The sequence below is a fragment of the Cygnus olor genome, chromosome 1 (assembly GCF_009769625.2).
Source record: "Cygnus olor isolate bCygOlo1 chromosome 1, bCygOlo1.pri.v2, whole genome shotgun sequence".
In the NCBI taxonomy this organism is placed as follows: Eukaryota; Metazoa; Chordata; class Aves; order Anseriformes; family Anatidae; genus Cygnus; species Cygnus olor.
The window spans coordinates 191,015,143-191,159,321 of record NC_049169.1 but is presented as its reverse complement, the minus strand read 5'-3'; the positions used below and the strand labels follow the sequence as shown (position 1 = coordinate 191,159,321).

At 39.8% G+C, this 144,179-nt stretch overlaps 1 protein-coding gene across 3 annotated transcripts; it reads left to right on the top strand.

Annotated features, from left to right (window-relative positions):
* Nucleotides 1-97,255: 97,255 nt before the first annotated feature.
* RNF17 (ring finger protein 17) lies at nt 97,256-143,679 on the top strand. 3 transcript variants are annotated; one of them, XM_040544076.1, is made up of 38 exons: nt 97,256-97,425; nt 97,648-97,731; nt 98,448-98,539; nt 99,087-99,145; nt 100,029-100,084; nt 101,446-101,545; nt 103,714-103,794; nt 105,233-105,333; nt 106,173-106,344; nt 107,566-107,642; nt 108,324-108,398; nt 109,314-109,588; nt 113,579-113,653; nt 115,316-115,477; nt 116,584-116,770; nt 117,209-117,374; nt 117,842-118,032; nt 119,003-119,138; nt 119,645-119,798; nt 120,510-120,625; nt 122,600-122,720; nt 123,414-123,531; nt 126,896-127,120; nt 128,030-128,180; nt 130,841-130,959; nt 131,752-131,842; nt 132,259-132,374; nt 132,669-132,976; nt 133,501-133,664; nt 134,415-134,534; nt 135,459-135,539; nt 136,316-136,441; nt 137,697-137,807; nt 139,497-139,647; nt 140,497-140,632; nt 141,937-142,126; nt 142,505-142,606; nt 142,976-143,679. In XM_040544076.1, exons 2-37 carry the CDS (start codon nt 97,661-97,663, stop codon nt 142,601-142,603), a joined length of 4,773 nt encoding a protein of 1,590 aa, XP_040400010.1. In that variant the 5' UTR covers nt 97,256-97,425; nt 97,648-97,660; the 3' UTR covers nt 142,604-142,606; nt 142,976-143,679. The 3 variants fall into 3 exon arrangements, 2 of the variants coding, with proteins under 2 accessions (XP_040400010.1, XP_040400011.1); XM_040544077.1 differs by lacking the exon at nt 135,459-135,539; XR_005816053.1 differs by lacking the exons at nt 140,497-140,632; nt 142,976-143,679 and having other exon boundaries at nt 142,505-142,594.
* Nucleotides 143,680-144,179: the final 500 nt, after the last annotated feature.

The following is a 144,179-nucleotide window of genomic DNA, read 5'->3' as shown; positions in this document are numbered from 1 at the left end:
TGTTGCTGCCATTGTAGGAAAAGCTGCCGTTATGAGGAGGCACCTCCAGGAGCATCTGTGAGCTTTGGGAGCAATGCAGACTGACAGGAGAGATGTGGCCGCCTGAGGAGCAGCTGATGGCAGGTGTTCAAGAAGAGGTACGTGGGACAGATGTTTGTGTTTTGGGCAGGGATGCCAAGGAGATTAATGCTGGAAATATGGGCAGCATGGCTCAGTGGCTGCTGCTCATTCCAAGCTGGCAGCACAGCAGGTGCCCTTCTGAGAGCAGAGCCTTCACCTTCACACCACGCTTGGGTACGGGTTGGAGGTGTTTTCTATCCCACTCCATTTAAGCAGTGTTCAATGTGGGAAGCAACAGAGCCAGGCCAGAACTCGGTATCCCAAGCCATGCAGCACCGCTGGAGTGAGTGAACCCAACTGTCTGGGTCACTTGTTCGTTGATTTTCTTTAGGCAAAGATGTTTTACAAAATGAGAAAAACATTCCAAAGTGAGTGCTTATTTTGCAGTCAGCAGCAAAGGCTGGAGCTCCAGACATGATGTTATGCCAGGACCTGACAATGCAATAGTAGGAGTCATAAAAATAGCACAAAGGCATGAGCTAACCTGCTCTCAAACATCTTTTTTATTTTAAATTATTAATTTAATTCCTGATATCACATTTCTCACCTTCATTTCACTATTTCTAGGCTGCCTTGTTATGCAATAAAATGTTGTTTCCTTCGGCTATTTGCTGTAAAAATGACTCTAAAAAACAGATTGTGAATGAAGAACAACATGTGCCAGTTCTGTCAAAAAAGGAGACTCAGCCCACAGTTTGGCAGAGATACAGGAGGAGCTCGGGACTGTGCCAAGGAGGGGGCCAAGCCCAAAATAGACCCTGGTCTGAATAGATGTGTAGTGATGCCTCTGGGCCAGGCAGCTTGAACATCTCCTGCCTGCAAACCATCTGCCTGCTTTAGACCTGCAGTGTTCCAGTTCGCGTGTATTTGCAGGGAAGGAGGAAGGCAGGAAGGAGGGAGGGAAGGCAGGAAGGAAGGCAGGAAGGAAGGAAGGAAGGAAGGAAGAATAGGAAGAAAGGAGGGAGGGGCAAACAAATGGTTATCTGTTACTGTAGGGACAGAATAATTTCTGCAGTAACACGCTGCTATTTCAGAAAGCTGCTGTTGTAGAGAAAAGCTTCCCTATTAAAATCATCAGACAAGTTATTTTTACTTGCATCTTCTCATTGATCCTTAAAATTGCTCTGATGACATCTCATTCTCCTACAAAGCACATGCAGTGAACACCTTGCCTTCTCCCTTTCCTGTATCAGTAAGCTTTTCCAGACCTGTCACCCTAATGCTTCTACCAGCTCTTTCCTGGATCCTCTAAAATACTACATTTTTCAGCACTGTGCAATTGAGACTGGCCACCACCAGAGTCTTCGGTGACCTGTGCATTCTTCTTCTCACCTCACTGAGCCTTTGGCATATTCAAAGGCTCCTCTGCATATCCTTCAGCAGCCCTGGGCTCTTCTGAGGCTTTCCTCATCTCTCTGGACACACCTTCATGATTATCTCATCCATTATCTTGTAGCCTTTGTCCCTCTGTTTTCCAACTCGACTTCATGAACTTATTCTAAACAGTGCCCCTTTAAGACCCAAGTCCTTTGGAGTAAGACTTGTTCATTGGACAAATTCCAGATCCACTATGGCATCGTTTTGGTGCTGTGTGTACTGCACACACAGCAGGCAGCTCTCTGTGCAAAGACAGCGAGGACCAGACCTGCCATGCATGCCCTGACTAGAGCTTTGTTACCTGGCCTGTGAGACCTTGCTTCACATGACAGAGATCAACCCAACCTATTCACATGAGTCATGAGACTGGACCCTAAATTGCCTGTCTAGTGAATCAGGACAACAAATTACCCCTCTGCAGGCACTTCAGTCTTGCCCAAGACCTCTTGAGATGCCCTTGAGATGGCACTGATCTACAAATCACGTACGAAAGAGCTGTATCTGTGCTAGTCCTGGGACTGCCCTCTAGAGGCAAGGCCAGCTGGCCCAGTGGCCTACAGGAAGGTAGATTTCTTAGCCTCCAAAATTGTAGCCATTTGGAAGCTATCCTTGTTAAAGAGCTAGGGATAGTATAGACAGTCAAGTTGCAGTGCTCAGGGATGTTCCCTGGCCTGTTTAATTTACTAGGAGAGGTGTAGCCAGGCTTTCTTTGCTATCATGCATTACAAAGATATTCGGCCTGTCTGTGCCCTTCCTCAGCTCTCCATCACTTCCCATAGCAGACTTGCACTTTCTGTCCTTCCAGCCCCCTTTCATCATTCTGCTTTTGTCTCCAGACCATTTCTACCTCATGTAAGCAACCCTGTTTCCTCCCTGCACCCTCTCCCGGGTGCTTTTTCCCTGTCTCCACTTTCCAGGCACTGCTTTGAGGGTAGCCTCTAGTGAGCTCCTCTCTGCTGCCCAGGGGAAGGCCGTGCTCCCAGCGTGTGTGAGAGGCCTGATGGGAACCTGGAAAAGGGCTCGCTCCAAAGGCTTGGAACAGTACAAGCTTTTCCAGTCAGCAGCTCTGTCTTTGTTTATTGCACATCAAGGCTCTTTCTGATGTTCTGTCGCGGGGTGAGCTTTGCCTTGGGCGTGATCTGCTTTTAAATTTCTAACAGTGTGTGAGCATCATCGGCCCACCAGCCAGCACTCCCACCGAGATGGTGATGCCCTTGGCAGGTTGTTGTGTCAATGCTTCAGCAATGCACACTTGATCCTATGTCACCGGTGGGTCCCAATGAACCTCATCACACAGCCTTGCGAACCAGGAGTGACCTTCATGCTGACCTCCTCTGCTCCACATAGCAATAACGCACTGACCCTTCAGAGCAGTTTAGCATCAAATGAACAAACCGGACCTGAGTTATAGGGGCTACCTTGCCTTTACATTTCATCTGTTATGGCTGAAGCAAAGCGTTATAGCCCCAGGCAGCCTGCAGTGACTCTCCAGCAGCCACACAGCACTTTGTCAGTCCTGGGCAGCGTGTCTTGTAGTGGTGTTCTGCTGGCTGGAGGACCTGCTGCTCCCCCTTGCAATGGCTGGGGCACTGTGATTCATAGCACTTTCCTCAGAGAATCCATCTCAAAACACACAAATGGATTTTGACTTCTTTTATAGGATCATTTTTCCAATTGAAAACATGGAACAAGGCACAGCATCCAAAAACAGCTGTGAAAAAATGCATGCATTTTTTCTTACAGAGTTTGATTTGTCTTTGACGAAAAATAGAGGGCACAGGGAAAAAGAAGGCTAATGCTTCAGTTTTATTTTCCACTGTGAGCCCAACGCTCTGGAGCAATTCTACAACAACATGACAGTTCATTCTTGTAATAGGAGAAGGGAAAGAAATTAGAAGACAAATGAGCGTCACAGGCAAAATAACTACAGAATAACGAAAATAAGTTAAAAATGAAGTGTACTGTATTTGGGCAAAGTTCTAAGGTAGAAACTAACAGAATTAGTACTGTCCCACTTTTCAAGATTTGGTTATACACTGGTATAAATAAATAAATAAATGGGAGCAACTGTAACACTTGAACCTTCATCCCAGTTGAAATCTATTGTTCAGAAGCCTGTGGGCAGTGGGGCTTGGATCTGGGTTTATCTTGAGGAGACTTCCAAAGTATTTCACCGTTTTTGCTTGATCGGTATTGCTGCCATTTGTGTTGGAGCAATTGACTTATGCGATTTTTAAGGTGATTCTGCTGGGATTAGTGTCCTTGCACATCCATCTTGTCTAATGACAAAGTTTATGGCTAGCTCATTACAGTTATTTCAGTAATTTCCAGTGAATCATTGTTATGGATAGGGTATAAACTGCTGACACTGACTTGTGATACTGCCAAGAAACGGTTACGCTCCATTATAAACTCTTGTAGCTGAAATAACAGTGGCTTCTCTAGCACAACTCTCTAACACAAAATGGCATGTTAATGAAGAAATGTCACTGGCTGTTTTTCCTGAAGGTTTATGTCAACGTGAAGGAAAGGTGGAAGGTTGTAGGTCCCAGAACAAGCTAAAAAGGAAATCATCAGGGAAGATGGTTGACTGACAGAGGATTGAAACTCAGAGCAAATAAATGGCTAATTGTTATTTGATATATTCTATGTTCAGAGAAAGAGCTTCATTACTATTAATAAGTAAACAGAATGGTTCAACATTAAAATTTCACAATAAGATCATTTTTAACTGCAATAATATTTAGGAGACCAGAGCCTGTGCTTTGTACTTTGAAGTTATAGCAGGCTGATTTCCTTGGACATTGGGTCCCTGGAAAAGTCTTACCTTAATCAAAAAGATGAGGGCAGTCAGTGAAAGACGGAAATGCCCATGTGGGCATTTGCTTGGCACATGTCTTTGGAGGATTTGAGAGCAACACATTCACAGTCATATCCCAAAGCAGAGGACCTGCATTGATTTTTTTTTTCTCTCCTCATCCATTTAATCAATCCAAATGTAGCTTCATAGCTGTATAATATTCTCCAGGTTACATTTCCCTTTCTTTCTTCACCTTATGGCCCTCTTGACACAGTGAAAACTTTTTGAGCACAGTCATCATTAAATACAAGCACCATCTATTTTATTGGAGCCTGTATTTATTTCACAACCTCAGAGAATTGCTGGAGAAATTACTGCTAGCAGATACGACTGCAGAGACCATCCCTCGGGTACCTTTGCAAGTGCGGCTCCTCGGAAGGTTCCCGTTAACCACCTGCAGCTCAGGACCAGGTCTGGAATTCATCTCTGCTCCTATCAATTTTTTAAACTTTATTTTTTTCTCTATAACTTGTTTTTAATAAGGCACAGTTACAAAATTACTTGGTTTATGTTCCTAGGGGCTGCCAAAATGTGAGCGATTCAAGAGGGGGAGGTTGATTTTACCCCAAGGCAACCTCTCTACAACCCCCTCCCCAAACCAAAGGCTACACTCCCCAGCTAGCTCTGTGTTCATGCCAACAGCCCGCCCTGGGGAGATTTATGTTTTCTCAAATCAAAGTAAGAAAAAGCTTACTCTGTATGATGTGAAGGGCTGCGTGGTCCTCCTGCACCCACTCTTTCCTTTTCTTGCTGAAGCGCCTCTCAGGTTGCTGAGCACAGGAGAGCAGAGAGCAGGTAACCCTGGCCATCCTCGACAGGCAGCATTCATGCAGGGAAAATGCTGCAGGGATTCACTCCTCTAGTGTAAAAGCCTCCTTCTCTAGCTCAGCTTTGTCTTGTTCTGCATGTCTGAAGGAATAATTCTGAATGGTACAAATCTGCTATTAGATCTTAGCCAAAGTTTTCCAGCATTATTATGACACAGCACATTGAAGTGCTGATATGAATGACATAGAGCATTTGGTGATGATTGATGATTCCCAAATAAACCTTCCTGTGTAATTGTCTTCTCTGTTTAAAAAAATAAATAAAATGCTGTGGATGCCGCATTTCAGCAAAAACTATAGTAAGGGAGATCCCAGCTGCTTCTCAGATGGGTCAAGTGTGTTCTGCTGCAACTGCTGTCTGTTGGCCTCCCTGCCAGCAAGGTCTCACCTGTGGTTAAGGCATCTTCAGTGGCCTCATGTCTCCTCCTGGATTGTATTACTGCTCAGGAAGCCTCTAAGCAAACATCCATCTTTGGTGGTTCCTCAGGGTCAATTCACCAAGATTACTTTTTCCAAAGAAACACTCAGGAACAAAATCACAACAGTAAATACTGAAAAGGATGAGCTGATTCCTGTGACCTACAGCACCTGCAGCAACAGCAGTAACGGGTGCACTTCTGTGGTCTTGTAATAAAGCCCTTCTCTTGACAGAGCTTTTGTCAGAGCACAGAAAGAGGGAAGAATTAAGAACGTGGTCAAGCACCACAGTAATTGCATAGTTTTATTTTAGCATTAAAAGTCCCATTCATTTTACCACTTTTATGATACATGTTATCACGGTAACTATGAGATGTTTTCTCTAACAGCTGCAAAAAAAATCTAGGTAGCAGAAAGACAGTTTTTTCTAATGGATTAGGACATCATTATACCTGCATTACATGTATAATTGCATGTATATTTACATACATTAGGACAGCATTATACATGCTATCTACCAGAACATATATACTATCTGATTATATAAGATTAGAGAAAAAATTATGGTAAAGAAAGAAAGCGCGGTCCAAGGCTGTCCCCACACTGACAAGAACAGATGCAACTCACTGCTTCCTCACAGGATACCTGTGTAAGATCTCATTTCCCTGCATGTGAAATGGGAATAATCCCTTTATCAGGAAGGTTTCATGTCCATAAATACATTAAAGACCGTGAAGAGTTCCAGTTTGGGGGGCAGAACAATATAAAATCATGTAAGATAAACTGAAGCCCATTTTTACGGGTTTTAAAGTCTGAATCATTTTATTTATTTAGTGATGTGTTATCCTCTCTCTGCTCTTTGTTTCCCACTATGCACATATAAAATATTGTCCACTAGCATGTCTGCTAATTTTTGCTGACTACTTTGTACAACTACTTCTATGACTTCTCTTAGAGCTCTCCTTGCCACTGCAGGGATTATTGTGCTAATAAAAACTTGCCATTCTTGGTGGAGTCCTTGGGTAGGAGATGTCTGTTTCTAATTGTTTTCTTATTGTTGGCTTTGAACTTCACATCTTTTGTACTGATGTGTGCCTTGAAAGCCCTTCTCGGGGAATATAGTATTACTAACGTGAGATGTTGATCAGCCCCCATGGCAGGATGTTTATGTGCAGAGGAATGTTTTGATCTGGGGCTATAGCCTAGCTCTGGATCTCGCCTGGGTTAATTTGGATGCTGGTTTGCTTGATTCTTACAAACTGCTTCACTCTATCTTGGTTTTACTCCATAGGCTTACTTCGATTTATCAATGGCCAGCGAGTCATATTTTTCCCCATTTTTACAGCTTATATGGTAAGTGCTGTGTTTTCAGCAATTCCTATTTAATAAGTAGAGAATTTCAGATTCATGAACAGTACTGTTATCCTTACTCTTTTCAATTAATAGCAGATGCCCCTGAATTTGGTGTATTTATATAGTATTTGTTATTTTTGATTAAATACAGTGCAGTCTGTGGGACATGTACAGTACTTGTATTTGAGTGTTTCCAAGCAACATCACATGATTTTTATATCTGTGATAGTCACAAGGGACTACAAAGTGCTGGCTCGAAAGCTAACTTGCTGCTGCTGCACTACAAAAAAAGAGAAATCGTTCCAGATTTGCCATGCTGGCTCGAATCCTTGGTCAGACTGGTCTGATCTGGTCTCCTTTGCCTAGCACCAGCTGATAGCTGCAGAGGAGAAGTGAAACAAATAAACTAACAAAACCTGAGAGATACCTAGGCAGTTTACGACACAATTTACAACATCAGAGCACTCTTTCTTGACTTACAGGGATGGCCTGAGGCAGAAGACTGTTGTTACCCCTATTAAACCTCCAGGACAGCAGACTGAAAGGAGCTGAAGTGGGATGTATGGCGGTTTGGCAGGCTGGCACGACCCTGGCAGGGATCACTTTTGTGATGGAGGGAAGACGTCCCAACAGATAGGCAGAGGACTTCGATGTACCATGAGAAGTGACACTACTGCTGGTGCCAGAAAAGGGCCAGATGAGAGCTATTCAAGATGACTTGCGGAGATGACTCACTACAAGAAGAACATTGAGTTGCTCGAACATATGCAGAGAAGAGCAACGAAGCTGGTGAAGGGACTTGGAAATAAGGCTTGTGAGGAACAACTGAGGGAATTAGGGTTGTTTAGTCTGGAGGAGTCAGAGGGAAGACCTCATGGCTCTACACACTACCTGAAAGGAGGTAGCAACAGAGGAGGGTGTTGGTCTGTCTTGTCAGGTGACAAGTGATAGGACATGAGGCAACAGCCTCAGGTTGTACCAGGGCAAATTTAGACTGGATATTAGGAAGAGTTTTTTCACAGAGAGGGTGGCCAAGCATTGGAAGATGCTGCCCAGGGAAGTGGTGGAGTCCATATCCCTGTAGGTGTATGAGACATATGGACATGGCACTAAGGGCCATGGTTTAGTGATAGGACTTGGTAGGTCAGGCTGATGGTTGGACTTGATGATCCTGAAGGCTTTTCTCACCTGAATGATTGTATGATTGCTCATCCTGGACATGGAATAGGATGAAAGAGATCCAGGATAGCACTTTGTTACCTTCTCCTCAAGCAAGGTGCACAGGCTGTAATGAGTGATGAGAAAAAAACAGCCCTGTGCCCCTGGGACCTGCCCCTGCACTGAGTGCCCAAACAACAAGCTAATTTCTCTTGGGCAGCTGGCTGTGGAAGATGCCCCTGGTAAGGTGATTACAGCCCAGCAATTCGATCTCTCTTGAGAAGTCACAGCTCTCAGTGAAATCCCTCCCAGGCTTAGGACCCAGAATTCATGTCCCTCTGATCACCAATCCCCCTGATTCCCCCACATCTCTTACAAAATCTCCCCCATATATGCTGGAACAGCAAAAACACTGGTTTTATTGGGGGCACTGCTACTTCCTGTGAGATCTTAGGATGGAGAATGCCAAAGGCAGGGTGCATTGGCTTAGGCCAGTAAGGAATCTGGTTGTGGGTTTAAAAACTCAATAATTTTGTCAAATGAATCAGTTCTGTGCTTAAATTCATTGCTGACTTCATCTAGAGTGTTCAATGCCTGGCAGGATGAGCTGTACACATTTTTTACAAGCACCTCAGCAGCCCAAAGACAGTCTGACTCCAGATATTTAGGGAGGGGCTCCAAAGCCACAGGGGCTTGTCGTGGTCTCTGAGCCACAGTTGCTCAGGAACCATATGGTGCCAAGCAGGGTGCAAAGATCTGCTCCAGCCAGCATTTCTGGAGCCTCTGTTAGGATCAGCAGGCTCTCATAAAGCCCTCGTGAAGATGAAGACATGGTCCCACAAGGTCCTTCATCACAGTTTCCCTCCCAAAGACAGCGAACTCCATCCTTCTCATCAGCAGTGGAGTAACAGCTTCTGAACAGGATTTAAAGTTCTTTTTTTTTTTTTTTTTTTGTCCCAAGAAAATATTTAAATTCCCCTAAATTGTCTGTATGCTGGTGCTAATAATGTGATTTTAAAAATGGCCTTTGTTGCTGTGAAGATAAGCCAGTAACAGCATTAACATTGTTTTTACAACTTCTAACCCAGCAAACCTTCACCACCTCTCTGAACCTACAAAATAGGAGCTTGCGAGCACAGTTTGCTGTCCTGTCAGGATTTTAGGAGTCTTCTAGACAAGCGGGGTGTCTCCTGTGAGGAAACCAACCTTTCTGGAGTCCCTAGCAGTTTTCTGCTTCCAGGGATTTTTGTCAAATCTCCCAACAGTGCGTGAAGGTTTATAGTAAATAAGCAGCTCGTTTTAACAGAATGCCTTTGTTTCATTTTCCTTCTCCTTCAACAATAAAACACAGAGGCATAAGGATTATATTTACCATGTAGTACTTTCTAGCTTCAATTTAACAAACTCAGAGCAACATATGAAAGAAAAAAATGGAAAACAGCTATCATATAACTAAAATCTGCATATTCAGAGGCACATTTTTATCTCCTGTAAGTCCATGTGACCCCATTTTGTCAAACAAATGTATATACATAGCAATAAGCAGTCTGTCACACAGAAATACATACTCAGACACCATAGAGGAATTCAGATCAAGCCACTCGTGCCTGGATTTTTCACTATTTGAAAATCATTTAATCACTACAGTTGGAGGTTTTCAGCAGAGCTGACTGACAGTCAGGGCTGAATAGGGAAGATTGTGAAATACTTATATGAACAACTTTCATAAATTATACTACACATACAACATTAAAAGTGCAAAAGTCTGTGCAAATAACATCTGGTTCTCAACATCATTACACCGTGACACCATCCAGCAGTTAGTCCAAGAGTTAATCCCTCTCCCGGTAGAAATCAGAGAACACCTGGGATGCGAGAAATCCAGTGGGAACAACACATGGAAAGAAAAAAAAAAGCCAACAACAACAACAACAACAACAAAAACAACCTTTCACTTCAAAATTTATTTTAAGACATGATTTTCAAAGTTACCTAGCTAGCAATAGAAACAAGTACCAACCACAGAATCTGGATCCCCTAGAAGGTAAGTTTGTGGCAGGTGGGTGCCAGGTTGGCTTTGGGACTTGTACAGATGAAGACAAATCATGCCTTGAAAAGATTCCATTGAGGTGGAGAGGATGAACAAGGGGAGAGCAAGGCAGAAGGGTAGCTACCACAGGGGCTGCCAGCTCACAGCCCACAGCAGAGGTCCAGGCGGCGAGAATGATGTCTCTGGCCTACGCTTGTACAGGACACTTCCCAGTCACAAGCAGGATATTCCAGTCACTATGTGCCTGGAAGTGCTCTCCACTGATGGGTGCCTAGGATGGAGGCCTACCAGAAGGAGCAGAGACAAAGCCAGGCCAGGAAAGAAAGGGGCACAGGAGGGACAAAGCCAAACCTGCTCTCTGCTTGGGAGAGTGTCCTTGTCAGGACAAAATCTTGGATCAGAAATTCTTTGTTCAACACAAAACACTGAAGGATATTTTGTTCCACCAGCTGCATGACAACTGTAATTATGGGTGACATTTTATGATTCCTGCATGCAATCTGCCATCTTGCCATCTTGCCAGGGAGGGAAGTCAGGGTCACTGCCTGATAGTCCCCCTTTCAGATCCTTTTGTGGATAGGAGCTTCACAGGAAATCCACAAGACCTCTGGCACGGTAGCTGTTCTTAATGACAACTCAGAAACCCTGGCCCACAGCCACCTAATTTCATATAGGAGCTCTTCAGCACTCCCAAATCAACATCATCCAGCCCTTTTGAGTTGTAATTATCTAGATTACCTGTTTGGGCTAATATTTTGTCTTCATCTCAACCTGATCTAGATCATCTGACCTATTTGCCAAAGAATCTCCCCATAGTGAAGACTGAAGCAGAGAATTCACTGAGTTTCTCTACTCTGGCTTCATCACCTCTGAGTGTCCTTTTTAGATTTTGTTCATCAAGTGGTACTATCAGTTTCCTTACTGGATTCTTGCTTTTGAGATATTTAAATAACTTTTTGTTACCCTGATTTGCAAGGCACACTTCAATTCTTCTTTAGCTCTCTTATTTTCCTGTTCACACTCAACCTATCACATTTTATGGGTGCTCTGTTCTCACAGTTGAATAATCTTTACATGTTGTAAATTACAGTCTTTTCACTTTCATAGTCTTCTTACCACTTCTCTTGAGCCACACAGGGCTTTTGCTGGATGGATCTTTTCGCATGGTGTGTTTAGGTGCAGACATCAAGCAGGACAGAAAGGACATTTCCTTTTTGATAACCACGTTATCCTCTGCAGGTCTCACACCTTCTATATTCCCATGCTATATCCTCACTGAATGGCATATTGTTCTTCCACCAGCGGTATAGACTCAGTCCTACTCCCTGACTCACAGGGCCACACGCAAATTGGGACACGTTCAGGTGGACCCCTGCCAGAGCAGCTGGGACCATCCTGCCCAGGCACAGTCCCTACTGGGACACATACACAGTTACTTGACTGCTTCTGCCTGAGACCCATGAAATACCGAGAGTGTTTGCTGTTTTTCTTTCCTAAAATGTGCTTTTGCATCTGTTTCAGGCACATGTACAGTAAAAACAACCGCAAATCTTACAAACCAGACCACTAAAAAAATATAAAGGTTATGAGATGACTTATTGTTTTATCCTTTGGTCCCCCTAAATGCTTTGTACTAGGAAGATGACATCATTGGTCAAAAGAATAATTGGTTCTCCAGATGCGTGAATGATATCGAAGGTTTTTCTTTCATTATTAATGTTGTTTAACTGTATCTCTTTACCTATTGCAAATGTGCACAGGTAATAAAGCACACGCGTGAAAACATATGTTTATAGTTTTAATATTCAAAGGTATTTTTTACTGCATTTTAGAAATAAAATTACTGTGCTTGATTTGTTGCTGCATCACTAAGATTAGAAAGGAATCGCTGAAAATGGTTGATCTAATAAGGAGGACATTTTGAGAAACTGGATTCAAAAATATGTATGGATTACAGGCGGGTTTTCAATGAAGAATCTGATTAGTTCATGATTTATTTTATACTTTAAAAGGAGAATGAATTCAAAGTATTTAGACAGCGTTTTGTGTCCCAGAGGTCTTGTTAGTACTTAGCATGGTCTTCTTATTTTCTGGAATAGTGCTGAAGAAATAAGTGATAGATCACCACCATAAGTGAAGGAATGCTGGATGATATAAACAAAGAATTATCAGGAAAACTGGAGCAGTATTACTTGTCTAATAAATTATTTTTTGGCAAGCATTGCATAAACATGCATTTTAATGTCTACAGTCTCTATTTTTTCTTTCTAGTGATGCAGTTTTATGACTGCACCCTCAACAATAATCCCTATTGATTGTCACCCTCAATTGTTTGGCTCCAGTCTCCAAACCAGTCAAAACTAAGCCTGTGCCTGGATGTGGGAGGAATAAGAAAAAAAAATAAAAGTTTTGTTTGTGAAAAAAATGTGCAAAGAAAGAGCCATAACATATGAGAGACTGATATTTCAGTTTAATCCCCATAAATGAGGTCCAGTGGACCTAACTACAGCCACTACAGCTAGCTGTCAGCCTTGGAGAGCTCGTGAGGCTCCCCTGGGAGCCAGCAGGGAGGCACAGGCACGAGCCTCCGAAACAGTGAGGGTGACTCACCCTCAGAATGTGCCTATTTCTGACTGTGATGGGAGCTCACATGATGAACTTAAAATCTGGCCAGCTCTCGGGCTTTTAACTTATTTTGAAATGAATTCCACTCAGAAGTTGTCTGCAGTGCTCATACAAGCACTGGCCACGGTTTGCATCACGAGGAAAGAATCATATTTAACAGAGATTATAGAACTACACAAAAAGGATGAATCACAGTTTAGTGCATGATTGCTTTTTTGTATCCCACGGTAGTGTTTTGCCAGGTGGAGAGATGGATATATGCAGGTGAGCCACTGGAAAAGTACAGAGCTGCCCTTAGCCCTGTCTGGCCTGAAAAATAGCTTTAGTATGAGTTTTGCACATGAACTGTGCAATATAGTTGGGGGAGAAGTCCATCACCCTCCAAATAAAGCCCTTAATCAAAGGCCATACATGGTATCAGATGTTTCAGCTTTCCTTTCTCACTTCAGTTTTTTTCCTCAGATGTAAAGTTTCTGAGAGCTGCCAGCTGGAATACTCCTTATGCCAAAAAATCCTAATTTTTCTCAAAGAAAATTTCCCAATTTTTGCCAAGAAAACTACATTTTCAGCAGCATGGAAGAACTTTGTCTTGGGACCAAATGATGAGAAAAACTTTTTTTTAACACATCTGTCAAAGTTCTAGCAAGCCATTTCAGGGCTCCGAAGGTTTGGATATTCGAGGATTAGTAATATAGAAATGTTAATTAATACATACATTTAGAACAATGCCTTTCAGCTCTTTTTGCAATTTCAGCATGATTCTTTTCTTTCCAAAGACAACTTTGGATCAGAGGGTTTTTGTTATAACAAATTAGCATCAAAAAGTATACACTTAAGAAATTAATTAGGCTTACAGACATTAAAAAGGATTGCTGTAAAGACATTGTTTAGTGCTTGAATCAAAAATATTTGTTGATCTGTTTATCTGCCTGAAGAAAAGGTAGTCTTAAAACCATTGCTAATCAGGGAGTTTCACAGCAATCCAGCCACCTAATGCACGGCACTTGTAATCTGCAGTCAATGCACTTTTGTTTAGCCAAGCTCCACTCCTGTTGTCTGGGGTGCTCTAGAGGCTCAGGCATCTGCAGAGACTGTGCTTCAGGAGCATCTTAACCCAGGAGGCTCTAAGCAGCATCTGTATGCATGTACACGGAGTGCTTCTACATCACAAACACACTACGATGGGATTTTGTATTGCTTGAGCACTCATACTGGACTCCACCTGCCAGAAACTCCTGCTCAGTAAAATCAGTGTAATGGACTTGTTGTATTTTGGGCTCCCAGTTAAAGAAGGATATAAAACTAGAGGGGGCTTCCACATGAGTGCCTCCAACATGGTCAAGAGAGCTAGAGGTCATGGCCTACAGGGAGGACTTTGGGCTTGCTTTGCCTGGTAGAGGGGAGGATATGTGAAGGATCTATCAGCAGCCTACAAATATGTGAGGGGGCAGTTGCAAAGATGTACAAACCCTTCTTGATAGTGGCAGAAATCCAACAAGATATAAGGCCACAGACTGTAGCTTGGCAAGTTCGGGCTGGGCACTAGTAAAAACTCCTTGACCTGGAGGGTAATGCAGTACTGGAAGCAGATACCAGGAGGCTGGGGAAACCTGTCTCTGGAAGTTTTCCTGACTTGGCTAGACAATGCCACAGTTGCCTTGACCTAGCATTGTTGATAGCACCAGGTGACTTGATGTAGTGCTGTTAAAAACAACTTTTTCAGTGGGAGCCTGGACTGGAGACCTCCTGGGGTCTCTTCCCACCAGCACTTCTATGAGTTTGTGAAATTGACTGCACAACTTGTGTGCAGTGGATCTGATCCTACTAGATCTCCTTTCTACCCCAGGATTCAGGGCTAATGCTGTAGGGTGTCAGTGCTCTGCTTGCACCTGGGGTTGTCTAGCCAATCTTCATCACTTTTTTTTACCCTTCCTTGGGTTGGAATCCAAGGGCAATCACACTAATCACAACTGAGAATAAAATCAATCCTTACCTCCTGTGAGCATAGTTGGCAGGGTAGGAAAAGTGTACATGAGCTTACATATGGATGAGCTCATGGCAAGGATCTGCTGTAATCTGCTGGCTGTTGCTGGGCCCACTGCCAGGGAAATCTGACTGTCCCCATTGCCTTCCTCACAAAGCAGGCCTTTGGGATGGTTTGTCAGGTCGGGATTTTAGCTTTTAATTGGAGAAGGCCTGTTATTGTGGAATCTGAACAATGCACAAAAAACACTTGCCATACTCCATAATTTGCTTACACTTACCAAAGCGTCTTCAGCTTGCATGGGTTCTCCAGGGAACCTTCAGTCTGTAAAAAATTAAGACAATAATTGTATATTTCTCAGCATTATCTAGCCAGATCTGCTATTAGTAAGCATGTTGTCATCTGGAAGATTGCAGGATTTGTGAATGTACGTTATCTCCATTAGCATCAGTGAGAACAGTGACCATAAATCCCTTCACAAGATTAATACACCAGAGTGTATTATCTGCATTTCAGCATGCCCAGCAGAACAAGGAAGAAAGATGAAGATTAGCAGCATTGCTTTCCACTCATCACTGGCAAATTACCATAAATAACTGCCCTTACAGTAACAACAAAAAAGCAGATGATTAAGTGTTTGCCTGGAGGCCCATACACAGTCTGAATATTTAGCTTAATTATCTAAGAAGTGTTGTAAGTCAAAAGTATTGTCTCAGCTTACAGCTGTTATGAGATTTTCTTTCCTTTCAATAGAGATTTTTATAAGCTTGAATTATTTTCTCCGAAACGTTTTAATATTTTTGAATAAAATATGAAAAAAGAAAAAAAAGTCTCTTTCAGCATTTTAGGTTGATTATACTTTATGCAGAGGACTGGTATCCTGTTTGCATTCCAGCAGAATATTTAACTTTTGCCTACTTAAAATTTACTCTAAAGATGCACTTGATGAATTCTTCTGTCTTCATTTACTGATCAGAAATGTTGTTGTGCTCAGTGCTGCGACTGTCTCACAAGCAGACGTATTTCACTCTGCCTGCAGAACTGGTCCATAAGCACCTCACATGAACCTGTCAGAAACACAGGAGGGATGAAACAGGCTCTTGTTTTGACAGGCCGCTCAGATAGCAACACATGAAGCTAAAAATATCCTCAGATTTGCTATTATGAAGTCTTATTTTCAGTTGCCGATAACTTTTGCCCAACTTGAGTCTTTCTATCCTTGGTGTCCCTCAGGTTGATCTCCTTCAGAAACTTCCAGAGAAAACATGATATTCAAAAAGAAGCCGGGGAACCTTTCTGCCCCCACAGTAATATGTTTTGCTATGAAGCTTTAGCACTCTCCCTTCCTGGAGAAGACCCTTGTAGTTCAGATGGGGGTTGCCCTGTGCTGAGGCTGAAAACACTCCCACAGCTGATGGAGTTTGGGGCCTCTGAAAATCACTGCTCACCTCCACAGGATTTGACAGCCAAATTCCCCTGAAGCTCCAGGTGTGCTGTAAGCATGCTCTAGCCTGAGGCATCCAAGGTCGAGCAGGATGTGGTCTGTAATGGTCACAGGGCCAGGGGTGGAAGGAGGAGGCTGGTAGTGCCCAGCCAGTGACAATCCCAGTTAGAGCCAGCACAAGGAGGCAGAGAAGGACTTGGGCCAGGGAGCCCCTCTTATAACAGTACAGCCCTGCTTGTGTGTTGCTTGCTCTCTTGCTGTCATCAGCCAAACTATCCCAACCAGCACTACCTGAGACATCTCTGCACAGCATCTGACTACTCCCTGGAGATGTGCCTCGAATCCCACTTAAATCCAGCTGCAGATACCTGACTGCTATATTACTGAGTTAACCTTATATTTTTAGACAGCCTTTAAACACTAAGGCAGACAGGAAGTAATGATTTAATAAGCTTCTTCACATATTAATAAAAATGCCTCCAAATGCTGCTTATGCTTCTTATTTTGCTGAGACTAAGCTACGTTTGCAGCTCCAGAGTAAGGGTTTGTTAAAACTAAAGAGCTCTGGTCTTTCCGGTTTGGGATTGTTTGCTTCTCATATACAAGTCAAGTGAGTATTAAATGAGCCCAGTGTGGCAAGAAGAGGAAAAAGAGGGCAAATATAATTTATTTACAGAGTGAGTGCTTCACACAAGGTTCATAAAAACAAAGCATATTGTGAAAAGTGAATTAAAACTCAATTGCTTCCAGGTTCAGTGAGTCTGATGAGCTAATTAAGCAATGCTTTCTCAAATCCAGTCCCTGAAGTCTCCAGAGACGGTAGGATAGCCAAGGGACACACCTTCAGACCACCTGCTCACTCTTTCATTCTCCATCACATCATGGCTCCGCAGTCTGTGCACCACACAGGAGCAGTAACACCCACCTTTCCATCACCAAATCCCTTTGAGATCCTCCCAGGAAAGGCTGGCAGCCTTGCAATAACCCGGTGTATCTCGCAGTGATCTGGTGTGTGCCATCACTGTCCACAGGGTGAGGTCTGAACTGCTCAGCTTTGTGTCATAGGCTTTCTCCGACAGGCAACAGCAGTTCCCCTTCACCTCCTCAGTTAGATGCTCGTACCTTTGCAGAAGGAGGATGTGGGATCTGTTTTGTCATTCCTGGTGACTGGGAGGTGCATTGGTATGCCAAGAGTGAAGTCAAACACGCAGACACTGGTGACAGCATTACAGCAATACAAGCAGTTACCTGCAGCAGATTAAATCCTGACAGTGTCCTACGTACAATGTGCAAGTTTCTACTGAATAATATTTGGTGTCTCCTCACTGAAAACTTTGCTTAAAAATCCTGCTGACTTCCAACAACACAGGGACAAGGTCCTCTGGCAGCACAAACTGATGTAATTCCCAGGTAAATGAGATTTCAGAACTTCAGAAGTGCCAAATTTTGGACACTACATTATCTGAGACTGTCCCTATCTGTGCCCAGTGCTGTAAATTTCTTATTAATGTGTCCACGTCCAGCCTCATGTTCTTCCTAATCCACATGTCAGCCCTGAGTTACTTAGATTTCTTTGCTTAAATCTTGTACTCAATCAATCCAACCACATGGCAGGAAAAGCTCAGGGCTTACAAAAATAGTACTTTCAACTAAGTCCTCTTTCACTGTTTTTTTTTTCAAATATTTTATTATAAACTTTCCATTTGGGTAGTTCAAACAACTGAAATCTTAACTTCATAATTTCTTCGAAATATTGGTCTGATTTCATCCACAAGCCCCTTAAACATATGAATGCACTGTATTTCTTGATTTCATTATGTTGAACAAATTCAAACCTAATTTCCAAATTCCGTTGAAAACAAACAAACAAACAAACGCACGAAGACAAATAAAATAAATAATAATAATAAAAAAAAAACAACACTGAATCTATTGAAGATATAGGATGAATTCAGGGAAGATTTCAGAATTTGGTCCATTTTTAAGTGATCTTTGGCAGTGCCTCAGGAAACAGTTATAGATAAATTGCAGTAGATTCTGTACTTTATAGAAATTCAATTTTGAGTCTTTTAATGTACAAACCAAAGTCATGATCATTATACAATATTAAGCAGATCTAGCTTTAGCCTGAAAGCACTGGAAGGCCATGGCTTGCTAGTACAAATAATGCATTCACCAGTCAGAGAGGAGTTTGTGAGGTGAGAGCATCCTGTGGTCTTCTGAACTGAAAACAACCACACAGACTCTATCACAACTGGAAATGTTTATAAAGGTCAAGAGACTCTGACCTTCGTCACTGCGCCTTCCTAAGGCTACTGTCAAGACTAGTAAAATTGTTGTTTCAAAGCTCCGTAATTCTTGTTTGTATTCTAAAACCAAGAAACATTCCTTAAATGGTAGGGGCAATATAACAGTGATTTTCAAACCTCACATAACACATAGTAACATATTGGTATTTTTATGAATCATGGGCCAAGTATGCTTCCAAACAGAATAATTTTATATTCCAATGGGTACAGTATTCATTCTGTAGCATGTCAAAAGTAATTGCTCTCTAAGCTCCAAAGCACTCTAACACACTCTCTCAAACCACATGCAAAATGGAATCTCAGAAATGATTGTGAAATTAACTGTTTTGGGAAAAATTAGTCTCCAGGTACCCAAGCACTTCAGATTGCAAATCCAGCCTTGTTCTAATACAATTAAATTGATTTCCTCTCATACAGACTTCTAGGGAAGTAGCTGGTATGTTGGTGGTTGAATATACTCAATTCAATAAATGTAAACATGAAAAGAATTTTTATGCAAAGCTTTTGTTGGCTTCTCTCACTGGTGAATTAAAAATTGGCAGTTATACACCAGTTTCCTCTTTCAGAAACTGAAATATTCTCTCAATTTAGATGTGATTTTACAATTGTGTAAGATGCTGCAAAATAAAAGGAACCACGACATACTTTTCAACATAACATGAAACTCTAGGTGGAAAATAATCTCTCTTGCCTATACCTTCATATTAGAAAATAAAAGTAAAAATAGGAAGGTAATTATGGCTCAGTTCAGATATGAATAAATAAATAAATAAAGCTGCAAGTCTTCTCCTAAACACTCCTAGTTTTATTCATTGTCAGTGTCGTCCCAGAAACTTTACCAACTTTACCTACAGCTTGTCTCAAGAGCCTTCTTGTAATTTCTGCTCTTAGTTTGACTGAAAATACAGGAGACACACAAAAAAAAAAAAAGTCTAACTTCTTATACAAATACATGGGATGATGATGATTTAGATTTTTTCTTATTTATTTCTCTTAGTATCTAGGAGATGTACATTTGAAAAGTTTCAACTTTCTTCAGAAAACAAAACACATGCACTTTTTAATTTTTCAGATGGTCAAGGTATTATAGAAACATAAGCCTGGCACATAACTAACGAATCTTGTCCCACAAAGCAATGAAGTACTGGTACCTCTGTTTTGCAGAGAAGTCACTTAATGCTAGTGTAAGATCCAGAAACATCCAGTAGAGATCGGGAGCTTCCCACCTCTTAGGCTATGTCTATGCTGGTTTTGGTGTCCCAGTCTCTGAGAGAAGTGGTGTGGAACAGTTCACATTCACACTGTTCAGGACCAGCTCCCTCTCTGCTGAGCTACCTCTACCCACATCCCTCAACACTTGCAGGGAACACTAGGAGGGCCTGGGCCTACACAACATGTGAAACAATGCTTTCATCTATATCTTCTACAAGAAGTAGACTGGCTTGGTGGAAGAGGAGAGAGCAGTAGATGTTGTTTATCTTGACTTAAGCAAGGACACTGAAGGACAGTTCAGCCTGGAGAAGAAAAGGCTCGGGGGTGATCTTATGAGTGTGTATAAATATCTGATGGGAGAGTGCAAAGGAAGTGGAATCAGAATCTCCTCATCAGTGTCCAGTGACAGGACAGGAGGCAATAGGCATAAACTGAAACACAGGAAATTCTGTTTAAAGATAAGAAAATGTTTTTTACTCTGAGGACAGTCAAACACTGGCACAGGTTGCCTAGAGAGGTTGTGGAGTCTGCATCCTGGAGATATTCAAAACTGGACTGGACATGGTCCTGGGCAACCTGTTATATATATATATATCATTCTTTTGTAGCACATGCTTTAATATGTGGTGATGCGTTAAACTTTTGCTCTGCCATGTGTTTTGTCAATGCCATACTTGATGCAAACCAAAAGCAGCTACACATGGGATATAGCCCCTCAAACTTCCTTCCACAATTGTGCTTCAGCAAGTATGGAAGGGGCAATACTATATTTACACCATTTTTACATGTTGTGCAAACTTGGTCACATGAGATAAAGGTTTGTGCATAATAGCACTCCCTCAAGGCAGGAATACTTCAGGTCTTCTGCCCACACTGAGGAAAGAAGCTCGTGAGGAACTATTTTGGATTTGGTGAGTGAGGGCAGCCTTCTTGTCTCCTCACAGAAGTGCTGTTTTAATAAGTTTTCTCCATCAGATCAATAATTCTGTAGGAGCATGTTATCATAACAAAAGCAAATAAAAAAAAATATAGCAAAACAACAACAAAAAAGTTGACGTCACAATCTAGGTATCCACCAGGTTTAGGCAAGTCCTATGATGGTATGTCACACACCCTAGATTTTTATATAACCAGCTATAAAAGAAACAAGTTCATAGCAACTAGCACGAGGCCAATAATAATGTAAATATAAAATTGAAGGAGATGTATGCATCACAAAAAGTGGAGCAACATAGTTGGAAAGTTGGTGCAGATAACTACCAGGATCATAGAGTTTTCCATGCATTTCCTCTTAAGTACTGCAAATATGTATTTTAAATGTATATATTAAATGTGTATTTAAAATGTATACATGACCTGAACACTAGCTAAGTATTTTAGTAAAAATAAAGCTAAATTTTACTATGTTGGGTTTTACCTTGTAAAATACTAAATTTTAAAATCATTTTCTTGGTAGTAGATTAAAAAGCATTTTTTTTTGCTTCCATAATAAAGCAGTTCAGTAATCTGGTATCTACATTTTATTTCTGATCTCCTCAAACCCTCCTTCCCCATTTAAGTCATGATGTAACCGGCATCTAAGAGAATCAAGCACACAAGAGATGCTCATCTAGAAAGTCCCCTCCTTAAGAAGGCTGTTACTGTGTCATGTATTGTGGTGATGAAAGAGAAGATTTCAAGCTAAAATTTTCACTTACAGCCTGACCTAATTTTTAAAACAGGTTATTACAGTCTCACAAGAAGCTGAATCTCCTTCATTTAAAACAGTTATTGAAGCATTTTGGCTCTCCAAGCTTGCAAATGTTAGATCATGGAGAGTTAAATCTAAGAATGATAAATCCATAAGAATAACTGTAAAGACAACACAACTGTCAAAATCTGAAAAAGGACTGAGGAAAATGCAAAACTTTCCCAACTGCCATGATCTTTAAAATATCTCCATTCTGTAACACTCTTGCTTGGCTTTGCATTTTTGGGGAGAGTCAGCATGAAATCACATTTCATACACAGACTAGCAAGTGACAGTCCCTCCCATATTCCTGTCAACAAGGAATAAATTGGATTAGTCTCAGCCAAAGTATGGTATTCTGAAGATGTAAACTCATGCCAATAAGAAGTAATATAACTCTCCAACTTAAACAAAGTGATGTACGAAGGAAGCCAGCGAGAGCCATACCAAAGTCGAGTTAGTCATAATAGGCAGCTGCAGAATGTGGGATGCCAGGGGACTTACCAAATCCCTGGTGTCTGTTAAAAGTGTTATAAATCAGAAGGGCAAGCTTGTTTTGCTGAACCTATAAATGATGCATAAGATCATGTGCTCGATCTTGGAAGGAAGATACTGGGGAAGAAAACATGGTTCAGTTGCCACTTTGAATCCAATCTGCAGTGACTGCAACCTGCTATGATGCGACAACCAGGCAGCAACATGTGAGAAATTGTGTCATGGTGTCACTTTGGTTTTCAGCTGCTGCAGTTCTGTGGCAGGGAAACTGCCATCCTGGTCACTGGCAGCTGTTATTGTGAACTGGGGAAAGAGGTAGAAGCTGGAAAAGGAACAGGAAAACTGACCCATGTTCTCACCTTTCACAGACATCAAAACTGGTTTACAGTAGGCAATTAAGGGTGGAATGAGGTAATCTACTTCCATTGCTCACAGTGGACTAAGGACCCTGTATTTCAAGTTATAAATCCAGCGCCAAACTAACAGCTCTTCCTGCCATCCCCAAACAGGAGTAAGGTTAAAATAGATGCTAGATGGACACCAACAGAGTTTCTGCAGATTCACACCAGTGTAACTGAGGGTACCTACAGGCAACTACTTCCATGTTACATTACAGATATTTTTTAAAACTCTTGCTACCTACTGCTGTGTCCATTGTAAATAACCAGGGTCTTCCCCCCTTTACGGGTGGGCTTTATGGAAAATATGCTCTGAAGAGATCAAATAAACCCTGGGAGCAGTCCTGAAGGATACAACAGCTAGGAGATTTTATCTGCTCCTGGCTGTGGACCATATGCTGAGCAGAGTGTACGTGCACAAACACAATTCCCTCCTCACGTTAGCAGCTGAAAAGAAATTGAGTTATATAGAAATGCATCAAGCCTTCGTAAATCTGCACAAAATTCACAATATTCATGTGCCTAGGTGACACGCAAAGGGGAGTTATTGTGTATAAAGGCAAAATAAACCTGCAGAACCATGAATACTCAGAGTGGAATTTTGATCCCATTCTCACTTATTGCAGCCAACTTACTGATCAAAGTGTGTTCTGTAATGATAATGCAGGAGGATCTAACACATCCGAGTTTGGTCAGCATTACCTATTAAGAAGCTTTCAAGACCATTACAGTGATAGTGCTGTGCCTGTGTGAGCCAGCACGACAGCTATTACAGTCTCTGGAATAGCACGTACCCAGCTTTTTACATTAGAGCAATTTCCTGTGAGGCACAGAAAATGCTGCCCAGGACATCAACAGCATCCTTAGGCCTTGTGAACAAAAAGCTCCGTGGAATGAGCTGCTAAATAAAAGAGCCTCTGTTTTTGTTTAACAAACACTAAGCTGAAAAATACATTTAGTGAGACAGCAATATCACCAGGTAGGAGGCTGTGTCTACAGCACTACAGTAAATACCCCAGGCTTTTCTAGCCTTTCTTCTCCATCTGTCCTAGTGTTCCTCTGAACAGCATGTATTTTGAAATAAGAAGCTTAGAATAAAATGGCAGTGGATTAATGGTTTCTGCAGATCTCAGTCAGATGTTGCCATGCGCTTTTCTTTAGCAAACCTGCTCTTTGTCAGCCAGCATCTACCCCTAGCAGCCCAATGGTATTTTAAAATGTTGAGTGCCACTGTGCTGAGGTGGTAAGCGGTATCCCAATCAATATGAGCACCTGGCAATTATTAACGTATGTGTCAAATTAAAACAAATGCCATCCATTTATGTATATGAGTAAGAGAGAGGGAGTAACAGAGCCAAAGGAGGGGAAAAAAAAAAGTTTGGAGAGAGGGGTCTCAGTGTATGGAGGGAGGGTGAAGGGAAAAAAAAAACAATTATCTGTGGATTGTCAGAATACAGAATGAGCAGCAGCAGCCAAATCCCAGCTGAAAACAAATGAGGAATTAACAGCAATTAGTATAGACCCACCATAAATTTTTCACCTGTTGCTCTGGTTAAAATCATACATCAAAGAACGACATTCCAGCCTTGGCAGATGAAAACTGGCTGTGGAAACTTCAGTAAGCCAGGTCTGTCACAGCTATGTTTTCAGCTCTTCAGGCAGGGTTCAGCTCCCAGATTAACTTGGCTAAATTTAGATGTTTACATGTGCACAAGGTATCTCTGCTCCCATTGTTGTCAGAGGAGGTAAAATCAAGTCAGCCAAGGAGCCTAGGCAGAGATTCAGCTCATTACAAAACAGTACCTACGTGGCTATCTGGATTCCACTAACTGGATCAATGAGGGGCTTGACTGTTGCCTAGAGAAAAGCATCTTGAGCTGCTCTTAAGTATCCCACCTGCACTGGGTATCCTAGCAGGACAAGGGTTATTCACAGCTCTTCTGCAACGTCTGAAAGCCCTATGCAGCTCTCTTGAATACCCCAGGGCACTTAAATTAGCAATAGGCACCTAAATTGAGGGAAATTAATTCCTTACTAGATTTCCACTGATTATAATAGAACTTAGACACCTAGCACACATGTAGACACTTTCATGTAGATGCCAATGTTCAGGTTTCTTCAGCTGTAAGGACATTGTTTCTGCGTAGTTGTTCATCCTTATACCCAAAGGCCTATAGGTGAGCATAACGCTTTACAGAATTAGTGAAATACTAACTGTGCCTTTGGGGTCAGCTGTGCCAAATGTGCCCCAGGGGAGTGCAGCCTTTCAGCACAGTGTACACAGCACTGCAACTGGGAGCAGGAATACAAAGCAGTGAGCCAGATTCCTGGCTACATTCAGGTCCAGACTCCTGCCATCTGCCTGAGGCACCCAGCTAATCCAGCCCATATAGAATTCAAACTGCCTTCAGCAGAGCCCTCAGCCTCCCCACTGATTGTACAGGGAACCTGGGCAGACAACAGTCATAGCTTTGGCACTCAGAGAAACATTTAGAGGACTTACAGTCTTGGAGCACCAAGGGAGGAGAGACCTCACTGGTAGAAGGTTAAGGCTCCCAGTATATGGAGCCAGTTCTGTATTTGCTGGTAACCCATGCAGCTGACCAAGTATATTAGTGCAACCAGCATGTCAACCATGACCCATAAATGATGGCAGATGCTCATAGCTCATCTGGGGTGAACCTCTGGTTTGAGTAGATGTCTCATACCATGCCCCCATTGCTTTGTTGTGCTGAGATGGAAGGGTCAGATCCAGAATCCTGTAGACAGAAAGGTAAGTAATATTAAAAAAATAAATAATAATCTTCTTACTCTTACCTTGTTGTTAGGTATGTTCAAGCCTATGTTTCTACATATATACCTTTATGGTTTTCAAGCATTCTACAGAGCCTTAATTTTAAGAATTCCATTAAAAGCAACTCTATTCAAGCCTTACATATCACATATTGAAGAGGTAAATAACCAACAAAGCGTTTTTATTTCTGCTTTGTCTATAGTTGTATTTATTCTGTAAATAGGAAAATGCAAATGTACTTTCATGCAAATGTAACCTTTCTACTTGTAAGAGCTGAATGAAAAATGTGTCAGCATCAGTTGGTTTTATAATAAATTTTATGGCATCTAGAAGTTGTGTAGCCAGAAATCTTAATCGGCTTGTTCCAAAATTACCAAGGAAAGCAGACAAATACAAAATCTCTTCCTACCTTTCATGTAAGTTCTCAACAGATGCTCTTAAGCTTGATGGTGGTGGCGTAGAAACATTTTCAGGGAGCACACTTGTAAGTATCAGACCTTACAAAGATAATGATATGTTTCTTATGTTCTGCTCAGACAAGAAAAAGATGGACAATTAGCACCTTCTGAATGCCATTTGGAAAGCCAGTACTTAAACCACAGCCTATATTCCATCAAAAATCTTAAATTATTTTCAAAGATCTCTGGAACCAGTCCAAGAATGTATGTGTCAAAACAAGTAGGTGGGATAGACTGCTGAGTTGAAAATTCAGTATGATTAAATCATTGCAATTTTTCATTGCAACTTTATAGTTTCATATGGTGCTTGACACACAATGGACCCTCCTCTGAAAACCATCTTGTCAGCCTGCAGATAAGCAGGGTCCTACGTATTTTTCACAAGCAAGTGAGAGAGTCCAGGCTGTGGATGAGAAGAGGGAGGAGAGAGGGTTAGACTCTTAGGATCTGGTAAGCTTGCAGAGTTCAGGGAGGAACACTGAAGAAAGAGAGAAACGTGTAAGAAGACAATGAAAGGAAATCTGCATATGGAGAGATCAGACAGTCATTTGAGTCAGTAAGTCCTATCTTACCCTATGTCATGCTTACCTTATAGAAAATGCCTATGCACATTCATTTGAGAACTTTGGCTGACTTGGTGCTCCATTCCAGGGTATAAGAAGTGAAGAGGTTTGAGAGAGAACCACAGTAATTAAATTTTAAGTCTGTATTTGGGTGGCAGGGGAAATCCAGAATAATTCAGCAGAGCAGCTGTTACAAGAACCAGAACCGAGGATGAAAGGTCAGTGATACCTGATGAAATGCCAGCTTCATATGAGGAGCTTCATTGGTTTTCAGGGCAGAAATAAAATTTACAAACCAATCTCAGAATTTCACCAAGCCACTTCCACAGTGAACAATTATTTACAAAGGCACAGAATTGAATTCATGCAGCCATAGAAAGGTTATCGTACATCACCAAAATAGAAATAATAACTGAATTTCTGTGTGCAAATTAGGTCATCTAGGATTAGCTCAAAAGTAGAAGAGAATGGGCTGAAGGTGCAGACCAGAGGGGACTGACAGAAAGCATAAACAAACATTAAAATAATTTAGCAACCCATTAATCGTAGATCTATTATAGCAGAGATAGTCATGAAGACATGAGTTGTTAGCATTTGTACTTTTATACTTCCGGAGAAAAATACCCTTTTAACTAAATACAGAAGTACATAATGAATAGCAATTGATTTTATTTACTAGGGAACCCTAAAGAGATAATGCATTGTTTTTCAAATTACATGCTTTCATGGAAATTGCTCTACCAAAATAAAGACCAGGGGTTCATCTGGTTCAGCCGCCTGCTTCTGCCATCCGGAGGAGTCAGAAACACGGCACGTAATGCACCTGGACTGCTGTGCAAAGCTGCATCACAGGGAGAAAATCCCAGCCCCAGCCCCAGCTGGCAGACGTGCTCTGCCTTCAAGCAGGAGTCCAATTTGATTTCTCCAGCATTTATTCCGCTTGATGCCTTACTCTTTATTTAACTACAGACCGGAATCTTTTCAAATATCTCTTCCTATTTAATTTCTGTGCGAGTCTGGAGTGGATTTGAGTTTGCCTTTGGGACAGAGCTGGACAAAGAAGATGGATTTCAGTTGCATGTGTGTGGAAGTGGGTCTGATCACAAAATCTTTGTAACCCAGACCCTGGCTCCTTGCAGGGCCCTGGGAACAGTGGGGGCTCCCTGGGGAGGTCTGGCAGTCAGGACCTGTCCCACCCCACGAACCAGGGAGCCTGGCAGGCTGAGGAGCAGCCAGGGGCAGCCTCAGCCCCAGGCATTGGCACCTCCCTGGGGACAGCGACAAGCCAAGGCTGTGCTCTGAGACCTTTAAGTGGGGAAGTCATGCTGGGCATGCTGGACAGCTGCATCCTCACCTCACCAACCTCTCTCACCTTTTCAGTGTATGATCATCACCCTCCTGGACTCACCAACGGCTCCCCATCCTGCACACAGGATTTGCAGATATCATGATGAGAAACTACCCATCTGGGCTATGAACCCATTCTTTGCCATGGTTCACAGTGTTTTGTCAACATTTCACTAACATTTTTCCCTGAGAAATTTCTTCTCAGAAAGAGCAGTCAGGCATTGGGATGGGTTGCCCAGGGAGGTGATGGCGTCACCATCCCTGGGGGTGTTTAAGGAAAGGTTGGACGTGGTGCTTAGGGACATGGTTTAGTGGGTGACATTGGTAGTAGGGGGACAGTTGGACCAGATGATCTTGGAGGTCTCTTCCAACCTTAATGGTTCTATGATTCTATTCTATCATTCTATTGTAATAAAATATTTTAATAGTCCCTGAACTGAAAATCTGGCAAATTTTCATTTCAGAGGACATCATATGAGATATGAGATGATATTCCAAGAAACAGCAGCCAAAATAGTAATCACCAGATCATCCCAGGGGCTTGGAGCACTAGTTATGTACTGGGTGCAGTAGAAAAGCAAAGCAAAACAAAACAAACAAAAAAGGCCAAAGGTATTAGAATCCAAGCAGAAAAAATACAGCTGTTAGATAGACGATATACAAAAAATAATCAGGCAGTCTCATTCAGCATGATGGGAGAATTGCCATAACACACTATCACCATAACAGTTGTCATAGCTACTCCTCAAAATGCACTGGGTCTGCATCATTTTGTACCAAAGTAACAGTGTTGATTTTCATTACATGTTAAGTAATCAGGATAAAGAATTCAAAAAGAACCAGTTTTCTTCTCTGTAAAGAATGTAGCTTTTCTCTCCTCCATTAGCAGTGCCTGGTCTGACTTATGTTCCTGCCACATGGTAAAATGGCAAAGTACTACTTCTGAGCCCTCTCACACGAGCCAGGACAGTGCCCACCTCCTGGTATTGCCTACAGAGAAAAGCAACATCTAGAAGTCGTGTTAGAAAGTAAGGGCTAAATCTGGCCTATGAGCCAGATCTGTAGCCTTCCTGCGGATATTACACTGAACAGCAGCCTGGTTTTGAGCTCCCACTCCAAAATGCTTTCTGCCACTAATGTGCAGCTACTTCTTCCATTAGCCCCATGAACACGCTGACTTCAGGCTGTAGCATTACTGATCCTTGGCAGAAAACCAGACTTTGAAAAACAATGTGCTAGTCCTCCACTGCTCCTGTCCTGCAGCTACCTGTCTGATATTTGCTGTATGTTCTAGCAACAGACTCAGAAAGGCTGTCAAGGTATATATTAGTCAAGATGTGAGATAAATGATCTTTTGTATTTGAATCAAATGCAGAAAAAATATTACTGAGCTGTTCCTGAAAAGGAACTTCAAGCTCCTGAGGCTTTTCATGTTTTACCAAAAAGGTGCGTATGTTCCTTGCACAGCGATAACCTTTGAAGGTCAAATCTCTTTCCTCAAGCTTCCTACAGATGTGGATACAGAAACTGAAAATAGAAGAGGGAAATTGTCCCCTTCTATCAGAGAGGTGCCCTGGTAGAAGATTAATGCAGGATGCAGTTAATCAAGTGCACGAGAGCATTGCCCCAGCTGGCACGTCCAGTGACAATCTGCAGAACAAGAGTACAGGCAGCCACAGTCCATGCAGGGGGTTTGTTAATGGGCTAATTAGAGCAGATTTTCATGGCTGCTCTTCATCTGGGTCATGTCTCTGTGCTTCTCTAATGTGGTGCTCAGCACTTTTAGAAGTGCAGGATTAGCACACTTTTACATGACAGGTTTCCCCCTCACTAACTATGGTGTTAACCAAGAATGAACCTCAAAAGGCCACTGCAGCTTCACAGGGAGAAAGCTGGGGGTCTATAAAAGAATTAGGCCTCCGGGCAACAAACAACAAAATGTTTAAGTTCATAAAATACCTCAAACACATGATTATTCTTAATGAAAAGAGTGGCTTTAGTCACTTATCTAGAGCTATAGATGAACTCAAAGTCTTCTTAAGAATGCTTTTCTCTCTCCAAGTGTGGGCAGAAGAACAGCTTCTCCTAATGGCATTTGATCTTGCTCAGTTTTGCTTCAAATATTGAAAGATTTCATCGGACCAACCACACACAACTGTCCTGGTACAACAAGGGCAACCTGCTCATGATGGGCTGGCACATGTCATGGGGGATGGAGCAAGGCTCGGTGTTCAGCAGTCGCTCAAGGCCAGCAAGTCTGACAGAGTGTGATCACCAGATGGCAGGGTAGCTCAGGCTTGGAGGGAGCTCAGGAGGTCTCTGGCCCAACCTCCTGCCCTCAGCAGGGTCAACTCTGGAGTCAAACCAGGCTGCTCATGGCTGCATCCAGCTGGAACTCAAAAACCTCCAAAGGCAGAGACTGCACCACCTCTCTGGCTTTCCTCATGGAGAAAAAGTGTCTCTCTACATCCAGGGTTAACTTTCCTGTTTCAGTTCATGTTTGTTGCTCTCATCTATCCCCACTCTGGACAGCCTAGCTCCATATTCTTGGAGACCTCCACAGAAGCACTGAGGGCTGCCCTTAGGTCCCCCCAAAGCCACCTTTTCTCCTGACTGAACAAGCCCTCTCCTCACAGGGCAGGTGCTCTCCAGCCCCTACCATTGCAGGATCCTTCAGTTTTGATCCAGTTTATTGTTATCTGTCCTGTATTGGGTGTGCAAGAGTGGTCTAATTAGTACTGAGCAGAGGGAGATAATGAATCCCCTCGCTCTCTGTCTCTCCACCTGTTCACAAGACCAAGGCCGCCATCGGCTTTTGCTGCTGTCAGGACTCACTGCTGGCCGGTGTCCCTCTCACTGCCCACCAGGGCCTTTTCCCCTGAGCTCCTGTCTAGATTGTGTTGTTGCAGAGGTCTCTTCCATCCCAGGAACAGGACATGGCATTTTTTCTTGCTGAATTTCACGAAGTTTCTGTCAGCCCATCACTCCAGCTTGGCTGGGTCCCTCTGAATTACATCCACAACTGCCAGCACATCACCAGATCCCAGTCTGGTGGCATCTAACCACTTGACAAAAGCACACACCATTAACACCTGAGTCCAAATGAGTCCAGACATCACATTGCCCGTTCACAGCACAGCAATAAGGTCCACCTGGCTCTGCTAAGAGCCTTTCCCAGGCTCAGTCCCTGTAGCAATGGCTATCTGCCCTCTCAAGCATTAGATGTTTTTGGTTTGGGCCTCCTCTGTGTTACTTCCAAAACCCTCTCTCACACTGGAGTATGGCAATGCTCCAGCATGTTTCTTTCATATCTGTTTTGTCCCTGATGTGTTTATTTTAATGTTCTTGCTGCATGATATTATCTGCCATATGTCGCAGTGAAATGAGAGCTGTGCTTCCTCTGCGTGGGTGCCAGTGGGTGCCAGAGGCACAGCTCCACTACATGTTCCCGCTCAGGGAGAAGCTCACATGCTAGATGTGTCAGAGGCAGCTGCCCACAGAGAAATAGGAGGCTCCAGAAACCCGTAATGCTGGAAGCATGATGCAAGCTGAAATCCAGTCCAGGTCTTCCCTCTTCTGCCACGCTCAGCGCAGTAGCATCATGGGGAGCGTGTGTCCAGCTGGTGTGCAGAGCCCCAGTGGTACACGTGGTGTGTGCTGGGACTTGGGATCTGATGGTGTTCCCCAGGGATCCCTCTTCCAACCTCAGGTTCAGAGCAGCAGAATCATTTGAAGCACACCTGACAGCAGCTACTGTGTCTTGGCCCTCCTTCCCTTTACCACCCAGGAAGCAAACCCCTACACCTGTACAGGGCTGTTGAATCACAGTCATTCCAACCACTTCAGAGATTAAAATAGATCTTTAACAAAACTTGTTGCCTTCTACCAACTTTTATATTCCTCCTTATTGTGTACCAAGTAGGTTAAATTCCTGAAGTTTGGGCCCATTTTTCTGCTTCAGCTCCTAAAGGAACTGGAGGACTGAAAAACTGGGTGAGGCTTCAGGGTAGAACTTGGTTCCTCCAACTCCATCAGTATACACATTAGGCCTCTAGTCTAGGCTGGCCATCAGGAACCTGCTATGACAATGGAAAGTGAAGCACCAGATTGTCTAGAAAAGGATACCGGACTTACTCTTCTTCCTGAAATAGTTCGGATTAGATGAATCATCTGCTGGAAGTGCCTGTATCTCTCCAGTGATAAGAGTAGGAGACCAAACAACATGCTGAAGTTCTCTTTCAAGTGGCTAAATTTGGGTGAGGATATGGCATTCTTCAGTCTGTGTACAGACAGTATATATTCAATGAATGACGTTTTTCACTATCACTGCAAAAATCAGAGATCTGACAGGATCACAGGAAGCTCTTTGTCTCAACAGCACTGCTATCTTTCATCAACCTTAATCCCCTTTGGTCCTCTGAGTTTGCAAACTTTCTGGAGCCAGGACCTGGCTCTTCTCTGCTGGTTATGCAGCTGGCACATGGTTAGCCCTGTACAAACAAGCAGTAATAATGCTTTCTAGAAGCAGATGTTTGGAACCCGTTCTCAGATGAAAATGGCTCAGTCTAATTTAATGAAATACAAATAATGTGTTCCACACAATTATCTCTGTATGAATGTTGGACTCCTCATTAATTAAAAGGGGACTTAGGGAATTTATTACACATCACACCAATCTGGCCTCACAGGTAGATATTTTCTGTACAAATGAGTATGGGTGTCGATCCTGATCTTACTGACATCAGCGGTGAAAAAGTCACTGAATGTATTTGGAGGCAGATTTGGTTCTCTTTTGAAAAGAACGACTAAGTATTCCCTTCTCCATTTAATATGAACACAGCTACAGAAGTATTATTAGGTCAGTGAGGAAATCTCCAGATATTGATAATTTTCTTGACAATTTTTTTAATTGCTAAAAATTATGTATTATTATTTGAATGCTGATACAATTTCTCTTCCTTCGCGGGCAGATTACACAGCTCCTGAACTACTACAACAATCATCAGTGTCTGTCTCTCAAACAGCAGAAAGCAAATATGAGAGATAGGTGTTACTCATACTGCACATCCCATATTTCATCTTGGATTTTAAAGTGCTGACTAATATCTTAGCTGCTGAACTGGAAATGATTCTCCCTTTGGTCACCCATCTGGACCAAAGAGTTTTTTATTGCAATCAGACAGTCTAGGGATAATGTTAGCAGAGTGCTTAACTTACCAGAATCTACTAAAAAGGGATGAGCTATGTGCTTTCAATGTAACACAAGATATCTGAGAAGAGTAGATTATATATCTATATAAATGTTCTGGAATATATAAACCATATGAATTCAGTGTAATGGAATTTCCAGTTCAGCTGAGACCCACTGTTACACTGCCATCACCCCCAGCAGCCTTCCACACAGGGTGATACCAGACCTTTGTGTCCTTTGTCAAACCAACCCACCATCTTCCTTCTTCACTAATTCATTGCTCAGGATGTTATTGCATCCTTGCAAGTGAACTTAGCTGCTGGCTTCAAGGACCCAGACCTCCGTTCACCAATCACTTATATTTATAACTGCATTGATTTCAGTGAAACCATTGCTAATTATCAGCAGTGTAAGTCAGAGAGGATTAGAGTTATCTTCAGTTTTGTGCTATGGATAGTTACCAATTGAGAGCTACAGATAGAAAAATAAGTGCAGAAACTTCTTCTGAAGTGTCTTCAAATTTGCCAATTCTAGTGAAGAAACCTGAATAGCATTTCTCTGGCCTACCAGGTTAAACTTGTTTTGCTTCATGAAGAGATCTGAATTCTAATTCAGATCCTAATTTTTCCCCTGTATTCAGCTTCGGTACAGCACCTTAAAAAGTGTGTTCAGTTTTGGGCCTCTCACTGCAAGAAAGATATTGAGGTGCTGGAGCGTGTCCAAAGATGGGCAACGAAGCTGGTGAAGGGTCTGGAGAACAAGACTTACAGGAGTGGCAGAGAGAACTGGGGTTGTTTAGCCTGAAGAAAAGGAGACTCAGAGGAGACCTTATTGAGCTCTACAACTACCTCAAAGTAGGTTGTAGTGGGGCGGGGGTCAGTCTCTTCTCCCAAGCAACAAGCAATAGGACATAAGGCAACAGCCTCAAATTGTACCAGGAGATGTTTAGATTGGATTTCAGGAAGAATTTCTTCATGGAGAGAATGGTCAAGCATTGGAAAGGGCTGGCCAGGGAAGTGGTTAAGTCACTATCCCTGGAGGTATTTAAAAGACACATAGATGTGGTTCTTAGAGACATGGTTTTGTGATAGACTTGGCAGAGCTAGGTTAACAGTTGCACCTGATGATCTTAGAGGTCCTTTCCAACCTAAATGATTCTGTGATTCTAATTCTGGTGGTGACAAGTCTTGGTCAAAACCTTGTGGGATAGGCTTCTCCCAGAAAACACTGTTTTGAAGGAACTGAACCTTGTTCATGAAATCCCATCCACTAAGCAATACATCCTGTGCTAGAAGGTTTTAATACAGAGGAAAACACCCCATGACCCAATTTCAGCTATACTGAAAACAGTTGCACTACTCAAAAGTATGCAGCGCTTACCCTTTTTCTTATTCAGAGCATGACATTGTTCATTAAAACATGAATGGGAAACCATTTGATTTGCAGACAAAAAAAATAATGTTTCAAAATAACATGTAATGAATTTAATATTTGATTTTGTGTTATGTATAATAAGGTATATTCAGAATATTCCCAGATTCAAGTTCTGAACAAAGATAAATACCACAGTGAGGAAACGCTTCACAGATGGGAACTCTGTGTTTTGACCAGCTCTGTTAATAGTCCCGAAGTTCTGAGTAATCTTGGGCTGTAATTTGTAAAGCTAGGATTATCACCATACAGATTTGGAAAGAAAAATGGAGCCTGAATATTAGCAAGTATTAACTATTTGGAAAGCTCATTACACTGGAATAGCATGTCAAGGAAACTTACGGAAAATCTTTCTCTTGAAGCACTGACTTTTAAAGTCATAGAATCACAGAATGGTTTGGGTTGGAAGAGACCTTAAAGCCCACCCAGTTCCAACCCCCTGCCATGGGCAGGGACACCTCCCACCAGACCAGGTTGCCCAAAGCCCCATCCAGCCTGGCCTTGAACACCTCCAGGGATGGGGCATCCACAGCTTCTCTGGGCAACCTGTGCCAGGGCCTCACCACCCTCATAGTGAAGAATTTCTTCCTTATATCTAATCTAAATCTAACCTCTTTTAGTTTAAAGCCATTGCCCCTTGTCCTGTCGCAACAGTTCCTGACAAAAGTCCCTCCCCAGCTTTCTTCTAGGCCCCCCCTTTGGCACAGGAAGGCCACTGTAAGGTCTCCCTGGAGCCTTCTCTTCTCCAGGCTGATGGGACAAAGCAGTTAGAAAACTCCGCTTTAGGCAAGAAGACAATCTGATAAATTAATTCTTCACAGCAAAACATTTCCATCTCTACTATCTATCATTCTCAGTGAAAATCAGGTGCTGGTTTTTATCAGTAAGACTGAATTTGATCTAAATGCTGCAGTCTTCTGTAGTTTCATCATTTCAACTTTCAAATCTACTTTAGGTAACTCGAGAAATTTCTGGAACCTGAACACCGCATTTCATCTTTCAGAGGAAATGATCCCAAGTACTGTGTGAGCAATATTTTCAGCTCTGAGGTTTGAACTCACTGCAGTAATTGGAGATGTGAAGTCTTTAAAGTGAGCTGAAGTGTGCTGCTCGACATTGCTCTCTGCGGTGTGTTTCCACATACTCTCTTCCAGATACACGAGGTCTGTGCCAAGCTCTCCAGTCCTACCATACACCGCAAACGTAGCGCTGTACTGAGAAGAATGGCAAGGCTGTTATTCTGGATTTGTGTCTTCTTCTAACACTTCTCTTAAGCAGCTGTTTACCTCTACCCAAGTAATAAAGTTATTTGGCACATGTAAGGTATTTTCATGATGAAATATAAGGATGATTGTTCATTTTTTTCTTCCATCCAGTTCATATTTTTTCTAGTTTCTATGGTGAAAACCATGTGATACCAATAGTAAATTCCCTGCTAAAGTTAAAATATCTTCCACTCTCAATTTTCCAGAAACTCAATATGGTCATGTTTTGCTGCAAGAAATGAAAAGTTGATTTCCTGAAAACAAGAAAGCGCTGGAGGCCCCAAATCACTTCACTTTCTGTGGTTGGCTAGAAGCTTCCATTCCCCTCAAGTTTTGGTCTGGCCACTGGCTTCCACAGCTTTGTTACATCCTTCTTGAATTACAATGTAGTTTTTGTAACAATATTAACAATATTGTTAATGAGCTGTGTTAAATAAGCAATGCATTGGACGGGGACCTTGCAGGACTTGGAAGATGCCAGTTAGCTCATGTCTGAGATATCCTCAGGCACACTAAGTCTAAGAAGCAAATCAAACTATCCTCACTATCCCACACTGCCTCTCCTAGGCTTCTCCTGAGTAATAAATCTGAAACAAGATCCCAGGCAGGTCCCTAAGGCACACTGCAGCTTGCACCTACTTCTAGATGAAGTCTCTGGCTGACACTTCATTTCCCCAGCACAATAAGCCTTACTGAAGTAAGAGGAAAAACTTCTCTGTATAGGCAGAAAAAAAAAATCTTCCTCAGGAGACAGCACTAAACAATGAAGTGCACTTGCACTGGAATTAAAGACAGTCCCCAGCCTTTCTGCCTGCTACTCCAAGGGCAGACCACGTTTCCTTGACTCTGTCTCTGCAAAAAGAGCCACAGCCATGTATATCTATGTTATCTTCTCACACATTCAAAATTAAACCACCACCTGAAAAATAAAATTAAACTGAAAGGACAGAAAACGCATAATAATAACACTACTACTGCTACTGCTACTGCTACTACTAATAATAATAATAGTACTAATAATAATAATAAGAAATATCAAAGAATTCACTCTGGAAAACACTGTTCAGATGAGAGCTATAGACTAGCTCACCTAGCCTAGAAAGAGGAGAGGAGAGGAGAGGAGAGGAGAGGAGAGGAGAGGAGAGGAGAGGAGAGGAGAGGAGAGGAGAGGAGAGGAGAGGAGAGGAGAGGAGAGGAGAGGAGAGGAGAGGAGAGGAGAGGAGAGGAGAGGAGCTAATGTTGTTTGCCTGATTTCAAACTCAAATCAGTATAAATATCCAACTCAAATCCTCCCTACAGATACCTACAATATCCTTATTTTCACTTCCTATCTTAAACTGTTGTGCCCTTGCTACAGGAGAGCTCTATCTCTTAAGTGATTTCATTAAGGAAATAAATAATTGTTTTTCCTGTTATGCCTTGCATATGTCAGTGGCAATTGCATGAGCTTTAATATTATTTTTCTGAAATACTGTCATTTTTTTGAAATCTAAGTACTAATAAAATACAAGTAGACCTGCATTAAGAATAGTTTCCTTCTTTATGTAACAAAAGGTTATTAATTTATCTGTCCAGCCACATCAACCTTGAATTCTAGGAAAATGAAGGCTTTCAGTTGCAATATTACCTCACTCATAGCTGCAGCTATTACCTTTGTAATATGTCATTTTGTGCAGGCCAGGTTAGTTTCATACCAGCTGAGATATTTGCTTTAAACAACTACACTCTCACAGGAATCACAGTACTGAAAATTTCTCTCTGTGTGGGCTGGTGTAAGAAGCCTGTTATCATAGACAGCTTTGTGGTGTTCCTGACATTTCTCAATAGCTGCTAAGAATAGGACTTCTAAAGCTATTTCCTTCAGTTTCCCATTTGGGAAAGCAGGGAGGTGATGACAACGATCCAGAAAGCCACGAGAAGTCACTTTCAACTCTGTTTTAATTGGACTCCAAAGCATCACAGGAAACAATAAAGGTAGTGAAAAAGCTCAGTATTTATGATAATGTACAAGAAAAGGAAAAAAAGGTCTGCCAAGACTGCCAAATAAAAGAAGAAGATGCACTGTAAGGGAGCACAATGTGGGCGGGATGCTGGGCTGAGACCCTGGAGATATGGGTTTCCTCCGGGGCAGCTTGGGTGGCTCAACAAAAGTCACTTCACTCCCCTGCGTCTTGGACCCCTTCTCTGTAAATGGATTTAAGTCACCACCTCTGTAAAGCACTTTCAGACATTAGAAGGGCTAGACACTAGAAGGTTATTACTCATCCACAGTACATTTGTGATTTAATCTTCATAGTTTTCTTGTGACAATAGCAGCAGCTGCCGCCAAACTGACCATGAAAATGGGTAAAGATAACTTTACTTTAACAACAAAATGACTAGATTGTCCATACAGCTCTGTTCTCAGGAACATTACAATTATTAATTTCTATACACCATGCTCTGCCGTGCCTCTCCAGTACAACTCAGTAGGTATGAGCAAGCAGAGATGAAGACTTTGCCCTTCAGCAACTACACAGTGCCATGCTTTTCCTCAGGGCATAAACTGAGCTGCTAAGAGCAACATTTACCTGCTGGATCCGGTCTTAGAAGTTAGGTGTTCACAGCTTTGGTGTCTCATTCGATTCAGTCCCATCTTTGTCCCCCCCTTGGCCCCAGCTCTGTGTCTCTGTCAATGTTGTGCTCACCCAAAGCGACTCTCCCAGCTCCGTCATCAGCCAGGTTGTCTCTGTTCCTCTCCTTGCACAGGGCAAGGTGAGGCAGGTATCTGGCTGACCATCCAAACAAGGGAAAACAAGTTAGAAATTTGTTTCTCTGGGGCAAGAAGGAGATGGAGTGAAGGAAACAGAAATAAGGAAGCAATTAGAGAGCAGGGTATGAGGACCATGGTGTAAGGATCCAAATCAAGAGAAGCCAGCTGGAAATGGAGATGAGGAGTGTAGCAGGGGAGTAAGGAGAAATTTAGTCCAAACGACACAATCCTTCACAGGTTCAAAGCCACCACAGCCTACCAAAGAAAGCAAGCGTTCTTCTGGTCAGTAGCCCCACTGATTGCAATGGGATCAAGAAAGTGAGTATAGCTGTAGGCCCTGAGCTCTCCATGAATTATTTATTATCTGAAATACAGTGTAAGGAACAGGCTGTGCCATCTTGTAGTGCTGCTCTGTAAAGATCAAAGCCTTTAGAAAGAATCCACCTACAGGACTGCGGATTTTGGAAGACGAGTGTAACCCATTTACCACTCTGGGAGTTACATGAAAGCCCGCTTTGTCAAAGGAGGTGAAAGGAACAAGCAGGATTTTATTGTCTGATAACAGCCAATATGGGAAGCTTATGGGAATATTAAGACTAACCATAACTTTGGGGGTTTTGTTTGTTTGTTTGTTTTTAACAATTAACAGCAGGGCTTTTTCACCAGAGTTGTGTGCTTTGAAGAATGAACCCTGCAGATAACCACAAAATGCATTGAAAGGCACCAGGCACAAAAGGATTAGTGAAAGAAAATGTTCTTTGAGGAAAGGCTGGAGTGACTCAGGAAATAAAATCACAGCCTTCTACCTCTCAATAGTCAATCCAAGCAGAAGGAGAGTGATAGAAGTAATGGATATGAAAATAGCACAGTTTCTAACTGCACCAAATGGTGCACTGTGTAAAGGTACTGTGTGTCTCTTGCAGATTTAATAGAATTACTCAGAAACGAAGAAAACAACCTCACTCAAAACCTCTTAATAATAGCAAGTCAAGATGAAGATTTTAAGCCCTTGTTCAAACCTTACAGTGCTCATGAGATGTTGCCTTTAGAGCCCATGAAAGTCAGTGATCACCTGTCTCTTAATCTGCACTCCGTGTCAGTAACACAGACTAGTGACAACTTATACACACAACATTGTTTTTCCTGATGACGGTGACAGATGCTTGTCGATTTTTCTTGTGGAGAAAGCAGACACATCCCAGCTGCAAACCAGCACCCCACCTGGGGACATCTCCTGGTGAAGCAATGGCCTTTACCATCCAGGATGATCAGAAGTGGCTGACTCTGTCCCAGCATGACTAGACAATAAAAACTGCAGACTGCCCTCTCCTCACAGGAACTTCAGATGGCATTAATTAACCAGATCTAGTTAAAAACAGTCCTTTTCTCAGAAGGAAGGGTAGGATCTGATGATTTGCCACCATGATGGTAGACTGCCTTTGTTAATTAACATCTTCTAAAGCAAAAGCTCATCTTATTTAGCATGATGACACAGCCTAAAACTCCAGCAACGAAAACTCCAACAAAGACCAGGCCATGATGATGTAGTCAGAGAAGCCTGGATTTTATCATGTGCCCAAGTACAGAAATTACAGTGCTTCACCTGCCTTGGTAAAGTTAAACCAGCACAAGTCCCTCCTAGTATGGCTCAGCTAGACGAGTATAATTTCCATGGTAGGCACCTGTGTTATAAACAAAAAAACCTCCTAGGTGGGAAGGACCAAGCCCTCCAAACAGGGAATGACAACCACGGTGAGATTCCTCACTGCCAAATTCAGCTCCCTTGGTGGCCACAGGGACAGACACAGATGCTTTGTAGGCACAATTCCTCTGACTCTCTTCAAGTTTAGGATGAAAAGACTGTGGCCTGAATGTGCCTGTTTGCCAGCTACAAAAGGAGGCAAGATAAACATCACCAGAGCAGATGCAAACATCTACAGGATCAGTATATTTCACCTTTCGTGCCCAAAAATGGCATTATCTGTTTTTGTAGCTCTGAAGGCTCAGAAGCAAATATCTTTCAATTAAAAATTCATATTCTACTATATAAAGCATGTATAAGAGGACAGTAGCTGATATCTGCTACATATCAGCTCTGAAAATATTGTAATTCATATGGTGAGAATAAAAATGCCCTGATAGTGCCTTTGATTTGAAAGACATATACTCAGTTTTTTATGCTGCTAGTACTAAGTGATGCTGAAGATTTCTAAAAATATGTATTTCAGCTTCCTAACTCATGGAAAATGTGGAAAAAAATCTATATTAGGCTTTTTCTTGACACAGAAAATAAAGCTGATTATAGAAAAGGTTGCTCCAGTTGGAGTGGCTGCTCCAGAAAAAGTGCTTGTGCATTGATTATTGTTCTTATAGTCTTGACCACTAAACTTGGCATCTTGAAAATGCTTTGTGGTTTCATAAAGCCAGAAACTGTTATGGACTAAATTGGTTATTAAGAAAAATTAAGTAGAAACATATGAATGAGCATTGAGAAGAGTTCAGAATGTTTCCTTAGATGCCCAAATGGCCACAGTGACCTAATTAAAAGTAAGGTTTGACTGGTTAGCAAATGAGGCTGGCTTAAAGAAATTAAAGCAGGAAAAATAAGAGTAATGCAAATAAGCATATTCACGTTTTAAGGTAGAAATTTAAGAAAATTAAAAAGGAAATCAAAGCCACAAAGAGTTACATGAGTTTCAGAATTATGAAAAATCTGCTGAGTTTTACATATCTTAGAAATAATAGAAAAATTAAAAATAATTAAATTCCTGTACAGTATATAAATGTTAGTCCTAGGTAATTACAAAAACTAGGCAGAAGTTTTCAATAAATGTTGTTGTTCTTTACTGGGGGGAGAAAAAAGTATTAATAACAAATGATGACAAAGTAATTTCATTTCAAGAACAACAAAAGGCAATGTCAATCACCATTTATTAAAGTTAAACATTCATTTAAGCATATCTGCATAAATATCACATGAGAGTTTAAAGGAGCCAGCCCAGGAGTTTTCTGGACCACTCATGCTGAGGTTTTCGATTCAGTCCTTAAGAAATGTGGACATTACAAGGCCAAGTTGTTTTGTTGTTTTTATATAACATCTTGACATTCAGAGAAATAGACTTGTGTTAATATGGCCTGTGCACTCACAAGCTTGTCAGCTTGACATTGATCCCCAGAAAAATAAAAAAGCATGCGACATATACTCAGTTAATACAGAATGACAGAAGTTAGTGCAATCTACATATCAATGTGGATTTATAGAAAACAGATTTGATGAAACAGCTGAATTTGTTTTTTTCACTGGATTTTATATTTGGATGATAAAAAGAGTAGTGTTGATGTAACAACAGCAGACTTATGTAAGCAAGTTGACTTGAGACTCCACAATATTTTAAACAAAATATAACCACACAATGTCAATATGGCATGAATTGTGTGGACTAAAGGCTGTCAAACTGGTAGAAAGCATAATCTCTCAGTTTACCAAGGACATTTTAGATAGACTTCATCAACATTTTAATATGAAATTTCATAATAGGGTTCTTTGACAGTTTCCTCCATTTTTTTTTCATTGTACTGAAAAAAAAAAAAAAAAACCACGTAATGAGACTCAGTAGGTAGAAGCTGAAGTTAAATGCTGGAGCAATTAACCAAATAAAAAGCTCCCTAGGGGTTCCAGTGTGGTCCACATCTATACATATTTAAAAATTGGGATTGATGGCTTTTCCAGACATGGTTCTGTACATCAGACACACATGAAATCAGCAAAATCTTATGACTTGCATTATGAAAAGGTGACACTAGAGGATGGCCCTTTCTGGCTTTACAATTTATATATTATAGATGTCAGAGAGTTTGTCTGGGTAAACCCAGCCAATTTGCATAGGTTCACAGGCTGAAACACAGATAATGGAACAATCACGGATATCAAAATAAATCTGGTTTTGGCTTCAGTAGAGACAAGATGAAGCAACAGACAGTGTATCTACTCTGACCTCCAGGCTGCCATTAGAAGCAGCAAGCAAAGGTGTGGATCCATCAGACAGCTTCATACATTCACTTGGAGTCCCTGCTGCCCACAGGGCTGTCTGAGGGGGTAGAGAGACACTCTCATGGAGAAATGGGTTGGACCAGGTCACAGAAATTGCTCTCAATATCAGTTTTACCTTCCTTTGCTTTGCAACAGAACTATGGGTCTGTCTCGCAGTTTTGGACTTAGAAAATATATACACAGGAAAGTACACACATTTTCACACAGAGAGAGGATCAAAGGGGCATGAACAAAGACAATGTCCAAAGGGCACATCCTCACCTATGAGGCACCTGTGATATTAACAGTGAGGATTTGCATAAATCCATGAAGAGAAATCATTTCTGCTGATATATATAGGAATGATTCAGGGACAAACCTGAGCTGCAGGACAGTCTGACAGGACAAAATATATCCCTGTGACCAAAGCTAGAGAAAACCTACTCATTCATTAAGTTTATCTGAGAGCCTGAATGGGATGTTAGAAATACATAAGTCTGGTGCTGAATAGAATCCAGAATAAATCCTTGTTTCATTCTAGAAAGTCCCAGAAGCATTTCATCTTGCAACAGTCTGCATTTTATTGTGAAAATGAAGACTCATCATCTCCTGGTGGCAGAATACACCTCAAGGGAAACATGTGACTGAAAGCCCCCATTACTGATGTGAGATTTACATATATGGAATAAAGTAGGGTTTTTTTTTTACTCCTGAAGAGGAATTAAGTACCTCTTGAAGCTTAAGTAATAACGTTTTCATGAGCATTGCTTGAAGTTCAGAAAGAAGGCCTATCTTTCCTTTCATATATGTAGGGCAAAGCCACACTGAATCCATACTAGTAAGTACAAGTATTCCAGTGCAAAGCAGTGGAAGAAAGCAGTGAGATCCACATGTGAGAAGACAGAATCAACCTATTTTAGTGAAGTAATTATGTACAAAGCAAGTGAAAAATGAGAAAGTATTCATAATAATTATTATCTCTGAGGCACTGTGCTTACACCAGCAGCAGTTCTTATAGTTAGAGGTTATGTTTAATGGCTTCTCCTCAAGTAGGGGAAGGCCATCTCTAACAGATCTCTTGTTGGCTTCACAACATAATTGTAAGCAGAGATTATTAACTACAAATAAATAAGTAGTGGTGACTCTTCTCACCACTTGAGAAGAGTGTGACTTTGTCTTCTTCACTCCCCCAGTGAGGTATTTATTTATATTCAAGGCCAGGCTGGTTGGGGCTTTGGGCAACCTGGTCTGGTGGGAGGTGTCCCATGGCAGGGGGGTTGGAGTTAGATGAGCTTTAAGGTCCCTTCCAACCCAAACCATTCTATGATGCTTTGATTGATTCAATGATAAGGGTAAGACCTCCTTTGAGGTTCCTCTTCTCCAAGCTGAACAGTACTATCTCTCTCAGGCTCTCTCGTATGAGAGACACTCCAGTCCCTTAATCACCCTTATGGTCCTTTGCTGGACTCACCTTCAGTATGTCTATGTGTTTCTGAGGGAGAAACACGGGCTGAGGAGCCCAGCGCTGGACACAGTGCTCCACATGTGCCTCACCAGGACTGAGCAGAGAGAAAGTAGCACCTGCCTCAACGCACTGGCAACAATGCATAAAGTAGCCCAGGAGGCTGTTGGACCTCTTTGTCGCAAGGGTACACTGCTGGCTCATGGTCAGAGAGGTGTCCACCAGGACCTCCAGGTCCTTCTCTGCCAAGCTGCTTTCCATCCAGCCGGCCACCAGGTTAATTCTTTGACTGCAGTTAATACATACAGTTCCACTTATCTCACTGGCACCTACTGACATATGTGGTTGTAGGGTTTGGCAGTATTTTCAATCTGTAGAGAATGCATAATTACCATTAGGTATTGTAATATTGCTGATGCAAATGCACATGTCACTGCAGGAAAAGCAAGTTTACATTAAGTATTCAGACAACTGCAGTGGTGATAGGATAAAAAGATAGCTTTTCTTAAATGAAGAAATAATGTATTGAATTACAATGAAGTTTATTTTAAATGAATACGTGATTAGGTGTGAAATAGAGAAGTATTTATCAGCCTGCATAACAAATGATACAACACGGCAGCAGACTGGCTTAATAAATGAATATTGTTACTGTTTTTACTGTGATGGAACCCCATGCATGCAAGTATAGTGGAGGAGATCACCAAAGAGAGGACACCCTGTCTGACAACACAGATAAAGAACAGGAGAATCAACAAAAGACAGGGGTGAAGTTACTCATCCAATCTCATAATCACAAAGCTGGGAACTGAATCTAAATCTCCTGAATTCCAATCCATTCATGTCATTAAAGCTGCACATAAAAAGAGTCCTGATGGAACAACTTTTCTTCAGATTTTGTCAGTTTGTTGAAAGTAAAACATCCCCAAAGATGGCTGGATTTCAGTTCTGTTCCAGTGGAAACCAGCTAGAAATCTGTTTAATTTTGCACCAGTTCATCCATCTTGCTCCAAAGACCACGTCTGATTTAGGATCCCAGGAAAACAGGATCTGGGATCCTACACAGCCACTTGTGTTTTGAAGTAGGAACTCTCCCAAGTCAGCCCATCTGGTACATCTGCTGTAGTGCCATTACCTTTTGTGGAAAACTATAGAGAAAATAGCCAGGTAAATTCAAAGACCTGTCTTACAAAGAGATAGCTGAGATGAACCCAACAGAATATATCCAATACAGAGGTGTATTCTCCTCATAATGAATGTGAGCAATCTTTCTAATTATGAATTGGATTTGTAGGCACATACCAGTTGGAAAACAGTCTACAAAAAAAATCCTTAAAATGGCAGATTAAAAGAATAAGGAAAAGGAGGAACAGACTTCACCGTTTTCTCATATCTATTTAAAGCAATTTAAAGGAATGCTTTGATCTCTTACTCTTTAAGATTAACTGTCCTGCAGTTTGGGAGAGATCTTTTCCCAGATCAAGGAGACAATAGAAAAATTACCATGAATGAATGCAATATAAACTTCATAGAAGCAGTTAAATAAGGCATGATTTTTCATTAAAGTTTAATAAGTTACTGTAATTAGAAATGACTCTTTAATAGCGCTTTGCTCATATATGGCACAGAAGTCTGATATTGAAGAAGCAAATTAAATACCAATTCCCAGAAGCCCCACCTCTATCTGCTACTCTCCATCTCTGCTGAAAGTCTTGTCTTGTCATGGTCTCTGGATATCATCAGGAGAACCCAAAGCTTTCACCACAACTTCATGATAAATTCCTTTCTATCATACTATGGCCTTGGGAATTACTGCTGGATATGAATGATTTTAATGCATGTGTTTTGAACAACACAGTACTGATGTTAAGTTGACAGTATCTATGAATTTAAGCCCTTTAGCACCTTATTTAACTGACCAATATTATTGCCTTCCTTGACTGACTATAGGACATCAGTGTTCTTCTTCATATTTGTTCAGAGGAATTCTTGCTGAGGCTCTGCCTTCAGTCAGTTCGTAAAAAAAAAGACACAGCTAATCACAAAGCAAAATATATTGCTAATAGCAAGAGACCTGTCAGGTCATTTTCTCTTACAGTTACGATGTGCACAATTTTCAGAAGTATCGAACAGACGTCAAAGTCCTAGACCTTTATACATCCTAGATCTTTACAGACCTTTCAGGAAGATTTAGATTATATGCTTGTAAATCACTTTTGAAAATTCACGGTCTTGTTAGTGGGTTTTTTTGTTTGTTTTTTTTGTTTGCTTGTTTGCTTGTTTGTTTGTTTTTAATTCCTCTGTAACTCTCTTTTTCATGGAAAAAACATTGGTATTGTCCCATGTATTGCATGTAGTGAGCTTTTGACAACAGAAGAAAGGGCACAGAAAATCTGTCAGCTTGCGGTACCTCATTGTGACTAGTCAGAAGTAACAGAATCTGTGAAATAGATGGTTTGTCAGACAAGAAGCAATGCTGGTTCTCTAAAACCAAACTAATATGTTCTGAGACGTAAAGTGATGTCAGGCTTCCAGGAGAAGGTACATAACCAGCTGGAGCATTTCCTCTGGCAGGAGAGGAAAGTCCTGAGAGGAGACCAGGGCATGGATCTGCATCTTCCCCTCATACTAATGAGTTAATTCAGCTTTCAGCCCAAGGAATATCTAAAGTGAAAAGAGAAATTAATTGTGACTGTCCTCAAAAACCAACATAATTGAAGCCAGACTTCTTCATTGTTGAAAACGGAACAAAAATAGCATTGTCCCTGCCAGCAGGCATACAAAAAAATGTCAGCTGGGACTTGGGTATGATAAGAGTTAGGACGTGTAACAGTGTGGTGAGTAGACAGGAAAAGCATATCGCAAAATGTACATGGTCAGACAGCACAGCCTGAGCCATGCTTCTGCATATCCTACCCATGGTTGGTATTGAATGTCAAAAACCACTAAAAGGAGTAAGAAACAAACAGTATATCTGCCTTATTAAGATACAGCATAAAGAAAGGTCAGGATGCCAAAGCCAGATTGACCAGTGCTGCTATACTACCTGATCTTCAGCTGCACTGCCAAGACACTGCACATCCTGCAGTGACCATAGCCAAGACACCACAACATTAGGAAGGGCTGGGTCATGGAGTAAATCTTGGGACATTGTTAAGGTGGTATTCAGTGAGAAAGTCACAAGGGGGTAGGAGAGACTAAAAGGTGAAATTAACTTATTTTAAATCTTCAAGTTGATTTTTAAATGTGCGATTTGCTATGCACATTTTTTTTCTGTCACATGAACATAGAGGGTGACACAGTGGAACAAATTGGTCCAATTTAATTAATTACCCAATGCTTCAGAGGAAATCAGATGATGAAATAGTCTTTCTACATCCTGTGATTGGCCTATGGATTGAAGCATAAGGATTGCTAGCATTTTTTTTTAATAACTCAATTTATTTGTTTGGGATGGCCTCATTTTCTATATTATTCTTGCCCTAGTACCCTCTTGATTCCAAAAAAAAAATTACAGACATAAGCAAAATTTACACCATTTAAAAATGCAGTCCATGTTTTGCTTCTCACTTCAACTGAAAGCCATTACAGTTCACTGTGTTTGTCTTCCTTGGTGACAAAGAAAACTCATCAAAGAGTGTTAAAATATCAGTGAGATAGAATTACAGAAAACTACTTGGTTTTTCTAATGATTGCAATCCAGCCTCAGGAAAAAATTCCTCATTAGTCTTCAAGCGATATAAAGAATGTTTTCAAATTTCATGTCATCTCTTAAGTAGGCTTTTCTAGATTTTTTAAGTCACTACTGGGTTTGAATGCCTCATCTTGGAGTTACCTAGTTTAATGCCTCTTAAAGATGCTTTCCTTTCAGAAGGCAATACTGGTCCCAGGATCTTCTGGAAATGAATCCTCCCAGGATAGCCCACTGCTGAGCTGGTACTTCTGCAACAGCTTATCTGTTTGCTGAGAACTGGGAATTGAAAACTTGATTCATAGCTTATTCAAATAAATAGTAATTCCGCTTATTGCTACAGGCTCTACCTCAGGATAGAGCAAACAGCATTTAGCTATTAGCCTCGCCTGTAGCTAAATCACTTACCTAACAGGATTCCTGCACACCAAATCATTCTGCAGCCTGCATCCCATCTAGCAGACACTGGCCTTGCTGGGCATCATCTGCATATCATAGAAACAGAAATAATTTTCAGAGTACTTTGAATAAATGAACTTGTCACTAGAAATCTGGCACCCCCTTTGCTCTTGTCAGACTTCTCAATGCCATATTAAAAGATAGGTTGTTGATACTATTGACAGCTTTATTATCACTAAGTGACAGCATGTGTCAGAAAATCAAGAGAAAGCACAGCAAAAATATGAAAAGGTTGAAAGCAATAGAGACAACTTGACTGTTGCCATGGTGAAGATCAGGATCTAGCATGGCCGGCAGGACCACAGCGCTGACAGCCAGCGCTCAGGCGGCTTCCTTGTCCCAGATCATTCTCATAAAATGTCTGGGAGCAGGCAGAGACCAACCTGCATCATGCTGTCGTCGTAGCTCAAGCAAGGCCTCAGTGAGTACCACACTGGCAGCTTATTCTGAAAAGTCAAAGTTGATGAGGAAGAAATGCTCACATCCTCCCCAAGTGGCACAGACAGCCATTTAGTTATTTATCTCAAGGGTTGCCTTGCCTTAACAGTCTTACATTTTGGCAGTGGCCCTGATAAGCCACTGAATAACATTTTACCACTTGCCAATTCTGGACCAGTTTGCAGAACACATTTAAAGAATATACCATTAATCACATCAAAAAGGAATATGATTGGAGTTAGCAACTACAAAGTCCATGGGTGGAGTTGTTCCCACTCCTCAAAGGCAAGTCTTTTTACCTTGTTTCTGTGTTTCACATACTGTCTCTCTGTCTGTCCAGCTGCTGCTGCTTTCTTTCTAGGCAGTCACAAACAAAGGAAAGCAAGGCCCAAGCAGCTTGTATATTATGGACAGAAACACTAGCAATGTCAGTGCACTCATCTACACAATCACCTGTGCTTGGTCATGTAACACTCAGTAAAAAATGCTGGCTTGAGTGATGTGCTTTCATTGACTATATATTTATACACACACACACACATACTCTCATATACATACTATATATATGAGTATATATACATATATACATTTATATACTCAAATATGTGCTATATATACATTGAGTGTATGTGGAATTATAGTTTCTGATACTGAAGTCAAAACTAAACTCTAATTCTTCACAGGGGTTTGGTACATCTGAACTATTTAACAGTCACGGTCCTTCATCTGTACTGACTCCTGCACTGGAGGACACAAGTGCACTTGGGACTGCTCTAACCGCTTAGCATTGTAAATAGTCAAATTCCAGCACACAGAAATGTACTTAACCTGATTCATTTACTAAGATAGATGTAACCTACCTTGACTAAGAGATCCAAGTGTGCTGCCACAGCAGAGAACTGGGATCCCTTCCGTTGCTCTGTGTAAATATTACTCAGTGTATGATAGTCTTCCTCCATCTGACCCAAGTTGATTAACAAACACCAAAGAAGGAGGAGTGAATGTTGCAGAGGCTGGCCTCCAATAAACTGGCTTTGCACAGTCTGACACAGCTGTGGGGTTTAAGATTCAGAGGTGCCCAGATTCAGGTGGATCAGCTGAAGCATCCTGCTAGCTCCACAGACTGTAATGACTAGATCCCCATTAACTCCAAGCACAGTTAAGATCTCTAACACCCATGCAGACTCTCACCTTCAGGCACCTAAGCTGATGCTTCATCCAGCAATGGATGTAACACAGAAGCATAGAATGACAGAACATCCTGAGTTGGGAAGGACCACAAGGATCATAAAGTCCAACTACCGGCTCCACACAGGACCACCCAAAAATCAGACCAGTCATCGGAGAGCATTGTACAAATGCTTGAACTCCAGCAGGCTTGGTGCCGTGACCACTGCCCTGGGGAGCCTGTCCCAGTGCCCGACCACCCTTTGGGTGCAGAACCTTTCCCTAACACCCAGCCTGACCCTCCCCTGTCCCAGCTCCATGCCGTTCCCTCGGGTCCTGTCGCTGTCCCCAGAGAGCAGAGCTCAGCGCCTGCCCCTCCGCTCCCCTTGTGAGGGAGCTGCAGGCCACCATGAGGCCTCCCCTCAGTCTGCTCTGCTCTGGGCTGAACAAACAGAGGGACCTCAGCCACTGCTCATACGTCTTGCCCTCTGGACCCTTCACCATCTTTGTAGCCCTCCTTTGGACACTAATACTTTTAATGTCCTTTTAATACTCTGGTGCCCAAACCACACACAGTAGAGGTGGCACCACACTCAGGTGAGGTTGCACCAGCACATAGCAGAGTGGGACAATCCCTTCCCTTGACCAGCAGCTAGCAATGCTGAGCCTGATGCACTCCAGGTAGACCAGATACTGTGAGAAACAGTATCAAAAGCTTTGCTGAGATCCAAAAAGATTACATCAACTGGCTTCCCATTCTCAACTATTTGGGTAACATTGTCATAAAAGGAAATTGATTTCATTAAACAGGACTTTCCCTTCATGAACTGTATTGGATGTAACCAATGACTACCTTGCCTTTCAGGTGTTTTTCAATAACACCCAGAATAATTTTCTCGATAATTTTACCAGGCACTGAAGTAAGACTGACAGGCTGGAAATTACCAGGGTCTTCTTTCTTGCCCATCTTAAAAAGTGGAAAAACATTTGCCAGTTTCCAGTCAGCTGAGATCTCTCCAGATCCCAAGACCTTTGAAAAATAATTGAGTGAGGTCTCGTGATGATGACATCAGCCAGCTCTCTGAGTACCCTGTGATGAATCCCATCAGGCCCCATAGACTTATATGCATCTAGATGGAGCAGCAAATCCCACGTAAGTTCAGGGTTGTCTGGGAGTTTATTATTACCACAGTCATGGTCCTCCAACTTAGGGCTCGAGGGGTCCCCAAGCCCATCACCAGTGTTAAACAGAGGCAAAGAAGGCCTCTCTTTATTATCTCTGTTTTATCTATGTCCCTATTTGTAAGCTGACTATACTCATCAAGTAATAGACAAATATTTTCTCTGGTCCTCTTTTTGTTGTTAACATATTTTTAAAAGCCCCTTTTATTGTCCCCCAAAGTACCGGCCTGCTTCAACTCTAACTAAGCTTTGGCCATACAAATTTTCTCCCTACAAAGGTGAACAGCATCTCTGTAGTCCTTCCATGTCACCCAACCTCACTTCCAGTGGCCACGCACTTTCTTTTTCCACCTAAGCTCTAGAAGAAGATCCCTGCTCAGCCAAGCCAACTTTCTGCCCTGCCTGCTTGGCTTTCAACATTTTGGAATTGCCTGTTCCTGTACTCTTAAGAGGTGGTACTTAAGAAGTGAACACTTTGGGACCCCAATGCCTTCAAAAGTATCTTCCCAAGGGACCTTAATAAGTAGTTCCCTGAGCAGCCTGAAGACTGCTCTCCCAATACACAGGGTTGAAGATTTGGTGGCAGTTTTCGTCCTATTACCAAAGATTTTAAACTCGACTACTTCGTGGTCACCATGGCCAAGATGGCCATCAATCACCACTTCACTCACAAGATCCTCTCTGATTACAAGCAGCAAATCTAGGAGGACACTTTTCCTAGTCAGCTCCCTTAGTACCTGTACCAAGAAGTTATCATCAAGGTGTTTTAGGAATCCTCTGGACCTGTTTGTATCAGCTGTGCAGTATTCTCAATTAATGTCTGGGAAGTTGAAGACACACATAAGGTCAACAGTGGCTGAACTAGAGGTATCTCTTAGTTCCTTAAAGAATAATTAATTGGTGAATGACAGAGTTGTTATAAGTGCCAGACAGTCGTCTACCCTGGGACATATCAAGGACTAGATTCCCAGAAGCTGTTCTTCCAGAAACTCTCTCAAAATCCAGCCCAGCAATTCATAATGTTTAAGAGCAAGCAAGCCAGCAACATGCAGATGAGCCAGCTCTCAGATTCAGGAATGACTCAAGTCAAAAACATTAACACCAAATACTTTATAACATCAGCATATCCTTGGGAAAAGCAAAGCCCCATAAATCTGGAAAAAGAATTCCAGATAGTTTTTGTAATAGCATGTATTCACCAATACCAGAGGGTGAAAATAATCAGACTTTGCTCAGGATATCATTTCTACTACAGTATCATAGAGATACTCTAAAACAGGTGAACTGTCTTTGCAGTCTTCAACCACTGACCTCACAGACTACAAGACTACACCTACAAGCAAAGGCCTTTTTGCTGGCCTGAAACCCTTTCTTAGTGATCCTTTTCACTAAGCACAGGGGAAACATTATTGCTCTCTACAACCACCTGAAAGGAAGTTGTGGGGAACTGGGGGTCAGCCTCTTCTCACAGATAACTAGTGACAGGACTAGAGGGAATGGCCTCAAGTTGCACCAGGGGAGGGTCAGGTTGGAAATTAGGAGACATTTCTTCTCAGAAAGAGTAGTCAGGCATTGGAATGGGTTGCCCAGGGAGGTGGTGGAGTCACCGTACTTGGGTGTGTTTAAGGAAAGGTTGGACATGGTGCTTAGGGACATGGTTTAGTGGGTGACATTGGTGGTAGGGGTATGGTTGGACCAGATGATCTTGGAGGTCTTTTCCAACCTTAATGATTCTATGATTCAAGAGGGCCCACCAGCTAGCACACTTTGTTTCATTCTGTGAAGTGTAAGCAACAACTCTATCCCTCCTGGGGACCTACATGGCACTAGTCTTTGACCCCTCAACCTTCACAACATCAAGCCTTCACAACACTTTCCTCTTGATGAAATGTCCACTTAGCCGTAACTAGTAACAACAGAAAATTGTATCCTCTTAAGCCACCTAACTTATGAGCCTTTTGCATGGCAAAATGGTAACTCAGATTTTAACCTTGGCTTCTTAAACAGTACCTAGTTACCTTAAATTTAGTTCCTGCTTAGCTGTTCCCACTCCATATCCATCAAGCAAATTCTTCTCTCAGTGATAAAAAGGCTCTAGGGAAAAAAAAAGTCAAATTCTTTGATGTGACCCCAAAATCTGTCTATAGGGTTTCACTGACTTTCCCCTGGATTAATTTGATTCACATAGTTTCCAGAAAACTGATGCTACTTCCCTGTATAGTACTGGACTGGGTCAATGTCTTGTTATGGGAGCAATCCTTAGCATGGTTAGGCCACCATTTACAACTGTAATATGTTCACAGCACTTAACATGGATGTGTATGTGGACCTATCATGCAGCAGGGCACAGCTCCATTTGGGACACCCAAGGAACATACTTCCAGGTACTAGAAGGATGGCTGAGGGGCTCCTGGGAAAGCAGGCAGGAGGCTGGATCCATCCTACGGACTACCTAGGATTCTCTGCTTCCTCTTGAACCCTTCACTCGGCACCTCCTGGGCATCAGTCTTCTGCAATGGTTTTCAATGTGACTACCCAGGGTAAGTGCTTTTTCCCTTATTTACCCCTGACTGAGCATTGAGAAACCATCTTCCGAAGCACTTACACATTAATGGTCCACAGCGTACATAATGGCATCACCTCTTGTCATACCAATAAGAGTTGAGTTCAACAGTTTAGTTAAAGCACACTTTAAAACAGTGTCTCTGCCTTTTGGTGCTTTGTATGTTTTATATTTTGTGTCCTTCCCTTCCCTTCCCTTCCCTTCCCTTCCCTTCCCTTCCCTTCCCTTCCCTTCCCTTCCCTTCCCTTCCCTTCCCTTCCCTTCCCTTCCCTTCCCTTCCCTTTCTCCCTTTCCCCTTCCTTCCCTTCTACACAGTTGATGTCAAAACTGGAAAATAACAAATATGTGAATTGGAGTCAAACTAAAAAAGTTACTTGCCAATCTCAGAAACAGATAAACTGCCTCGAAAAATCCTAAAATTTTAAAACAAAATTATGAAAATGAAGCATACTCTCAAGCTTGCTTTAGAAAACCTTCATATTTCCGTTCTAGGAATTTCCAACAGAATTGAACTGAGGGAAACTTATGATACAGTTAAGCCATGCTTGCGTAACAGGAGATATAATAAATAGCAGACATGGTAGCAGAAGCAATAATATTTTTATACTGCCGTCTGGAAAAGCTTATTAGTATTTTTTCCATTTTGCAATTTTCCCCATAGCAGCATTAAAGAATGACACATACTCTACCTGTAGGGTTTATGAGAAAGGCACCACATGCTTTCTACATGAGAAGATATTCACAGTCTTTGCACCACCAAATCAGCAGTTTCCTAACTCCATATAGCTTGTTTACCCAGCAAATACGTGTTCTGGACATGGTACTTGCCAAATGCGGGTCACTGGGCTGTTAGTGCCCATTGTTTCCTGCCAAACAAAACTGAAGCATGTGCTTTTTAATGAAATTGCACAGAAAGACATGTTAGAGCTTTCTATTAAAAAAACATGGAGACTCTATATGAAATCACAGCTCTTTATTCAAGCTGTATCACAATAAACTTGATAATGTTTCAGTTTTTCTATTACTACCAGCTGTGGGTGCAAAGCAAGCCCAAACTTCATGCAATATAGACTTATTTTGTCTAACATTTTATATGTAAACTGCGTCCAAAAAGTTCTACTGAAGTAAATACACAGATACAGAGGAAAATAGCAGTCTGGGAATTAAAAAAAAAAAAAAAAAAAAAAAAAAAAAAAAAAAAAGACCAGCAGGGAGCTGGAGACTAAAGAGACAGAGACGCAGGTATTCTTGGAGACAGCGACTGCACAGGATCACAGCCAGAGGGATGGCAGCTAGGGAAGAGCCCCTGCATACAAGCCAGGGAAATGGTTCGTGTAAGCTCAGCAGGAGCACCAAGCCTATGGCCTGACCTTATATCACACCAAATACTTCTTGAAAGATATTTCGCTGGGAATGAGGGCAGCCTGAAGCTCTCAGCAGATCAAGCTGGCTAGCCGTACCTGAAAACAAGGTCTCAGATGAAACAGAGTAAAATTACAAGGAAACTACTTTTCAAATAATCCATCTGACATAAATTGGTAAAGGCAGATGAGCCATATGTGCATTTTTGCAGCAATAAATGAAATTAAGTATGCAGCTATGAACCCAGAACTGCTTTTTGATTGTCCTACTAACTGCGGGTTCTGTTCTTTGCTGTATGCTTAAACTAATTAGATGAGATAGTAACGGAACAAAACAGTCTAAATTTACTATGACTGTCATATTAGAAATGCATGGCAAACTGCTAGTAAATAGGTATTTCAAAAACAGTGGAGCAACACTAAATTAAATTCATTCAGCCGTTGCGCAATGTTACATTGCATATCGTGTAACCATAAAAGGAAAAGTCATTAGCTAATCTTCATGATTTACAAGATATTGGTACATTAGGCAAAATATTGATTATCATTAATTGTTGCAGATTTCCATAGAAGTCATTCCTGGAAACCTACCTTCCTTTTCACACAGAAGAAATCAGAGAAATTTGCCATAGACAGTTAAATACATCTGTCTTTGAAACCTACAAGGAAGTAAAGACAATTCATAATTTAGAAGAGGGGACTGATTTAAGTTATTTACACAGGGTAAAGAAACTTGCTTTCACTGCAAAGCAAATACTCTAGAAAGAGACTCCTTACACCTAGTCCATACAGCGAGATATGTATTGCAGTAATAACACAGATGCTATAGGGCTTTGGCCTTACATAAATTTAGATTTCTGGATCTTAAAATGAATACCTTCAGAGTAATCATAATGCAATTACTTAAACCAGACTACTTGATTAGAATGGCATGTTAATATAAGAATCTTGTCATGTAGATTTTGCTCTTAACTATCTTCCCTTTTTCCCTGGGTAATCATCATTACAGTGATGACAACGATAAAGGCCCATATGTTTCTTTGTCTTGCATGCTGCTGATTGAAGGAGCATGGTGCAAGTTAATGCAAAACAAGCTTCAAAATGCTCTGTTCCAGATAAAGATGCCTATGCAGAATTACATGAGAGCAACCGCAGCCCCAGAAAGCGAGACAGCCCACGCCTGGGTGGCTGCGTGTGAGATGGGGCACGGTTCTCCAGGGATGGCAGAATCAGCAGGGAGAGAGGGGACAGGCTTTGCCGTGTGAGTGCTTCATCATATCCACCGATATTCACATTTGTTGAGATGAAAGAGGCTAATGCTGTCCGATGGGGCATTAATGTGCAACGGGAAGGAACCACATGCTGCACATGTCCCAGTCAGCACAAAACACAGATTTGGAAAACTGGCAGCTCCGTGAATGGAGGTCACGCATGTCTGTAACTCATTTCTTGTCTGGAGGCATATCTATGTTGGGTTTGCAGCCCCTGGTGTAACTGTGACTCTCTCAGGTACGCCATCACTGTGTGACTTGTATGGCAGTACTGCTGTCCCACCAGCTGAACATCAGGTGCAGGTGAGACCCTAGAGTACAAATAATCAGCATAGAGTACTGGACTGTGGCTGTGGCTCCTGCAGTGCTCAGCACTAATATTCATGATTGTGCCAGAGAGCACAGATTGAGAGCAAGGTTTACGAGATCTGGTGTCATGACTATTGCTCTTTGGAATACTCTTTGCTGTCCAAACAGATAAAGGGTGTTTTCATGTCTGTGTTTTTGTACTTCTGCAGCTACTCAAATAAATAGGCATCTTTTTGCTTTTATGGTCTAACCACAGACAACAGCAGACTCTGCCATACAGCAGCACAAGCTGCTCTCAAAGACTTCTATATCTTTGTTCCCACTTATTCTAAATACCTTTTGCAGGATGTGGGGAGCACCTACTTCCATCCTCCTGCTGTGCTTCTGGCAATGTGAGAAAACAGGTGGTTGACTTTCTTTTTCAAAGGCTAATCTTGACAGACCTGAATGCTGGTCGCTGCCTGTGTTGTCCACTGTAATATTTCCTTTAGCAATATAAATGTGAACTCTACTGTTAAGCAGAAAAATACAGCACATGGCTGGCACTTGTCATGTGAGTGTACACGTGTTATGCTGACACCTACGCTAAAACAACCACAGACATTTCCTACTCAGTATGTCTCCTGCTAAGATGTACAAAGATACCTTGAAAAAATACCTTCTTGGAACTACCCTCATATTTACATTTTCCTCATGGGGATTGATTAAAGATTATGCCCACAAGAGAGAGAGAAAACAAAGACAAGGAGAAAGAACCAGCTACACTCCTAGACTGACTATAATGTTTCTGGTATTTCAAAACCTTTATTAGCTTCAGTCTGCGCATGGGAAAATCACTGACATACACATTTTCAAGCTAACCACTAATTTTCATGAACTTCATTCATGTAGAGAAGTGCTCAGTTTAAAATAACTTGGACTTGGTTTCTTTGGAGGTGTTGAGCACTATTTTTTCACATTGACCTGAATATGTGATATGGATGCTCTCCCCCCTTTGCAAACCAGTTCCATACTGGCCACACGTCTATTTGTATCTGAATGTGTTCCTTGATGTACAGCATATAATCAGATTGTTTTTCTCCAGTGTTCAAAGAATTAAAGGTAAAAAGTGTCACTGGATTTCAAAGTACTCATGGGTTTGATTCACATCTCTGTTGTTGATCTGGGAAAGACTTTCTCTTCCAGAGAGAAGTTTGGCCTCATTAATGTTGACATTAATCCCTGACAGCAGAAGGGAAGGACTGGTTCCTTAATCTAAAGCAGATCTATTGATTGCATTCATAAACATGAGGGAAGAGCTGGGATTTCTCCATGACCTTTATCCTCCCTCTTCATTTTAAAAAAGTAAAATAAAACAAATGTGTTGACCCCATTGGTATGAAGTTTGTGGGTTGGGGTACTGCACTGTAACCACCCAGCACATCTCCCCGCCTGAAAATCCACTACTGATTGATCATGGTCTTGATGGATTGACCTTGATTTTCTCTTTCCAAATGAAACTGTATATGCTGCGTGGAAAAGAGTCCAAAAGCTTGTTTAACTGTGCAAGGAATAGCTTTGGGGTGGAGGCTGCACTTCTTGCCAACACCAATTGCCTTGCGGAAAGCTTTCTGGCTTAGGAAGGGCTGAATGCTTCAACACCCATTGCAGCTTTTGCTCTTCTGTCTTAAAAAATGCTTAATCTATACTTGGGCAGGTACTCTAAATGGGGTGGGAGAACTTCTTTGGGGACCGGAGAAGACCTCCTTATGAAAACAACCTGAAAGCCTCTTTCAAAGAGTCTTTTCTGAAGACTGTAGATGATAAACCTCTGTTTCTGGCATGACAGAGAGAAGACAAGTCCAGCATTTGCAGCATTTGCTATTTCACATCACAGCTGACCTCCCTCCACAGTATATACTCAAAGCACATTTGTTGTTTCTGGAAGAATTATGTCTGACAGGAGAAAAGAGCTGTCTCTTGAAAATTCAGGGTAGCTATTCATCAGAATAGATGTCAAAAGCTTTAATCATAACCACTCAGCCAAAGCCTTCTTTCTGACAAAAAACATTTTATTTAATGATGCAGATAAAGATGACAGACTTGACTGATAGCTGTTGTTCAGTTTCATGCAGTTAATATTTACTTTCATGGACAATATCACCCTGCACTTTAAGTGCTTCATGGTTTTTGTGTAATGAAAATCAGAGGAATTTGAATTTAAAGGAATTTTTCAGTACCTCTTCATCTGAAGGGAATACATATCATAGCAATATTTTGGAGTGAATTGGTGATGAGCAAAAGTGATTTGGTGATGGGACAGTCCTTTATTCCTTTGCTACAGTATGGACAGAAAACTTAGCTCGAGGTAGCATCACTTTATTCACCTGTGTTACTCTTACTGCTCAAACTTATACAGAAAGGGTCCATAAGTCAGATCTGTAGTAAAGCAAGATTTAAGACCACAGAGAAGCTCAGATCTTCTCAGAAAAGTGTTTTAGTTTCCAGTGCACACCTTTGACTGCCTATGCCTTGTGATTTTTTTGTAGAAACAACTGATACATATAGATATTAGCAGAGCTCTCATTGTTTTATTTCTTTGAGCATAAAACTTGTATTTAAGGCTATGAATGACAGAATTTAAGAGTATTTTTTGTGGAAATACAAAACTAGAAAGTATGTCCATGATCACTGGGTCTTGTTTTGCTCTGCAGTAAAATTTTCATAAAGTCCCTCATGAAGTGAACAAGTTTTACCTTTAAATTTGTTAGGTATTTTGTCTCCACTGATGTTGTTCTAGAGTCTCCTTTCTATGATGGCAAAAAAAGGTTCTTCTCATTTCCCACTTGAATTAATTCTTGCAGCAGGGCAGGAGTAGATTTGTAGCTGAGGAGAGAGGGGCAGTTCTGTGAATACTTAGTAGTGAGGTGGGCTAAGGTCTTCCTTTCTCTTGGAGAGCACAAGAGGATGAGGGTGAAAATCTCCTACCTACACCCAAAGCCTTCTACAGCTTACAGAAAATGATGTCTTCTGCCACCTTATCTACCTCCATAGTTCCCTTTCAAGGTATGATTAATGCTCCCAGTCTCCCAACTTAACCAGTGCCTCCCAGACAGACACTGGTGCCTTCCCTCAGCTCTCCTGCTGCCCCCATCCTTTCCTGCTCTTCTCCTGTGGTACCCACTCTGCCAGTACTGCAAAAGTGAATCAATGCCTTACGGACCCCATTTGGAACAAAATAATATTTCGTCTGTGTGATTGAGAACTTTCAAGGTCAATCTAGGTCTTGTACCAAAACTGACAATACCATTTAGATAATGCTATTTCTCCTCTAGCATTTATATCACCCATTCATTTCCTCCCTCCCCTCCTTTCTGCCATCTCCAGTTAAATTACAGAAAGAAATAAGTCCAGATCACTAGGAGAAACCAAGCCCTTTTTATTTTCTCTCAGAGGAGATTCCTTCTACTCCCTCCATCATGCAAACAACCCTCCCCTGTATCTGCTCCTCTGTGACTGACTGCCTTCAGCATTGCAGTCAGAGCAGAGCACAACACTCCGAGGAGCACTTGTTGATGACACTATACCCAATGGAAACATCTTGCCTTGTTCATTATGGGAAAATATATGTGTATTTCATGGCCATAAAACAGTTGTTGCTCATAGTGAACCCAAGATTGGTGCTAATTACATCCAGTTCTTAATGACTGAACTATTTTCTTTAGTCAGACCTCTTTTAGTGATGAATTCCTACGTTACTGCAGAAGATGTTTTCCCATTACTTCCTAACTGCACTCCTGCCCTTTTTTTTTTTTTCCATTTCTATTACTGTAATTTTGAAGATTATCCTATTCTTCCTGTACAACATATCAAGGTTCTTTGGAAGGCAGTGCCTCCCAGCTTGCCCTTTCATAGCCTCCAGCCCCTCCACTCGTCACCCCTTGCCCTCCAGCAGACCTCAGTCATCTGTATTTTACACACTGAGGCTATTGCAGACTTGGAGGTGAGAGAAATGAACAGATCTCTCTCTCGCACTTTCTTAACATAGCACTTTCCATTTCAAATTTAACTTCTGTCATCTGTTCCATTCTCTGTTAAGCAAGAAAGGTGATTGCATTGACACAGGCCATCTGTGTATTTGAAGGCGTAAGAAGAAAGACTTTCTTCTGCTGTCATAGACAACAGTCCAAGGGAGTTGTACTTCAGGTATCAGAGTCAAGTTTGGTTTTGGACAGAAAGGCGTTTAGAGTTCCTGTTACTTCACAGAAGTCTCCTTCAGTTTTGTCTGTTAACACTTTGCAACTGCATTTTTAGAAAGGTTTTAGGAGTATTTATCTTAATCCTCATAATAAACATAGTAAAAATGTTTTTTCAGCTTACAGCTATCTCCTCTCTGAAATTACTGAAAGCCCCTTGCTGACATCAGCTCTGAGGAATTCCTGATTCTGGTTAGTTAGATTTACATCAGCCACTATTTAAAGTAAGGGACTTTAGCTAGAATTTCACCAATTTAATGCCTCAAAAACTTGTAGGAGAATTATTTGCAAGCTCAGTACCATATATTCAGTGCCAAGAATTGGCATTTACTGAATGTGTATTTATTTACATTCTGGTTTATCTTTTTATACTTACTTGAAGACTTTATTTTTGTAAAGATGAATAAATAAATAAAAAATGCAGTGGTTGTTAGCAATGTCTTATTTAAGTGACTTGGAAAGTTTATTTTGAGAGAGAGAAAGATGGTTGAGCAGGATGACTGTAGAACTAGAATGGCATTTAAAGTGATGCAAAGATGAAGAGTGTTCAAAAGATGGGATGAACAACACCAGAGATTAAATGGAAAACAAGTAGCAAAAGGGCTGTAAAGAATTTGAGAGAGAGAGAAGTGGAAGAAACTGGTGGGCAGCTTCTGTTCCTCTACTCCAGACACCTTACTTCAGAGCTACAAAAGCCCAGGTAGACATCTGGGCCAATATTGATGAAACACCAGAACCACTGGCACTGAGTGAGATTTGGTTGGGCACCAATAATAATACCTACAGCCCCACTTATTATGAAAGGATTTGTTTCTAACACACCCCTACAAAGCCTTCTTGCATGCAAGCTTTTTGAAGGGAAGGAATGAAGCCCCTGGTAGAACCACATAACCCAGAGGCAATTCCTGTGCACCAGTGAGTGCCAAGCCCCACTTGCATACCCCTTCAGAAGCAACCTGCTTGACTCTCTTGATACAATTGATTTTATTATTTAAACTCTGGGAAAGTAGATTGATAAATGGAGTTCAAAGTGCATTAAAAAGGTTGAGGAGTGTGGAGTGTTACATACATACACTATGACCCTTACTAAGTTGTTTGGCTTCATAATGGGAGGCCTAGAGGTAAAAAAGTAAAACTGAGTGTCAGTAGATATTTCCAAAAAATGATAGATGCTCAAGCATATAGTGACTGAATGAAAGATCAGAGCAAAGCATTACTGAAGATAAAAAATATTGTAGAATATTTTTTATTTTTAATTGTCATTTTGAAAGGCATCACACAAAAAACAGTTTTCAAAGTAGAAGAAGAAACCTTATTATTTGAGCACCATACTTAAGAAATAATCAGCTTGTCTAAATGAATGTGAGATTACAATACTCTGTGAGGAAGAGTTGATTTTTTTTAATTTGCTTCTAATTCTCTGCAAAGTTCCTAATCCATTTTAACAGGATGAACACCAACAGGGACTAAAACCAACATTACTCTTTATAAAACTATTAAGTGTCATGTTCTATTGTTCAACAAGGAAAGCTGCTACCTGACAGGGATTGCATAGAAGAAATTATATTGTCTTCTACTCTGTCATTCTTTGAAGATTCAGGTTAAAAAGTATTGAATGCCTCAAATGTGCAGCAGGATACCACTACAAAAGAATAAGCCCCCTCAGTTATAATATTACAAACCTACTGAAAGATAATTTGGCCAAAGAGAAATGCTTGTTTTTTTGTTCAGATGAAAAAGTTCTGAGACAATATTGACAATTACAGTTAAACATCCATAACATACTGTATTTGAAAAGTAAGTAAGCTCCCGGAAAAACAAAATCAAAGACGTTTGTGAAATTAATGCTTGAAATTGATTTCGTTACGTCATAAAACATGCATCTCTTAACAAATGGGGAACCAAATCTGAGATACTTGTGGACTCTTTCCTTTATTAAAAAAAAAAAAAAAAAACTGGGCATTTGTGTGTCATTTCTCTGCCACACATGAAGCAATTCAGACAAAGCACTTACGTCCAAAAATTATCAAATATCATGCATCTGTGAAAACTGTAAAATGTCATAAAGGGATTTGTTTTGCAAGCACTGAAAAATCACTAATTCAAGATGCTTCTGGAAAAAGGAGCTAAGAGTATTCAGTGATGTTAATTAATAAAAGTGTGGGACAACTGAGCCATATGCAAGTGCTTCAGTACATTATTCAGAATTTGGAAGAGGTAACATTATAGTTAGCCTCCAGTGGCCAAAATTATCCATAACTGTTATCAACAGTAGCCCAAAGGCTTAATGTGTTTTGCCAATTTTAGTCCTCATGTCAAAACACTAAATTCTCTATTTTGTGGTGATGGAATAAATGTGCAAAGTATGTTTAATCTTCAAGATAAACTATTTTCAAGGATTACATTTGAAAAACTAAAATATGTCCTATTACTGAAGCCATTTTCATCAAAAAAAAAAAGCATTATCACAACTGTGCTGAAAGTAATGATGGGGTCATGGAGGTATGAAGTATTTTTTTCATCTCAGTTATTTCATGGGAGGTATATTATTATTTTTTTAAATTTGGAAAAAAAAAGAAAAAATCAAAAAACAGTTCATCATGAATCTTGATACAGCTAGGGTTAAAGTATTTCAAATTCAGAATTTTGTCCATTTGCCTATAAAAAAATTACAGAAGGAAAAGGTCAACTATTAGCTGAATTAAATTTGTAAAAACTATATAGGGTTGATATAGGAGAACAATTGATATAGAACATTGTGAAATACCAAGTGCCAATATCAGAAATGTAATCCTAAGAGCCTAGAAATTCTTGCACATTAATTTTTTCACTTTTTTCAATGTATATCTTCAAAAAGTTGTTCTCATATAACAATTACATAACAAGTGATACAAGTGACTGTTCTACAGATGAGTGCGACAAGTAACTCTCAAAGCAGCACCTTTCGTGTCCATGATTATGATGCTTACTGCAGATCTGCAGCAGCAGACATTGCATTAAGTCCCCATATTACCAGCTCCTCACACCAGCATCTCTACTCATCAGTACTTCGATTTTTTTACCAAGTTGGTCTTCAGATCACCAACAAGTTGCCATCACTGAGTAGGACATTCCATGCAGTAAATAGAGAGTCTGAGACATATTCTAAGAATTATAGACAGCTACAAGAGGCATTTCATTTTATCCTTGATTTTATAAAAATCCAAGGCATAACTTGGACTTCCCAAACACCAGACAAGAGAGCAGGAGTCACTCACAAAAAAGGCCAGGCATACAGGCAGATGTCTGCATAGGTGCCTTGCTCAGGCCTCCTCTATGGCCACCAGCTGCCACTTACAATGACTCCAACACCCTCTTTTGGGGATAGACACTGATGAGGAGAGAGCGGAGAGGAAAGGAGAACAATGAAGGGAGTGAGTAAAGGAAGAGAAGGCAGCAAATCAAGAGTCTGAGAGGTTTTTTGAACAAACAGACAAAGAAGAGCAGTGCTGAAGAAGGATGAAGTATTTAGAGTAAATTGATGAAATTTTAAGTAAATTTTAGTAAAAAGTCCCCCCAGTCTTGAACTCAGATCCCATGTTGCAGGCAAATGCCTTTAAGATTGAACCAGAGAAAAATCCACGGTGGAGAGAGCCTCCAGCCCCCCTGAGGGGTGAGGTCCTCTTGTAAGACATGGAAGTCTTAACCTATAAGAAGGCTCCTATCTCACTCCACTCTCAGTGCAAGTGGGAACTCCATATGGGAAAGGTGTCAACAAGAACAGTAACCTGGGCCCCATCACCCTATTCTCTGAAATTAAGATGCCTAAAGTTGTGGCCTAAATTATGACTGAAAGACAGGATATGTCAGGATTTAGAGAGCACGGTCAACCTTAATTCAATTCATTTTGCATCTAGTCTCTAACTTGAATGAAAGACAGTTTTAAAGACGATAATATGCAATTCCTGCATTTTTTGAGTAAATACAAGTCTGCTGCTTTTGCAACTTAAACGGATCTCCATTTTTGTACCTATCTTATTGCTAAGAATAAACAAAATAATGCTGATCTATCAAACACCTCTATGAGGCATCAAGGAAAAGGTGAACTTGAATCTTCAATAGAGGCACAAGTGGACTAGGTAGGATTTCAGCACTTCACAAACAGTGCTGGAAAAAAGAACTTAATGTAAAGGTGACTCTCTCATTCTAGACTTTTTCTGGAATAAAGCCAATGTAACAGAGTGGAATAGTTGGCCCTCACAATTTAATGTAAACACAAAAAAATACTCTTTCTGATACATGTGAAGATATTTCATTACTGCTGAAGAAAAGAATAGCATTATATGTTATCAGATTGATTTTAGTGATTTAAGCATATGATTTCTTCAAAAACTAGATGCTATATCCTAAAAAGCAAAATTTCATTTTTTTGAAACAGCCCATAGCAACCTTAAAAGCAATTTAATTTTTCAACAAACTTCCTAGATACCATTTTAATTGCAACTTAATGAGCTTAAAGTAAACATTGTGTGGATATAATCAAACCTCCTTGGAGTCCCTTGGAGCCACTGGCTGGAGATTTAATCTCAGCAACCATAGCTAAGCAATATAAACTCTTTCTTACTGAGTGGCAAAATGCAAGTAGTGTTTCACAGTGGTTTATGATTAGAGAGATTAGCATCTTATAGCCATGGATACCACAGAGTGTGTTTCTTTTAAAAGAGAGATTTTCTTCCCCATGAAAAGGACCTGAAAAACAGAGTAAAGCCTACAGCTGAACAGAATAAAGCCTGCAGTTGCTGAGCACTCAATGGGAAACCTCATGGCACTAGAAAGAGTCAATCAACCAGCAACAGCAAGAGTTTCCAAGCAGCTCCATTTATCAGCTTTCATTCCATGGAGCTTCCTGTAAGGTCCCAGGAAATACTGGCAGAAGACAACTTTCCCTTTTTGATTCATAAGTGATGAAGGCACCTACGTGGAACTGCTCAACATTAAAATTTAGTCTGCAGTTCATTGTTTTTTATGGTATGAATTTCTTCTGATGATCTGAATTTTCAGATTGCTGTGCTTTCTGGAAAGGTGCTCTCAAAATTTAAACTCTCAAATGAGTTAAGGATGACCTTATAGCAAGTTAAGAGGTGTTATAGCAAGTCAAGAGGTGTAGTCCCACTTCAGATTTTAAAACAACTCTTTCTATCTTCTGCTAAACAAAGGGGGTAAAGCAGATGGTAGACTTTCTGAGGGAAACACAACATTAACAAGATGCAGAAGTGATCATACTGGAATTGTGGAGGAAGCTTATGTTTCCAAATCCAAGAGCCAAATCAGAAAGCTCTAGTCTATTACTGCCAAAACTCCCTAGTTAAATAGATTGGATACCAAGTTCTCTTGGCACCCTGTGTTTGGGTGCATGCTCAGTCCAAGAGCTCAGCATCCTCCTAAAATCCACTGCAGTCCAGAAATTACTCTACTTCAGTTTAAACGCCAGTAGACAGAGTTGCAACTCTGCAAGGCAGAAGATGTGTGGGTTGGACTCAGGCATGTCAGAGCCTTTTGCCCCAGATTCTAAGCAAGACCATCAAAACAGGCATTTTCTTCACACAGATGTAAAAGCAGTAATGCATCTTGTTTGGACCAAAGCTGGATAAGGCCCTCCAGAAAGCCCTGTAAAGCCAACAGAAAGCCACTTGCTGATTTCAGTGAAATTTAGATCACGCTTTAATTGCATTACTTATAGCTCTGGAATCCACAGGTGTAGAGAAGCTCTGCACACAAATCCTTAAAAAAGGAAATAGAAAGGGAACACCCTGTGATTTCTCATTCAAGTTACAAATTTTGAAGTTAAGGCAAATAGTCAAAATAAATACATGTTTTCACAGCTGCTCATAATAGCTTAAGATATATAAAGCTTCAGTTATAAGTGATTTTTCTACTTTAGAACTGCATCATAACTTCCGCCCCCATATGCATTTGCTCAGAGAGCCTACTAAAATAATTTGCCAAGAATGGGAGTGCATTCCCATCTGTTAACAGTCAAATTAGATTGGAACAAGCTTTACCCATTTTTTTTAAATAAAATCTTGTCCTCATATTGCCATCAATTTCTCCTCATCTTCCATCTTGATGTGACCTATTTTCAGTTTCTGAACCAATCCTTAGGTCATCCTTAGGAAGAATAATAACTTGGGCAAGAATCACTGAAGTCAGAGAGGAAAAACACTAAATGGAAGACAAATTCTGCCTCCTAACAACTATACAATTGTATTTACATTTTCTTATTTACAGTTTCAGTACATTTTGTAGCATGCTAATTGTTAATGTTGAAGATCTCCATGTTCTTCTGATTCCTTTTAGAAATTATTCCGTAATAAAACAGTTCTCATTCCCAGAAAGCATTTCTTCCTATCATGTGAGCATTTAGGATGACCACTGTTGTATCTATGTGTCCTGGTTTGGGCTGGGATAGAGATTATTTTCTTCATAGTAGCTGGTATGGTGCTGTGTTTTGGATTTGTAATGAAAATAATGTTGATAGCACACCTGTGTTTTAGTTGTCGCAGAGCAATTCTTACAAAGAGCCAAGGACTTTTCTGCTTCTCGTGCTGCCCTGCCAGTGTGGAGGCTGGAGGTGCACAGGGAGCTGGGAGGGGACAGAACCAGGACAGCTGACCGAGGCTGACCAGAGGGACATGCCATGCCATGTGGCGTCATGCTTGTCATTAAAACTGGTGGGGAGTTGGCCAGGGGAGGCTGCTGCTGCTCGAGGACTGTCTGGGCATTGTTTGGCTGGTGGTGAGCAATTGTCATGCGTCACTTTGTTTTTATTTTTTCTTTCCTTTTTTTCCTTTCTTTCTTATTAAATTGTCCTCATCCCAACCCATGACTTCTCGCACTTTTATATTGTTTGATTCTTCCCCCCATTCCAGTTAAATGGGAGTGAGAGAACCTGCTGGGTTAAACCACAGTTGTTACTGTTTACCTCAGAGAAGTTTTAACTATTCTGTATTATGCATCTTACTCTCCAAATAATCAAACCTCTAGCCCTTCTCCCTTTGCCAAAGGTAGTAATACACTGTGGTTCCACAGTTACTTCTCTGGCATTTCTAAACAAGGTTCTAACGTGTGGAGCTACTTCAAAAATGGGACCTCTTTTTCATAGCAGGAACCGACTAACCTGTCATGAACAGCATCCCAACTGTTCTGAGCAATTATGATTCACATGGTTCTTCTGGTTGATGAGAAAATGTAATGGGACTTCTGCTGCATAAAGAATAAGGCTCTAGCAACCTACACAGCCCAAGGTCACAACTAGATTCCTTTGGGTAAGAAGATCATCTTGTACTTTTCAGATAAATAATAGAAATATGAAAGGTCTCACTTGTGTTTTGGTGAAGAAATGGTGAAGAAGCAAGAATTCTAGGCTATACAGTTGAGAAAATGCATCTCCAAAACACTCATGCAAAGAGAGAAAGATGCATCTCCTTGGGGCTGTGAGATTAAATACATCACTTTCTGCATCTTTCATAGGCACGTAATTATGAAGAACTTTATGAAAAGCAACTTATGTTATAAGTAGATACCACATTAGTAGAATTATGGATGACAGCTATTGTCCCTACAAATTTATATTATTATATTACATTTTAATGAAGTCATTAGATAAGTATCCTTTACTTATATCCCACTTGCACCCACTTTCTTCTATAACATGGAAGCAAAATTTTCCAAAATTAGCTTTAAAATGGGGAGAAAGACTTCTTTTTTTATTTCACTGTAGTTCAAATATCAATGTTCACTCAAACATCACTGTCGCTCATCCAAGATGATCTGGGAAACCAGTCTGCTCAAAAGCAATCTGCTTTCATTCTTTGCAAAAGAGATCAAATTTTGCTTGTTTGGCCTCATTAATTGTAAATTTTGCAAGTGATAAATTAGGACTTGAGGAGTTTCATAAATTTGTTTTCTGAAGTCTGTTTATATTCACACAGCATATATTTTATTCTCACTTTTTCTGCATTTAAATGATTTCATCTGTGATCCAGAACAGATGGAATAGTACCAGAGGTCTGAGACGCGAGATAGAGAACAAAAAGGTTTTACATCATGCACCTCAAATCCTTCAGTTTTGTTATTCTAAATGTAATATACTCTGTCCAACTGCTGGGCTTGCAGTAGAAGCTTACAGGCAAAGGACAAGTCCCTCAGCCTCTCAAACCAGGGTAGCCAGTTCAGTATTATGTTCATGGATAGGCCATCCAAAGTGAATGCCTGAAATGCCAGTATTGCCTGAAGAATAGGAAGACATTTTGCTACCTACATTACATGATGTATCCAGATATGTTTGTTCTGTTTCCATTAAAATTATTCATTTCAGTATTCCTAGCTAAAAGCACGAATTACAAGCCTTAATCTTCAATAATTTTGTATCTCATATTCTGGAAATCATCTGGGCAACCTTAGTGGAAAAAAAAAAAAAAAAAAGGAAAAAAATCCCCTAAAAGCTAAAGAATGCAAAGGACATTTTTTTTTCCTAAAATTCTGGGTCTAGAAGAACAGACTTGACTGGGCTCCAGTTAGGACACATGAGCATTTGAATCACAGACTCTTTGTAAAAGAGTGCATGGACCCATCACTTGTCTTCATGGGGCCCAAGTGAGGATTTGGGTACAAAGTCTTAGAGACACAAGACTTGTACTGTAGCCTTGAACATGTGGTAGATATTTGTTATGCTCTAAATGGGGATCTAAAAGGATATTAGGCTGAAATTTTATGTATCTCATGTAAAGGAACAGTATGTCTTTACTGGAGACTGATGTAGGACCACGTCCTGGTTTTGCTAGACCAACAGATGTGGGATTTTCTCATTAGAGGCCACAGAAATCCTTTGGCAAATTCACGGTTTCTATCTCTTCCTTTCCTTCCGAAGTATCACTGACGAACTCTAGTGATTTTAGTCTTGTTCTTAGCTTGACCTGTTGCAAATGAGAAAAGAATCAAATCCAGATATCTCCACAAATAGCAGTAATTGAACTGATAGCTGCAAAACTTTGTCAGAATTCACGTAAGAAGAGAGGAGAATCCAAATAACTGGAACTGAACCAGGGTAAGGAAGCATCATAAATTTTCACAGTAAGAGCAAGAAATACATCAGACTTGCAGACACAATCGAGGGTGAATCTATAACAGAAAGACTCAGGAAAAGACAAAGGAGAAGGAGAAGGAGAAGGAGAAGGAGAAGGAGAAGGAGAAGGAGAAGGAGAAGCCATAGCAGAAAAACTAAGTGCATTTTCTAACTTCATTTGCTTTGGAGAAGAAAAAAAAAAAAAAAGAAAAAAAAAAAGAAGACACACTGGTCACTGGTACCAGAACATTTGGTAAGCACATGGAATATCTGTCTCAACTCAAAGTATGAATAGAACTGGTTATGGAGCAAAACAAGAAAGAGCGAGAACAACTGGACAGGACAAGATGGTAGGAACTCGTGAAGAGAGAAAAATAAACAGTTACCAGTAGGAAATATCAACACAGCCTTCACAGAGGGGTCAAGTCTCATGAAGCTACTTGAATTCTCTGATTATACTTTTAATAAACATGTGTCCAAAAAAGATGCATTTGATATAATCTACTTTCAACTCCAAAATGCATCTGGCAGGGGTTACTGTTAGAGGCTCTTAAAGAAGCAAACTAAAGTGGACAAGAGGAAAGGTCTTCATATAGCTAAATGGCTAGAAAACAAAGAGTAAGAATACCTACTCAGCTTTAATGTTGTGGGAGGTCATTGAATCTCAGCTTGGGGCCACACAGTTCCCTATGTGTAGGGGCTGTCAGTGTTTGTTAAACAATATCAAGTCATGGAAGGTAAGAAAGATGCCAGCTGACTGCAGAAATGTAGATGGTCCTTACCACGGAGTGACTGAAACAGAAAATGGCAGATCAAGTTCAGTGCAGGTAAACCTCAAATGATATAGGAGAGGAAAATTCTAACTGTATGTTTATGATGCCGAGCTCTGAGCTGGCAGTTGCCACCCAGGAATAAGGCCATCCGGTAATTCCATTAAATAGTTCGATAACCTTGTAAAAAATACAAACAATTATATTAAGAGTACTGTAGGACAAAGTATCACAGGTCACAGTACAGTCAACTACATCTTCAACGTGGGAAATTCTTACTCCTCCATATCAAAATGATAGGAAAAAAAAATCACTAAATGCTGCTCATTTCTTACATTCTTACCTAAGCATCTGCTATTGACGTCTCTTTTGGGTGGCAAGGCTTCATGGGCCTCCTATTGTCTAATGAATACTATTTTTATTCTTTAGTATCTTACAATTTATATATTTAAGAAAATTTCTTCTTCCTACTACTGTAATATAATGATTCAAATCCAGTAAGCAGTGTACCAGGAACACTTCCAGTCCTAGCAACTGGTGAGAGTGATTTCAGTTTTACCACAAGTCCTTCAAATCTATCAAAACTTTTTGTATATATGCAAGCTTGAAAAAAACAAAATGGTAGAATTTAGAAAGGCAGATGCACGACATTTCATGCTTATGCCAGTTCACATTTGCTCCTGACTATACAGTTTCTCACTGTTTTTCTCTATTCTCTAATTCCTAAGAGATGTTTTTTCTATGGCTAATATATCTCATGTCATTTCCCAGAGGTTGTGTCACTGTAATTTTCAGTCTCTACACATGGCAAAGACATCTGTGAGAATTTTAAACACCCACCCTGAAATTGCAATATTAACTTAGGCAAAAATTCCTTTTGAATATATGTGAACGTCCCTTTTTGAAAAAAAGCCAGAGGCCTGTAGCTGTAAGCACAGAAAGAACTCAAATTGCTTTAGAAATAATGAAGTAAGAGCAAGTGTTTTTCAGCACACTGTGTACTAGGTTGCAATCTGATCATTACATCCACTCAGTCCCCTCGTAACACAGAATATTCTATTATTTCACAAATAATCAGGTGGTCTTATTCTGAACAGCATGATTTCTCCTCGATACAGTTGAACTGTTTCAAAACGAACTGTGTGATTTTCTCTTGTTTCTCTCTACAGCAAAGCAGTATCCCAATTTGACACTTAGGGATGTCACAAGTTAAACTCAATCGAAAGATGCAAGAATAGGCGTTGACTAAATACATCTCGCCTTTACCACCAAATAAGCACACAAAAATCTGCTTCATATAGACGCATTTTACAGGTTTCTAGGACCTCAACTAAACATGAAGACGCTCCCATTACCATACCTCAATGTTTTATTACCAAAAAATACAGACCTTCAGCAATCTGACTTTTCTGGCAATAGCTAATTGAAACAAGAAGCTGAAGTAATAGGTGTTAGAGAAACACAGAGCAGATTCCACACCATCTGAAATCCCTTGCACAGTTCCTTGTCCTTTACTTTGGACATTTTTTCCCATTATGGACTGCATTTCTGTCTTTAGGGGGTTGACAGGTAATACATATTTTCAGCGTGTGCCCATGGTAACATTTATTTCATTAAAACACAGTGCACATGCCACACTGGCAACAAATTGACAGTATCAAAACTAATTCCAAAAATAATAATTACACTTTTCCACACTGTCAACACAGAGATTGCTAGCAACATCCCCAGTCTCAAATACTTACTCAATCCACTCCTGAACTTGATTTCTATTTAAAAGTATCCTCTTCTAGGAAATATCTGAGTGACTGTATAAGCCTTGTATTGCTAAGGAGCTACCAAAATAAGTTTGTAGTGAAGACAGACATGAAGTGACTATCAGACCAGAGAACTCTCTACCAAGAATCTCAGATTCACATTTCAAAAACAGCATCAAATGTCTTTTAACTAAGGCAGAGTGTCTGAGTTCAGCCTTCTCACACATTTATATAGTTGGAATAAGTTGCCTGTTCAGTGCTTTACAGATTTATATTTACTTTCTTGGGCTATTTCTATACCAGTGGGATTTATGATTCCTCCAGCAACCGCTTCATTCTTATCTGAATGAAGCATAATTGCATATGATGATGGCAGAGTGTGTTTTTTTTAATTTACTGTCTTACATTTTGGATCCTTCTTAAACCTTGTATGGCCTAATGCTCCCCTCCAGGTTAATGCCTGAAGAGGATTCTCTTAGAATCATAGAATCACAGGATTCTGGGTTGGAAGGGACCTTAAAGGTTATCTAATTTCAACTTCGCTGCCATGGGCAGGGACACCTTCCACTAGAACTTGTACGCAATATACACAGTACTCTTGTACACAATATATACAGTAGTACTGCTAAAGCTTGTAAGTCCTGCCAAAATGCACTTTGTCTTCCACGTTCCTATTGGAACTTCCACATTCTGCTTCTCTTTCAGGTAAGCATCCAGCACAGTTTCCAGCAGCAGAGTGGCTTCCTTGCCAGGTTAGGACAAAGTTAATATTCTTTGGAAAATTCAGTACAAATTAGCAGATCATTATCAGAACATTTCAAAGAAAATTAATTCTTTCAGGTCCTGCTGTAAGTGGACATCATTGTCAGTGGCTTCTAAAACTGGAAAGAACTCTAGAGAATATTTGGGACAGCACAACCCTTCATGCTCACAGAAAACTTGAAAACCTACTAAACATATCATGTCTGTGTTAGATTTCAGCACCTGTGGCCTCCCAGTCATTAGGCCAGGTTGAAAGGTGTCTACCATCATCTTAAAAAGCATATTAATCTCTACTTGGATATTAATGAGGTTGTAGAGGTCTGATGTATAATTCCAGTTCATGCCTCCAAGGTAAATGTATGTGAAGCAGTTCAGTCATCCAGAAGAGATGATTCAGGTTGCTGACTAATTATATGTGCCTGACACCCATCGAACAAGCCCCATTCCCTATGCTTTATTAATGAATGCACTATTGGAAAATCCATGATCAATGTTCTTATTATGCAAAGGTCACAGACTGCATTAGCATTTGCAATACAGCAGTTTTTCTATAGGTTGTGCAAGTCAGTCACTTGTCAGATATGCAGCCATATAAAGTGCCCATAATCTTTCTCACATTCACCCTCACCTAGGCTCAGAGCATAATCTCTCAGAAGTCAAGAGTTTCATAAGCACCAAGAAGGCAGTTTTATCCATATTGCTCGTATCTCCTCCATGACACCCATTTTCTACAAAATATCTGCCTACAGGGATCTTCTGAAAAGAAGCACAGTTGAAAGTATCTAGGTCCCAGCATGTCTCAATAAGTTTCTACATTTTTTTTTTCCAGGATAAGAATTTTGTCTGCCACTAATTTCTGTGTCAGTGTTGTTCCCAAAGCACCAGAAACTGTACTCAGAAGACAAATGGGGAAGAAAAACGCAACAGTTTTTTTCTTATACAGTTAACAATCCTTACAGAATTCTGAGGTCAAAGGATGTTGACATTCAGATCTTGATAATGAACATGACATTTTCACAGCTACATTATCTTCTCCAAATGTCAGAACAGAGTACTCCAGTCACAACACATTACTGCAAAACAATCAGGGCACTCAGAGGGATCTGATGTTCCATTCTCTCACACCAGCTTTATATCTGTTTGACTTCACTTATATTAATGAAAATGTTAAAAAAAAAAAAAAAAGGAACGTAGTGGAGGATTGGACTCAGTAATGATTTCTGAATTTCTGTGGGGAACATTTCCGTCTGTAAGATGTCTCGGGTATTGTAAGAGTTGTAAAGATGATTATAATTTAGGAAGAAATCAACTCAGCCATTCTCTAATATTTTAGACAGTACAATGTCTGGAGCTTTTTTCTGATCTAAACAAAAACTGACATTTTCTCTGGTGTTTGGTATCTCTGCAAATGACCCTGAAAATTTGAACTAGACTTGCAGAAAGACATTTGCAAATCGGTAAGCAGAAACTGAAAAGAGCAAGCAGAAAAGAAAGAACCAAACCCACAAACATTAGAGCATGTCCTTCAGGACAACCACCCCAAAAATTTAGCCTTTTTGGTCAGAATGCTTGGGAGAAAATATGAGACGGATATGGGCACATAAATAGTTAGAGGAGCTATAGTGCTGAAACCATCTACCGTATCACCTTTTGCTGCATATACAAAACATCTTAGTGAAGCTAAAACAATCTCTGGCTCCTTATCTCTATTTATTTGTCTGGCACATCAAATTACTAGATTCAGAACTTGTAGTATGAAAAGAAGGAATAATAAGGAAGCACTTAATTTTTAGATCTCTACTTTATGCACCCCATACTATCATAATATTTTTCCTTTGAGTACCTTTTCAAAGGTATAGTTAAATAAATACATATGCACGTAAATACATAAATAGCTTTGATAACTTGTGTTTGCAACCTTGAGTGAAAAAAAAAAAAGTATAATTTGGAAAATGAGAAAGTACCTTAGAAAGCAGAGAAAATGACAAGGGTATGATAGCAGAACCAGCTGAATGCAAGCTCAGAGTGATTTAATTCTACATGAGAGCAAAAATGCAACCTTACAGTGCATTAACAGACGCTTTCAGTAAAAGTGGTGAACTGGTAATTATTCTGTACATAGTTTTTTGTCCAGTCCTCATGTCACACTGACAAGGGTTCAGAATGCAGTTAAAACAATAGTTGCATATCCAGAAAGAGCTTTGTTACCAAGGAATTAAAAGCTTTGTCTACGCAGTTTATCTAATGCAAGGTGAACAGAGCTTGATCAGTCTCTAGATATCTACACAGAAGAGGAATTTCTAAAAGCAGATGGATCATTGCTAGCAGAGGAAAGACATTATGAGATTCAACATGTAGATATGGACACTGGAGACTGTCCTAAAAGTAGGTGGAAGCAGCTAATAGTGAATTTAACAACTTGCTTATAAATGTGATGAGTTTTCTCCAATTTACAGTCTTTAAAGCAAAACTAGATCAAGGTTCTAAAGGCTATTAACAATCATGGCAGTTAACAGTTAACACAAAAGATAGTGAAGAATAGTAATAGTGATTTTTCATGACCAGTATCTTTACTTCAGTCCATGTTTACACATGGACATCATAACTACTAACAACATTTACAAGATACAGATATTATTGCAAGAACTTTCAAAACCAAAGTATTACGGTTAAATGTGTTGACTTATTTGGGACAGTCTGACTTCCAGTTGACTCCTCTCCCCAGGTCACTGGTTTGGCATCATTTAAAGAAGATCATACACTACATTTTTTTTTTCGCATATGCAACTGTTTAAAAGTGTTTTCTCTGTTGTTGTTAACTACTAGCAATAGAATATAAGAAATCACTCTATATAGAGAGAACAGGAAGATGGCCATCTGCAGTTGAATCAAAGGAGGAAATAGAAAGAGGAAGAAATTGCAAGCAAGTTAATTCTGGTTTGATGCAGCACCTTGCCTATCCAATGGCTGGACACAGACCAGCAGGATGCACAAATACCACAGTTCAGGCAGACTGAGATCTAGCCTTCAGAAAAGCATGAACTGTGGGCAGTAGCTTCTCCTTGCTTCCTTAAATAAAGTGCATTTCTCTTGTACAGTGAGCCTGATCTGTTCAAATCACTCCTGTGTGGAACAAACAGTAGTTCTGATAAATTATGCTTTACATTAGTATATCAAGGTGTAAGCATCACTTGTTCTTTATCATGTGTAATATCATAATCTTTGATATAAAAATTACTTTCTTTGAAAAGATTAAGTTATTTATATCTGTGATTCAATATAGTAATGAACACAGAAATAATAATTCAAAGAGACCAATAACTATAATATTTATTAAAAGGCTTTAATAAATCATATCTTAACATAGCAGCCATTTGCTGAGGCATTTGGATCACTGGTAGGTGTGTTACCTCATACATTTCTAGCATGCTCTTTAGAAACCCCTTCTTCATCACTCGTTAGTAAAAAGAGACAGAAATATACAATGTCCTCCAAGTGCAGTTTTTTAAGTATTTTAGATGATGAAGTAAATAATTCTGTATAAAGATTTTGTTTTTTGTTGTTTTTTTTTCCTCAATCATTTCTTTTCCCACATTTTTCTTCTCTCTCATTATTTTTAAAATATCCATTCCAGCACTGTCTCTCACACCAAATGGCAAAATTGCAGATCCAGTGTTGTGTTTGACCACTGCACAATCAACAGTGAGATCTTGCTAACAAGTACATACATCATTGCTTAGCTTTGTGTACTAGTGCATGTATTCAGCAAATTTTACGTGTTACACTGTCTTGGTCTTGGATGTGGACACTCAATCAACTGATTACCAAATTTATCAGTTTGGTAAAAGACTTTGTTCTAAATTCTCAGTGTATGGAGAACACATTAGAAAATTTAACTCTTAAGATCTCTAGAGTACTGAGACCACAGACAGCAGCCCACTGAAAATGGTGTCATAAGATATCAAAATATGGACTTGAATCCAGTCATCTTCAGAAACCTGGTGGAGACGGCTATAGTTAAACTGCTAGAGACAAATCCCCTGCTAGCTTATAAAGACTCAAATTTGCATCACTAGCACTAGTCCAGGAATGATCTGCTCCCAGTGGATTGTCTTCTGCACAGCCTTAAGCTGACAATATTTTGTATATCTTTGTGCACTACACATTTTCCTGAAGGGCAGTTGTTAGCTCCTGAGTGGTTGGTTGGTAGCCTCTGGCAGACCCAACGTTCTGAGAACTTTTTCATCTTGAAACGATAAAAAGTAAGATATTCCATTTGTAATTAATTTATTTATGCTGCTATAGTTATTACTTGATGTTGCCTGCCTGACATTACATTATTTACTTTTCTTGCAGAACCTTTTCTGTCTCAGAGCTGTATTCGTTTTTTATCATGACTAAAACAGTTTCACATGAGCTACATGAGTTGACAAAAGATATTACAGAGAATAAAATACAGGAAATCTCTTAGCAGAACAAGCAAAATTAATCCAAAACTTTTTTTTTTTTGGGGGGGTGGGGAGGCAATAACAAGGTCATTCCCTTACCCAGTCCATCACTGCATGCTTGACATTGCCACGTAAAGGTATTTTTCTTCTTCCCACTTCTTTAGTGGAATATTCATGTTAAGAACTAGGTTGGATTGGATTGGAATGGATTGGATTGGATTAGATTAGATTAGATTAGATTAGATTAGATTAGATTAGATTAGATTTTGCTAGCATTTGATATATGTGAGAGAATGCATTTATGAAAGTCCATCTCCTTGTGTGTTGGTTCCCCCTCCTGCAATGAGCTGTGAGTGCTCAAAGCACTCTGCCACAGAGACATAACAGAGTTTAAACCAGCTCCCAGAGGAAAGGCTATCAAAAGAGTAATCATTCAAAAGCCTCTGACTTGCTTCTCCACAGAGACATTGTGGAATGCCTTCTTTACACAGCTTTTTAAAATCAAGCTCTTGGAGAAAAATAAAAAAAGAGAAAAAAAAAAAAAAGAAAAAGAAAAAAGGAAAGAAAGAAAGTAGGTTAGTTCTCAGTGCTGATCCCTCCTAACTTATTCTACCTCCCAGTTAGCCTAAAAACTTTTGTCTTCACGAGGGCCTTCACCAGGGCCTTGTGCACATTAGTATTCTTAGGGAATGTGCTTCACCTTTCTGAACTACGAGAGTATAGCAAGTAGCCCCTAGCAAGCTCTGATGTGGGTGCTTACATGATTTCTGACCTGTGCATGCTCTCCCCTCCCTCCCAGGACAGCAGGCAAGCCTTCGTGCTCAGTGCCAGCAGCAGAGCTCCCAAGGGGAAGGCTGCCACAGCGGAGATGCTGAAGGATGCTTTCTGACCTCCATATGGATCCAGCAGTATAGTTATTCCAGACCTACCATGTTCCTTGTGAAGGAAAGTTCCTTCTGCTTGATCTCCATAACACATGGGAAAGCCATGCTCCCTGCGCACCCTTCATCTTTCTAACTTACAACTCAGCAGACTCATGAAGGGCCAAGGGAAGCATAAAGAGGAGAAGTAACTCTGTTAATGCTCTGTTGCTCAGCAAGACATCAGGTTACCACCTCCGTGTCTGGTTTTGTCTGTTGTATATGTACCTCACCACTTTGTCAATGCAATGCAGGGAAACCTTTCCTCAGGAAACATTCCTAATCCCAGTTCCTCCAATTTTGTGGTTTACACTAGTTAAACCTTCTCCATAGTTGCCCTACACACAAAAGGCCTTTGGCCTTTCTTACCATTGGCTTCAAAGAGCAGAATTAGCAGGTCTGCATGTAACAAGAAGGGAGGTGAAGCAGGTCTAGTATCACACCTGCTGCACAACCTGTGGCACCATAAACAGCCAGCTGAGGTGGTAACATGGGGACAGATGGAGAAAGCTACAATTTCATACAGAGTAAACAGGCCTGCACTACTCAGGCCCATGAGATCTGCGGCTATAGAACTGTGCCCAAGCCAAAGGCCAAGTGAGCAGATTTAACTTCTACAGCCAGCCATGCACGTCCCACATCATGAATCAGACTCATCCAGAGTCCAGCCTTTCCAGCATCATTTCTCTGTCTTGCTCTATTTCACACCTTTGTTTCTTAATTTTCTAAAGCTTTTATAAATTCAGGTAATTTCAAAATTGCCTGAAAAGAACTGGAGTATTTCCTAATTCATTAAAACAAAACAGCGCTGAAGAAATGTTTGTCCCAAAATGTTCTTTGAAAAATAAGTTAAGATTCGTATTTTAAGTAGTCCAACACTGTAATGTTCTGTACTAGGCAAGAAAAAAGCAAGAAATAAAGTTCATAATAGTATCTTATTTTAAAAAAGAAATATGGATGGCATCCAATATAACTCAAGTTAATCCTCAACCAGGTTTTCTCTTACACACAAAAACAATCTTTACTTCAACTGGATCAGGACCAGTTACAAAGCTTTGTTATTTTTGGTAATGGTAGCAGTAACCATAGCAGTGAAAAAATAGCTTTAGTAATTTAAATGGTATTTCAAGCATTTTTAAAAACAAAAGTTATTTATTACATTATTGAAAATTCATTAGTCATTCATTTTGTACTGTTTGGGGAAAATTTTATAGGATTGTAATTGAGTGTATGACTTAGTGTTGTCAAGCTATAAAAAAATATTTTAATATTACTCTTTATATTGTATTGTGTCAAATTCATATGAATTTACAGAAAGACTTTTCAATGTGCTCGATACATTTACATAATCATAGAAACGTATAATAAAGATCTCTAGAAATCCATCTATCACCTTTTTTAACATGTTCGTCTCTCCCATGGTCACAGAGACCCTTACAAACAAGAGACAAGTTCATCCAACAATATCTACCTAAGTACACAGCTGTAAGTCCCCCTTTGATGGACTATCTGCCTTAAAGCACATAAAAGGCATCTGGAATCAAAACTACCTAATCAAGAACCAATCATAATACTGGCTCGGGTGGGGTAGGCACTGAAGTGAAAATACTTGTGTTAGTGCTTGAGAGTTGGGTCATGTACAAAAATAAGAGAGAAGCCTTTCAAGGACAGGAAAGGGAAAGAAACCTGAAGTAGCCAGGCAGTTGGACCTGATGATCATTGGAGGTCCTTTCCAATCAAACTATTCTACATTGCTACCCTGGCCTGCATCAGAAGGAGCTGAGAGACAAAGTGAACAAAACACAATACAGCCTAAATAAAATAAATAAATAAAATACAGCCTAAAGTGGACCAGATTTTCTTAGTGAATTGCAAATGTAAAAAGGCACTGAATATATCATAAGGACGTAGGTGTTCAGATACCACAGAAAATCACCTTCACCCTCTGATCCGTATGCAACCTTCCTACTGATATCAATGTCTAAGAGCTTTGTGCTTTGGGTAATTCACTGTCCTGATGTTATAGTCCTGGCTGCAATAACTATGTTACGCCTAATAGAATTCTGGAATTCATTACCACAACATGCCAGAGAGATTCTATGCATAAATAGGTTTAAAATAATTAAACAGATTTAAGGAGAGAAGATCTATCAATAACTATTAAACATGATTAATATTTAACTTACTCACTCCAGAAGCTAGAAGGACAAACCAGGGGAAGAAGCAATCTGTACCCATACTGTTTCTCTATGCACCCACTGTTTACCACTGCTTGATAGAATCCCAGATTCATTGAAGTTGAAAGGGACCTCTGGAGATCATCTACTCTAACAGCCCTGCTCAAAGCAGAGTCACCTAGTACAGGTTGTTCACAGCCATGTTCAGTCAGGTTCTGAATATCTTCAAGGAGAAAGACTTCACAACCTCTCTGGGCAACTTGTTCCAGTGTTTGACCACCTTCCCCATAAGAAAGCTTTTTCTTATGTTCAAACAGAATTCCCTTTTACTCCATTTGTGCCCATTGCCTCTTGTCCTGTCACTGGATACCACTGAGGAGTCTCTGGCTCCATCCTCTTTACACACTCTTACTTACATGCACTGATAAGGACCCCTGACTCTTCTCATCTCCAGGATAAATAGTTCCAGCTCTCTAAACCTCTCCTCGCTATGGAAGATGCTTCGAGCCCTTAATCACCTTCATGCCCTTTCATTGGACTTGCTCCAGTATGTCTACCACTCCCTTGTACTCCCTTCTTCGTCTTCCCAGCTTGTCTCTCACATTCATTGCAGCTATCCTACCACACTGCTGTGATCACAGTGTGTCTGTAGCCCTACAGCTGCATGCAAACCTGTAACTCCTGCTGTTCGCTCCCAACGCTGCACGCACTAGCATACAGGCACTACAGAAAGGTACTTGGTGATGCTATCTAGTGCCTCAGTTCAATCTTTGGTCTGATCTTATAAGGCCACTCTAATAAACCGGTGTTTTTCTGAGTTTTTACCTTTTCAGCATCAATATTATAGGTAATAACCATAAATTCATGGGCAATAGGTAGAGAAGGAACATTAAAAGGTCATCTGATCTAACACCTAACAGTAAGGCAGAGTCAAAAATTGTTCCCAAGAGTTGTTTGCCTAATACATGCTTACGGTCCCCGGTAATTTTCAAATATCAGTAATTTCCCTAAGTGCAAAGTTCCCAGAAGGAACCTCTGTTCTTTTTTCAGTGAACATATAGTACAGCCTGCAGACATTTTCCTTTTTGATACGTGTTATATACTTCGAGGCATCCCATCTCACCCGTTATTCACATACCTGGACAAGCCCCATTCCTTCAATTTTCTTTTCATTGGCTGTGCTCTCCTGTTCCCTGACAAACCCATCTGCTTTCCTTGGGACTCTCTCCGACCAGTCCACTTTTTTCTTGGCATGCTTCCCCAAAATTGGTGTAATAGAGCAGTCAAGCCTGACAAACAGAAAAAGTATGATAACTATTTTTCAGATGATACTTGTCTTGTTCACAAAAGCATATCATTATGGACTCACATTTAGTTCGTGACTTCTGAAGTATATAATTTCAAAATCCTTTCACAGAATACATACAGGCTCAGTTTACATCTTGGCTGAGGACTCCACGATACAATGTCTGATGTAAGAAAGTGGCACTTAATGGTCTTGGGACAAAACCTTCTCTCCTAACAACAGTTGAAAAAGGCTGCCACTACAGACAACAGGTGCAATAGCAGTCACAGAGGAGAATAGTAAAGGCAAGTGAAGATATGCTGCTTCTATTCAGCAAAGCATTTGTCTTTCCCAGAAGCCTATAACACAGTTAAGTGCCCCACTCAGATGACTCCTTGCTTTTCTTCGAAGGGTATCAAACTGCATCACCTTGCATGAACGTATAGTAGCTATTAACTTCTATGTTACTATTGAAGACAAAGCATGCAAGAGCCACTATATTTGGTTTACATGGCAAGGTTCTGGTAGCGGTGGACTGCAGGGGTGGCCTCTGTGAGCAGAGCCCAGGAGCTGCCCCAGGTCAGATCAGAGCCAGCTCCAGATGGCTCCAAAGCTGGCCAAAGCCGAGCCATGAGCAACACTGGTTGGGCCACTGGGAGAGCACATTGAAGGAAGGGAAAATCTGCTGTGCTACAGCAGCTGGGAGAGAGGGGTGAGAGCTGAGAGAGAAGCAGCCCTGCAGCCCCCAAGGTGAGTGCAGCAGGAGGGCAGGAGGTGCTCCAGGCACGCAGCACAAGTTCCCCTGCGGCCCATGGAGAGGCCCCTGGTGGAACAGGCTGTCCCCCTGCAGCCCACAGGTCCCACATGGAGCAGATCTCCACGCTGCAGCCCGTGGAGGAGCCCCCGGTGGAGCAGGTGGATGTGGCCTGGAGGAGGCTGCGGCCCATGGAGAGCCCCTGCAGGAGCAGGCCCCGGGCCGGAGCTGCAGCCCATGGAGAGGAGCCCACGCAGGAGCAGGGGGTCTGGGGAGAGCTGCCGCCCGTGGGGGACCCGTGCTGGAGCAGTTTGCTCCTGGGGGTGGACCCCGTGGTACGGAGCCGTGTGGGAGCAGTTCTTGAAGAGCTGCAGCCTGTGGGCAGCCCCCCCAGGCTCAGTTCGGGAAGGACGGCATCCCGTGGGAGGGACCCCACGGAGAGCAGGGGCAGGGAGGGACCGTCAAGGAGCGGCGAGACGAAGCGCCAGGGACTGACTGCAGCCCCCATTCCCCGTTCACCTGCGCTGCTCGGGGGGACGAGGTAGGAGAGGGTGGATGTGGAGAAGGTGGTTTTAGTTTGCTTTTGTTTTCTCACTGCTTTAGTCTACTAGTAATAGGCAATAAATTATTTGAATCTCCCTATGTTGAGCTTGTTTTGCCCATGACAATAATCACTGAGTGATCTCCTTGTCCCTATCTCAACCCTTGAGCCCTTCTCATCAATTTTTCTTCCCCTTTCCCTTTGAGGAGGGGGAGTGGGAGAGTGGTTGTGGCGGAGTTCAGGTGCCCAGCTGGGTAAAACCACCACAGCCACTCCTGTGAAATAAAAGCTCTGTGTCTTCAATGTATTTGTTGCAAATTAGTGCAAATACGTAATTATGAATTAACTCTTTTTTTTGCATAACTCTGTACTGATGAGGCAGCTCCTCTGTTTCTTTGAAGGACAAAATTAGTTCAGTGTCATTCTACTTACTCTGTACCAAACTTCCATTAATTCAGGCTAAGATCAGTGTGAAACACAGACCTTGCATCACTCATTCAATAGTACGCAGAGCTCACACAGCTTCCCAAGAGGGAGAGGCCTGGGGAACACCTTTACCGCAACAGCAGGTTCACACAGAAGACCCACTGAAGTGACACACTCCTTCCTTCAAGGGTTTCAAGCACAAGAGCTGACAGAAAACAAGGCTGTAACAACTTCTCTTGAACTTTGTTTAAAAAGGTCTTCAAGTTTCTTTGTTTTTTTCTTGAGTAGAGCCAGCTTACGAGATCACAGGGCAAGCTAAATATTTAAAAATACAGAAACCAGTAAACTTCCATATGACCCATCAAAAGCTTATGTTCCCATGCATATATGGGCATAGGAATTGTTTTGTGAAAGTGCTAGTGCCTTGTGGAAATATGGCACTTCTGAAAATCAGAAATATCTAAACCATTTTTAACATAGTAGATTAATTACATTAAATGAGGTCATCTTGCAGTTTAATGATTATTTTCACTTCCTCCTTTGATGCAGTGTATAACTCAACCGTTCCTTCTGGGCAGAAGTTCAAACCAGTATTAGCGTTGTAGTCAGAGCAAGGATAAAAGAAATAAGTAAAGGGGCAATAAAAGCTGCATTTGGATTCTGACGGGAATTATGAATATTACAGACACCATATTATTCAAGCTTAGAACCTGGAGCCTGGAACGTGGAACTGAGTAGCTCTCTTCCTCCTCATAATAATTATGCAGGTGTTTGAGGTACCATGTTTACAAATCCAGGTGATCTCGGAGGGAAATCCTTCTATGAAACTAGGTTTTCTGGTCCCTCTAGATTACTCTTCCCAATATCAGCTATTACAGATTGCCAAAGTCTTATTAGTTATTGCCAGCCACCTGCAGATTTCTGTTGTGGAGAGAAAAAAAATGTAATTTTAAAGTATTACAGTTGATACTTTATCCTAGGGAAAGAATAGAGCAATATCCATCAGCCTTTAAATCCCTTTGTTTACTGTACCACTAGACTTTGTGTAATGTTGTTTTTCTTCCTGAAATACATCTGCCAGTGATATGAAATGATCACAATGTAATATCCTAAATGTTTTCATCATGTGTAATTATTTATTTTCATGCCATTCTGAAATCCTAGGCAGATTGCCGACTTGATGACCATGTTTTCCCCTGCAAAACACTTAATAGTCAAAGACAAAAGCCTTAAAAGGATCAGAAATAGAAATGTTTATGTAACCTGCCACTTGAATCATCAGAAAGTAAATGCTGTATTTTATTAGAAAAACACAAACAAGCTTTTCTTATCAACGGCTTTTTATTTATTGTTTGCCTTAAACCTTTATCAACTAATTATAGCAATAACTACAAACAGAAAATAAAAAATAAAATAAAATAAAATAAGGAAAAGCCAAGCTGACTGCTCTCATTTGTATAATCTTGGAAAAAGGCTGACATGTAATGTCAGTTAATATTATTAATCTAATTGAATGCTTCTAGAACTGCAGTTATATTAATTCAATTTACAGAAATTTGCAAATACATTTTACAGTGTAGGCTGTAGTTGTTAACCCGAATGAAGAGAAACCAGTAATGGAATCACAATCCCTTTTATTTGTGAAAAAAAAAAAAAGTTTCAGTAAATTTTTACTCCTGATCAACCATATCTGAAGCCTGCCACCAGGGTGGATAAAAATGTGACTTTGGGAGCATGGGGATGGTCTCTTTAATGCAGCAGCATGAAAAATGCACTTTTAGTTGCTAAAAGAAAGACACACTAACAAGTGTGTTCTCTGTGGTCAGATTTTTTTGTACTGTTTGGGTTGAATTAACTTGACCTCAAAAAGTCAGTTGCTGGGTGAGAATAAAATGAAGCCTTCTCTTTTTTATTCCCTAGGGACTGAGATTTTGGGCACCATGGGCACTTCTGCACACTTCTTCAAACCTTCGCATGTAGTAAACAATTACACTTTGGTCTTCCCTCAGTCAAGCAGCAAGCGTTAATAAATCCTAAATCTAGTACATGGCTAATGTGCATGGACAGAATGCCTGAGAATGTATACAGGTTGGACTGAAGAGAAAACTTTTCTAGGCGCATTAATAGACAGAACCATTTGGGTGGGATTCAGCTAAAGTTTGTAACGTAGGTGTCGCTATCTCAGCTAGTCTCTGCAAGTTCCCATTATGGTCAACAGAGAAGGATAGGCAGTGTGACTCATCTGTTTTGCTTTAAACATCTCCTTGAGAAGTCAAAGACCAGTATTCTAAAAACGCCTGTTCCTCTTCACTAATTACAAGAGGATGGTCCAATGAATCATGTCCACATTGCAAACATCTAGGAATCCATGTGCTTATAAACATGACAGACATGATCACAAGTAGCAGAGAGACGGTAATCTGCTCTTCGCTGGGTCCTATGTCATTCTTGTCAGTTTATTTACAAGTAGGGCTTGTAAATGTTTTCAAAACATTTCTTGTGATGTCACTGTGAATCTTCCAGGAGGAATCTGATGAAGCCATGCTGTTGTTTTGCCATCTTCACTTCTTCCCAGCCTGAGGTATAATGCAGAGCGACATTAACTGGATTATCTATAAAAGTTGGTACTCCTTTTGAAGCCAAACCTTTTCATATTACTACAGGGAACCCAGAAAATACAATGTTCTTACTGGCCTCAAGTCTTAACAAAATTTACAAGGTCTTACCAGTTCTAAGAAGAGCTTCTACTGCTACGTTAACAGAAAACAATAAACAAGGTAAATAAAACCAGGTAAAATTTTCAACAGAGTATTTTGGGCAGGGATTAATACATTTTTTATCAGATTTTCTCTCCTTAGTCTTTTCTTTCATATCTCCTTTCTTTCACTTTGGCAATAATCTTCCTTCAAGTCCACATCCAGAAACTGCTGAACCAACCTGTCCTACTTAATGAGATGCCGCAACTGAACAGTCCACACAGAACTCCATCTAGGAAGGATGGTTTTTAAGAGCTCTTGACTGAAAAAAAAAAGTAAAAATAAAATAAATTTAAGTAAAATAAATAAATAAATAAAAACCATAAGCTTTCAAGCCAAACGTTTGGCTCTTTCTTGGATTCATTAGCAACTCCAGGATAAGAACAACTTGACTTGGGGTTCTAAACGTATCCAGAACTGTTGGTGACCTGTTTGGGAAGACTGAAAAAAACTGGCCAGGGATGAACTGATCAGCTTTGCCTGGAATGTGACTGAGTCCCTTTGTAAATACATGGAAATGTACTCAGAGGAATTTCTAGCATTTCTGATTTCCTGGTATTTTCCATTATTTTAATCAAGGCCTGCTTGAAAAGTTTGGATTTGCTTTTCTCCTTGTTCCAGCCACTTCTCTGTGCTCCAATCTGGCTGTGTATGTGGTTCAGTTTGGAAGAACAGGTTTTGTATTTTCCATTTAGAAATCCAGTGAGCCCTGGAATATATGTGATTTAGAGGGAAGAGCTTCCACATATTATTTCAGCCTGACAAGTGTGACTGTAGAAATGGAGAAAGCAACATGGAGAGAAAATCCAGCAAAGCCTTTCCTTCACACAAGACAGACACTGGAAAATCTTGAGGTTTTTGTCTCGTGATTAATGTATGTCATAAATTCTCATTAAATATTCTCTGGAATGGTACAAATCTGAGACACATGATAAGTATTCACAAACAAGTTCTTGTCTGAATTAAGGTGCCAGAATGCCTGTTATAGGAAGTGTAGGCCTGTTCTTTTAATTGCTCTTCAAAATTTCTCACTGCTCTCCATCAGACTACAGTGGAAGGATTGTATCTTCATGTAAAGGAAAGTTTTTCCCATTCTCAGCTCAAACAGTGTCATCGCTGCTAAAGTTAAGATATCAACGAAAATTTTAATTGGGATTTTTTCACTCAAAATGTATTTTACTCATGCTATCAAATAGATTATGTATAACTACTTAAACACTGTTATCATAAATGGATTTAAAACACACATCTAAAACTAATCACATATCTGAAATAAGCATGTATAGATTTTATGGTATGTATGCTGAATCACCTTGCCATGGTTGAATTTAGTTCTCCAGAAAGACAGGCACTGTATGCCATTATTACTCTACAATATTAAATTTTTATTAGGCCTTTATTTGATCCTCAGGGTTAGAATCGATTAGTATGGAAATAAAAGCAAAGATATACTGGTCCATACCAAAAGACAATTTGTTAAAGTGGCCTTATGTCTTGCTTTGGCCATAAATGGTTGGTTAGAGCAAAAACATAAAAATGGGCAACGGTAGAATAATGCTTCTTTTAGTAGACTCTCTAGCTATCAGGACTTAGAGACTAAAAGAGCTATGACAGATTACGTCTGTATCATCCTTTCTAATAGTTCTTCTGGTCTAATTTGCGGACCATAAAATTGACTGATTGTATTTTAATACATTTATCCATCTGTAGGAACTAATTTTTATTGTTAACTTATGGATTGTTTTCAAAAGTACTTCTTCTTGCTTAATGTAAGTCTGTCACTTGATCATTTCATCACGTCCCTTCTGGTTCTTACGTTACTTAGAAGGAATGAGCAATCATGCCTTCCTACAAAAAACTATCATAGGTTCTGTTCCTTCAGCGACATCCATCCTAAGCTGCAGAGTTACAGCCCATGTAAGCTTTTCCCAATGGAAATCTCTGTATATTTCTAATCATTCACAGTGATCCTTATCTTTGCCTTCAACTGCAAAGAACAAGAGTATGTTCCTGCAAGTGGTTTGGAGTCATTTTTCCTTTTATGTTCCGTATTGCAATTATGAACCTCAATTTCATGCTCAGCATCATATGAATGTACTAAATAATAGTTTTCTTCACCAATCAAAGTTATTAACCATATATTTCAATCATTATTCCAGAAAAAAAAAAACAAAGACAGCTACATGAAAGAGGAAGCAGCCACCAGTACCAGCCAAGGTAAATGAAAAGAATTTCTGTTCATGTTCTCTTCTTGTATTTCAAAAGTGAAACTTAAAATACAGATCTTTTTTTTTTTTAGATTCAACAAAAGCTCTCGGTGTGTTAATTCCCATATGCTATATACACAGGAGCAACACTCAAACAGCAGATGTGCACCCAAAAAAAGAACAATACAACGATAATTTCTGGGAACAGTAGGTACAAGAGGCATACACTCATAGCTTTCTCTGGGTCCACAAACATAGCGTTCATTGTGTTTTTAATACACTTTATGTAGGGAGTGACAGATTTAAAATTAAAATGCTCTCAGTCCTGAGAATATGCCTCACTTGCCTAGCAGTCTTTTTAAATTCTCATTTTCCTTTTGTCACTGATTTCGTTACTCTTTTTTTTTCCTTTACATATGAATAACACAAAAACCTTAAGACATTTACCTTCTAGTAAAACACAAAAATACCTTTCCTAGCATAGGCAGAATTGATAGTAGGTACAATGCAAAGGATTGGAATGGGTGTGGAACAGGGAAGTAATCCTGTTCCAGTTAAGCAACATCACTTCTATTGGTAAAGCAACAGAATTTAGAACCAAACATATGTGATATTTCCCATGGGTATTACCACTCCTACTAACCATCCAACTCCTTTGTCTACAGTTTTGGACAAAACATCACAAAACAACCGAAATACACAAGGGGAGTTGATGACAGAATAACTAACTTGTTCGAGGTCATACAAGAAGTTACTGGAGGATTACTTTACTGAACTCTCATTTCATGAGTTTCAATATCCAAGCTCAAAACCATCAGACATGACTTTATTAACCATTGGTATAGTCCTTACCCTCCCTTCATCAATCCCCAATTTTCAATGCATTATGAAGAATCCTAACTAGTAAATCCTCTAAAGGCCTTATTAAGAAATCAACTATTTTATATGCGTTGGTTATAAAAGACAAGGAAGCTAGTGGTTTTGACTTCCAGAGAATTCCAGTAGGAGAGGCCAAAACTGAGCAGCCCACTGTGATGGCTGAGAGGCTTATTTATACATGTGGTAAATCATATTTTGAAAAATCTGCTATGAAGGGAGCCTCATTGTATATTTGCATCTTGAACTGCTGTAACTCTGTTTCTGTACAGATACTAAAAGAGTACTGCTGAGGCTTTCACTTTTATCTTGCATAGGTGTGATTCTTATAATCTTCTCACAATTTAGTCCTCTACAAAAGCAAATTCACACATGCATAAATACACAATTATATTTATTGAAGAAATCGAGAATTAATTAATAATGCAAAAGCATTTGTCCAAGTGAATCCTCATTTCAGAATCTGAAAAATACAGGACAATTTTAACTTCAAGAATTTTTAATTTTCTGGTTGCTTCAAGAGATGAAAACATTTATCATCACGTGTTCAGATTGTTCTTAGAGATGTTCTTCCTATTAAGGAAAGGTTCCTTTTATGCTCTCACATTGATTTTACAATGGTCAGTCTCCCACATATTAAAACAAATGAAAATTTGACACAGTTTCTGTTTGAAAACTAGGTATGTAAGAGAGTATACAGCACCAGCTCTAGCACCATTGACTATTGAAATAAGAACTACTAAAATCCAAAAGGGAAATAAGGGGAGCTGACAGATTTGATGTCACATGTAGTATCTGATAAGTCTCATCCCCAATGGATAGAGCTAAATGCACTGAGACTAACAGAATTTCAGCTTCCCCATGGTATTTGACCTACTCTCACATTTCAGGTCTTTCATCTAGCATCTCCTCTGATGTGCCTGCCCTCAGCCTTTGCAACTTGAAAATCAAAATGGGGAAATGCCCAGAAACTGATTAAAAACAAAAGTGAGATTCACAAATTTATAATCACAGTTCCAGATCCTGAATGTGCCTTTACAGACAAACTAGCTAATGAAATGAAAATCAGGTACACTATACAAAAATCATAGCTTCCAGTTAAACGAGATATTTAAACATGAATACCTAACCTAGAGGTATGAATGGCCCTTTTAGCTTCAAAGATGCAAACTGATTGAAGAAAATTTTTCATAGTCCTAAAGTTAGGCATATGACAATATAGCTTACTTGATGAAGGTCATGGCAGAACCATGTGTCTCTAGGGTAATTCCATCTACAAAGGGGTATCAACTGTCTCTCTAAGAAGCCTGTTCCAGTGTCTGACAACCCTCACGGTAAAGAAATTTTTCCTAATGTCCAGTGTGGACCTCCCCTGGCACAGCTTTGTATCTCACATTCTTCCCAGTTCAACAAATAAAATCAGTATTACTATCCCAGTGAATGTTTGTTCTCTTAATCATAGGACCAGATCACTGCATTTATCTCAGCAACCATCATGATGTAAAATGCATAGATGTTGACTAGAAAGACCCTGAAGAAAAATAGAGAGAATAAATATTTTCTCTGCCCATTTCAGGTGAGTCATTCTGGCTACTCATAGCCTTAGCACACAAAGTTGCAGTGCAGGTCATGACCAAATGTCCCTCTTAGCATATTTTTCATTCATGATCTCTACTGATAGAAGAAGAGACCACACAGACATAACAGAGTGGTTATGTTTCTCTTAAGCCTTTGCCTCCAAGACCTCTGATTTTGACTAGCTAATAATTTTCATCTTTGAAAAACAAACATGCTACAGTGTGGCATGTGGTTACAATATGCGTATAACTACTCTGGATCCAGTTAGTTTGGACAGTAATACACAAAAGGACAACACTGCAAACTTCGCTGTGGACTGTAAACCAGACCATCTGGTTGCCCAGGTTACTATGTCTTCACTGTCTTACAAACAAGCTCTGTAAAACATGGCTGGAGTTGTTCCTCCATGTATGAGCAGATATATGGCAGTCAAAACTACATGCAGTCTTCTCAGCATGGTGCATTATAATATTTTCTGCAATATTATATTCCACAGACTATGGAAACACCATTAATATAGTCTCTCATCCCACTTGGTTTCTGGAAGCAGCTGCACAGAGCCATGCTCTGTTGTTTGGTGTTATTTTTTTCTTTCCTGGAGAGCTTCTAGTTGTTCTGGAATACACATGCATGTATGCAGTTGAAATATTTGTTTCCAAAAAGCGTTGCTTAGCATTCGTCAGTGTTGGGTTCACGTTATTCAAATACTGCTATCCCTTAGGCTCTAGTAAAGTTTCCTGAAGGCTCCATGTACCTTTAGTATTTTTAGAGCTATATTTTAAAATCATATAAACGATAAAGGAGCAGCTTAAAGATACATTATATGACTGAGTAAAAACAAATTACAAGCCTACTCACCAGTATGTTCCTCTCAGCTATCTGTTTAGAACCTAAGAACGTACACATTTTATTCTGTACTAACTAAACAGTAATTTATATTCCAAAGATTTTGACTAAAAAGAATATTTCATGAAGAAGAATCTCAGATAAAAAATTTTACTGGGAAACCAAGTTTCTTTAAGATTTTAAAATCAAAGAGAAAACTTGGTTTGCCTAGAGACAGAATTTCATTTTCAGTGAGCGTAAAAGTGGCTGATCTATAACATGCATTTCAGAAAGATGTCAACATCTTTTAGACATCTACATATACATAAATATAATTAAAAAGCCCCCAGACAAAGCTCAGTGCCTACAAAAAGCCTTTAGTCAGACCTCACAGAATACAGCAGTCTCTCTCTGTGATACTCAGTTCTATATTATGGCCCAACTCTGTGTCTTGCTAAAAAATGCTGTGTTTCAGAAGTTGAAAGCTGAAGTCAGAAAAAGGTCTTCTACTTGTTTAGGGAGTCTTTAGTTCCAGCTATCTTTCCTCTATTCATACTACGTGGTCATAGTCTTTTCAATAAAAAGTCTTTTTAATAAAAGTAAATAAAATTGGGAATACGTGCTCAGCCTTGCTGGTGGCTGAATATGGAGATACAGAGCTGCAACAGCCTCACCTCTGCTGGGCTGCCGAAGTCTTAACCGAGCACAACGGGCAAAGCTAACTCGCAGTCCAACCTCTGGCTGCCACTTCCCTGCACAGCAAAGCAGCTGGAACAAAAAGGACAACAAAAAAGGACAGTGGCATGGTTGCACTAAAAAGCTTGAAAGATGAATTTTAAAGGATGAAAGCTTGCTTCAAATGTAGAAGGTGTGTTATAAAAATCACAGTAATACTTTTAATCAAGATCTTTGATACCTATGAATTTTCATGTAATATTTTATCTATTAATATATCTGAAGACAGATTTGGCAAATTTCTTACAAGTTGCAAGACAGAACAAAAAAAAATGTAATGAAAGCAGCATAACTTCAGTACTGATGCAACACAAGTACCTCTGACCAAACTGTCCACCATTACATTTACAGATGGTTTGTTGGTTTTAACCATCAGGGTGGGTGAGAAAAAGGCACCTGGCACACTCCACAATTAAATTCATGAGTAGAAAACTAGATAAATAACGGCTGCTGAATTTAAGCAATGGATAACAGTTACTATGAGGAAATGCCCATGTAAGAACAGCCACTGACTGCATTGTTAAATGCAAGGATGTGTGCATGAATTGTGAAACACCTGAAGGTTATGCAACTGCAACATACGGATCCAGCTCACTGCACGGCTCCAGAAACACTAGTGGTGACACAGGGGAATGGTAAAAACATACCTGGGACCAGAAAAAGGCAAGACGCCCCTTTTCAGAAGCAGCATAGGTTTCAATCAACCATAACTAGTCATAAAAAGTCATTTTAGGCACAGTGATGAGAGCAACACATTAGCTGAAGATGAGTGAACATAAACTTTTACTAGAATGATAGTAGCCAGCTAATACTGTTGTAAAAAATTAACTACTAACAATGATAGAAGAAGATTCATAGAAGAAAATACTAAACAGCATTACAGCAGAAATTATGCAAATTGGGTCATTTTATAAATCACTAATATGTACATACTGGCTAAGAAAATACCTGACGCTCTTGAAAAGTCGGATTGCTTTTGTAGTATAAATAACCTAAACCCGGGATACTTCAGAAAAATATTATGAGCCAGAAACTGTGGGTGAGGAGCTGAGAGCAAGTACAGTGCACTCCCTCGTGTACCAGTGTCTTTCTGTTAGACCACAATGTTTTGAGATTATTTGTCTAGCTTGTGTAAACCTTAGAAACTGGACAATTCAATTGTTAATCCTATGAAATCACTGATGAAATTATACTTCCAATAAACCTGCACATTCACTATCTACAAACATTGCTTTTGGCCCTTTCTAGTGTAACATAGAGGGTCCCCTTTCTTCTTTAAACACAAGTGCAGCCCCTCACACAACATTTAGGGGAAAAATGTTTTTCTACTTACCATGTAATCACATGGCTGTACTACAGAAAAAAAAATCCAACAATGATTACATACCAATTAACTCAGACACATATTTGCAGAATTTGTCATTTAAATGACAAAAACAAAAAAAAAAGAGTCTAAAGAGTACATTTTTAGTGCATTTAATGGTTAAATTTTGAAAGCAGAAATTCTTTCTGAGAAAGGGCAAGATACAGAGGATGAGAAAAAAGGATGCATTTGAAGAAATAAAAACTGCTACATGTTCCTGGCTGGGAAGATGATCTACAGAATATATATGCATTTTCAACCTACATTTGGCGATGATTTTTAAATATAACTATGCTGTTCACACCGAAGACAGTCTATTCAGTATTGTCTTCCCAGTACAGTATCCTTTCTGCTACAGACAAAGCTACAGAAGCAGCTGAGATCACACAAGTGAAAGGCAGCAGGACCGGTGAGCCCACCCATGGTTAATCCATGCTGCCATCTCGTGGTTCCCAAATAGAAGCACTGACGTTTTACACCGAATTTTAACTACTATCTTGTAAAATCAAGAAACCATGGTAATGTTCTCTCAATAGCTAGTGGCACAGACAGAAAATGTTCATTCTTTTCTGTACATTTACTGTGGTCTTTTCTGAAATATTAAACCAAGTCGCCATTTTTGTGATCAGATTCTCGGAGTGGTATGAACCTAAAACTAAAGGGGTGCAGCTTATGTTCATCGTATATATATTTTGACAAAGATACAAACAATATATGTATGATAGATAGAATAACATGTACGTATATATTTTATAATTCCTTGTAATTTGTGGGAGAGGTGTAGAGAATAATAAGCATAGCTGTATTTTCATGAGTTTTAGCTATCAGCAGAAAATAATAAAAATATACTAAATTTAATTAGCAGAAAAATCTTAACTATCGTGAGCATTTGTTGCTATTGTTCATTCATTTGTTAAATGCAACTAAAAATAAAAGCAAGGATGAGCTATCATCTCACCAAAGAGCTAATTAGGACTAATTAGGTTTCTCATCAAAGAGACGGTTAGGCTACTTTCTAGACAATCTTAGACACTGCTGGTTTGGTTTAAAATTGCATTTAGACCTTTAACTCAGATAATCTTTCCTATAAATTCCTTTTCTTGGCTACATTCAAAACAAGTCTGCCATCACCTACCCTACATTTTACACCTCAGTCATTATTCACTATGTCCTTAGGTAACATAAATACAGGTGACTTTTTTAAGCAGGAATTAGCTTAGAGTATGGAACAGAAGAACAAAATTTTGTGTGCACAAGCCTTTTGTCACCTTTGAAACAGAGGATGCAATTTTCAAAGCTAAATTGAAGCTGAGAAAACTCCTAAGATTTTTACTTCATTGAGATAATTGGTTGGACAATCCAAGGGAAAACACAACTGGTATTTACAATGCACGAGAAGGGGGATTAGATCCTGTGGGACAGAGAGGGCTAATTGTCATCTGTCAAACATAAATTAACTGAAGATGCAAAAATGATGAAGTGCCATGGAACCAGTATCTAAATCGAGTCTATGAATTTTGATGTCAAGGAGAAATATGAATTTCAGTTCTCATCCCTGTCTTTTGATAATATTTTGTAGAATCATTTGGAGATTGACTCTGAAAAACATTGGTAACAGGGAATTTGTGTAACGTGCAACTTCAGCCTGGTACATACTGATTTGCAGTCTCACAGACAGAGGACATGCTACGGATGAGTATTTTAGGTGAGAGACATCTGCCAGGTCTGTAGAATCTGTAGAGTTGACACTGGTTCAGCTGTGGTATGACAGTCATTGTAGTAGCTATGGAAATCCATCAGTGGCTGTCATTTGTTGTTCAGTCCTGATTACTGCCATTAAACATGCCAATCCATTAGAGCTCTTCTAATAGAGACTGGAGGCCTCGTCAAAGTCTGCAATGTGGGTTGTGGGGCAATTTTGAAATGGACTTCTCTCAGTACTAGTTGTAATTGAGTTTCATAACACCATCCTGATAAGAATGGTAAATGGCAAGTGGGACTGCACAATCAGCAGGGGTGGGTCTTTTTGTATTAAAGAAAGTTTGAACCTAATTTGTTCAATGGTGTCATCTACCTCCCTGGGAAGCATCCTCACTGGGCAAAGGCCCTTTTCAACTGAGCAGCACCATACTTTTCTTGACAGATCTGACAGTATCTGAGGGCCCATTTCTGCATCACAGCCTTTTTGATGTAATATGGGTGGGTTTGTTTTTGCAGTGATGCATCTTTATTTTTTATATTGCACTTTGCTATTTACAAAGGGTAGAAAAATCTGGATGAAAAGGTGGTGGCTACCTAACCAGGGTCAAAATCATTAAAAGAGTCCACTTTTTGAGTCTAGGTGTAGAAGATGCCACCTCCGAGTTAGAGATGCAGGACTGGTTAATGCAAGGACAACTAGGTTCCCTGGCCAGCTGATCTGGGGGAGCACACAGAAAATCCCAGGGTAGAACAGCAAGGCAGCGGTTTGTGATGTTGCTGGAGCTGTCCAGAAAGGGAATGTATTTGGAAATCTGTATTCAAAATTGAAATATAGACTGGTTTTGGTGTCTTTGTAGCAGGTGATAAATGTTAGCCTTGTGTATGCACTGTCTGCAGTTCAAATTTACTATAAACTGCTGGATCAGTCACTACTTGGAGGACCTAGACTTGAAGATCTTTTCACAAACATCCCTCCCAGCCTCCTAGAAGCCTTCAGCCTTACTAAATCTACAAGAAGCAAATTTTCTGTAGGCCAAACCACACCAAAGAGATGCAGACTGGACACGAGGCACTGCTATAAAATTTTACAAGTCTCTAAGAGAATTTTACACAAAGTTGAGTTTAATCAGGTCCTGGTTAACAAAGAGGGCTTCTGGGGGAAAGTGCTGAATCAGCTTAAGCATAACTCCTAGAAATTTCTGTTCTTCACAACCAAGTCATGCCACAGAGCACATTCAAGAGTAACTAAAGCATTCAAGTATGCCTGATTTTATTTTACTAAAAGCAGGTGAGGAGCTAGATTGGCTAATTTTGAACTTTACTGATCCTTTCTTCATGCCTTTTTTTTTTTTCATTGAATTATTCTCAATTGTAATTACTCTCAATTGTACTCTCAATTGACTTTGCATGACCTTTTGAATTCTGCCTTATTATCTGAGTCAAAACCCCAACCTAACAAACACTTATTTAGCACTTTTAAGGTGAAGGCCTTAAGGTAGAACCTAGATTTACTGTGCAAATGGTGCAAAGATTTGAATAACCTTGGGCTTGTTCGGACACCTGCCCCTTTGAAAGCTGGCTTGGTTCATGATTTAGCAATGAAAGCGTCTAAAAGTTGTGAGAGAACATCAGTGTGTTAAACTGTATTTTACTATAGGTGAATTAAACAGAAATAGGGAATAAAGTAACCCCAAAGCATGAGCTAACAGCTTCTAGCCAAGGAGACGCCGTTTTCAAAATCAGTCTCCGATCCCGCAGAGCCTTTGGGACGCCATTTCGCCACAACCCCGCCGCCTCTCAGAACAAGAACATGGCGGCGGAGCCCGCCCGCCCGGGCCGCAGCAACCACTGCCCTCCCCCTCCCGCCTCGATGTGATTGGCTGCAAGGGGCAGGAGGGCGGACGGGGCGCTCGCTGATTGGCGGGGAGGGGAGCTATCTTGGCGCGCGAAGGGAAGCGTGTGGCAGTGTTGCCTCGGCGCTGCGAGGGAGCTGTGGTTGGTGCGTGGTGGCCTCGGAGCGTCCTAGTTATAAAGCGGGTGGGACGCCGCGGTCTGCAGGGCAGGCAGTCGCGTTGGGGCTGTGTCAGCAAGAAGGGGTCGTGAAACCGGTACTGGTAAGGGTTGGGGTGTATCGAGTGGGGTATCTGGGCAGCACAAGGCAGGCAGACCAGCCTTCTCTTAAATTCAAGATTTCTAAAGGAAAATATACGTTAAAAGAATTCCGCATCTCTTTATTTTCCTTTCAATCCTTACAAAGGGATGTAATCTACCATATTTGCTTAAGCAAAGAAATGTACACATTGAAGTAAGCTTGTCACTTCTTTTTTTCCTTCTAATGTCAGGGACACAATGAGTAGAAAGAAGGACGCGGTGGATGGCAGTAGTGAAGAGCTTACAAGAAGAAAACTGAAAGCTATAAGGCATGTAAATACTGAGCTTACTCCAGTGACTTACATGTTTTTTTCAGTTTTGTCTCTGTAATTATTAGGAAGTAGCATTGAGAAGCATATAAGTAATGTTTGTATCATGCAGTGTTGCAGATGAGTATTTTTACAGACTCACATACGAAGATGTGCAGTAATGGCATACATAAAGCTTTAGAATTTAAATGGAAGGTCGAATTCAGAATTTCAGAATTTTTAGAATTTTAGAATAAACTTCAGAATTTAGGAAAGGTTTCAAGGAAAGACTTTTCAAAAGCTTCTTGGGATGTTCCTAAATACTGGGTTATTAGGCTACCAATATCTTGTATTGATCTGGTTATTTCACAAGTAAATAAGATACATTGATACATCCAACATACTTTTAGTTAAATAACCATATAAAACAACTGTGATTTAAACCCTTATATAGTTAGTTACTGGTGGTTCTAGTGACTTTGGAAATTGGTTCTGGTTGCTTAAAAACTCCAGTATCGCCTTTATGGGCAGTGAATTCAGTATCATGGAGCTAATGAATTGCTTTCAGTTAGAAGAAAATTATTCTGTGCATGTGTTTTGTCTCATTAACTCAACCTTTTTTCTGCATAATGTCATCTGGTAAAAAGCAGGTGAGCTAAGTTTTAAGAGCTAGGAGTGAGAATTCATGTTTGGTTGATGTCCCTAAAGATTTTTAACCTTTGCTTTTATTTCTGAAGGCAGTGTCTTAAGATACTAGAAGAGGACTTAACAGAACAAAGTCACAGAAGAAGTGATTTGTGTCATACATTAAACAATACGGGTGTGAAAGGTAAGATTTTTGGTTCTTGACTTCTATTGCTAGCAATTTTGTGTTGTGCAATATTCACTGTTTCAGGTGGTCTCCCAAAGACAATAAACAGGCTGCAAATCTGATTAATCTCTTTTTGCTTGGTTGTCTGTAAGACTTGTAAAATTTGGAGTATCTAGGATGTATGGAGGCTTTATGAAAAATGTTTTTTCCTGTAATATAGCTACACATTTTGAATGTGTTTTTTGTTGCCTTTTTGCCTTCCTTTTCACGGGGTTTTCTTATCCCTCATGTAGCAGCAGTATAACATACATATCATGCAGATAATGCCCTAAATCATTAAAAGTAAGGTTTTTTGGTAATTCTTTATAAACTCTCATATCTATATATCTGGACTTAGAGCTTTTTGAAGTATGTCATTGTAAAGGTCAGTGTTCAAATTCCTGTTGAATTAATGTCTTTGTAGAAAACTATTGTAGTGGTCATGTATTCCTGTTTGTGTCACTGGTTATAAGATATGTTCCAGTTTAAACACTCATAGTCAAGTATTATACCTGTTCTTTTGTAGATATCAGTGATGGGGTGAAGGATGAAGAGACTGATTTTTCTGGTTCTTCTTCTACAGAAGTAGGTTGATGTAAAGCTTTCTGTTCTGAAATCACTGCAATGCTCTGAAATAGTGATATTACAGGATCTTACGCATTTTCATGAGAAGTGGCTGAAGTAAGCCTGGCTCCAGTCAGAGAAATGTGTGCCCTTTGTAGACTTGCGTCCTGCCAGCAAGTCTTTGCTAGCACTTCCCCGTGGTGCAGTATTGCTATGAAGTGCTGATCTGTTGTCCAAAGTCTGGTTTTAGAAAAGTTTGTTTTACAATTATTGTCCCATGCTGCCAACTCCATTCTAGCTTCTCATCTGCACGTAAATGTGCAAAAAAGAACTGGTGCAAATGTTTTAAGTCTCCCCATCAGTTCCCAAATAAAGAGAAGATTTCTTTAAAAAAAGTTTCCCTTTGAACAGTACCATGTGCCTTACAAATGTTTTTGAGTTTTAACACTTAAAAAAAAAAAAAAAATGGTCTGCTTGTGAATCCTTTCTGTGTTAAAACATCCTAATGCCAATAGAGTTTAATGACTTGGCTTAATTACTGGGAGGATTTATTTCAGTAAAATTAGTGAAAAACAAATCAAGGTCGCTGTTGCAGTATACTGGAAGCACATACTAGTTTTGCGTAACAGTGGGGAAAAGTACTAAGAGCAAACAGGAAATTGCCATTCCATTTACTAGAAACACTACTGCAAGGATATAATGACTATGAACTTCAGCTTGGAATCTGTTTTCTTGCACAACTGGTTGCTCAATCAACAGCGCTTGCTTTGAAGCTTGGCTTCATTGGAATATGTGGGGTGGGAGGTGGTTTGCTGAAGGTGAGAAGAGGCTTGTAGGCTGTTTACAGTGGGAGTTCAATTTCACCCTGTATTTGAACTTGTTCTACTTTTCCCTCTGAGTTCAGACCAAAATGGATGTTAAACTTGGATTGAGTGGTAGCAGCTCAGAAGATCTAGCAAGGTAAACCTTCAAAACCCAACTTTCTAATGTGGTTAGATGCCACACTGGGGTGGGGATTGACTAAGAAATTCTGAAAATATTTCTCCAGCTGACTTTTTTTGCTTTTATTTTTTAATGTGACTTAAACTTTACTAATGTGTTCTCAGGATGGCTGCCTGGTGCAGCTGAAACAACTTAATTGAGGGCATCAGACAAGCACTGAGGGCCTCCTGTGTTTCTAAAATCTAAATACAAGTAATATTTCATTAAAAGGGAGAAAGAAACAGATTTGGTTTGACTTGAAATTCTTGGAACTGAAGGTTTTAAATGCTGTTCATGGTAACTCTGATAAGGGGTCAGAGAAACACCCTGTTGTAGGAAGGACTGCCTCACTAAAGTGCATCTTCAGCCCCTCCTGGCACTATTGCACCTTCTGCTTAGATATCCAATTACTAGAACTATTAAGATTAGATGCTGGCAAAGTTCCTTGGTATTGTCATACTTAAATTACATAGCCTAGATAGCTAAGTAAATGTGAACTTGAAGGAAGTCCTAAAGAGGGTGCGTTCCCCTTACGGCTGTTGCCATGGAGAGTCATCTTCATTATAAATAAGAATAGGCCCAGGTAATTCTTAGGATTTTGTTAGATGAGTGTAAGGGATGTATGGGAATTAATCTTTTGAGATAGGTGCAGGTAAGATGTGTCAAAACTTGACCAAAATAAGATAAAACTTAAGAATTTGTGTATGGGTGTCAGCCTGTGCAGCAGGGTTTGCCAAGTCTTCTCACAGTCCATCAAACAGGAAATGGAGTGTAGAAGAAACAATGCTGCTTCCTTGCTGCAGTTAGGTTGTTTTTTTTGGAGGCTGTTTTTGTGAGGGTCTTGGCAGCTGTTTACCAGTACATACACTTCACAGGAGAGCTGGATTGTGTGATCAGACAACAGAAGTTAAGAGCCTTCCTATATTGTTTAGGTATAATCTGCCTTGTATTAGAAGAACTTAAACAGCCTAATATCTGATGGGATAGCTAAAAAAATATATGGGCAACAAAAGTGAATTCTGGAATATTAATAGGTATGCATTTTAGTTCCATCAAGGGTGAAAATCACTACTGCCTTGTAAGCTTTTGTTCCTGCCTTTTTTGTAAGATAAAATAGATGCTACAGTTGAATTTTAAGGTGATGCTGCTAGGAAGGAACCTTAACCAAAAAATCAGGTATGTCTAGAATGTGACCATGTAAATTGAACTGTTTTAAGAATAGTTGTGCACATGTGTTTAATGATAAATCTTGAAATATTCAAATTGTGTATTAAAATATTTCAGGGAAGTTCATTTTTATTTAATGTGAGTAGGTTTTTCCTTAAAGTTCTGTTTTGCAGGCCCTCCAGTTCCAACACCGAAGAAAAAAATGTTCAGTGCCTGATTTCCTCAAATAGTGGGCTAAATTGTAAACCAGGTGTAGCTCCATCAGCAGACAAGGTGTGTTAATGTTGAATTTCTTTATATTGTCACTTTTTTGTAAGCATAGTTAATACTGCACTTACAAAAACACACAAACCTGCAACCTTAACTATTAAGTGCTATTGTTCCATCCTGTCATGGGTTTGATGTACAACTATGGTGTTAAAAAAATAATTTGACTGAAGTTCATTTTATTTAAAAATGAATGCTGTTCACACCAAACCAGGTTGTAGTTGAGGAAGACTGTGTTCAGCTGGCTGTGCTATTAGGTATTTTGAACTTAATTTAAAAAAAGGCCTCACAGTATTTGACTCTGGGGCTTTCTTTTCAAATAGAAGACAATTGCAGGGCATCCTTAAAGCAGTCTAGTGGTTTATCAAGGCAACATGATGGGACAAATGGATATCTGAAAACATTCTGTTAGGTTTTCTAACATGATCTTCCTGAAAGAGGCTTGTGAAGTTCCAGGCAAAAAATAAGCTAACTTGTTGCATATTTTAAAGTGACAAAGAATGGAAATTAATGGTACATCCTCTGCCAGTCCCATGTTCTTGCATGGAGATTGTCCTGTATGGTTACCTTGAAAGTACCCTACTTAATTGCATATGCTAGTCTTGTTTCCTAATACAGTTTTTGTTACAGTGCCTGTTCAAGTTTGGAAGTGGTTCTTTTCTGAACATTTTTGGGAAAAGTATTAGAAGTAAACCTGAATCATGTTATCTTAAACTTCAATATATTATGTTAACAAAATAAATGCTAAAGCAAATCATCTGGAGTCACCTTCAGAGTATATCAAGTTTGAGGTCATAAGCAGTCTTTTGATGGTAGTTGGACTTCTGTGAAAAGAAGTTGTCTGTTTGGAGAAGTTGAGAATGGTGTCCACATCATGAGTTCAAAGGACAGAAAGATAACTTCCACTGAGATCAGTCTAACCTTGATGAGCTGCTGCTTCCTTTTTTTTTCCATTTTTTTCTCCAGAGTACTTTATTTGTGGCTGGTGATTTTGAAGTCCAGCAGGATCACTGAATCATTGATCATGTAGATCACTGAATGAGAATATCTGTTTTGAAAGGATATTTATTGTCATTGACCATAATGATAACCATGAAGTAGATAGGGTTACATGTTACTCCATGTGTTTTAACCTGTATCTCCTTGTATCTTACCAAAATGGAGTGAGATTGAGTGGTGTAGGAATTTGTGACTTGGAGGTTAACTGTGCTAGGAATAGCTCTTGGAGGGTTTTCTGCTCTTTATCTTCTCTTGAAGAGGAGACATCGATCTGAGGTGACCAGCTCCATTAGCTGTGTATCTCTTCCAGAGATGAAGGTAGCAACAAGCATCTTCAATAAACTCCAGATCATGCTGAGACAGCACTTTCATCCACCTATAATTGTTTGATCAGAGACAGAACAGTTCCAGGCTTTCAAACTTGAGCTCTAACTCTTCTCTAGTTCGTATTTGTTCTCCTTAACTGATGAGGAACCCTTTAGAAATGGAAGGTATTTGCCAAAAGGCAACTTAACAGATGTCCAATGGAAATGGGTTTCCCAATAGTCACAGACTTCACCAGCACCAGCCCTGACTCTTTGAGGTGTCCTCAACTGATGATCAGTTAGCGAAATGCCAGCACTCTTAACCGGTAATTTTAACACCAGCTTTAGTAATACCAGTGGTGGAAGAACATACTTCTATGTTCTATTTGCTTCTATTTCAGTTCATACCAGAGTATTTCACTGTCTCTTGCATCAGCATTACACTGTGAGCTTATTATAGTTCCCTGCTGTTATCATTTTTTTCTGAAGTAAAATTCTTAGATGTAGCACTTCTCTCTAAGCTGCAATATTTCCTTTCTTCTGTCCTGCATGCTTTCTTTGCTTTTTATTTGGAATTTTGTCTTGGTTTTCCATCTTAATGCTTTCTTTGATTCTCTTATTTTTTTTTGTGTATGCATGCAAATATCTTGTATGTATTTAGCAAAATACAGTGCAGAATCAGTCAAATACTATGTAATGTTGTAGGCTTACCGGAATTAGGCTTACAAGCTACTTCATGCCCGTTTGCAGCTGTAGAGCTAGTCAGAGCCATGCAAAGTTCACCAGGGTCACCTACCTCAAATCTGTGAAAATCAACTGAGTATAGCCTATGTTCTAGTCATTCAATCAACTTAATTTTCATTTCCCTAGGAAAACAAAACTCTGGAAGGCATTGATGAAGCTTTGTGGATAGGTATTTGTAATCTCAGCCACTTACAAGATGCAGACGAGGTGGGTGAAAATATATTGAAATTCTGAAATGTTATATGCTAGCCTTGATTAAAGCTTTTTGTCTTGAGTACTCAAACAAATGTACTGTTAAAGGCACTAAGAGCATGTTTAAACATGTCTTCTGTACTTCAGCTGTTTGGACTACTACTGTGAATATGTAGCACTAAACCGTGGACTGCGTGGAGTATCCGAACCTGTTCATAACTTGAAGTTACTAGGTCCATCTGTATATTAGGCATAACCATATATAAGCAGAACTTTGAGTACTGAGCTTGTGTTCCCTCAGACCAAGGTGAAATTTACACTTGCTTTTGCTCTGGCAGCTAAGTTTTTTTCTTGTGCTTCTCCTTGGATTTAAAGGTAGAAAAGAACAGGTGTTACTGAAATGCTTATATTTGCCTACCACTTCACATTCTGTATGTATTCTAAGATAAACAGGCATAGAGGTGTTCAGTGATCCAAAAGCTTAAAGTAAAATCACTGTGTGTGGCGTGGAGAGTTACTAAAACCTGTTTTCCATTCCCCCTCTAACTTGTTGCAGTGGCTGATCTGTCAGCTAAGCAAAATTACGTTAAGTACCTGCTTCAGATACTAACTGCATCTTGTAAAAGCCCTGTATTTCAGCAGCTCCAACAATTCATGCATTTACAACTGGGATCTTCCAACAGCTTTTCAGCAAAGGCTGAGTATTGCCAAAGCAGTTGTGTTAATGAGATTTTCTCCATAATATCTTCATTAGATGTAGCTATAGCAACAGAAAGCTGATGCTTAGGTGGAGGAAGAATCTTCCTTTTTTTTCTAGGTGCTCACAGTGAGTTTAAACAGTAGGAATCTTAGCTTGCTAACTACCTGTGTGCAGTGCTGTGTTAGAATATCAGGAAGCAAGTGAGGCGGTGGGCCCAAGATCACAGGATGGCTGGGGTTGGCAGGGATCTCTGGAGGTCACCTGGTACCACCCCTGCCCAAGCAGGGACACCCAGAGCAGGCTGCCCAGGACCACGTCCAGGCGGCTTTTGGAGATCCCCCAAGGAGGAGACCCCACAGCCTCTCTGGGCAGCCTGTGCCAGGGCTCCGTCACCTGCCCACCACAGAAGTGCTGCCTGGTGGTCAGGCAGAACTTGTGTTCTGGTTTCTGTTTCCTGTCTCTTGCATCTGAAGACTTCAGTGGCCATGAAGATCCAGATAGTGCAAGCTGACTAGAAGTTAAAACAAAACGATTAATGACTTATAAGTATTCTTCCACTGTACTTATGTAATGATTCTCTAATTGGCCTGTTCTCCTCTGTACCAATCACAACACACTGTCATGTTATTTCCTCCCTCATGCTGGAGTGTTCATCACTGTCTGACTGTTCGCTGGTTCTGTTCTGTTTTTTCTGAGTTTTAAAAAAAGTGAGAATCGTGAATAAACATGTTTACTCTATACTGAATGGAATAGATGCTGAAATGCTTCGAATTGAAAGTGAAGCAGGAAGGAGACAAAGTTGCAGAAACTGCAGATAGAAAATTTGATGAGCTTGTAACTTCTCTACTGTCAAGGTAATACTCTCACCTGTGCAGTGGGAGCAATGGGCCAGTTCTTCAGATAAAATATTTCAGAATTTCTCATTACAGTACTTGATAATACCTGTATTTAATTTTTATGCAGTATTTCTGCTCTTCCATAGTGGTATCTAGTTCTTGAAGCTAGCTTGTGTGGCTGGAAAACAGTAGTATGTTCAGCTTCTGCTTTAAAAGAAAATCTCAGAATAGCATTAATGACTTTTTTTTTCCTGAAATAGCTTGGGGGGTGGGGGTGATACTGCCATTAGGGGAATGACCAGTTTAATGAGAATAACTTAAAGAAAAAAGGCTTTCTGCAAATGTTCAAGTTGATAAAACCCCAAGGATTCTTTTAAAGAATATTTGTCTTCAGATTTTTATACAGTATGTATACTTAGAGGAGTGCATGTCTGTTGCAAAGCTTAGTAGTACAGAACAGCCTCTGCAAGGGGCATCTGATCTTTTAATCCAACTGTTCAGTTCATCAGGTTTTTTAGGAGTTGGACTTGATGATCCTTGTCCCTTCCAACTCAGGAGATTCTGTGATTATCAGCTGGATGTGTATGGAGGTATCTGTAGGCTTCATTGGACATGTGTTTTTAAACAAAGTTCCCTCAAAGAAGAGGGCTTGTGGCTGTGAACTCAGTGTTTTGCTTCCCCTGATTTTTATATTAGGTTTCTATGCTGTCTGCTCCTCGCTGTGAGGATAATGGTTTTTCTGTGAGATGCATCCAGTTTGTATTGTGGTATAAGTGACAATCATACTTCATAGTCAAAGTTGGAATCAGCACTGCTGAGTGCTTACTAAATTCTGAAAAGTAATGTTTTTAATACAGGAAAAGGAAACTGTGTGCAGAATTAGTGAAGAGCATCAACAACTACAGTGCTGATGTTGCAAAAGCTAAGCAATTAATTGAAGAGAAGAAAAAAGGCTTGATTGGTGCCATTAGGATAGCAAGGGAGTTAAAAATTACACCTTCCGTAAGAACCTACTGCGATCTGGCTCAGGTAGTTACTGTGAAATTTTTGTGAAGAACAAATCCATATTTGTATTGAAAGCTTTCATGATCTTTTTTTTGTTTGACTTGAATATTGAAATTTTTACAGTGGTGTACTCTACCAACCCACCTCTGCACATGCACTGCCAGTCTAAATTTGGCCTTGGTCACAAATCAGGCTTGTGACTCCCTTGAAATGATAAAGGTGGGCCTGGTCTCAAAGAGCTTGCTGTTGGCAATGGCAAAGGGAGGGGGATGACAGGAAACTAAGCCAGTACTGTTCAGTGAAGGGGCAGTGTTATCAAAATTTCAGACTCGAATCTTCCCATTGTAAAGTTCTCCAGCCTTCACACTGAATGAACTATGCCAGAGTTCAGTCTGTTCTCCTGATACAGGCCTCTGCTTCTATGCTTCTTCCCCGTCATAGCCTCTGCTTGTAGGAACATGATACCTGCTGTACTGTATTAGACCAAAGCTCCAGCCAGGGAGGTTTCCTTTATTTCAGCAGAGGAGAAGGTGCTTGAAGGAGAAGTCTAAGAACCTGGGCCTTTAAAGGTTAAGGGTTTTTATTGTGTATGTGTATACATTTTGTACTTTGTGTGTTTGCATATGCAGTGGCAGCTTGTTCCATGCTCTCATACTTGAAATGAGGTGTATATAGAATTGTTCCCTCTGTCATTTTGTCACTTGGCTGTTTGATTTGGAGTCTTTGTAGTCCTTGTGTTAAGAAAAATAATGAATAATCGGTCACCAGCCATTTTTGCAAGCAGTTTGATTTTTAAATTCAAGTTCGCTGCAGTCACTTGTTGCTTTCCGTGTGAAGAAACCTGGTCTCTCCCATCGGACCCAGGAAGGGATTCTAATCCCTCCTTCATGTATTGTTTGCTCAGTGTGAACTCTGGAGGCTGGCACCCACCACTGCCCTTCCATAGGCCCACCTTTTTGTTTAGAATTTACCTTCCCAGTGGCTGTTCATGTAAAAGGAAATTTCAACTCCTGCTTCTAGTCGCATGCTATGGCTACAAAATCCCAAACTGTTAAAAGTCTTAGCAGTGCAGGGAGACATAACTGACTATATAAGACTAACAGTTGGCTAGGTTCTTGGCTGTTAATGAGTAAACTCTTTAGTAGAATTAAAAATGTTACATTCAGACTGTCATATTATAGTTAATAGGCACCTGCATAATTCGCTCTGTATATTGCAGACTAAGACTTCACTCCTTAATTTCAGGTTATTCATGATTTGAAGTTGCCAGTTGATGCTGAGCTCTCAAGAGTGAGTAGTTTGAAGGAAAAAACATCTCCAAGGTAAATGACTGGAGTGGGAGGTATATTGGCAGATAAATGGGTGCACTGGTTATTTTAATTACAAAAGCTGTCTGGTTAACAGTTAAGTGGCATTAATCAAGCTCCTTGGCTTATGTAGTTCTGAAACTGCTAGTTCAGGTGTGTACAAACATACTGCTGAAAGGGCATGATTGCCTTCATCTGAGCCATCAGGAGAAAGCACATAAAATTTGCTGCTATGTAAACAACCACATGCATTAAATATATTTCTGACAGACTTGTGCAACTTCTAAACATGCTCCCAACTAGGAAGTGGGGAAAACGTTCATTTAATTCTTTTTTTAAATGAAACAATTTCTTATGTTCAACAAGGACACCAGTATCTAAGTATCTTCTTGGGACACCAGTATCTAAGAAGAAACTCATGGTGGTAGGTTGTATAGATGTGGAAACTCGGTAAGTAATGTAGGACCACTCTCTGCATGAGAAGTAGAGCAAGAGGCAGGAGAGTTTCTCCAAGTGTGAATCTGAAAATAAATGAGCAACCAAATAATCCATTCATAGAAGTGGAAGAGTGAAATTACAGTAGCTAATCAATCTCTTCTTTTACTCCTCTACATCATATGTGAATTTTGTGCTGAAAAACACAATGTATATCAAACCATCAGTGATACAGGTATTTGTAATGTTTCCTCTCTCGAGATTTCTCCTGAACACTGAAGAGATTACATCTTTTTTAAAGAATCTGGGGAAGATTGAATGGGGAGCATCAGGATAGTAAGTATTTTCTTAAGAGGGATAGGTACAGTAATTTAGCTTTTCTTAACAGTTAAATACTGGAGACTAAATTTTTAAGAAGTTCATGCTTATTAGTTTTTGTGTAAAGAACCAAAACTGTTTTGTTAAATGCTTGCCAGCATTCCAGTTAATCCATTTCAGTTTTATTTGTTTTTCACTCAACTATATTCCCTAGTTTTTATGCTGTGTTTTTTCAGCTTTGGTGTTGATAGGTAATAGAAATGTTTATCATTTCAGCATATGAAAGTGTAAATCTCAAATTGATGAAAAATACTGAAGTTTATTGTATTTCAGCTTCATAATCTAAATATTGAGCACGTATGCCAAAACAAGTGACATCAGATGAACTTGAACAAGAAAAAACTAACTTCTAAAGTTACAATTGCTTTCTTATTTGTCCTTTTCCTTTATTTTTTTCCTGTGGTCTTAGACAAAAACTTGAGAAATGGAATGGAGTTGTTGTGAAGGCTCTTCTGGTCAGCACTGGTTATCTTAAAAAGATCCACTGACTGTAACTATCAGTAGTAAGACATCTAGCATGTCTTGTTTCTGAACATGGGTGTATATCACACTACTGAAGTTTTTCCAAATACTTTGTTTATACCTATGCTGTCTGATCACTTAAGCAGGGACAACTCTTCTGTGTACTCAGCTGTGCCCAAGAATGTGTACCAGTTCTGTGCCAATTCTTTCTAGGTTTCAGAAATCCTGTTAACTGTTCTGCTGTCTTGGTATTGAAAAACTATGTAATACAGATTTATTTCAACTAGTCTTTATGAGATGTTTTCAGAACATAGTGATATTTTCTTAATAAAACCTCTGGTTTGACTTGTGTACTTCTCTGAAAACAGACTGGATTAATGTGTCTCAAAATAAACCTTTTCTCAAATACAGTGAAGATAATGGACAGCATGCTTTTAGCCCTGGTGACAAAAAAGAAATGTCAAGTTGTGATACTCAGCTCTCTGTAGACAATATGATTCCACCACCGTGCAGAGAAAGTAAAATAAAGGCTCAGGCAAATAAACCTGGTGTTCACAAAGCAGTGAAAAATGTGCAAGTACAAGAATCACTTGCTGTGGTACCTCATCAGAACATTCCTGCTCTACCCAAGTGTCTGTCCAGCCCGGATGTCATCATAGAAGAAATAGTTGAAGATGACCTGGAAAGTAAGTTTTTGAATACCTGATGCTTACAATGTTCAGATGTCAAGCATGTTATTCATCAATTGTGCTTGTAGTTAGCTCAGTGCAAGCTGTTTAGTGACTGATTACTGTATTTTACTTCATCTTCCTTTGAACTACTGTAGTACCTTTTTGTCTTTGTTCAGCTTGCCTTAGGGAAAACTTCCTCACAAGCTTTTTCAGACACAAATCATAACTTTCTACCTGCCTGGATGGTTAACTCTCTTAATCATTAGTCCCCTTCAGTGTTTGTCATTAGCTCCTGGAAGGTGCTGTTCTGGCAGTTCCCTGGGCTTTTGAGTCTTTCGAAGGCATTGTCATACCTTAACTGGCAACAACAGTTAAGTTCTTCAGCTTGTGAGGTTTTGCCTGGACTGTGTCAGTAAGAGTACAGCTAACAGGTCCAGCCGGTGATGCTGCCCCTCTGGTAGGTGCTCAACAAGGCTGAATCTGGAGTGCTGTGCCCAGTTTTGGACCCTGCAGTAGTGAGAGTCAGTGACATACTGGAATGAGTCCTTCCAAGTCCTCCAAGCTAGAGTCCAGGAGGTGCTTAGTGGCAGGGCAGAAGGTATTAGGAATAACATGGAAATAAAACTTAGATCACAGGAAAAAATGACTATGGGGGGTGGACAGTGACTAGTGCAGCTGTAAGTAGATATGTTACTCTTCTCATTAGAGTGGGTACAAAAATAAGTTCAAGAGTTGTAGTGAAAATCAAAGCTTCCCACTAAGTCTTCAGTTTATTAAAGTGGATAAAGCAACTTCAGAACCAACAGTGGCCAGCTTTGAGAAGAGCTGAGGTACCAGAGTACTAGACAGATCCTGCAATACCTGTTTTGAAATAAAGGAGTAACTCAGGGAACTGGTAATTCACTTCTTACTCACAGAAGTCTGAAGAAATAAACTCTTCCAAGATCTTGGGTGAACAGCAGTCAGCACAGATGTTTTTGTGAGGGGGAAGAGGTCCCATCAGACAGATTTCTGCCTGGAACAAGATAGAAAGGCTTCGTTCCTACCTGGTGATGGATCTCACTCCTTTGGCACACCTGCTGTTGTGGTACTAACTGAAACTTAAGTGGGTTCAGAGCTGGTTGGGTACCCAGAGAGCATTTTCAAATGGTTTGCAGTTAAAGTGGGAGGGGCCTGAAGTTCTGTTGGGGAGGAAACTTGATGGTATAGATTTGTGTCACATTTAGTAGCAATTAGGCTTGTACTAATTTAGGGACTGAGAGTCTGCAGGCTGTTAGGATAGGGTCAGGATTAGGATTCTGAATGATCTCAGGGAGTGCTTTTGGAAAAAGAGATTGTAGTTTGATAGAGTCATATTTCAGTTCTGCTCATAATTCAGTTGAGCAGAAAACATCACAGGTGGAAAAGTTATTCTGATGGCAGATCTTCAGGAAAATTGATAGTGTTTGTAGTGGATCAGTCTGTGATGGCTGGATCCCTTTTCATGGACTGAAAAGAACAAATGTGATTTTCTTTCCATCTCATGATAAGGATATTGTGTTATTCTCACTGACAAAACAACCTTGTTCTTTCCCTAAGGACAGGGAAGGGTTTGTTCCTAGAGGCTACTCTAGCTAAGCCAGCTACATTTTGTATTTGGGTCTGGATGTTAACCTCCTAAAGCTTTTCTGAACTGTTTAGTACTGAATAATAGTGGTTTCTTTGGTGCACTTTAGCACTTAATTGTAAATTTGAGCCTGTTTAACAGGTGTTGATAGTCTTTTCAGAAGTCTGTGTGCTGTATGGGTGAAAGATCTGGCCTCTCTACAGGACCTGGCCTTAAATAATCACCCAGTCTGAGCTGATGGCAACTTCTCTGTCCATAAGAATAATGTTAGCAAAGCTGAAAGAACATGACAGAAGTTGGGATAATGGAGATCTTCTTTATGTTATTGTTCAGTGTTATTGTTAATTCCTCCCATGTTTGTAAAGGAATATTAGTCTTCAGATTCTAGTATCTATTTCCTAAGAATAAAGGAGTTTCTGCCTGTGTTAGCAGGTTCAGTGCTCTCTGAAACTAAGAAAACATGAAGCTTGCTCTTTTGTATTCACACTGCCTTGAATTCAGGATAAATTTAGGCTGCCAGGAATCACAGGTGCTCCTGTCACTCAGCAGTAAGGACTTTAGCATGTGCCATCTACCTGTTGTTGCTCAAATGATGTCATTGTAAGGGCAGATGAGGTGGTAGATGAAAACTTTTAGATCGGGTACCAAATAAGGGGCTGTAGATAAATGCAGCCATTCATGCTTCAGATAGAGTATGCCCAGAGGGTTCCTTCCAAAAGTATTCATTCTTTAGGCACTTCTGTCACACTGCATGTAGGAGTGACAGGCTTCTCCCTGAGCTCAGTTTTAAGGTTTCTTCTCTAAGCAGTTAAGATGCAACAATAAATTCCTTCAGCTTGCAAGGAGATCTTGACCTACTTATGCGCACATTCAAAAGGCTAAGGTACATGGTAAGTTCATTTAAAGGCCGTGTAAACTTTGAAAGGCTGTAACATTAAAAATTGGGGAAAAACAGCCACCAGCAGTGACATGAGGCTACTGAGAGGAGACAAGTTAGGTGACATCAGTGGCCTTCCAAGCTGCTTGTAACTGGGTAAAGTATCGTTCCTGGAGCTCTGTGCACATCTGTAGGAGCACCATATACCATTGCTTATTCTCAAGCCTTAGAACTGCCAGAGAATTTAAATGGCTGAGAGGATGCCTGCTTTGGTGTAAATGGATACTGTTGGAGTCTTCCAGGAGGAAATATATGCATGTTCATCTCCATTTTTGTAGAGTAAATATGGATATTCTCAATGCTGCAAAGGCAGAAAACCTCTAACCTCATGTAAAAGACAGATCCACTCTCACAGTGGAGTGTGCAGATGGCCAGTCAATCATGAGTTCTTGTTTCCTCTGTGTTCTTGTCAACAGAAACTGTGGGATTCATCTGTAATTAACAAGGTTGACTTCAGCATGTTCGTTTTCTTGTTACTCCACAAACATGTTTAGAAGACCCATGGGTTTAATGATCTGTGGTTGATCCTTGGAGAAGGTGGGGATGATATGTAGGAGTACTTGTGGTAGCCTATGGTGTGTTCAGGGTGGGGTAAACTACAGATCTTGGCCCAGCTGTCTAAAATAACATTCCAGAATGCTAGTGGACTTCACAAAACTGTCAGAACAAAATTCCTTCAAGGAGCAATGTAATCCAAGTAACATGTGTCTTCAGTTGTCTTAATGATAATTTTGTAACAGTGGATTTAGTGTGTGAACTGTCTGTTTATACAAAGCCCCTACATCTGTTTCAGTCACGTCAGGTATGGAAATGGTTACACACAAAACTGTCACAAATTCACAGCTGGTCTGTGCTAACCCCAGAAGGGCTAGGACACAAAGTAGGGAATTCTAAGGTTAAATATTCATATCCATTAAATGCTCGAGCCTTTCAGATGTATGGGTGCAATGAAGTGACCAATCATTAATTAATCCATACTACTGAGTTATTCACAGTATTTGGCAAAGGTGCTTTTTACCTGCCAATCCAGGCATCCCTGGAGTCTATTAAGTAATAGTTACTCTGATAACAGACTTTGGGAAGGTTTTCAAGGACAAGTTAGAGGGGCAGGGATGCTAGCATTACCCTTGTTGTCTTCCCCTGATGTCTACTTTTTGGCCATCCCAGTAGTAAAGCCCTTATGTGCAGGCCTGGGCTGTCCTTGCAGTGAGCTGGTGTCCTTCAGCTTGCATTCCCAGGCATGTATAACCCGAAAGTTCCCAGCAGAACTTGAATGATGACCATGTGATGCAAACCAATACTGTGTAGTAGAATGATGGGTACAAGCGTTAGTAAGTTTTTATCACTCTGCAGTGCCTTACTACACTATGCATAACCTCTGTTGTGCTTGCTGCTTTACTGCATATGCATAAATAGTCACCTAATCTAATTGATTAAACTTTTCTTCTAAAACAATAAACAGAGCTTCCCCGAGAACACCACAATGAACAGAGGAAGAAACTTTCCACGAAGAAAACACATTCTGAACACAAAGCTGGTTAGTGATTTTCCTGTCTGGTAAATGGTTTAACTTACAAGGAACCCATCCTCTAAACAGTGGCACAAAGCACTGGAATCAGCTGCAGAGTTGGACACATCTTTTAGTGTTCTAACTGAGATAAGGAGTGTGCTAGAAAGAGATTCTCATCTTGTCTAGTTAACACATACTTGTTCATGTGTAGGAGCAGTCATGAGGCTCGTGAATTCCTTCCAGTTTGGATTAGTCTGGGAGGTGCTTATACAGATGATGATAACAGCGCTAGCAGCTTTACTCAGCAGAAATGCTCCCTGATCAGCTCTCCTTGCCAAGTTGAAGACTCTAGAAGAAATGTCAGAAGTTGGTGTAATGATTTAATTGGAAGATATAATACACTAAGTCCCAAGCAACTTTCAGAAACTCAGTAGTGGCAGTGTCTCAGCACGTGGTACATCCTTGATGTGGTGGCATCAGTGCATCCTGTGAACAATGGGACCAATTCATATACTGAACTATGGACTGTTGTCTTGTTCGCTCCCAGTGTACCTTCAGTATTCTAAATTAAGAGTGAACAGATAAATGTACAAAACAGTACTTTGAGGAAGCAAGTTACTTCACTCACAAATTCGGTAGGCACAGTTTGTGTAGTGCTTTGAACTGTTAATTGAGTGGGGAGAAAGTAAGTAGAGATCACAGTATTGGGGAAGAAAAGCTTGTTGATAGAGGAAGAAGCAGTAGAGGAAACTACATATTTTTGTGTTTCTTTCAGTCTTGGAATCGTAAAATATACTCCTGCCCCATCAGGTAACTTACCTCTCAAGTAACTTGTATGTTCACTGGCTACTTTGTAAGAGACTTGACACAGTAGTAGGGAATACAAGTAGTTTGAGTTCATAACTTCTGTGGAAGTACATCATAGAGAAATTCTAATGCCCATCGTGAAGTTGAACTGTAGAGTTCGCTGCCACTTCGTTACACTGCAAAGAATTTTGTGGAGAAACATCAAGTAAACATCAGTTATATCTGAGCCTTTCCAGGCTCTTGAGTTTGGGCCTCTGTCATGAATACACTATGAAAATCAGATCCCAGAGCTGAGATTATCACAGAACTGTTTGCCATGATCAGTTTTGTTGGTAATACGCTAAAATAAGTGTTCTAGAGCTTTATGGATTATGGGAAGCATAATTTAAAGCTTTATCAGTGATCTAGTGAAGTAACGTAATACATGCTTTTCCTAGTCTACTTGGGACAAGCAAGAGTCATGTAGTAACACTGAATTGCTGTACAAAAGCACTTAGGATTTCTGTTCTCAGAAGTTGGTATGTTAGGGTATGTTAGGCTTTCCAGCTTACTTTCTAGAAGCCTTGTACTTCTCTGTTAATAGAGGGAATAAATGCTTTGAATTACCCCCGTAAATTCAGGAGACCACTTTGTAAGTAGTGAGACAGCCTTCAGTTTTGAAGGGTGACTCAAGGGAGGTAGTTCTTACTCATTAAAAAGAGCAGACTTAATCAGGAGGCAAATCTGTAACTCACTCGAAACAAGTGCGAGCAGACTTTAATATTGAAAGCTGTCTGATGTAATGAGATGTTACCATGATTGCAACATAACTGTAATCACATGTCTAATAGTGTCTGCTGGAGTCACTTGGACAATGAATGATCTTTTTTTTGTCTTCCTCAGGTTCAACAGAACTAGTGTTTGTAAGCCATGTTGTAAATCCATGCCACTTCTATATTCGTCGATACTCGCAGAAGAAAGAATGTATTTTTTTGGAGGAGAAATTGAATAACTTCTGTTGTAGTAAAAGTTCCTATCTCTTGCCTTCAGATGTTTTGGAACTAGGTAAATCAGTTATTTCTAAATGCGTGAGGTAGCTTAAAACACCATCCTGTAGTATGTTGTCTTTAGCAAGGTCTTCTTTCTGTATTTGTTTTTTTTCTCTAGCATTCCTTTACAAAGGAAAGTATTTCTGTGTATTCTGGAATCTACAATTAAAACTGTTTTGTAAAGTAGACTTGTATTAAATCTTACAAATGAGAACTATGGAAACACAGAAAAAAAGTTTCTTCACTTCTTGACCTTAGCAAATTCAGTGTATAAACTAACAGCAGGAACACCTGGCTGTAAATGTTGATGTCTTCCAGTGTTAGGTGATGCTTGTTAACTGTTAAGGTCTTTTTTAGAATACTGATTGCAATGAACAGACTTGTTCTTCCATTACTTCAGTAAACTTGCTTTCTCTTATGCAAGCAGCATGCCACTTCTGTTAGATGGTTTTGTTTACAGTTCACTGGATAGAAACCATTCTGCAAATAAAATTAAAGACAAAACAAGAATACATGGCTAAGTAACTTAAAAATGTTCTGTGTTACATGTTGACAATGTTACTCATTTCTAGAAGGTGATCAGAAAAGTGATAAAAAGTATGTTACAATCCTGAATAGAGAGCAGAATCAAAAATTATCTTGGGATGTATTAGTGGTTTTATTATAGTGTTTTTTTCTAAATTTTAGAGATGAAAATTGAGCTTGGGGATGTTAGGCAGAAGTAGGGAACTTGTGAAATAGGTATGTTTTTGAATGTTTTGATGTTTGGGGGTAGACTTTCTTCATACAGGTTCTTTATGTGACTTTGGTAGAACTATTTGTAACTCGACTAGCCTTTAATGGCATTTCAGTAAAAGGTATAGAAGGCTTACCAGAAATGATTTCTCAATACAAGCCAACTGTCTCCTAGATGCACAGAACTTGTGTAAATGAATGAGGAGAGAACTTCTGGCAGGTATCAAGACAAGATTATTAATGTTTTTGTGTCTTCGTTTTAGCTGTACCGATCTTACTACCTTTGTGGAAGATGGACGAGAATAAAACATTAGGCAGAACTATAATAATACAGTGCAAAATACCTCTTAATTCTTAATTTAGGCTTTTTTATTTGCTTCCATGTAGGCGTTCAAATTTTTATTAAGAGTAAGGAAACTGGAATGTGGTGCCGTGGAACTATCACTAAACTAATCCCTGTAAAAAGTAAAAAAGAGAAACCTTCTGATCCAATAAGATACAGAGTTTGTGATGTGGCAGTGATGGAAGTATTCCTGATTGATTTGGGGAGTTCAGAAGCTTTAGTTTTCTCAAGGTATGTTCACAAAGAGTTGTTCCCCTGCAGTAACCCTTTGAGTGTTGATACTTAAGAGGTTCTGTGTTAAGAAACAAATCCTCAGTCAGCAAATATGCTTCATACAGGTTGATAACCAGATACGCAAGTGACCCTAGTATCTGTAGGGAAAGCGGGAGGGTATGCAGGTACACAAATGTACAAATCCTCATGTGGTAGAATGTTTGATTTAGACTTCTACTGCAGAAAGGTAATGTGAGTCCTGAATGCTTAAAAATTAAAAAAAAAAAATGCATTTAAAAAAAAAAACTGACATTATGCCAATCACTGCAGTAATGGCCTCTTTAAGTTTGATTTTTGATTGTTCTGTGTGTTTGGTTTTTGTTTTTCCTTTTTATTTACTTTTTTTTGCATTGCTTTTAAGCTAGTGCTACTGTTTTTTTTCCTCCCTGGCAATAGGTATGATGGTGCTGAACGGCCTGAACCTGCTCCTTTGCAAACTATTGAACCTGATGACGTTTGCTTGTTTGTAAGGAAGCCAGATGAGAATATTGAGGCAGAACTTGCAGCTGTTCCTCCTTTAGCAGTCCAGTGTTCGTTGAAAGATATTGTTCCCAAAAATGCAGTAAGTAGAAGCTGTTTCTGCTACTTCAGGAGAATTTTATTCATTCTAAGATTTATATTAAAGAATTTCAGTGCATAATGTACAATGATCTTACTCCAGTATAAACAGAATAAAACTTACTACTGCAGAGTATATTTTAAAATATAGGTGTATCTATTAAAAGATAGCTTGCATTGATTTAGTTGGAAAGGAAACAAACTTACAGGAGCCTGCCTTTAAAAAGTCTTTGGGTTTATGCTCATATATTTCAAGTTCAAATCTCATTTTGACTCAGTTTTACACAGTTAAAATATTTATCAGTCTATCATAAAAGAAGATTACCTTGTGCTGTCCTGGATATGAACTAAACAATCTGTACTCTTAGGAAATACTGAATGCACTTCTGTTCAGGTGCATCCGTGCTCACTTCCTTGCTTCTGTCTTCTTTGACTCAGATATCTTCAGCACTTTTTTTTTCTTTCTAACAGAGTGAAGGTTGGGGAGAGGAAGCAAAGACAAAATTTTTAGGAATGGTAAATAATAAAGTTGTTTTAATGACCATATTTAGAGAAGAGGATGGCGTTCTCATTGTGGATTTGAAAAAACCTCCATATAATAAAATAAGCAATGACATGCCTGCATCTCTCAAGGATGCGTTAGTTTTTTTAGACTTGGCAAGGTAAGTGTCATCTGGTCTTTGCTCTTAGGACATAAATGATAATGGAATAATACTTAAAAAGTGAAGTTTATTGAGCAAGTTGTTTTTGCAGTGTTGGATGTGTTAATGTGTGATGTTCAGCAATACCTGTTGATGCCCTTTTTTGCCTTCACTAATAAACACCATGGCACGTTCATTTTCTCCAATCAGAACTTTAATTGGACAACGAACTTTATTTTAGAAAATGATCAAATCTAAATTTCTGTAGAAGTTTGAGAATAATGGTTTCTCCTTTTACCCCCGTGTTATTGAGCGTCCCCCGCTGAGAGAAAAGCATGCCAACATCAGCCTTGTATTTTTGATTTGCCTGGGAGGCAGTGACAGCCAGGCTGGTCACAGTAGGGTGGGTATAAGGGGGAGCTTGATGTTGGCATTGGGACAGAAGGGGGTGCTTTGGAGGGACCAGCAAAAGAGGCAGGAGATAGAAAAGAACAGCGAGTGCTTTGGTGTTTAGTAGGAAATGAGAGTTCATACCGCTGCACGCAGGAAGGTGTTTGTTTATATATGAGTGTAACTAGTTGTGGTGATCAGTGGGAGATGACTTCTGCATCTGCATTCCTCTGGTAATGTTTTTCCTCTCATAAGTGATGGAAAGGAGATCTAAAAATGTTTTGTCAGTGTAGTGGACTTCTCTTTTTGGGGGGTAGAGAGGGGACAATTAAAATGTATGTTTCTGTTTCCCAAATAACAAAATACTTTTAGGGGACAGCTGGCATATATCTTATTACTGTGTTACATTTGTTGGAGGAGGAATTAGAATTGGCTGTGCAAACTGTGAGGAGGAAAGTTCAAGCTATTCATATGGATGTGGAACAAGTTACTTTCGAGAAGTTTTTTTTTTGCATTTTTCATAGTAAAATTGACATAGAATCCAAGTCTTCCTTCTCAGTTAACTTTGACAAAAGTCATTCAAACTCTCTTTGTGCCTTAGGTTTAAGTCACATCTTCCTTATCACTTAGAAAACAATACAGTCTTGCAGTATAAACCACCTAAGATACCAGAAGAAAAAGAAGTCTTTGTTGTAGTTTGTCACATAAATAGTCCGAGTGATTTCTATCTGCAATTGGTAAGTTTAGAAATGAGGTCTGTTTAAATAAAACTCTGTACAGATATTTTTATGTTGAGCTACTTGGAGTACACATCAAATGAGTTACAATTTCCATTATTTTCTGATGTTTCATAGTAATTTTAGGATTACAATAATAATAAATACAGTAATTATAGGATTCCTGGAATTAACATACTAGATTAGCTGTTAGAATTATAAATTCTAATTAAATGCAGGAATTTCTGGAATGCCGTCAAATTTTTTGACTGTTTACTTACATGGTTAATTTCCATGTGGGTGTGTGGTGGTTTAGTGTTAAGAATAGTGACTGAGCAGGGCAATATTCAATAATTGTTAGGGTCTTTAATTCACTTGGCATGTTCATAACTACTGTTCAGTATGGGGGGAAGGAGTAGAAAAGACACTGCCAGAAAAAAAGTCCTTTAAAAGAACAAAAATACTGCAAAAAAGTTAAGAATTCTGATCTGTATATATTATAGAATGTTTTGTTGTTCTTAATTTAGGTAGATAGCCTGGATACTTCAGCTTTCCCAAAGAAAAATAGAGAGAGAGACAAACATCAGGATAGCAAAGACTTGCAAATTGTCTGCCCAGTTGAAGGCCAACCCTGTATTGCAAAACACAAAGATGGGAATTGGTACAGAGCACAAATTACAGGTGAAATATTGGTTCTTTCGCTGTAATGCTAAGTAGCAAAATCAGATGTGCCGCTTGATCAGTCACCCGTTGGATGTGAATAATGAATAAAAAAACTGTTATATCTATTAGGCAGTCATCCTAACAGCTAGGTTCATAAATTCAATACTGCTACTGCTTGCTGTATTTTTTCTTATTCTGTGCTTCATGTCACTTTTCAAAAAAGAAATGGTACCATTAATTTTTGGTATTGAAATTCTATTACATATTTTAATATTTCACATTACAGTTTGACCTACAGATTGGTCTATTATATCCAACCTCTGATTGTAATTAGTGTGGGGTAATAATTCCTGTAGTAATTGCCAAGGTATTGGAGGCAGAGGGAGACTCTAAGATGCGTTTATGGGCAGTGGAGTGTATTTAATGTGCCTGGACGTGTACTTGCTTACATGTCTACTTGGCATGTCATTAATATGCCAGCATCTCTTAAAATGATGAGATGTGTCAGGTTCAGAATGCTAAACTTAATTCAGGAATCAAAAAGAGCTGACTCTTACATTAAAAAATAAATAAAATTCATTAGCTTGTAGATTATGTGAAAAAGTGATATTTTTAATAGGGTGTAAATGTGGGCTTTGCTTTGAAGTTCTGATGCTTTATCTTGGATTTGATACTCCTTTTTGTTTTTAATAACTTGAAGATTTTATCCCTGGGTTGTTTTTCTTGAAGGGCTGCCACATTCACAAGAAGTTGTGGTCAAATATGTTGACTTTGGCAGCATTGCTAATGTAACTCTTAAAGACATACGCAAAGCAGAAGATGAGATTTTCAGCTTTCCAGAAAAGGTAAGTTAGTTATTGCTCTAACTACTGAAGATAAATAGAATGCAGATGGATGGAAGGGGAAATACAGAATTGTTAACATTATCAAGTAAATGAAATGTCAGTTAAGTTCTTCTGCAGATGGGTTTATGATGTGACACGTTAAATGTTTTTTGCACATAGATTGTAAACTTATTTTAGTGTGTTTTTTTAAGTTATTTCAGTTTCAATTGAAATCCAGTATTACCTTGGGTCAGGGTGTATATGTAAGTGTGTGTGTTTATTCAAATACTTTCTTCTACTCCATCATAGAAAGCATAATTAATTTTCACATAACATTTTCAAACAGTAATCTAATAGAACTGTATCTTTGTTATAAGGCATTTGAAGTTTGGTATTTTCTAAACTTTTCATCTTGTAGGAGTTCCCCTTTTTGGCAAGGAAAAAAATGGGTGGGAAAATATTTCTGTCTAATGAAAAGTGCACATAAGTTTAAAAAAACACTTCTGCTGTTCATCAGAGTTCTGGTTGTCAATCCTAATTTTTCTAAGCTTTAAAACTTGATGAGTTGATAGGCTTTTATAGCCTGTTCTAGGCAACAGAAGTAGTGACTTTTGGAACTAACGTTGGCCGACATCTTTTACAGAAAACAGGATTTAGCTGTTTATATTTTGAACAGATGTTTCTGGGAAGAGTTTCAGCAGAAATAATTCAGCTGTTCTATAATGACAGCAAAGGAGAGGAAACACTGAAAATGGCAAAATGCTTTTGCAGTTGCAGGAACTTTAAGAAATACTTCCTATCACTGTTAGGTTTAAGACAAGTAGTAGAAGGGTGCACAGGCCTGCATTTGCTTAGATGTTGTTATGGTTTCATATCTCTTCAATTAAAAAAAAAAATAAGGATTTAAAATTCTTTGAAACGTGAATGAATGCAACACTGCAAAATGAAGGATTCAGAGGGTAGGAGTATCAGAAGTGAGGCTGCTTGTGCAGGTCTGTCCTGTTGCACGTAAGCACTGTTAACTCTTAATACATATTGTATTGACCTAAGTGTGAATTGGTTGTTATGAGAGATTTGAATTAGGCTGTTACAGGAGAAGCCTGTTAATGCAGTTTGCACACATTCTAATGGACTTCGGTGCTGCAGAAATAGTGCCAAAACTGGAATGAGCAGTGTTAAAGTAGTGTTGGTTTTGGCATCCACAGCCCTTCTCATCTAATAGTTATTTAACCTGTCAGTCAGTCTTATTTTCTTATTCCTGACTGCCTGTATCCTAAGAATATCTCCCAAACGTGCTTATTTCCATTACCTTTATTTCCTTTCTCTTTTTTTTCCCTGCCTGTGTTACTACTCTTTTGGTGCAATAAACAAGAAGGAAGAAATCGTAATAGTCACAGTTAATTAACTTAAAATTGAGCTATAGCATAGCCACCAGGTTTTGAAGTAAAGATGCTAAAGAAGAGTTCTTCTAAACAAAATGACTTAATCAGATTTCCTGTGTCTTTTTCTGTCATCATATAATACCTTTTCAAAATCTGGAAGGAGTTTTCTGACATAGGTTCTGTGGTATTCTGGTGTCTCTGTAAAATCCTTCAGATTTCTACGATGGTGTGGTCACGTTAAGTTTAAATGTTTTAAGTATGTGTCACTACATTAAGTTAAGCAAAACAGGATTAAAGTTTTCCTCTTCACCTCTCTATAAAAACCTTTGTTGTTCTCGACAGCCAATTCTATGTCTAACCATGAAGGGAGGCAAGGAGAAGTAAGCTCTATTTCAGCAAGACTGTTTCTGAGTTTGAGCTTTATGTCCGTCTGCAGGCTACAGGGTTGAGGGACCACGTGGGTCTTAAGTCTGATCAAATGTTAGTGAAGTGGAACCAGAATCCAAGGTCATGCTGTCCTGCATGGGTGCGAAATCAAGGCGTTGTTTGATTTTACTCTAATGGGATGGTATTGAAATGTGATGGCAAATGGGTAATTTGAGTTGTTTTTCAGGCAATCAAGTGTAGGCTGGCTTACATTGAGCCTTACAAAGCAGCAGATGAGTGGAACAGAGAAGCCACAAGAAGATTTGAAGAAATGACTGAAGATAAATTTATGGTGTGTTCAATTGTTGGTAAGTTATCACGAGTGTGATGGTTTCTGTTTAAGTATTATTAAATGAACTCATATATAGAAACATGTACTTTTATATCTTTGAAATGTTTATATCCGTACTTGTGACAGGTATCCTGGAGTGAGCACATCCAGACCCGAACTAACTGAAGGAGGTGTAAAAGACACAACCTCAGATGAAAGTTCTCTTACGTCTCTTCTTGTGGGCCACACTGGTGTAACAGGATTTAAATATCCTGGTTTATAAGATGAGCTTGTTTCCAAAATGCTAGTAACCCTCAACAATTCCTGACTTTACTGGTAGCTGTGAATGTGATCGCTGCTGCTCTAAAACATCCCCACCCCCAAAAACAAATTTTGATTAACATAGGTATGCCTTAGTAGAACTTTTCTCAATACCATTTATTGTTAATATGCAGGCAGCTATTTTTCAATACCCATAGAACAGTGGTTTGGAGCCTATCTAATACTTGAAATCACATGCAGCAGTTGGTTTCTTGTAATTAGTGTCTTTTGATTTTACAGATGTGTGCAAAGCTAAACCTCTCTATCTTGTTGATGGCTCAGAATCAATTATTCTATAAATCACATGTAATTTCACAAAATTTTGTTGCTTCGTACCACTTGCTGTGTCTCCGGAAGAATAAGTGGTCTTTACTGTAATTGATTAGTACTATGTTTGTTATTAATTCAGAGGTTTTGAAGAACAACATTTTATCTGTTAAACTCTTTGACTCCCACGATCCTCATGGAAGAGACTCCAGTATTAACTGCCACCTGGTTAAAGAGGACCTTGCATCCTACATACCTGGGTATGTGTTCGCTCTGCATAACTCAAAAGTCTTTGGAAATACTGTATTTGTGAAACAAAGCTGTTGGCTTTAGTATGTCACCTCAGTGGCTGGAAGTCACCACGTTTGTGATGAATTCATAACAAATCACATTCATCATGAAGTAAGTCCATTTAACTCTGCAGTTCGGCATAGTTGAATTCTCAGAGTAAACCTTGATAAACATTTGTTAAAATGTAATCATAGAATCACAGAGGTTGGAAAAGGCCTCCAAGATCATCTGGTCCAGCCATCCCCCTGCTACCAATGTCACCCATTAAACCATGTCCCTAAGCACCATAACGGGTTTAAAAGTTGCAGATGAAGTGTTTGTGTCCTACTCATAATGTGCTTAAGTGCTAATTTTCCCAAACTGGTTACTAACATTCCCATTCCTTTGTATTAAGAAAAGAAATACCCACCCTTACATGTCTGAAGTACACCTAAGGTGGTAACTCATCTCTTTGGAAGTTCTGCTACTAGAAAAGAAACTCTCAGGTAACCAACTACAACAGCAATAGACAGAAGAGTTGGGAAGAGATGAGGCTGAGGAGATAGTCCTGCTCCATTTAATTTCTTTTTTTAGAAAAGATAATCCATGAGTGTATTTGTGAAAATCAATAATTATTCTTTGATAACTTCTGACTACTGATGAGAATAAAAAGATTGTTAAACAGCTTTTGTTTTGAAAATGGAATTCGAGTTCTGCTTTTTTCAAGAGGAAGCAAGTAATTGGATTTTCATCTCGTAGTTCAGAAATACAAATAAATCCTAAGAACACTATTATTGTACTGATGACATTTTTAATAGCTTTTTGTAAAGTTCAGCAGCTTTATTTAAACCTGAATTGTTTTGTTGGATTGCTTTGTCACTAGGGTATTTTCTTTTGTTGTGGTTCAGCTATACTTAAAAGCCTGGCAGCAGCCTGCAAACAAATGGATATGTTACCTTAATATAAGATGCTGTATAACACTGGTAACTTGGGTAATCTGTTGGTTTTTAGCTATGTGTGGTGGGTTGGCCTCAGCCATACAGTTGTTTGCTCACTCACACCTCCTTATTTATACTGCAGGGAAAACAGAACCAGGAACAAGAAAACTCCTAGCACAAAATAAAGCCAGGGAAAGCACTTACCAAGTGCTGTTACTGGCAAAACAGACTCAACTTGGGAAATTTAATTCATTATTGATTAACATAAATTGTGTTAGATTCAGGTATTGGGAAACAGAAGACAAACATAATTCTTGTCTTCCCCCTTTAATCTTCATTCCCAATCTCACTTCAATTCAAACACCTCCCTCCTTCTTTAACTTGCCACTCCAGACACCTCTCCTGCCCTTTGGTATTGCAGGTTACACTCGGTCCCTTCATGAGGTTGGGTTCAGGACAGTGATTTCTTTCTCTGCTCCTCCCTTCTTGCTCTCCTCTTTGTGTGTTCCAGTGTGGGTCCTTCCTGGGCTGCAGTCCCTTCGGGAGTGTGGCTGTCCCACCTTGGAGCACCTTCGCTTCTGACCTTGGTGTTCCCTGTGTTTGTTTTTCCCTCTTCTGTTCCTTCTCTCTCTGGGGTTTTCTGCTCTTTGTTAAATACCCTCTCACAGAGACACCACCAGCTTTGATGTTGGACTCAGCCATGTCCAGCATTGTGTCTGTTGCAGACACAGCTGGGACTGACTGTGTCCAGCACAGTGCAGTGTTTGGCCCCTCCTCACAGAGGCCACTCCTGCAGGTCTTCCCCTCTACTACCAACCCCTTAACTTTCATACTCAGTATACCATGCCTTTTAGTTGGAATGATCTTTCCTTTAGTGGAGGGTGGCAAAGGGATTGTTCTGTGTTTTTTCGGAGGGTTTTAGTTTACTTTGTTGTACAGTGTGGCTATAGCCCTCCATAGATCATTTGTCACACTTTTCTCCCTGAATTTTGCGTTTGTGAAGGCAGATGTCTGCAACGAGGCGAGAGACTGGAGATTAATTTAAACCTATTGTTAGAACATCCAGAATCACATCTGTCATATGCTTACTCTGTTCAATGCTGTTCAGGAACACCCACGTCAGCTCTAAATGAGCATGAGAACGTAAGCAGGAGAGCACAGTGCTCTAGTGAAGCTTACTTGCTGAGAAGCAATATTAATTAGACCTACCAAACATCAGTAACCTTACTCTTAAATTGAGTTAAGTACATAAAGAGGTTAAAGAAGAAACCTTGAACTCTGAAGTTCATTCCAAACTGATGGTTTTTCTGATAGCTCTACAGAAATAATGCTATACTGGAGTTGCTAGAGAGGGGCTTCTAGGGCATGTAACATGTTTCTAACTGGGAGGTGCTCGCCATAGCAGACTGCCTCTGTGTGGAGTCCATTTGATTGTTCAGACTCGTTGTACACGAGGCAGGCATATTCAGGAATTGTGTTCATTTCTTTCCTGGTTCTATAAGCTAGCTGTTTACCCAGCAGTTTCCAAATAACTGCATCAGGAAGGTTTGCATAAATTCTGTAGCAGGATGTTGTGAATGACTCAGTAGCTAAATGGTAAGGAATATTATCTCCAATAAAGTAGTTTCATTCCTGTGAATGAAAAGATAGGTGGTAGATCTCTGAAAACCTGGAAGTTTCTCTTTGGAGGCCCAGAAATGGCAAGCAGTTAAACTCAAGGTTGCTGTTTCCTTCAGTCTGTGGTATTTTCAAGCAGCCAGTTTTTCTACATTGACAGATGATTTTCCAAGCTGTAGGCTGGGCTGTTCCCCAAATGGATTGGTGTGTACCAGCCAAGGCTTGATTGCTTTTGGGCTTTATTCTATCCAGTTCACACTATTAAAAGAAGTTTTCGTCAGGGTATTTACATGACCACACTTCATTGAGTACTCTAATTAGGAAAGATGTTGCGTTGTATCCTCAGGGAACGCTAGAAAGGTAAATGTTTCACAGGCTTAATATTTCTTTACTTCTGAAATGAATATGTACACATCTGAATGTTGCAGGTTTCACTCAGAGGTAACATTACTAGTATCATGTTTCTGGAAAGCAATTCGGTATCTTTTATCCAGACATAAGCATTAATGTTTTGCAGTTCGTTTTATATCAGGCTTGCTTCTCTTCTGGCAGCCTGTGTTGTATAATGCTTTCATCTGACAGTAAAATCTGTGAGGATACTTCCTGAAGGAACATTAAAACAAAGTTACTATCATGAGTGTTGAAGTATTTAGAAATGCTTTTGCTTTTTGTTGTTGCTTTTTCTGGTTTTCTAAGTTATTTGTTCTTACCTCATTGTGTTGAACTGTAACCATTGAGTTCCTCTTGATTGTTGAAAATGTTTGGTATTTGGATCCTGATTATTTCATGTTCTTTACAGATACGTTGAAAGTACTTCTGTAAGGCCCAATGAAATATGGGATGTTCCTGTAGAAGAAACTGCTGAAAACTTGAAAGATTTAAATCCTATAAACACGAGACCACTGGAGGAAGAATGGGATTTCAGATCGCTTTCTAAGAAAGAGCTGCAAGTGAGAATTAGCCATGTGGTGTCTCCCAGTAAAATCTTCATACAATGGCTGTCATCGGAAAGTATACTGAAAAGGTACTAACATGCAAGTTTTCCAGAAAGACGTTTATGTTACAAATGGATGAAGTATAGTTAGAGCAAACTGCTTAGGGTTGCATTTAGCAGTGGGTACTCAAAATGTTTTTGATTTGTCTCGCTTTCAGAAAAGTACAGGAACAAACCATAGATATGCGCTAAGTTGTGATTCATTAAACATTTGTGATTCCAAATTAAGTAAGTGATCTAACTCCTAGTTCAAATCACACTTAATGTACTAAGTACACGATCCAGAAAGATTTCTGCTTTTTCTTTTCCCCATTCCTTTGTTAGAGATCTTAATAGCAGTATCTTTAAGTCTCATAACTTCAGTCAAATTATTTCTTTCTCTCTGATTCTAATACACTGTTACAAGACCTTGAAAGCAATTTCTAAGCAATATATCAACCTTTCTTGGGTACCTAGAAGCAGACTACTTGGGTAATAGTACCTACTGCTTGCAGATGGTTAAATGAATGTCAGTGCTTAGTGCATGTACCTTGTTCACTGCCTCTTGCTTCTCCTTCCTTTCTTCTTTTACCTCCTTGCATCTACCTACCTAGAGTCCCACTAAATTAGTCATGGCGCTAAATGAGTGCCACATGCCAAAGCTGTAAAGAGAAAATAGTCCATTTTTCAAATAGTGCCATACAGAAGGTCCATAATGTCTCAGATAAATTCATCTGTTCAAGAAAATACTGTTCAAGAATTTTAATTGGATTGCATCTGTTCTTACAGCCTCGTTTCATGTATTTCTAATGTGCCATAAAGTAAAACTGTAACATTATGTGTCTATTAAACAAATTCTAAAATTGTTAGTGTATGCTAGTTAACCAGTAATTGACTAAATAATATCCTATACTCATCCGATTAAAATTTTACCACTAGGAAAGTGTTGTTCAATGTTAGTTTACAGGAGAAGATGGCTGCCTTCTACAAAGAATCGCAGCCACAGTCAGTGAAGTGGGAGTGTAATATGCACTGTGCTGTGTATGTACACGATTTGAAACAGTGGCAAAGAGGTCAGATAAGCAGGATTGTCTCTGAAACAACTGCAGAGGTAAGCTCCCATCGTAAGAGGGTTCATTCTTATATTTTTTAAGTTTATAATCATGCATTGATAAAATAATCTCAGACTTACGCTGCTTCTGTGCTAATATTTTCTCATACGGCTTTTGGCTTTTGTCAAGCATTTAAAGTTGCATTGTACATTGCTACAGAGAAGATTACTGCCTCATAAAGCTCAAATGCATTTAGTAGGGAACCTGGTAGTTGAAAAAGGCTCATGAGGTTGATTTTGTGTATGCTTACACTGCACTTGACAGCACAGCACAGATTCCCCAGCTGCAGCCCAGCAGTTTAGCTCAGATTCCAGAAGCAGTACAAACCTGTGGGGCACGTTAAGTCAAACCTAATGATCCTTGCTTGAAAGATGGGGCCAGTTGAACCGAGTGCCACACGCAGGAACACATCTAGTCATGCTCTTCCTTGAACCCTACGCTGATGATGAAGCACTGTGCCACGGAGCTGTCACTTCTCACACGGTCCTGCTTCAAAGGTGCATCTTGTTGCACTCTGAAGAAAAATACTGGAGGAGGCATTGCATGAATAGATGACTGCTTCCTTCAGAAGCCTGGCTGGTAGTAATGTAGATTATCCAGGGCTGGTTTACAGCTGGTTCTCTCCAGCATTACCCCATTATGCCCCGGAGACTTGTCAGTAGGAAGGAAAAGCAGGACTTCCTATACTTGTTTTGCATCATCTGCTTTCTGAGACTGAGCCCTCAAAAAGCTATTTTACCCTGTCAGTTGGAAATGCTGGAATTTGATATCACAACTGTTTTAAAATTACAATTCAATAGATAGCAATTATTTATTGTTTTATTAATTACATGAAATGTTACAGAGGCGTAAAGGGCCAGTCAGCCTTTATGAGAGGGAGCTGCTGGAAAACACGGCGCTTTGCCTGAGGATGTAAGATGAGCCAGCTGAGAGTTTATGGGTTAGGATTAGAGGGCAAACAAATGTGGGTGATACAGTGGATGTCTGCTACAGATCACCTGATTTGGAAGAAGCAGAAGACTTATTAGGACAACTGGAAAAAGCCTAATGTTCTCAGGCTCAGGTCCTCGTGGGTTATATCTGCTGGAAGGGCAACACAGTAAAGCAGAAGCAATCCTGGAGTTTTCTGGAATGCATTGATAGTAATTTTCTGACACAGGTGATTGAGGAGCTGGCATGGGGAGGTAGTTTGCTGAAACTGATGTTTATGAACAAGGAAAAACTGCTCAGGGATGTGGAGATAGTGAACAGCCATGGCTGCAGTGACCAGAAGGTGGTAGAATTCAGGATGCTGAGAGGAAGAAGCAGGGCAGGATCACAGCCTGGGACTTGAGGAGAGCCAACTTGGGCTTCCTTCAGGAATCTGCTTGAATGAATCCAATAGGATACGGTTTCAGAGGGATGATAGGTCCAAGAGTTATTTTGAAGGATCATCTCCAAGCTCAAGATGGATCTATCCCACATGCAAGAAGTCAAGCAAAGGCAGCAGGAAGCCTGCATGGGTGATCATGGAGCTCCTGACAAAACACGTGACAAACCATGGGAAGGAAGGATAGAAGAGGTGGAAGCAGAAGGCGGGAGCAGATGACGCAGAGCAGTATGGAGATGGTGTTTGGTCATGTTAGGACAAGGTCAGGAAAGCCAAAGCCTGCCTGGAGTTGAATGTGGGGAGGGATGTGAAAGACTGGAAGAAAGGTTTCTACAAGCGTAATGGCAGTAAAAGAAATAGAGGAAATGTGGGCCTTCTGCTGAACGGGGTGGGAGGCATGGTGCAAAGGACACGGAAACAGCCAAAGTACTTGATGCCTTTTTCACCTTAACCTTCAGGAATTCTGGGCCCAGTAAGAAAGTTTGGATCAAGGAAGACATCAGTGAAGGAGGATCGGATATGGGGAACCCTTAAATAAGGGGGACGTACACAAGTCACTGGCATCTGATGGGGTGCACCCATGAGTGCTGAAGGAGGGAGCTGACCAATATGTGAGGCTTCTCTCTACAGTCTCTGAAAGGTCATGGTGATCCGGGGGTGTTCCTGGGTCCTGGAAGAAAGCAAATGCCACTCTGATCTTGAGGAAGGATAAGGAGACGGATCTGAGGAACTACAGTCTGATCAGCCTCACTTTGCTCGGTGGAATGGTGATAGAGAAAATCTTTAAAACTGTTTTCAAAACATACAAAGAGCAGGATGTATCTTGCTCTTCTAAGTACAAGAGCAAGAAGGGAGAAGTTAGCATGGATTTCAAGGGGGAAATTGTACTTGACAAACATATTTGTGGTGAGATGATTAGCTCAGCGGTAAGAGGGGAGCAGGGATCTTGTCTTGACTTCAGCAAGGTATGCGGTGTTTATAGGTTTAGAAATTTAAATGCACTGACATAGGTGAGGCAAAACAAATTACCTTAAGCAAGTAACAGTCTCTGTAAAGTTGTTTACATATGAAAACATTTGTGTGTTTCGTCCTGTCAGTACTCTCTGATAGCCACTTGTGTTGTGAGAAGGCCACTGATCTTTGTGTGCCCCTCCTTGATAGTTTCACTCTATTACAAATCTTGGTAATGTTAGGTTACATTTTCTTTCACCTGTTCAGGCATGCTTGGAGTTATCATTTGTTACAGGTAATGCTAAGAGAGGTTTTTGTTTTGTTTCTTGTTTGTAACAGGTAATACTCTATGATTCTGGAGCTGAAAAAATAGTTGATATCAGCTGTCTAAGAAAACTTGAGGAAGACATGAAGAGAATTAGGACATTAGCAATTGAATGCTCCTTAGTAGACATAAGGTAGCCTTTCCCGTATGTTGAAGCAGCAGTATTAGAAACCTGATAATGACATAGCTCAATATTTTCCTGTATTAATGGTGATGACCTAAGATACGGATACGGTTTGCTCTTTGGATAAAAAAAACAGTGAGAGCTGTCACTTCTTTTGCAAAGGTTTTGTTGTTTTTTGTTTCGTGGTGGTCTTTTTGTTGTTGATTCGTTTCTTGTTTTTGTTTGTTTTCAAAGAGTTAGGCTACATACCAGTACAACAAACTGTGATACACAACTAAAGTTTTGAGGGATAAATTATACAAAACGCTAGATAGATAAAGTGGGGTTTCTTTATTTCACTGAATGGTTTTTGCCTTGACTGAAAATTTGAGGTGTATCAGATCTCATGAAAATGTAAAGGATTTTTTGTAGAGACAGTAGAAGAGAGAATTGGCATATTCCTCCCTGCATGTGTGTGCTTTTGTCTATACTGTGCAGAAGAACATACTTGTAATACTCTTTCCATAAATGAATATAAAGGCTCAGTTTGCAGGTGAAGTCTGGATTTTTCATGGTTCTTTGAAGATAGGTGTCATACTTCTAGATCTGATCATTCTCCTCAGTTTAAAACTTTAGGGTTTATATTTATGAATTCTTCCTGTACTACAGAGTGAGAGATGAATAACTGTTTCTTTTTACTGTTGACTGTAATGCGGATTGTGGGTTTTTTTTCCCCTGACAGTGCAGGCAGTTCCAAAACATATCAAAACCTCAGTAAAGGGTGACTTCTGTTGTACTAAAGGAGATAATCATTTTTGTTAGTCCAACAGGTGGAAGCACGCAGTGGACAGCAACAGTGTGCGACTGTATATCCTATTACCTGACCGGGGCACAAGCAAAAATAATCATACAGGTTTGTAATCAAAACATTTTTGTCATATTTTTAAAATCTCTACCAAGTTGTGTGTTAGCTTATTTTTTTCTGGATATTCACACTCCTCAGAGAGTCCCGAAAGTAATTTACTTCGTTCACTGTTTGTTGGTAAGTTAAAAGAGGGGGTTCTGCTACAGGAGAAAAGAATTACTTGTTAATTCCATCAAGTAAAACAGATAAGGGAAGAAGCAAGGTTGCATTGTTACTTCTGATGTCGCGTTTAGAGCAGTTGGTAAAATGATGGGAACTGTGATATGGAGTAAGTAAATGTTGTATGTTCTGATGGGAGCATCAGTTGTTAAGTCTGATTTGCAGTCTGATGAACTAAAAACTGTGCCAGTAGTTTAGTGAAAATGCCCATAACGATGCTTTAAAGCTCTCCTAACTTCTTGCAGGAAAGTGACACGGCTTGTGCGTTGCCTGTGAAAATTTTTTGCAAGGATGAAGCAGGACAATTAATTGATATTTCAGAACACCTTATTAAAAAGGGTTTGGTCTTTAGAAACACAAGGTTTGGATACTTTTATATTCTTTCAGACTTGATCTACATTGTGGTAAACTAATAAGTAAAACAAAACTGGATTATGTTCTACAGTGTGTGTAGCAACAAAACACCATCTTAAGTGAAGTTTCTTGAGTAATCTATATTTTCCCATTCCACATTTTAGTTCTTTAAGTTGGTTGGTGAGCTATTTAACAGTGTGTAAAGAAGCATTTTCCATCTTGCATATTTTTTTAATTCCATTATTTTATTTCACGCTTCCAAGTTCTTTACCTGTTGATGTGTTTTGATTGAATCTGCTAGAACTCTCAAAGCTGCTGTGGCTTGTGCAGTCCCCGAGAAACATCCTGACGTATGTTTAGAAGAAGAGAACCCACAACTGAACGGTTGCAATTCAGAAACTGCATGCATAAGAAGCAGTGCTGCTCAAGAGAAAGATGGGGATGTTTCAGAGAACGAACAGAAGCCATGTAAAATGTACAAGTCGCTGGTTCATTTGGAAATGCATGAAATATATAAAGCCCCCATCATACCTGAAGCAAAAATTTTTCAAGCTATAGTGAGTTGCATTGGACATGATGGAACTATTTATATGATACCAAAATCATTCGGTAAGATTGCAGGCAAGAAAATGCATTTATCCTATGAATCTGATCACATTGGTACATCAGAATGTACCAGATAAGTGTTTTTCTGACATGTTCTGAATCAGAATGTTGTTACACAAGATTCCTGTTTGGCAGTGCTGCTCTTGGGATGTGATGAGGACTTCAGCTTGGCAGTGAGGGCTCTGCTCACCTGTGTAGTGGTTGCACTGCTTTCAGGCAAGGAAAAAAAAAAATGCCCGCAAGATGGCGCCACAAGAGACTGGAATCCAGAATCACTGATGGCCTCACTGCTGGAAAAGCAGCTTCTGTTTGACTGGTCATGTTTGCATATAGTAGACATTGAACATATCTATTGTATCAGTATTGGAAAACATTTTTTGGAGAAGTATGTGTATTTTGTTTACATATCTCTTGATGGAACATGTTGTCTTTTAGTGATCAAAATAATTTGTGGTAAGAGAGTAACAGACTTCGAATTTCATGCCACACAACTGTTGTGGGTTTTTTTGTTTGTTTGTCTTTTCCAGAAAGTAAACTAAACGAATTGATGAGTGAAATACAAAGTAACTTCAAATGCCTTGGTCTTCTGGAACCCTATTGTTGGAAAAAAGGAGAAGCTTGTGTTATAAGAGGGTCAGATACCCTTTGGTATCGAGGTAAAGTTGTAGAACTCGGTGGTGGTACCCTCCAGGTAAGTTGGATTGGATGTTGTCTCTGTGTGAATGTTTGCACATATATGGAAAACATACAGATAAATAGATGATTTGATTCTCTAAAACGTATAACTCCTATTTTTGTTCAGCTCATACTGCTGCTCATTTTGCTTTAAATTGTGATCACTTTGCTGATCTTACCTTTGTTTTAAGATGAATTCTGTCTGCTTATTTCAGTTGTCATAATTTTCCCATAGTATTCCTATTGATGATAAATGTTCTTAAGTAAAAAGCTGTCTTTAATCCCTTGATTACCTGTAGGTAATCCCGTTTTGTTCTTTGCTTTTTTGTTATGATCATAAGCAGAATGCCTTGAAAATACTTTTGCTTTAGCTTCCACCTACCCAACAAGTAGTGGTTGTCAGTGAATTCTTTCAGTTGCTGTGGTATAGAGCTCCTTTTTCCAATTAGCAGTTATTAGTAATGAGTATTACCAAATCTTCTGAGTCTGTCTGCTTTTTGATTGTAGATCTGCAAGTCTGACAAGTTCCTAGCTCAGCGGTTTTTATTTCAGTTTTAAACTACTGTAGCTTACTGCGTAAGAGGTAGATCTCTTGAAAGACAAATTTAATGTCATAACGGTTCTTCAGTCTTTTCTTTAATTTGTGCTTTGTCGTATCATGTATGTATCAACAAACTTTCTTCTTCCTCTGGAAAAATTATGCTATAAATAAGCCCTTTGCTTTTTGACCTTAAAGGCAGGAATTTAGCAAAACCTTTTTGTGTAGGTACAGTACATCGACCATGGTTGTATAGAGAAGGTCCCTCAGTGTCACCTGTATCCAACTACGTTGTATACTGATACTCCTCCATTTTGCATACCATGTCAGCTCTACAAGACAGTACCAGTGAGTAATGCTAACTTCTGAAGACTTTTTAGGTGTTTACTCAGTTGATGACACTGCTCAGTCATACAAAGATTGAGAGTAGTTGCTGGTGTTTTTGCTTGTCTCTGAGAACTCAAGGAATATAGCTGATACGGATCACTTCAGCAAGGCAGTCTTCTATCAGAAAATAACATTGCTTTATGAAATGATCATGCTTCAAAAGCGGCTGTCATTGGAATGAAATCCTTGAGTCGGGACACCACGGTGGCTGGCAGGATGATACTCTGAAGCGGCGGCTTGTTCTTACAATAGCAGCCACAAGGAGCAAGTCCTGAGTTTCTTAGTGCAGAATGGCCAGAAAATTGTAAATCCTTGAGTCAATTTGTTGTTCAAATTTGAATGGTGCATTTAGTAAGTGTGAATTGCTGAAATGGCTAGCTTACCTTTACGGTTTTTTAAAGAAAACTTTGTTATCGCTAGAAGCAGTTGAGATAGATGAAGAAAGAGAGGTTTAAGGGGAAAGTTAGGCCTATGGGTTGGCAGGCAAATGGACATTGCAAAGTATTTAAAGTACCCCCTATCTTTGTTCTGTTATCTTCAAGTTTAATTCTGTATCTTTTGGTTGTGTTTCATGTAATATGTACATCTATGTGATAATTTATATATAGTACAGGTTAGACTTGGCAAGCAGCATCTCTTTCTAAGCAACTTCAAGGTTTGAAAATTGCTGGTCAGCATTGTTACACAAGAATTTGTAGTGTACCAAATAGCAGATAGCATATAAACTGTTCTAGACAACTCAGACTAATTATCTGTGCTTTCGAAGAAGTTGCTCAATAAGACACATTTTCATCTCTTTTAAGAAATATAGTGTTACTTATAAGAATAATAGTATTATTTATGAGCACCTCACTCTTTAGGGGTTTCTTGCTTTTTACCAAATAGATTGGAAACTTTTGGCAGCAGGATGCAGTGCACATCCTTCAAGAACTACTTACAAACGAAGAGGTTGAAATACATGTTCAGGTAGCTTTGTTTATTCATAGATGTGGACTGATGCTTACCTTTTTTTTTTACTTAACTTGTATTATGACTATTAGGTGAAGGAATGTAGCAAAAAATTCATTTCTTAGATAAAACATTTTATCCTCAGTCTTTATGTCCTCTAATAGGGAAGAATTGAAAGCTAAAGTTATTTCTCCAGTGACTTCATGCCTTAAATTTATCCGTTAGAGGTATTAACACTTTTTTTTGCTGATGTTTGTATTCTGTCAACAACCTACCTACCAACATTGTAAATTTTTCTAAATGCAATTTTAAGTGATGAACATTGGACATAATTTGGACATAATCCGGAAGTTGGACTCAATGATCCTAATGGGGTCCCTTCCAACCTTCCAACTCAGGATATTCTGTGATTCTATGATAATTGAATGTGGACATGCTTAAATTAATATATTAGCATTATAGGGAAGCAAATACCTATTGTCTGGAAAAAAAATGTAATTTCAAATAATTTCTACTGGTAAATTGTGGAGGGAGAGGGTTTACTGTTAAGTGAGCAAACCTGGGATAATGTTTCAGTGTTAAACTGGTTAGTTGGTGCTGCCGTTCCAGAGACAGATGCAGTCATGTTCCAGTTCATGCCATAATTGGTGTTAAGAAATCCTTACTGGTTTTGTATCTTGAAGGGAATGAGTGTGGTGTCATTAGGAGCAGCAGGCTAGAATTTCCTGGTCAATACTTACAAAACATCAGTTGTGCTATTACTGTTGTAATCTTACTCTGCCTTGTGTAAGTAGGAGCTACCAGATAACCCATGGGGCAAGCTGTCCATCAGCCTGTATTTCGATGGAATGTCACTTTCCTCCTTCATGGCCTACCAGCAGTACTGCGTCGCTAAAGATTGTCAGGACGTACCAAAGCAGGTGAGATTTGGGGCTTTTGCTGTTGTTACTCACAAGAGTACCCAGTTTTTGTTGTGACCTTTGGTTGATTGCTATTTTTAACATTGCAAAACTGTACAGAAATATAAACTGTATTAAGGTCAAGTACACCGCTCCTGAGCGTAACAACTGTAGGTGTGATTTTTGTCAGGGTATTCCTCTGACAGTGTATTTTTCTGAAGCAGCAACTCATGCTGGAAAGAAAACAATTCTGCAGTACAATGTGTACTGCTGTCACTGCTCATTTAAGTCTTAGTGTGTGTGCCAGTGTGCTTGTGATACAATTCACAGAATTTGTGTGTATTAGGACTGAGTAACCATGGAAAACCTAGTTATAAATTAGTCTCTTGTAGCACTTCCATAGTCAGCACATGACACAAGCTGCATACATATCTTGAAACTAAATGGTAACTTTAAAATCGAGATTTGACAGACTATCACTTCAGTCTTCCTCATTCTGAAAGTGTCTTCAGGTGTGTCTCACTGCTGGGTGGGTTCTTGTAGGCTGTTCATAAACAAAGCTTTGTGGTAGAATTGGCTGCAGTGCAGCCTGCCCTTTAATTACTTTAGATTACATTCTTCATGCTGAAAAAGCACTTGAGTTGCCTTAAGTATACAGTATTATGTGATGTATAAATTCTGTATTTTAAAAAATACATGTTTTCTGCCTTTCTAGATATAATAAAGTCTGTGAGCCATTTTTAGTTTTTTAAAGAATATACCACAAAGGTAAAAGGATGGGGGACGACAACTTGGAGCAAATGACTCACAAAGTTGTTGTGGTAGAACATGTGCATAGTATTAGTAGTTTAAGTTGGACTCCCTATACCAAAGTATGATAGATCTAGCTGCAGCCAAAAATAAGAAAAGACAGTTAATGTTACAAGTAAGAGTGAATGCAGTTCGTTCTTTCAAAGACATCACAGTCACAGGATGTTTGAGCTCGGAAGGGCCCTCTGGAGGCACCTGGTCCAACCCCTGCTCAAGCAGGGACACCCAGAGCAGGCTGCCCATGTGGAGTGCTCAGGTGGGAACAAACTGAAGTGTAAGCTGAATCTTAAGAGCCAGATGTAGTCATGTTGCCTGACAGTGTTAATGATTTTTTTTAATTTATTTTTATATATGTTTATCAAGGACATGCTGCTACTAGATAATTCCTTTGACCAGAAATGACAAAAAAGCCAGTTTGCATTTTATTACAAAATATGATGCTTAACTAAAGTCTGTCTTGGTCTAGGAGCTGCTTGAAGGAATTGTTCATGTTTCGCCTTCATACACGCTGCCACCACTGCCTGTTCCAGGAGATATCTTTCCTGTCAGAGTTACCCATTTTGTGTCCCCTAAGGAGGTGAGTTTTGAAAACATATATTGCAGACAAAAAATGCTGCAGTCCCATCATGCTGATGATCACAGCTAACAAGTTTAGATAATAGACAAATAGGTTGCAAAATGCTACTTATGTATTGGTATAGGTGGTCAAGTAATGCAGCTATCTGAATATGAACTCACTTGAAATACTCACGGAGGGGGCAGGTGGATAGTGAAATAAATACTGCCTGTTGCCCGAAACAAAACAGGAATTGCAGGGTTTGTAGTATGGTACTTATTCATCTTGTATAATAAGGAAGTGGATCATTGAATATTAACTTAGCAGAACACTAAGGATTTCTATTCTTTATTCCCAAAAATTAAATTACTGGGATGTTGTTTAATAATGTGAACGTTTTCTGGCTGTTACAGTCATTTGGCTGTCTCCGGTCGATGACTGATCATTGATTTTTGTGCATACCCACACAGCTGTCCTGTGCAGTCTCCCAGGCAAAAGGGCAAATGTAATACTGATCAATCAAAAAAAGATTCCTGTGTGGACTTCGAATACTGGATGAAACAGGAAAACAAAGCAGTGAGAAGATGATTGTGTTTAAAAAAAAAAATCATGTTTTCTGAGTGTGTTGAGTTGCTTGTACTGTTTGGGTAAATCTGTAAGTAACAGGTTTTAAAGTATAGAAGCAGTTGCTTTAAGTTCAGTATTACGGTTTGGTTACAAGTTCAGTACACTAATTTACTTATACGCATCTTCCCCAGAAAATGGGTATTCTACGTAGACAATTGTTTTGACTAAATACAGGATGAAAGTGTTAGGATACGTTAGAAAAGGGCTTTTCTTGGATTCTCTTCATGTTTCTCCTGTAAGAGGGGAAGCAGATAACCAACATGTATTTGGTTCATTTTTTGTAAATTTGAACTCGTGTTTTTGATCATGGTATACAATCACAGACACCAGACCCTGCTCTGGGCTCATATATTTAAGTACCAGCTGCATGATGGAGTTGTGGCTTGATTATATATCCATGTACAAATAAGAAAATGAAAATTAATTTTCTTCCTGGCTGGTGAATCATAATGCTGAATTCACAAATACTAATAGCCTACTCATTAATTACTAGGACTATCTGTAGAGTATCAGTGTTATGCGATGTCCCTTTTTAAAAAACAAGGCATTTTAAGTGATCTAAAATCTGAATGACTTCTATGTGTATTGGTTAAAGTTTAATTTTTTTGAACCTACAGAATTATAGTGCTGACCCAGTTACAAATCAAGGTGAACGGAATGTCTTTGTATAGCAAATAAAATGCAGTTTTAGAACTTCTTCTTTCAGTAATTTTGAAATTAATCTGGTTTGTCATAAAGTGAGATCACTTACCCCAAGTAGTAGAGGGAGGAATCCTAATGAGGAACAGCTGTGAAATCTTACATGGGTATGTTCTCTAGTATGTGCATTCCTTTCCTTCTTACTTTTTAATATTGAAATGTGGTGTTAATAAATGGTTACTCTTCTACTTTGGGGGGGGGGAAAAATGCATAACTACAAAGTTATTTGTAAGTTGAAGAAAGAAGAAAGGGGAGAGAGGTAAGTGCTGAAACCATTCTAGGATGGGGAATAAGTAGTATTCTAATAATCTTCGATTACTGGTGGAATTTGAAGGTTATGCGAAGCCTACAAAAATGTAATGTGGGAGCCTTTTCTTTGGATAGGTATATATTTGTCTTAATCCTTCTGAGAATGTTACCAAGCTGTCTGCCACAGAGGGAGATGCTAGCTGCAACTTGGACAGCCTCAACGAAGCCCTGAAATGGTACAATAAAAACGTGGATTCTCTTCCTCTTCTGACAAACTTCAGAACAGGTATGTTAGTATTAGTTTATCTTCCCCCTGTTGTTCCATGTGGATAAACAAAAGCCTGAAATTCTTTACAAAGAATCAAAATAATTGTTTCTTACGGATATTTAAATAAGTCTTCCAGAGAGTAAGAAACAAATATGCATGGTGATAATATGATACACTTACAATCATGTGTTCTTCTTTGCATGAAATAGAGACTTCTGTGTTACTGTTTTTCAGTGGGATGATGAAAATAACTCAAATTTCTGTTGTGTGTTGATGAATAGCATTTAGATTGCATATGGCAATAATAAAATTCTTCCCTGAAGCTATGGCTGTGGAAATCTTTCTATTAAATATTCAAAATACATTAAGATCTGTACTGAAAATGTAGAGTTGAAAATAATTTGAACCCTAGAGAGTGTCACTTCACTTTAATTCTGAATTTCTCAGTTTAGGCAAAAGACATAACTTCAGTTCTCCTGTCCACAGTTACAGGGCCTAAAATAATAAAGTGCATTCATCTAGAACTTAGTGAAGAAATTAGTTAGTGCTAGTTCTTGATTCTAGCAACTGCTAAAATTCTGGTTTTAGGCAGTATCTGCCTTCTATGTTCCAGACAGACTCTGTTCTCTTAAAAGCTGATCTGTTCGCTAACTGAAGTGTACAGGAGTGTCAAAGTGGAAATCTCCAACATTAAGCAGTTTGGCTGCTTTTAACTTGACCAAAATTACATCCTAGTGATGGTGAATTAAAGTTCAGAGAGAATATTATGAATTAGAGAAGGAATAAAATCGCAGTTACAAAGCAAAATTGATGACATTCTACTAGTTTGTATGGCACTGAGTGTATTTTGGGGTTTTGTTTTTGCAGAAATGCCTTGCCTTGTAGAATACAAAGATGGTTTGTGGTATAGAGCGAAGCTCCTCTCTGTTGAAGAATTCAACCCTGTTAAGATCCTGATTCAATTCGTTGACTATGGCAATTTTTTAGTTGTTCCAACAAGCAAGTAAATAATCAGAAAAAAAATACATGTAAAATGTGAATGTGTGTGCGTGTGTGTATATACATTTATATCATAAGTATGTATAAGTGTGTGTATTTTCACAAATGTATTACCTACATATATATAGCTATAGATACACAATAAGTAATAGTTCAGCATTAGATTTCAGTTGGAGAGAAAAGTTAGTTGGCTGGTTACGTAATTTGCCTGCAGAGCACTAGGGTGTGCACCTGCTTCTGTCTCCGGGGCAGTTACAAGAAGCCCGTTACTATAATGCCAGGTTTCTCCATCGTTGGGTTACTTAACTTCACAACCTGTGAGGTAGGCCTGGGTTCATAATCTGCCTTTGCACCCAAGAAGCTTATACTTGGAGGGCTCAGTCTCTGGTTTGTGTGCAAATAAATCCTCTGATTCTTTGCAGCTCAGCCTGTGTAGAAGACAGCTGGGAAATAAGATAAGGAAGTGACTGAACAAAGCACACCCCACACTGCTTATGGGGAAGCTGGAAGTTCAGATCCCTGTTCTGCCTGGTGCTGAGCTGCTAGGAACTACTCCTCAAGCACCAGTGCACACGCATAGATGTCACAGACACTAGGCTTTCATGGTCCCCTAAGCTTCTCCGAATTATTTCTCTTGAAGCACTTGCACTTTATATAAATAAAAGTCACACTGACTTGCTCTTGAGCTCAGTGGAGCAGCTACAGATTGACTTAACGTGAGGCAAAATGTGGATTTGAACAGATTTCCTGCTTCCTGGGCTTTTAGGGTCTTAGGAGATACACTTGAGGGTTGTGCTTCCTTATTCCTTTATTTCTGGGATGGAAAGAGTGAGGTGAATGGGGAGATGATAATAACAAAATCAAGGTACTACATTAAATAGTTGGACTAGGACATTTGAGTGAAGCAGTTTGGACCACAAAGGCCTGTCATCGTCCAGATGGCACCAGCTTTAGGGGCCGCATTGTGTCCCCTGGTTTTCTTGGAAGTTTTGCTCTTCGGTTCCTTACTCCAGTCTGTGTTGGGCACCTGAGACTCCTCCATGGGCGCTGTAATGGGGAGCCAGCATGCCTGGTGTATGATACTGGCCTGCTTCCTGATAGTTAGGATGCCAAAGTCCTTTGGAGAGCCCAGCCCTGTGTGGTGAATTGTTCAGTGTGACACCAGCAGGCTATTGTAGAGCAGGGCCCCTGAACCCGTTTCCACACCTTAAAACTATCCCATGAACCGTTCAGCTCTCTTTCTGTTTTCAGTGACAGTTTTGCTTTACAGGTAGATTCTTGCAGGCAAACACTTCGTTTTTGTTGCAGGTTGCGCCACATACCTTATCACCTGCTGCAGTATCCCATTCAGGCAGTGCGAGCTCTGCTGGCTGGATTTAAACCTCCGTTAAGTGATACAAATGCAAAAAGAATTCCTTATTGTCCAGAGTGGAGCGTGGAAGCATTATGGGCTATGATGGACTGCACTGAAGGAAAACAGCTCTCTGCTTCTGTACTTGTGAGAAACAGCAGTTTTTTCTTCATTCTTGCTCAGCCTAAAATTCTTTCTGGCAATCTTAGTATAATTTGAGTGCTTGTTCTACTGTGGACCCTCATAATTTAAAATCTTGAACCATTTACCGTGAAGGAACTGCTGCTGAAGTGAGAAAATCACGTGGCTCTTCCCTTACATTTGCAATCAGAAAAATTGCTGAGCATTCCTGGTTTGGGGGAAAAAAAAAAGTTTCTTTAGTTTCCTTTACAGAAATACTCTTTCTGTATTCACAGTTCCATTTGGCAGTGAAGTATAGCCAGCAAAGTCATTTCTACTATTGGTTAGTCTGTGAGATTTAAACAGATTGTCATGCTTCTGAAAACTATTAACTTTAATTTTCAGGCTTCTTCACCAGAGGTCACCATTTTCTTGTATGAAGATGACCAAAAACTAGTTCATATGAAACTGATTGAGATGGGACTTGCAGATTTGGATGAGTGACATGTGAGTACACTGAATACGAACTACAAATTCATACCATCACGAAGGGGCATTGTTTCAAAAGTTTTAAGCCAGGGACTCAATTGCTAACTGATTGACCACAAACAGAATTAGATTTAAAAAAAAAAAATGCTTCTGTCCACACTTCCACTCTCCTAATTAAGTAAAAGTTGTTTAAAAATGGAATTTAGCTACACATTACTGAAGCACACACAGTTTTAAGAACCAACAGGTACTGAAACTTGGGAGTGTTAAGGCAGTAATAACAGGAGGAGCATTTGCTGCTAGTCATTGAAGAAGGTAACTTGTAGATGAGTGGCAGTGTACTCTATCCAAACAATCATAGTAATAAATTACTTTCTTCATTTTCAGCATTTGTTCTCAACGTCCTGTGCCAGTGGTTCTCATACCGAGCTCTGTAACTTTCGGATGTCCATCCCTCTGAACACAGAATACTTGAAATGAAAAGCTTTACACCATGTGGTGTCTACAGAGAATACTGAAGACTGGTTTGGGTTTTGGTTTTTCAAATTCCTTAACCAACTTGACGTTATGTAGTTCTTTTCCCTCCCATTTAATAAGCCCTCTCCTAATCTGCGTTTATGGATTTTCCTTACAATTTTGACTCTTGATTGAGATGTAAATAGATAGCTTCACTGTCTGTCTATTCCCATACAGCCTTAAGTGGTGTTTTGTGGTAATTCCTTCATAAGAGTAGCTGGAATGAACGTGTAGTAGTGAAGAAATAGATAAAGAAATAATGTTGAGTACACTTGTTCTAGTGTCTTGTTAGAAGGCTTGAAGGGAAGATGATAGTTCTATTACTGTGATGTAACTCTTGTTCGTATTTCAGGCATATTTGGTGACAGTTCTCTGGTACCAGTCTGCAATCAGGAATGAACAGCAGGGAGGTGGGGAATGTTACTGGTTTTGTTCTGAAACACATTTGCATTGTTGCTGTGTTTTGCTTTCAGTAGTGAGATGGATGGCTTGGGTGTCCTTGCACCTCCTTCCTACTCCTGGTGCTGTAGTGTTCAACTCAAAGTGTTAGAATAAACAGGAGCCTGCTCAGCATACATCTGAAAGCTTCCTTCTCTTTCCTGCTATAAAGAGATGTTCAAAGAAACCTTACTAGTGTGGTGCATCCTTTATGTTCAGAGTTCAGCTGCTTCAGTCACCCCATGGAGAATTTGGTCTAGATTATCAAGGGAAAACATAGGAAATCAGTGTAGCAAAATACAAGTCTTGAAATCGTACACAACTGAAGATGATAGTCTTTTTAAACAAAACTGATCCCAGCCTCTCCTTCTCTTAGAGGTCTTTGTTACACTCACTTCCTCAACAAATACCTAAATAAATTCACCTGGATTGCTCATGTCCACCACAGGACAGGGCTTGAATCTCATTACAACCAGCTGGGTTTTAGATAGGTTCTCTGTATTTTCTAGAAATCAGGTAGTGACAGTGTGAGACTCCTGCTTCAATCTTGTTTACTTGGTCCTCCCTGATTTTTGGCATGGCCTTTTGTGTTTTCTTACTTTGACCATAGGCCTTACACTGGAGAAGGCTGGGCATC

What these genes read in the sequence shown, in the direction of transcription:
- RNF17 (XM_040544076.1), top strand. Translation starts at nt 97,661, where the DNA reads ATGAGTAGAAAGAAGGACGCGGTGGATGGCAGTAGTGAAGAGCTTACA. An exon ending in TAGCTCCATCAGCAGACAAG is followed by an intron (nt 101,546 to 103,713) that starts GTGTGTTAATGT and finishes TCATTTCCCTAG; the next exon opens with GAAAACAAAACTCTGGAAGG. An exon ending in TGCTCCTTAGTAGACATAAG is followed by an intron (nt 130,960 to 131,751) that starts GTAGCCTTTCCC and finishes CATTTTTGTTAG; the next exon opens with TCCAACAGGTGGAAGCACGC.